The sequence below is a fragment of the Vanessa atalanta genome, chromosome 8 (assembly GCF_905147765.1).
Source record: "Vanessa atalanta chromosome 8, ilVanAtal1.2, whole genome shotgun sequence".
NCBI lineage: Eukaryota > Metazoa > Arthropoda > Insecta > Lepidoptera > Nymphalidae > Vanessa > Vanessa atalanta.
The window spans coordinates 6,707,397-6,829,292 of NC_061878.1; the positions used below are offsets into that span (position 1 = coordinate 6,707,397).

At 30.7% G+C, this 121,896-nt stretch overlaps 7 protein-coding genes across 8 annotated transcripts; 3 read left to right on the plus strand and 4 right to left on the minus strand.

The window, feature by feature from the left end:
* Nucleotides 1–42,365: 42,365 nt before the first annotated feature.
* Nucleotides 42,366–50,287, minus strand: LOC125065804 (4-galactosyl-N-acetylglucosaminide 3-alpha-L-fucosyltransferase FUT6-like). Of its 2 annotated transcripts, none has more exons than XM_047673636.1 (5): nucleotides 49,763–50,287; nucleotides 46,910–47,067; nucleotides 46,117–46,368; nucleotides 44,249–44,494; nucleotides 42,366–43,329 (listed from the first exon to the last, which is right to left on the minus strand). In XM_047673636.1, the coding sequence occupies exons 1-5, from the start codon at nucleotides 49,982–49,984 to the stop codon at nucleotides 42,879–42,881; spliced, it is 1,329 nt and encodes a 442-aa protein (XP_047529592.1). In that variant the 5' UTR covers nucleotides 49,985–50,287; the 3' UTR covers nucleotides 42,366–42,878. The 2 variants fall into 2 exon arrangements, with proteins under 2 accessions (XP_047529592.1, XP_047529593.1); XM_047673637.1 differs by having other exon boundaries at nucleotides 46,910–47,154; nucleotides 49,763–49,808.
* Nucleotides 50,288–56,854: 6,567 nt separating this feature from the next.
* Nucleotides 56,855–64,477, plus strand: LOC125065835. The gene is made up of 9 exons (XM_047673682.1): nucleotides 56,855–57,175; nucleotides 57,347–57,525; nucleotides 57,712–57,903; nucleotides 58,089–58,225; nucleotides 59,427–59,681; nucleotides 60,093–60,224; nucleotides 61,562–61,663; nucleotides 62,141–62,313; nucleotides 62,987–64,477. The coding sequence occupies exons 1-9, from the start codon at nucleotides 57,018–57,020 to the stop codon at nucleotides 63,819–63,821; spliced, it is 2,163 nt and encodes a 720-aa protein (XP_047529638.1). The 5' UTR covers nucleotides 56,855–57,017; the 3' UTR covers nucleotides 63,822–64,477.
* Nucleotides 64,478–67,339: 2,862 nt separating this feature from the next.
* LOC125065840 lies at nucleotides 67,340–75,189 on the minus strand. The gene is made up of 6 exons (XM_047673686.1): nucleotides 75,058–75,189; nucleotides 74,612–74,785; nucleotides 70,435–70,607; nucleotides 69,387–69,489; nucleotides 68,105–68,292; nucleotides 67,340–67,511 (listed from the first exon to the last, which is right to left on the minus strand). Exons 1-6 carry the CDS (start codon nucleotides 75,187–75,189, stop codon nucleotides 67,409–67,411), a joined length of 873 nt encoding a protein of 290 aa, XP_047529642.1. The 3' UTR covers nucleotides 67,340–67,408.
* Nucleotides 75,190–76,443: 1,254 nt separating this feature from the next.
* LOC125065906 lies at nucleotides 76,444–78,143 on the minus strand. Its single transcript, XM_047673764.1, has 2 exons — nucleotides 77,919–78,143; nucleotides 76,444–77,840 (listed from the first exon to the last, which is right to left on the minus strand). Exons 1-2 carry the CDS (start codon nucleotides 78,076–78,078, stop codon nucleotides 76,444–76,446), a joined length of 1,557 nt encoding a protein of 518 aa, XP_047529720.1. The 5' UTR covers nucleotides 78,079–78,143.
* Nucleotides 78,144–79,101: 958 nt separating this feature from the next.
* On the plus strand, nucleotides 79,102–81,617 carry LOC125065593. The gene is made up of 3 exons (XM_047673296.1): nucleotides 79,102–79,360; nucleotides 79,440–79,613; nucleotides 80,038–81,617. The coding sequence occupies exons 2-3, from the start codon at nucleotides 79,442–79,444 to the stop codon at nucleotides 81,528–81,530; spliced, it is 1,665 nt and encodes a 554-aa protein (XP_047529252.1). The 5' UTR covers nucleotides 79,102–79,360; nucleotides 79,440–79,441; the 3' UTR covers nucleotides 81,531–81,617.
* A 33-nt stretch (nucleotides 81,618–81,650) lies between these two features.
* On the minus strand, nucleotides 81,651–109,628 carry LOC125065592. Its single transcript, XM_047673295.1, has 6 exons — nucleotides 109,412–109,628; nucleotides 87,424–87,554; nucleotides 87,157–87,335; nucleotides 84,205–87,078; nucleotides 82,333–83,055; nucleotides 81,651–82,163 (listed from the first exon to the last, which is right to left on the minus strand). Exons 2-6 carry the CDS (start codon nucleotides 87,503–87,505, stop codon nucleotides 81,891–81,893), a joined length of 4,131 nt encoding a protein of 1,376 aa, XP_047529251.1. The 5' UTR covers nucleotides 87,506–87,554; nucleotides 109,412–109,628; the 3' UTR covers nucleotides 81,651–81,890.
* An 8,894-nt stretch (nucleotides 109,629–118,522) lies between these two features.
* LOC125065687 (28 kDa heat- and acid-stable phosphoprotein-like) lies at nucleotides 118,523–121,570 on the plus strand. Its single transcript, XM_047673453.1, has 6 exons — nucleotides 118,523–118,676; nucleotides 118,786–118,876; nucleotides 119,070–119,169; nucleotides 119,500–119,627; nucleotides 120,638–120,826; nucleotides 121,389–121,570. The coding sequence occupies exons 1-6, from the start codon at nucleotides 118,667–118,669 to the stop codon at nucleotides 121,390–121,392; spliced, it is 522 nt and encodes a 173-aa protein (XP_047529409.1). The 5' UTR covers nucleotides 118,523–118,666; the 3' UTR covers nucleotides 121,393–121,570.
* Nucleotides 121,571–121,896: the final 326 nt, after the last annotated feature.

Here is a 121,896-nt window from a genome sequence, read left to right on the forward strand (position 1 = left end):
TCTCGTCGTCGGTGTTACGCGTAACGTCAATCTCTTTCAAATAACACGTCCGCACAATACCGTCGGATTTTGCCTCAAGCCCGCCAACTTGTCGCTATTTATTTAGTCGGGGGTCTTCTACCTGTCTAGTGTTCTTCTGTAGTCTGTGTATCCTTAATAGTCTTAATGTCCATTTTATTTAAAACATATATATATATATGCATGTTTACAATAAATGTTTTTATTATTTTGATTTTTTTTTGTTTCCCCTTTTTATAGTTTTAAGACCAATAACAATCAAGAGTTTTTTTTTAAACAATTATTGACATTGAAAACAAAAATGCTTTTGTTTAAATATTTAATACAGACAATAAAGCATACTTGTTAGCAAACAGAAACAGCGTTTCCCCGTTGAAACGCAATTCCGATCCTTATGGCGAAAAATGAACGTTACCATTGCCCTCTGTCACCAGAGGTGGCAAGACGGGGTATTAAAATATGTTTTATTATTGCTAAAATGTGCACGATTTTAAATGAATTTGATTTGATGATAATATTAAATATTTATTCGAATATAATTATACTATTCAATATAAATTTTTTTTTCTATGACGTGTCATGTCGGAAAAAAAAAACAAACGAGGTTAACAATAAAAGTTATTTATCAAGAAACAAAGATAATAAGTATACGTATATGAAGTATGACGTATTAGAACTTATACATTAAAGATTATATAAAATCTATTGTATTACAATATTAAACGAATATTACCATATTGTTTTAAATCTGCCAAGTTGGCTTACAATATATCGTTGGGGAAAATTCTTGGTACAATAAGATCTTCAATATTTATGAAAGTATTTAGAGACAGTAGGATTTCGTTCATTGTCTTCGAAGTAAATAGCACAGGTCTGTCTCTTGTATTTAATTTCATTGAAAGCGAATATTTTTTAGGTCAGCTCTGAAGCGCAAGCTTTTGTTTGAAGTTACGACATTTAATTTAAATTACTTTAAGTGCATAAAATAGGACTTAAGTCGAAAATATTTTATTTGAAAAAATAAACTATTTCGACTTAAGTTAATCTCGAGTTCGTATAGAAAATAATCTTACAAAGATCCCATACAATTTTCCTCGTAACAGTTCAATTTTTTTTATGTTTAAAATTGCAAAAATGTTCCAAAGCTCAGTTTTCTTGGCTAAGTAATTTTAGCAATACGTCGATAGTGAGTATAGGTACTATATGAAGTTGGTAAATATATTATTATGAACAAAAATAAACTAATATTTTTACAATATTAAAAATGAGGTTTCTTTGAATGTAGTGAGTACAGAGGTTGCGCCTGTAATACTGTTATGTTATGTGCAAAATTAAAAAAATCGAACCAAACTTATGTTGTTTGTTATGTTGTTGTCATGTTATTATGTTATATGGACGTACCTACATTAGTATCAAAATCAAAATATACTTTATTCAAGTAGGCTTTTACAAGCACTTTTGAATCGTCATTTAATAAACTATATCATTGAAGCTACCACCGGTGTAGAATGTAGATTCTACCGATAAAAACCGGCAAGAAACTCAGTTGTTACTCTTTTTCAACATTTAAATATACAGTCTATACATATCTTAGGGCGTGGACCCATGTCTACGGTGCGGCGCCGTTTGCCGTGCAACGGTACGGCGCCGCCGCCGGCAAATGGCGTGGCGCCGTGCCGCGCCACGGCGTCGTGTTTGAAATCAAAAAGTATAAATCTAAATCGTCCGCTATTTTATGCAAAAAATTACCGCACTATGCAACTGATAACACAATAATAGTAAGCACGTGTCGGTACACGACGCCGTGGCGCGGCACGGCGCCGCGCCGTAGACATGGGGCCACGCCCTTAGTTAAATACAATTATATATGTTGCATGAAAGACAAATAATAATAATCTACTCAGGAAAAAAAACAAAGTTGTGACTTTGGTACGAAGTCGCTTACTAACAGTATTTAAAACGGGATATTTACCATGTTTTTTATTTTTATTTGTTGGAGCTCGATATTTCGACATTATCTACGAATGTCTTGTTCACGAGACTGACGTTTGCGGGTAGATGTTGACGGCATTAGAAGTGTCCATATCGGACTACCTCCTTTCTCGTACGTTTGCTGCGTAAACACTGATTACCACTACCACTGTCACTTTCACCCTTACTATATGTTTTATTTGCACTCGAAACTCGATCCCATGTTTTACAAACGAAACTCACCGTATCGATTCGCGAATTTTTTATATTATTATTCAAGGGTTTGCATAACTTTAACACTGGATTCCATACTTTCGACAGTTGAAACCCATCTTCCCTATTGAAATTACTATATTTAGTAATTTCAATGGCTTCTCGTACCAGTCGGGGTATATAATGGCGTTCTGTCGCGAGTATCTGAGCATTATGAAACTCGATCCAATGGTTCGGCCCGGCTTCCAGAAGATGTTCCGCGATGGCTGATTTCTTGATATCATTGTTTTTTACCGCCTTGATATGTTCGTTGATACGACAAGATACCTTAAGCTTCGTCTGTCCAACATAGGATTTACCACAACTACAATCGATTTTATAAACTCTGGGTTTTTCCAAGGGAAAGCTATCTTTAGGTGAACGCAACATTTGCCCTATCTTCTTGAAAGGAGTGAAGATAGTCTTCACCGCATATTTGCTCAGGACTCTAGCTATCTTATCTGTCACTCCTTTAACATATGGCATAAATGCTGGTTGTTTTTCAACCCTGTACTGCCGCAGTAACTTATGATCCCGTGTAGCTGTGTTTCCCACTTTATATCCATTCCGCTGTAGGACCTTTTTAACGTGTGCTAGTTCAGGTTGTAAGTGGTCTTCATCACAAAGGTCGTAGGCGCGATTGGTCAATGATGTTACTACAGCGTTTAAGTGTCGAGGATGGTGGTGTGAGTTAGCATGAAGATATCGGTCGGTATGCGTTGTTTTTCTGTAGACAGTATGGCTCACAGAGCCGTCCGCACGTACTCCAATTTCAACATCAAGGAATGCTATTTTTCTGGACTTCTCCATTTCACAGGTGAATTTAATTTTGCTGTGGATGCTGTTTAAGTGATTTAAGCAATTCGTTGCACTATCACTGTCCCCCTTTATGATGGCAAATACGTCATCTACATACCTCTTCCACAGTTTAATTGTAGGTACAGCCTTTGCCGTTGACATGGCTATCTCCTCGAAATGTTCCATCCAGATGTTGGCGACTAGAGGAGCGACTGGACTCCCCATTGCCACACCATCTATCTGCAAGTAGTACTCGCCTTGGTAAACGAAGTAACTGGTCTCTAGGCAATGGTGTAGCAATTTCGTATATTCAGTCGGTATGTTATTTCGCTGTAATTTCACCTTTATAACATCCATACATTCAGAGACCGGCACATTTGTGAATAATGACTCGACGTCAAAACTGACCATCAAGTCGTCAGGTTCAACCGTAGTCGAACGCAAGATGTCAACAAATTGTCTGGAGTCCTTGACATGAGATTTTGTCTGGCCTGCTAACGGTTGTAGTACTTTAGATACATGTTTTGCCAATTCGTAGGTGGGCGAGTCAATCTGACTTACTATCGGCCTCAGCGGAACATTTGGCTTATGTATTTTAGGTAGTCCGTATAATTTAGGTGGTTGTATGTTTCTCGGCCGGTTATGGATGTCACAGACTATGACAGAAAAATACGACATCTACTGAGTGACGTAAATACTTACCGAAAAGTCTCCTATGACCCTACGGCAAGAACAAACCGGGCTACGACCACTTTAATCAAAACCTATAGGGATGCTATTGGACATGAGACAACAAAATATTTACTCCGGCCGAGTGATCCAGTGTTAAAGTTATGCAAACCCTTGAATAATAATATAAAAAATTCGCGAATCGATACGGTGAGTTTCGTTTGTAAAACATGGGATCGAGTTTCGAGTGCAAATAAAACATATAGTAAGGGTGAAAGTGACAGTGGTAGTGGTAATCAGTGTTTACGCAGCAAACGTACGAGAAAGGAGGTAGTCCGATATGGACACTTCTAATGCCGTCAACATCTACCCGCAAACGTCAGTCTCGTGAACAAGACATTCGTAGATAATGTCGAAATATCGAGCTCCAACAAATAAAAATAAAAAACATGGTAAATATCCCGTTTTAAATACTGTTAGTAATAAAAATAACCATGTTAATTTAAAATTGAAGTCGCTTACGTTATTTATTTTATTCGTTATGTATCAAATAACACCCAACAGTGAAATAAATTGACAACGTTTGAGAATGATTGTTAAAATGCCCGTGTGCGTTAAAACAGTAACAAAAAATGTAACATAAAACCGCAAAAAATAGAAAGAGAGAAAAAGAGATGGAAAAGTCGCAAATAACGCTTTTTCTTTCACTTCACTCTACTGTGAACCGCGTAAAAGAACTTCGTTCCAAAGAAGTTTGTTTGTTCATACCATTTATTTTTTACAGTTCTATACCATTTATGTCAACGGTCGGGCTTTATAGTTATATTAGACAGGTAACGCATGAGAATGAAGATATCTCGCATTCCACAACGCTGTCCAAATGCACACGCGTTGGATGACGTGGCAGGTTTCCTCACGATGTTTTCTCTCACCGCCGAGCATGAAATAATTTATAATATAAATTAAGCACACAAAAACCCAGTGGTGCTAAAAAGCTGGCTCTTATTATTCCTAAGTATATAAAAACACTGAACTGAAAAAGAAACGCTGTGACATAACAAAGTCAAGAGACTAAAACAACAAACTTGATTCGGAGAATTATACGCAATTACTTTATCCGTTTTGTTCCACTTCAAAGAAACCTGGCATTTAATTTAATTGAGTTGTAACAAAGACATTTTTAAATTGACGTACCTTTTATAAGTAAAGTTAAACTTATTAAACTTTTTGTAATTATATTCCAAAAACTAACATCATTTATAACGATCATCATTCGTTATATCGTTCCTAATATAATCAAATGATTTTACATAATTACAATAAAGAACACTTTTTTTATTACGATATCGGCGTTTATTCAGTCGTAAACGCTTTTTCTATAAATGTTCCGGATTAATTAACAATACTTTTACTTGATAGTAAGGCTTTGTACAAGCCCATTTGCCGTTTTGGGAAGCAACATCTTACTGCCTAAAAGCAATACTTAAACATTTTGTATTCCAGTTTGAAGAGTGAGTAAGCCACTGTATAAGTATAAAATTTTCAGTTTCCATTGGCACATTGGCTATATAAGGCGTGGTTGCTTTTTCTTGCATTGCATATAGTAATGACCACTTACCGCCCGCCCTATAAGGTCACCCATTGACTACGTCTGCCTAAAAACTGGCGAGTCTGCCTACCTATTTTAAACAAAAAAAGCATACGGTCATCGTTTTCCATATGTAAAATCAGTGCTTTCAGAAAGAGAATCATTAACTATTTGAGTCAATGATGTTTATAATGTTTCAATAACAAGGGATTTATGTAAGAACTAGCTGTGCCCGCGACTGCGTGCGCGTTGTTTGTATTTAAGTTATTTGGATATTGTAGCGTGATTTTATTTTTATTCTATATATAATTTTGAAATAAAAGTAATAAAATCTTATTTTGGTATATTTACCGTGTATACATATGCATTTAGTAAAAATGGGTTATTTTAATATTACAAACAGACACTCCAATTTTATTGTATGTATAGATAATGTAGGTACTCACAAAAAATTGTGAATTATTATCAGGTAATAAGAAGTTCAATTACGATAGAAGCATAATTAAATTTACGGACACGAATATTTTATAATACTATATTTTAATGTATTGGTTTAACTATAAATAAAATCTTATTTGGATATTCAACATTATTCTATAATTTTAAAAAAATATATATCCAAACTATCAAATCTATCTAACTTTATAAATATTTAAATTGGATATCTTGAGACCGATATAATCAACAGTCTCCTTTTTTTCTACAAACATGAATACTGTTAAACATGTATTGAACGAAGTCGAAACAACGAATCGAATTTACTTATGCAAATCGTATGTCACCCAGAGGAGCGATGGTTTTATCTCCATTTAGAACTTACCAATAATAAAACAAGAGTAGGCCTGTTTTTATTTCTTTTTTACTATGATTGCTGAATCTTATTATATATATATATTTCTAAATAAACAGACCGCAAATTAACACGAAGGCCTTGTAAATAGGATAAAAAAAAACTTTGAAGATTTACTCGTAATTTTAGTTTACAAAGGATTTTGGCCATGCGACTTACTACGCGTGATAGATCGCCATCACGCGATCGCCGATATCATCGTAATCTGCTACGTGAGTCTCGTTTTCTTGGCATTTTAACAATATATTGAAATGTTAATCTAAACAATTCCTTGGAACATACGAAGGATGTAATAAAAAATACAGAGTAATCCAACATCTCTACGCAGAGCCAAAGGATCAAGCCGGTCGGATAAAGCTCGATCCTCGACAGTTCGAAGCATTCTACATGTGTCGTTATGGAGTTGGAAATCTATTTTATTATATTTCCTCGCATTTAGATACAATTCCCTTTAACGTCGTCACAAGTACATCGTCGGTTGAATCATACAGTATGACTAAATATAGAAATACCTCTCCGTTGGTCTAGTGGTTATACATATCGTAGATCCAAAGGCTCTAGGTTCAAAGCCCAGGTCGAGTCGATAGAAAGTTATTGGGTTTTTCTGGGAGTTGGAAATCCGTTTCTCGAAAAGCACGTAAAGCCGTTGGACGTACGCCTGAACTCTTTCCGGTTGTGGCCGTTTCCGGTATTTATTAGTGAATACACATGTGTTTCTGCACACACTTATACAGTTTATGTATATATATGTATATGTTTTTCTTGAAATTAACCATCGTAGCCGAAATCGGTTATGGCGATATTAGTATCATCAACATCAATATAAAAGGGTGTATTCCTCTAAAGTATTAAATTCTAAGACGATGAATGTATGTTAAGTAATTCAAGTGGTTACATTTTCTAGTACTATAAATCCTTATTCATAAACATTCTAAATATAGGTAGGGTGCCTAAGAACGCCTTTCACATAAATCAACTGCCAAGGTGATGAACGGGAGTTTGTAAGCGAGTTGAGTGTGACATTTCCGAAAGCTTCAGACTTACAAACTTTAAATCTGGCAGGTACTTTCCTTTTGCATTACCGAGCACTAAGTACGGAGTTAAAGTAAAATTACCTCACAAGAGCAACAGGTTGATACAGAGGTATAAGAAAGTAAAAATCTATTTTGATAATTATTTTTACTTAATTAAATCTTATGAAAAATATTTATGTAAGCTTTGTACAATGTATATTGTGTACGTGGACTAATGTACTAATGTACAAGTATGTGAGCGCTGCCTAACATTTATGATCTGGCACTAAAAGAAAAACAATGGCAGCGGACTCAAGAAGGAGGATTTTAAGCCTGCTTGTCAAGTAATTTATTTAAATTTTATTTGTCATGAAACTACAGTATTGGAAGTAAAAAACCTTTAATTGTCGATTTTGTTTTAGGTTAGTAGATAACGATTCAGGATATGTAAATAATTTATATTATTTAATTGAAATGTTTAATTTATAATAACATTAAACCTTTCTGTTTTAGATAAATATACAACTGCGTGTTATTTTGCACCGATATCATCCAACATATTACATATATGACGAAATATTGTCATTTATGGTCATGTAAATAATTTATAATTAAAGTAAAAACCGTTCAATAAATATGGTGAATTATAAATCAATAGAATATTTTGATTATTCTTATAGAAAATTATTATAAATATTTCACAATATTTTTATACATTATAAACAGCATTATTAATGTCTAGCAACGAATTATATAAGTGCCCACCCACGATTGGGTAGAGTGCAGCCGCGAAGTCAAACTCAAACTCCTTTATTCAACATAGAAGTATTACACTAACTTATTGATAGTCAAATTAAACACTATCACCGGTTCGGAAAAGGAAACACCCTGACCTGAGAAGATCCGGCGAAAGAAATTCAGCGGGTCTTTTTTTTTGTCAATCAAATTAGGTACATATATTGAATATGATTAGAAATAGCCAGGAGGCGATCGTTTCATTCCCAGAAGAGAGGGCTTTACCATTAGCCCTACGAGTCGATCTTACTTACCAACAAGATAGTTTCACATTATAATTAAAATATGTTAATGACATCTAAAGTATGTGCTGACTAAGAAAGAGAAGCACACAATATATCATTATTATATATTAGAGTATAAAATTATGCTTGGAATAAAGTTTTCAAGTCAGAGCTTCACTTTTGAAACTAATTTGGTTTTGTGGCTAAGACGTCGAACTTGGTTTTAAACAGTTTACCATTTGCGACCTTTAGCATAGACTATACATAATATATTCCTATATGATTAATAAAAGTTGTTTATTTTCTTCAAATACTTCGATTCCAACCAACTAAAATCTATTTGTGAGAAATGATTTTATTCTTCACCAGTACTGTTAGTATCCGACTAATTGCCTCTGTCGACATTTTAATTTGGAACAAATAACCTCAGACTATAAAGTTTTAATTAAAATATTTTTATTATTATTATCTAGCTTCGAATTTTATATTGAAATACCTCTATATATAAATATATACGATAGGTGTTACAACGAACATTTATCACATATCAGCTGTCGCCAGCAGCGTCGCTTGCGTTTTAGGGATTAGTCGTCACAATTTATGCATATAAAAGTCTGAAGTCTATAAAGTTCAAGCTTGCTTTATAAAAAATTATGCAACGGACAGGGCTACCTTTTCATTTAGAATTGTTATATTTACAAGCAATAAATATTTTATGGCCCACTTGCAGCATCACAATTATTTGACTCGTATATAACTCTCCAATTAAAGTATTAAAAAAATACTGTAATCGTATTTTTTTTTTAAATATACTTTAAGATCGTTAACAACACGAAATGCGTATTCTTCTAGTCCAGTATAAAGATAATAATATTGAATACTGAAGTATTAACATTCAGATCCGGCGGTAGCTTCATATGCAATCAATTTGCCAAATTACTAAAATTTCTGGTAATAAGGCTGCTTGAATCAAATAATCGTTTTATACACTGTAAGTATTTTATTGAATCAACTATATGATTTTGATTTTTCCTTACGAGGAAACTTGACATGACGTGTACTTATTTAATTTTTCTCTCTATGTTTGTAAGCCAAGATGATCCATCAGACACAACTTTGTAACTAAATGAACTTCTGATGGATTAATGACATCAGTGTTAGGGGTTTAGGAGGATAAGATAATATTGTTTGCTCTTACTTAAGCTTAAATTCAAACTTTCATAATGGAATTATCGTGATGGAAAGTTGGACCCCTTATTTTCTTTATTTTTATTTTCATGCGATTACTTGATACATCGTTTTATAATCTTTTAAAATAACGGTTTCTTTTTGAATATTTGTCAGCAGCACGGGATTTATTGCAGTGCAGAAGTGTGTTTGCACAAACAAGTAAACGCCCTGTACTACTAATCTGATAGTACAATAGACATTTTACTTGGTGGTAAGGCTTCGTGCAAGCCCATCTGGGTAGGTACCACCCACTCATTAGATATTCTATCGCCAAACAGCAGTACTCAGTATTATTGTGTTCCGGTTTGAAGGTTGAGTGAGCCAGTGTAACTGACATCTTAACTCCCGAGGTTGATGGCGCATTGGTGATGTAAGGAATGATTAATATTTCTTACAGCGCCATTATCTATGGGCGGTAGTGACCACTTACCATCAGGTGAACTATTTGCTCGTCCGCCTATCGATATCATAAAAAAAGCCACAAAGCATCGCAATTGATGATCACCTCCATTATCCAACAATCCATATTAGAGCAGTGTGGTGAAATGAGTTTCAAATCGTGTTTTGAAATTGTAGGATATTTACGATTCGGAATGCTTAAAATTTCTGTTAGAATTATTAGAAGCCCACGCTTTTATCTTTATCGGCCCACGCATATACGGTAATATGTATAAAGTAAATTATAAACATTTTTTTTATGTAATAGATAGGCGGACAGGCAAATGAGCCACCTGATGTTAAGTGGTCACCACCGTCCATAGTGATGGCGCTGTTAGAAATATTTACCATCCCTCACATCGACAATGCACCACCAACCTTGGGAACTATGTTTTATGTCTTTTAAAATCGGTACACAACAATACAATTGATCTAGTGTCTAAGTCTTAATAATCTAAGTTTTTATCTTACTTATAGGAACATGAACTTGCCTGAGTGCTACAGTATGGCACGCCAAATAGATCACTGCGTGATCCACAAGACAATTGTGTCACCTAGGGCAATTAATCCGCCTTATCTAAAATTTCTACAAATAAGGTTGAATGAGAAAATAATATGCAGAATTTTTTTATTGAAATTTATTTAATGAGTCCAAACTCGATTTCCTTACTAATAAGTATTTCAGAGTTTTATCAGCCACTTTCTAGTTCCACCATTATTTCTTCATCATCATGTTTCCAGGGTCACGGCCACCTATGAACTCCATCATCAAATCAGATTTTCACCTCACATACATAGGTGGGGAATGAGACACCTTTATGTTAAGTGGTCATCATAACCATTCCTTGCATCACTGCAAAACTTTGAAGATAAGTCCCTTGTACCTGTAGTCACACTGGTTCATTCACTCCTTAAATCGGAGTACAAAAATACTGAGTTTTGCTGTTAGGTGATAGAATTTGTAATGACTGGGTTATAACTACCCAAAAAGCGAAGTAAATATTTCGAATATACTTATTTTTATAAAAAAGTAGTCTTCGTTCCAAAATTAAAAAAATTATGATAAATAAAAAATAAATAATAATAATTATTATGTTAAATCAAAATAAAGTTTGCAGATTTTCAGCTACTTGCTATGAAGGTCATCGTTGACATTTTGTGGCTCGATGCCAGCCGCAGGCCTTGTTAACGAGATACATTAAGTGAAAACACCGTACAATACTGTAAATACTTTAATGGTATAACCCCAAATTTATAGCTTAAGTTGATGAAAACTCTACAACGTAATTCAACACTGCTGGTATCACTGCTTGAAATTTAACATGGAAACTAGTTCGTAACATTTTCAATAATGGAAACAAATTCACGGATCACGAAAGAATCCATAATAAAATTTCAGAATACATTTCGTAAAAAGGCAACCATGTCGTTCTTTAAAAAATTTAAAGCATACCTACGCAAGAACTCGGGATAATGGAAGAGTCATGTCGCAATTTATCTAGTAGATGACCACTTAGACAAGAATATCTCTCATCCAGTTTATAATATTCAAAGTAAAATTGCATATATGTGAAATAATATGGCAAAATAATAAAACAGGGCTGGAATATATTATTAGCATTGGTAGATTTAAACAGGTTGATTTTTAATAGGTTTACTGGTTATCAGATTGCGATAATAGATTGTAATTACGATCGTTATTTCGAACGTACAGAAAAATATTAAAATAAGCCACAACTTCCAATTCAACGAATATCTCATCTACAACGACAACACATATTATAGGTGGACTGTCTGTTCCCCTATTTACATCATTTACATTACTCAGATGTGACAACAAATCTAAGATGACCAGAAAGACTTCTCGCGCCGCACCAGTGGCTTTATTTGCTTTCCAAAGCACGGGTGTGTGCAGAAAACTACTCATAATGTTTCTATTAATTCTACATATAAAAAATATAGGTACATGCGATTTGTTTGACCGAGAAATTTACCCGTGTACCCAACACAGGCTGAAAGATCAGTACATGATAACGATTCTATTCATATAAAAATGTAAAAGCGCGAATTGAAACTAAAATGTCAATCTATTCTTGCACACCACATATAATAATAAAGAGGATAGATACCGCAAGTGCATCAACTAGTATGGAAACCACACGAGCTTGGAATGTCAAATCAATATAGTTAAGCAAAGTATCTCGTGCACATGGTACTTATGATGATGACATAGACACTTTCATATAATTCGTTTTGTCTGATGCGTTTAAGAAAAACAAAATTGTGCACTATGTAGGTGCACTAGCTATTTATCAATCTGGTATACATATATACGTAGTAGACATTCTATGTAAATTACGTACAAACAAAAAACAATTTTTCTTATTCTTATAGTACCAAAAAAATTTGTTATAGTAAAATAAACCTCAGTTTTAGGTACTGAAAAGTTTTTCCGACGATGACTGGATTTGTAACACTTGGTATTTAAATTTTACACGAACTAATTCTCCGATACGATCCTAGAAGCAGACCAAAGCTTAAGGACGGGTTTAAGAGTTGGCGATGGATTTTTTGGAGTTTTCTCGTTATGTTAAATCTATACTTTAAAAACTTTATACAAAACTTCTTTTTCATTTATCATTTTATTAAGAAATACTCATTTGTATTCTATTAAATGTCAGCCGTATTTTTATTCATTAATTTCTAATTCTATTATTAATAAAATATCTAAATTTCATTAAAATTTGATTCATACGATCAATGAAGCATTTTCCATTTTATTTGAATCCACGAAAACTAATTATCTATCGCTTGACATTTTTCCAATTACGGAAAAAATATAATAAAAGCAATTCTGTGGGACTTTTATCGCTTAAGCGTTATCATTAATTAAAAGTTAAGTAATTAACGTCAAGTATCTAATAGATACTTGTGATCCAGATTACTCTAAGTAACTAATAAATATTTTATTAAGTACATAATTACATATTAACGTAATATTGCTACGAAGAGAACTGTACTTTAATTAAATGATAAATAGTATATAAATAAATACATTCCAGCACAAAAAGTAAGTAACGCTTACAGTATATTCATGGACTGATATTTATTATTCATTAGGAAATTCGTTTATTGAGAGATCCTTATCAAATATCAATTTATAATTATCATCATCACCAGCCTGTGTTATTCCACTGCACACACACACACACACAGTTCGAACACAAAAGACCAAAGACCGAACAAAAAAGTTGGATCGTCAGTTGAAAGATGATTATAAATGGACTATCGACGCGTAATAAGCGTTGATCGCGATAGCCGAGATGGCCCAGTGGCTAGAACGCGTGCATCTTAACCGATGATTTCGGGCTCAAACCCAGGCAGGCACCACTGAAATTTCATGTGCTTAATTTGTGTTTATAATTCATCTCGTGCTCGGCGGTGAAGGAAAACATCGTGAGGAAACCTGCATGTGTCTAATTTCAACGAAATTCTGCCACATGTGTATTCCGCCAACCCGCATTGGAGCAGCGTGGTGGAATATGCTCCAAACCTTCTCTTCAAAGGGAGAGGAGGCCTTTATCCCAGCAGTGGGACATTTACGGGCTGCTAATGCTAAAAATGCTAATGCTAATGCGTTTGATCATCGGACCATATTTATACCTCCAAACGATCAATATGGATTAAAGGTTGACTATCCGCACAAACATAAATATGTCACAGAATATATACTTTTTAAATTATTATAAGCTTATTAGCCTCAGAGACCCTCAGGGATTTTGTTACAATTCGTTCATGCTTTACTCGTTACTGAAGATGATGATAAGTATATAAAATATTATTTCTTAATTATTTATTTAAAAGATATGATTAGTATTCTCAGTTCATATTTTTTCGTATCCGCGAATTATAATACAAAATAATTATTATACAAAATTCCAGTAACTGTTTTTTTTTATTATTTTCTTTTTTCCCTATTCGAAAAAAAAAAATTCTCAGTAACAGAAATATAAATATTATACTTATATATATTATACTTAAATAGATTATAAAGAGCTGACGGTCTTACATTAAGGAATAAAGAAGTAATTAAAGTATTTATCGGCAAGTTTCTTTTTACTTTAATCAACGTAAAACTATCGCCAAGACAGTTTCGTTAAGAGATCGAATACGTCTAAGAAGGGATTCCCTTAATTTATAGGCGTACGAATTGGTTAACATGTGAAGAAACGAGGCGACAGTTAACAGGATTAAAAGATCGCAAATGCTCGCACGAATATCCATACTGATATTCTTGTGATATATAATATTTATATTTATATTTATTGTTGCTAAATTTTATCGTTGTTTTATACAAAATAAGTTTATAATAACCTTTAGATTTATAGTTGACAAAAAACAGTCTTGATATCGATATCATTTTACAAACATTTTTTTTTTATTTTACAAATTACTTTGAATATTAGGTACACGAGAAAAAATATTTATACTCTTCAGCCTTACTATAGGGGATTGATAGGGGGAGGAGTGAAGAGGTGTGTGTTTCTCTCTCCCTCGGTACCATTTCCATCTCGAGGAAATACTCCGGTCCTGAAATATTGGCGAAAACAAATCTTATAATTCTAACCATAAAATTAGGTTGTTTGTCAACATTGTCGAAATTTGAGGGTAGATTTGTTATAGTGAAATTGTGATCATCTTTCTTTTAATAGTCAGAATAAAATATTTAATACCGTAAATTAATTATGTTTGTTTAAGAGATGAATAAAAATGCTTGTTGTCTCAGTGCTGAAGTAAGTGAAATGTTTTTTTTTCTTTTGAGTAATAAATATCTGTAACAATAAATTCGATCGCCTTCGATTTTTAAAATAACATTCGAGTGGCAAGACCACGTAAATTTAGTAAGTTACTAACAGAGTCTGTTCTGTGTCAATTTTCCACAAATAAGTATATAAATTTCCAAGTTTTCTATCAATAAAAACCAAGACACTCACACTAATTTAAAGAAAAACATAAATCTATTCACCTTTTAGACGTTTTTTAAGTCCCATAGGTAGCTAGACAAATGAGGTACCTGATGTTAAGTTGTCACTCTGCCATAAATAGTGATACTGAAGGAATTTTTAACCATTCTTCATATTACTCATCCACCAGTTAGGTAAATATAATGTTATGTTCTCTGTGCCTGTACCAATACTTATTCACTCACCCTCAAACCTAAACATACAAATAATAATTATCTCTGTTTTTCATACTTGTCTTATATATATATTATTTGAGATAAATAATAGAAATTCGTAACATGATTTATAATAGTTATTTTCCTTATTATGTTTTATTCCGAGATCAGCCTATTACTTTACTTTGATTTAAATTTACTTAAATTTATTTAAATTACTTTAAATTGTGTCACTGTAATGTATGCAACTATATAAAAAATAAACTATTTTAATTTTTTCAATAAGTTAAATTGCAGGTTAAGATGAAGTTCGTCGGTGATATTACAAAATAATAAGAAGCATCTGGCGTTATCAACGTCGCAGCTCTCTGATTACAAACATTAATTATATTTTTCCTGCAGAAGACATTGAAGTAATTTATGGGATCCCGTTTTGGCGGAAAATAAATGTTTACAAATAATTTTGTTGCGAGACCTCATCTTTAATTTCTGTCTTCATTTAATACTTTGTTATTGTTTAACCTCTTCGAGATTTTGAGGAGCGTAAATTTGTCTTTCAACCTCAAAATAGAATTTCGAAAATAATTTTGACCAGTTACGAACTTTCGCATGGTGGAGGGTATTAAGGTAGCATATGTCCTTTTCTGTCTCCCTGATAACGTGAACGCAATATTTGATGATCGGTAAATTTTTATATATATTAGTCTAGTATAGAGCAATTTTCAAATACTATGCAATACGCTTATTCTAGTATTACTTGTTTATCTACAACTCAGTAGTTGTACGTAGCAGTGTATACTAGACTAATCTATGCGAAATCTTCCGTAGATTGTTTTAGGCTATTCATTCTTTTAATTCCATACCATAATAGCCTACTTATTACATAGAAGAAAAGTGCATTTCTTACTAATAGGATATTGAAGAGTTAAATTTTTTGAAAGGATTTTCTGATAATTTTCAGCATTTAACGTTTGATGAAAAATAGGCGCCCAATTATAGTTTGAGTATTGATCTGAACAAAGTAAAACGCGTGTAAATGAAGAATATTATATAATAATAGAAGAATGAAAAAATATCCTAAGCTCTCAAATAGCAGCATATAATGTAATATAAATATGTATATTGTATAAAAAAATTCTCCCCTTGTTTTATAAGCTGTGAAGACATAAATTACAAAGATAACCCTTTTACTTTTACCCGCTTAAGCTAATACTCTTAGGAAAATTGATCTTTTTGTTATCTTCTAAGATTAGGTCGACCCTTGAAGATAAAATTCAACAACAATTAGCCAAAATACTTCTTTGTTCGAAGACAAAGAATATCCCTGACCTCCGCTTGAATTGACAGAACTTGTCCCTGCAGTATAATGAGATACGCGTTGTTTTGAGCGAGATACTTTGACGACTACGTAATTAGTATATAAATATTTTTCTCTATTTAATAACAAGTATACGTTATGCATGGACATAATATTTTGTGAAATGAGACTGCCCTTTTACAACTAATAATCACTATTGTAGATATATCGGCAATTATTAAAAATGTCAAACTAATCTTTGCCACAACAAAGTTTAACTTTCTTCCGATAACGACTATTAACAAACATCTGTACTAATATTATAAATGCGTATATAATCCTGTCTTTGTGACTGTCTCTGTTGCTCTCTCAAGGCCAAACTACTGAACCTTTTACCTCTTACTTACTTTTTATATAGACACGCCGTCATATATAAAGATTATTTGTTAATTTTCATGCAGAATAAATAATTATTTAATAATTTCGCACCCCTATGTAAATTGATCGAAAACAATAATTATTGAGTTTCTTGTCGGTTCTAATCAGTAGAATCTACATTCCACATCGCTGATAGCTTTACATTTAACTGAATACTGTAACAAAAGCGATTATTGGAGTTGACTCGTAATTTAAATTACGTTAAAATAATTAATCGCAATTATAAAAATAAGCAAGTAAAATGGGAAATTGATATAAAACAAGCAAAATTTAATCAATCAAAAATTTGAGAATATAATAAAATAGTCTAATATCTTTCCTCATTAAAAGTGACTTACGATACACATGAGACACTTTAAGTGTCCCCAGATTAACATTTTTGCACCAACCGCGATTTCCCCAAGTGATATTTAATTAGTCTTATTCGTAGATAAAATTTGATCCTACCTACGAGTTATATTTGCCCAAAACACGCAAAAAACATAACTTTTTAAATTAACATAAAGCTTTTCTAAAGGGGGACGTGACAATTTCATTTTTATAATTTTGAGTAAGTATATATAAGGAGAAAATTAAATATTTAAATGATTTTATATCTTTTAGATATTAAATCTTTGTGAATAGTATTGTGCCCTTTACAAGATTGAATGCGAGCACAAAACAAAGTATTAACTTTTTCGTACAATTTAATTAAAGTTCCACAATGTTTAATTACTTCACAAATCACAGTTCCTATATTAAACATCAATTAAACTGTCACAATCAAGTAGATAGATCGAGACTCCACCCAACAACATTATTATTTATTTATTAATTATTCCAATGAACCACCTCAATCCAGCATTCCGCATTTCACCTTACTAAATTCCCGTCACAGACTAATAACCACTATGCCATTCCCGCCCAAAACGTCAAGATGGCGGCTAGACCCCGCTCGAGATCTAACCTCTACTCTGGTCTTGATGTATGATGCAAAATTACAAAAATAAAGTAATTGAAAGTAATGTTCATAAATTGAAATGTTCAAAAATAATATTTAAAGAGAAAATTATATTAAAAAAATACGCAGCGGTTTTTTAATGGAATACGAATTGTACATAATATTGTTTGACGTTCTTGTATGGCGCGAAAAGCTATTAGGAAAATTACATCTCTTGAAAGTCTCTACGCTTAATGATGTAGTGCAATTAAGCTGGTCGCACACACAATATAATTTTCCAAATATTCACCAAAATTAAGTTTCGCAATTTACGTTCGCTCATATTACACAATAATAATAGCAATATTATGGGCAAAAATTTTGATATATTACCAAAAAATTTTAAAATTATTATTAAAACCTAACTTCACTTTTCAAATATGAATTGAATAATTTTTCTGCTAAAACTTTGCACACTATTTATTTATTTCGTACCAAACGAAAGAAAGTTTAAAATATCATACGTCATAAAAGAAATATATAAAATACCTAACGAATAAAATACCTAATCAATTTTGATTGGACTATTCGGGTTAAAATTACATTTTAATTTGCTATTAATTTTTCATATATTTCATGCTTCTTCAATCGTCGGTTTCACCCGCTTTAAATAATTCAGACAAAATAAGTAAATTTTAATCAATTAAACAACAATTTACAAAATTACATTTGCATAAATATAAACAACGTTGTCAATTCTTTTATCATTTGCCACAATTTAGTTATTTCTGTTATTATTACGTCACGTCATAAGAATAACTGAAAACAACGTCGTACCCTGAAAATCCTGCACAAAGCCAAGGCAATGCCTACAGACTAATCATAAATATAAACAAAACTAACACCCTGTAAATTTAAATGCAGACCTATTCTTACAAAGAAAGTATTCTGGAGATTATTTCATTATTCATATCTAGTGTGATACGATGTGAATTACATTGGATGAAAAAAGAAATGTCATGATTATTATGATATACTTGTTTTCGTCAGCGGTTTAGGGTTTGATGGTATTGTATTATTCGAACTATATCTTTATAAATTACAGCCTATAAATTATTCTGTTATATAAGCTTTACTATTGTAAAGTTTCATTAAAACCCATTTAGTAGTTTTTGTATGAAAGAGTAACAAACATCCATAATTACAAATTATCGTCTTTATAATACTAGTAAGAATTTTTACTCCACCACCACCACAACCATCTTCAAAGTTTTATATACAAGTACAAAGTATACAAAGATCATCACGGCTTAAGTTTAAGTTGAATATTTAAAATCTATTTTAAATATTTTAGATAATAAACTGAATTTACTGATATATTTAATGTTTGCACAACATCGAAGATGAAATTACTTCCACAGCAGGTATTGAACAATATCGTATCATTATAGCAAGAGTAATTTTGCAAATCGCTCTCCTAAGTACATACCACTTCAAACTTCGCTTAGGTTTATTCGAATTGCCTTTTAATGCCTTCTTAGGGATATTGATAGAAATGTTCGTTGAATAGCAGCGGGAGTTTTAACGCTTGTAATTTAAGCGTCATTTTAAAAGTCGTTCGGTGATACTATTCTCTGAGATCCAATGCGAAACTCTACCAAGAACTCTATCGTGAAACGTTAGTAAGTAATTTTTTTCTGAAGACATGCATATGCAAAGTTGCGTATCGCTTAAGTCGGATTATACTGTCGAAACAAACATCAAATGGTATATTCGTATCCTATAGAATTGCTTAGTTGAATATTGGGATAACGCGTTGAGTATTTCCTTAGGCGATACCCAAGGGGTATGTATTTACTTATGGACGCAAACAGCGATTGTTTTAAGTGACTGTTTTCAAAGAGATTTGTCAAGTCATAGAATATTTTGTTTCAAGTGAGGGGACGAGATATTTGACTAGAGTGGTTTGAAACATACATTCATCGGATTCTATATATATATACGTCTGGGTAGGTACCACCCACTCATCAGATATTCTACCGCCAAATAACAGTACTCTGTATTGTTGTGTTCCGGTTAGAAGGGTGAGTGAGCCAGTGTAATCACAGGCACAAGGGACATAACATCTTAGTTCCCGAGTTTGGTGGCGCATAGGTGGTGTAAGGAATGGTTAATATTTCTTACAGCGCCTTTGTCTATGGGCGGTGGTGACCACTTACCATCAGGTGGCCCATATGATCGTGGGCCAACCAACGCCATAAAAAAATACTAACATCAGTCACAATCTCACAAGCTATTAATTTGATATTTATTTATCTTATTGCCCAAACATGAATATTCCCGTTGGAGAAAAGATATTTTTGATAGTTATTTATTTCTTAATGTATTGATAGATTGTTAAACTTTTAGTACTTCCAATAGATCAAAGATACAGCGTCAAGTATTTCAAATTAAAACAGATTTCATTAAAATGAAACCTATAGTAAAAATTCTAATAAGAAATATTGGATCCATTTATTATTGAAGAAAGTTCTTTGCTTCGAGAAACTCGTAATTGGGATCCTATCACGGCTACGAGTCTTAAGAATAATGTCGCTTTTGCAGTCTGCTACTAAAGAATTGCTTCATCAAACTTTACTTCATAATCACCTCTCGTCTACCTTGAAGAATTGTATCGTATCACCTTTAATAAGAATCTCCTTTTATAGTATAGATATGCACTGCAGATATTTGTATTATAGATATTTTCATGAATATGGAATGACCATCCGTTACGCCAGGAGAAAAATGAGGAGCAGGCAGCATGCATAGGAGTGTCCTGTTAACTTCCCAAGCTGTTTCTGAAAAATATTTCGACAAAATAAAGAATACATTTTTGGTGAATCGGATTTGAACGCAGACAATTTGCAGCCTTAAAAAGCTCAGTTGACCATTTAGTAATTGCCTAAAACTGAATTTTATTAATGGGCTAAATTTTTATGAAAATATCTATTAAATCCAAACTGAAATTTTAAAAATATTACTTGTAAAACAACTTCGAGGTTATCTGTAATACTCAATATAAAATAGAGTTCATATTTCCCTGACGCGATACATTTTAAGAGGCGTTGATATTGTGGAATCTGTTTTCATTTACCACTTCGATTAATTTACTTCGTTATTTTGCTGCAGATAAAAACGAGCCAGACGGTATTGTGCGAGATAAACGACACATTCGTCCCCTTTTCAGTTAATTGACGCTATCCGGTCCATGATATCTGAAACTTGCAGTAATTGAAATGACAATCAAAATATCTAAAAGAAATGTACTTGTGATACCGAATAATTGTATGGACTATTTGTCTATAATGAATTCAGACAAATATTTAAATTGCTTTTCCGCCTACCTACAATAAAGCTTATAAATATAAGCAAAAGTAAGTCCAACAGGAAAATATTTTAACAAAAAATTATTACCGAAGGTAAAACTAAGGGATGAACGTTTGTATCGTTGAACGTTATTTATTATATTAAAAATGTTAAACTTAATATTTAAGCAACAATTTACGTCAAATAAATACATAGTTATTAAATTTTGAGTAATTTTTTTTTATATTAGAATACGTATTTTAAAAATTCAATACATTATTTTTCAAAATGGCTTAGTTCAAGTTGAGTCGTAATTTTTAAGTACATTTTACAGCCGAACATCAAAAATGATGCCAATTAATTTTCAAAAACGGTTGTTTCTAAATCATACAGTCAAGATCTTTGATGTAGGTGTAGTCAGGGTAACTGAAATAAATACAAATAAAAAGTTAACAAAGTTTAAGGCAATCTTTTGAATTTTAAAGAATACTATTAAATTGTTTAGTGTAGCAGTGTTTTATTTGTCATTTGATAAACTATTCTGGATTCACCGTAGACGATTTTTCAAAAAAATGTTGTCGTGACCTAATTAAAATACGATTTGCAGATTATCGTAAATACAGTTTAACAAAAAAACTGATGAGAAAATGATGTGAGTTAAATATTGTTACATATTATTCATTTAGTATCTAAAAATAAAAGAGAGTGTTATGTTACATTATTACTTGCATATATAAAAGGACAATACACTAATGACAGTGTGTCCATTAGTTAAAAGAATATCGCATTTTAAGCAACAAGGACTACATTTTATGCAATAGGATGCTAAAGAGTAGAAGGCTCATCTGATGGAAAGTTCCTACAACCACTCATGGACATTTCCAACACCAGGGCTCACGTGTACGTTGACGGCCTCTGAGGAATAAGTAGACTCTTTCCTTGAAGGTTCCCAAATTGTAACCGCCGGCGAAAATTGCTTCCACGGATTGGAAAAATGCCTTAAAAATGCCTTGCTCTGTGGCTGTTTTCGCGTATCAGAGGAGACTAGGATTCATTTAAAAAAAATGTTTACAATATTATTTCTGAAAATTATATAAGGTGATAGTCCAATGGTCCGCGGCTAAACCCAAGCCATTTTTAATTACATTTGATTCGAAATTAGAACTACTTTGAGAGCACATGAAAAAAATGAAATAGATTCGAAGTGGAAATAGGAATATTACAGTATTCTTTTCCAGAGGTGTAATCTCAGTTGACCTAGTTTATTATAGCCTGTATCAATTACCGAAATCGCTGAATAGCGTTAAAGTTCCCTTTTATAGACTGGCTCATGCTCGTTAAAAACTCTTTGAGCATTCATTTTATTTGAGTAAAATTTCTGGTTTATAGTTTCGTTTCGAAAAACCCTTACGATTTTATCTTATCGGTCGAAATCAAAAATCAATATAAAAATCAATTTTATTTGGCTCTTATAATATCGTTGTTAAAAAAAAATCAAAATATTATTTATTCAAATAGGTTTAAAAATTCATCTTTATATCGTCGTGATACAGTGTTGAATTAAATTTAAAGCAACAACCGGTTTGGAAATTAGATTATATCGATAAGAACCGGCAAGAAACTCAGTAGTTACAAGTCAGTAAAGTACAATTAAATATTTACATATCCTGCTTAAAATTCAATGAATACTAAGTCCACGCTTTTTTATCTTAAATATAATCTTGTATTGAGTAATATGCTTTATTTATCCATTTTTTCTACATGATCTTTAGATTTGAAATAGGTTAAGTTTTTTATCTTGGCCTATTTAAAATAACTGTTGAATCTTATTATAGAAGCGAAAACCGTGCCCCAAGAAGTATGTAATAACTTTGCGAACTCAGAATCTAGGTATTATTAGTTTACCTTTCCTCCTCATGTCTGTATAGACATGTTTGTCACCGTTTCTTTCATAAAGGTGTATATTATTGTAAATATACATACAATTGTTGTAAACAGATCGTGAAGCAACTGATATACCTACTTTATCAATAACATCCCGAATGGAGTCTCGAGCTCCAAGATTATAAATAATATAGAATCTTAAATAAACATATTTTATTATTACTTTACGTATATATTTTTTATCCAATTATATACTAATAAACCTATTTATAATTATAATACTAGATACATATATATATATATATATATATATATCAATTTATTTATTTATAGGAACATCTTACTAAAATAATATAAAACATAGATATAAATATAGTATAAATACAATTGAAACTAGCTATCCGTCCCGGCTTTTCACGGATAAAATAAGGGTATATTAGCAACTTTTAGATTCGATAACAAAAATAAAAAGATAAATTCTTGTTTGTTAGGAAAGTTGAAGTTCTCTGCTTTTATCTACTATATTACGCATGTATTGTATGAACATATTAAAATCTTCTTTTTTTATTATTTCGATAGACGGACGAGGAAATGGGTCACCTGATGGTAAGTGGTCACTACCGCCCATAGAAAATTGCGCTGTAAGGAATATTAACCATTCCTTACATCACCAATGCGCCACCAACCTCGGGAACGAAGATGTTATGTCCCTTGTGGCTGTAGTTACACTGGCTCACTCACCCTTCAAACCGGAACACAAAAATACTGAGTACTACTGTTTGACTTTAAAATAATCACTCTATTTGTTGACAAAAATGCATAAAAATCCGTTGCATAGACTTGTTTCTACTTTGTAGAGATTATTGCAAAAAAATAATTATATAACGTTTAAATCGAATTAAATATTCACGAATAAAATTAAAATTTAATTCGATTTCATAATTATTGTTTTAAGTTTACATTAGTACTCATACAAAAATATCCTACTTAATCAGATTTATATATTATCCTTTTATAATTTTATTACCGTTTAAAGCGTTCATATTTTAAACAATGTTTCCACTGAATTTACTGTTTAATTCTTCGATAACTTGAGGGAAGTTTATTGAAGAAGTTCGGTCTTCAACATCTAGTTCTGAGTTCCATAAATATCATCGCGGTCGCTATGACAAGACTGGAACAGAACTCTTTGATTACATTTAACCACATAACATGTTCCTTCTATGTCAATAGCCATCTTGTGCTTAAACTTCTTAATGACTTTACTTCCAAAAGATAATTAAACTTGGCTGTTATACAAGCATGCAATTTTACTACAATTACGTAATACTGCTATTATTTATTTGGCTTTTTAATTATTGCGTTCACTATCCTCATTTAAAATACCTTTATATCCACACTAAACCAAATAAACTAAATAGGGAGACGAACTGCTTATCATTCCGTGGATTTACAATGCGGATGCGAAGTCTAACGTGTGGTCGAGAGAGAAACTCCGAGCTGTTCCCGGGTCCCAGGTGTAGGCTTAAGGACTAGGATCAACGCTTGCCTACACTGCTCAGTGCTCGTGTTGCCCTCCCTGCATATCCAAATTTAGTAGGAACCTGTTACCGAAGCTATATATATTCATTTCAACTTAGATTTTAGTGTAGTTCTCGCAGGCCAAGCTCTTTTAGAAAGTACCTTCTATAAGGACTAACTTTAAGATATAAATTTTGAGCCTTCTTTTATAAATTTATTCGTCTTTTTTTCTTGGTCTATCTTTTTGAGCTCTTGCTACTGAAAGCCTTTCTGCTTTACGTCTGATTTGAAGTACTCTATCATGGCGACGTGAGTAATGGAACTTATCAAGACGCACCTTGTACTTTGTACTACGATTAAATGCCTGGCTGTACCTATTGCATCACCATAATTATAGCAACATTTTTCAAAGGCCTATCTCCCGTCTTTCGAAAGAAGGAAGGTATTAAGCTAGAATTTTATTATTATTATTTTTTCGAAGAAATGCATTTTGATGTCTCTTAGGTTTTTTTTTAACTTAATACCAAAAAGAAAGGTGAGAGATCAGCCGAATGTGTTAGCTGCAGTTCCAAGAAAAAATAATAACTGTATCTTCTTCGTGTTTGTTTTTAAAATATCAAAATGGAATAACAGTAATACTGTTCATTACACGAAGTTATTCCGTTTTGATATTTAAAAAAATATATATACTGCGTTTTTACCCATCTACCTAACGCTAAAAAAACACAATTCAGCAAAGAGATTCAATGATACTCATCTTAATTTGAACCCATTAACTTTAGTTAAACTTCACCTGCTCTATCCACTAGATATGACGCTTTCATCCATACAAAGTGTCAAAATAGATCCGCTTCGATAGAGTAGCTCAGGTGTCCTATAACTGTCGCAATATTGTCCATTAGCCGTGAGAGCTATTGAATTTCACCGAGGAATCCATCAACTAAACAAAGGCTTTCCATCAGGGGAAACCCGATTGTGATAATTAACTTGAATTGAAGCATAGACATGTGTTATCGGATAAGATAGCAAAAGAAAAGATATGAAAAAAACACACATGGAGCTTTGGGATGATGAATTGCTGAGGTCATTTTTTTTCTTATTGTTATAGATATCAACACTGTTAACTTTATATCGAAATAAATTACTGAACTGAATGGGTCAACCCTTTGCTACCGATAATGTTTTAGTAATCTATACTAATACAATAAAGAAAGTAAATTTTGTTTGTTTGTTTATAATAAACGGAACTAATAGTGAAAATGGTTATTTTTGAATGCTGTGGTGTATACATTATATTTATATTAAATTATTTTCTTTCTTAATAATTGCAACCATGTGAAACCGGGGCGGACATATTATATTAATGAATGTAGCTTTTTGTCAACTGCCGTTTTATTTTACATAATATAGTATTTAAAAAATATTAAGTTTTACAATCCACCGTCTGACCACAAAAGCAGAGGTTTTAGTGGAATATTTACTAATGGTTACTTTATTTTTGGTTAGATAATAATAATAATAGTTCACTGAAGAAACAAAACCTTTTTTAGTAGCATAATTCAATTATAGTTAAGAAAAATAACAAAAAACTTCCCATCTTAAAATATAACCTAAAGAATTTATACACAATTATTTAATTATTTTTGCTAAGGTTTGCTTAACCACTAATACGTTTAGCCACACAACCTCAAACATAATGATTACAACAGCGTTGTACTTTTAAACTGTATGAAACAAAAAACAAATTAAATACAGAAAATAAATATTTTTATCTAAAACGAAAAACTTTCACATATTTTGTTGTTTTAAAATTTTTGGAGCAACTATTCTGTCACAAATCTCAGAGCGTGTGCAAACCATTTGCATTGCAGATGCACACTTCGCTATGCGGGCTTTTACGAGTTTAGCACAAGGAGATTACCAAAGTAAATTAGCGTGAATACTAATTTTCTTGGCAAAATTACTACGGATATACGAGTTTACATTCCTTGCATTAGCAGGTTGAGACATATTTATTACCTTAAACTGAATTATTCGGATATTACGTGATTATTCACGTATTTACGGTGATATATTCAACATAATTTTATATATCTAATGTAGTCGATATTTACTTCTGACTTACATGAATTTAGATTCTTGATCCTTAAAGTAAATATGATCCTAACCAGATAACTTAACAACTAATTGCTTACAAACTATATACTAAATTCTTATTAAATATAACAGTAGCAGAACAACAAAAGGGGCTTATAAGAAAAACTTAGGTTCTAAGACGCAGAAGAAGTTTACATTATGAATATTGCGATAAAATTCAAAACAGATATCCAGTATATGTATTGCCTTTAATGAAATCCCGCATAGTTATTATGTTTTAAAATGAATGTGTAAAACCAAAACAACTCTTAAATCTTCAAAATTTGATGCAACTCTAGCAAACAAAAGCAATTTATATCCCACGTGGATATGAATATTGGTATATATAGTATTATATAGTACGTACCTGTTATGAATGCTTTCACGGCTAAACGACAGAATCGAAACAATCTAAAACGCCATGGCAGGACATACTCCACTTTTTTGTATATAAAACTACATAACCGTGGAGGGGTCACCTCCCCCCCCCCCACACACACACATACACATATACATGCACGCATACACAGGTGAAAGCCTAGGTGAAAATTAGTCAAAAAATAACGTTCTGTTTCTTTCGCCGCATCTCAAGGCAGTTTTTGTTTTTTTTTTATATATTTAATGTTAACTTCACATCAACTGACTAAGAAGTCATCAGACATATTATAACACTTAAATAAATCAATACAGAACCAACTAATTACGTGGTAGATGGCAATTACAAAAGGATTAGAATTGATCCGTACGTGATTCAGGATTTATAATGTTAATCCTAACATATCTCACGAGAAATTAAGATACGAATAGGAATATACATAATGGATGATTAAGTTATTCACACATACCTACTAGCTTTTAAATAATCCGTATCCTTATTTACTACAAGCCATTTATTTTCACCTGTTTGTCTGTATTGGTCAAATTTAGCATCTCAAATTTTAACCCCATAAATTCAACCAAATAGACTAAAATTTCGCATTTAAATAAATTATTTAATGTATAAATATAAAATATCATTGAATTATTATAAATAGTTATATTTGAGTGTTTCGAAGTATCAGTCACGTTAAATTTTGATTACACAAGTACCTGAATGCCTGCTTCATAAAGTTTGGGATATCGGTTGACGTTTATGAATCCTGCTCCTCTCCTTGAGGATGTGGCATGAAGTTATATTCGCTTTTAAGCTTCCTCAATAATCAAGTTTAATATACCGCAAAAATATGTGTTCCAATAATATTGGCACTGAGATTAAAACATTTTAATGCGTTAATCTCGCCTTAATATATAGGAGGCATAAGAAATATTTAAGACTATGGATATACATCCTTCAAAAATACATAATCGATCCGCAGGAATCTTAAAATTTTAAATAACTTGTCAAAAATACTTCAAAAATTAGAACACATTTTAATAACTCTTCAGTTAAAATGTTTCTCAAATAATCGGCTTCACAATATTTTCCCGAGAATTCACCTAGATTTTAAACCTGAGGTGAAAATTTTAAAGTCAAACTAAAATCCATTAGCACATCGTTTTGTAACATAGTCATTTATACGGGCGCCGAAACGACTGCGGTTTTTAATTAAAAAGTGACGCAATAAAAGTCTCTAAAGGACTTCCTGCAACGGCTTCATTAAAGCCACCTTGTTTAAATCCAAATGATCGCGTAGTAGAAGAAATTTCATGCATTTTCATTTCATTTAACTAATGACAAAGTTATCGGTAATTTGAACGCTTCAGTTCCACAAATGTTCTCCAACTTTGCAAAATTTTAGCTCGCATTGGTTTCATCGAACATTCGATTTTAGTGACTAATGTAAAACGGTTTCGTTTGTTATTTACATAAATTCAAATGGAAATGTTAAAAGGGTAGTGATGTAGGACTCTGAATATAAGCGTCGTTGAATATAGCCCAGTATTGGTTAAAACCCTATTTAACGCTCTATTGGCAATTTCGCATATTACTCATTCTTCAATGTTTTTTAGACTTAAAATAAATATATTATAAATAATCATGATGGGGCTTGTAGTGTAGGTGTAATTACAGACTTTTGTCATATGACTTATGTCTTTTAGTTTTAATTGTAGGTTCAAATATTAACAAAATTAATATATCAAATAAAAGTATTGAATTTTATTTATGCGACGAATTTATCGACCCAATGATTAATTATTATTAATTAGATTCACTGTATATCTATATCTAATCTTTTCGAGTTTCGATCTACATTCACCAACCACATTAATGTCTGTTTCGTTTATTTGTATAGACAAAAAATACGTTGTTTACGTATTTCTTAAGTGAACTAATAAATTAGACGTGTGTTTTCCACAAAACAATGTGTTGTCTTCTCATCGGGCTATGAAAGTTAAAGAATAGAAATTGCAGTTATGTTTACACACACACACGCACGAAGGCACGCACATACATAAATGCACACAAACAGACATACTCGCGCGCATTTACACATACTCAAGAACATAAGACACGACAGTCCACACACATATAACTAACTATTATTAATAATTTTACATACCCATTAAACTACATTTAATAATAATGATAGCCCGTAACCATTCAGTGTTCAGCGTAAAAGTCTGTTAAAATAAAAAGATTTTGAATTTGTACTTTAATCACTTATCCCCGCGGGTCAATCACTTTAACTGCAAGCTAGTCGTAGTATATCAACTCTAACAGCGCATGCGAAGCGAACGCATATATCTCTTTCTAGCCGTTCTAAATAATGATGCTTTTCAGTAAAAGCAAAACTTAAAACTGTGAACCACTCAGTAACTCCAATATATATTTCTTAACATCACTGTAATGTTTTTAAAAAAAGTTTTTTTTTTCTTTTATGATATCGGTAGGCGGACTACCAAATGGGCCACCTGATGGTAAGTGGGCACCACCGCCCATAGAAAATGGCGTTGTAAGAAATATTAACAAATCCTTACATCACCAATGCGCCACCATCCTTGGGAACTAAGATGTTACGTCCCTTGTGCCTGAAGTTACACTGGCTCACTCACCCTGCAAACTGGAACACAACAAAATTAAGTTCTGCTGTTTGGCGGTAGAATGTCTGATGAGTGGGTGGTACCTACCCAAACAGGCTAAAAGTTATAAACAATAATAACATACGAAGAATAAATGCGCCAAAAGTTTATACTTTTTCCATCAAATGTTTTTTTTAAACGCTCTATGAACCGATTATTTGATAAGACCAAATTCTTACCTAAATCTGTACTGGCAATTTATAATATATTATTATTAGTAGCATTTATCTCGTATACGGCGGTGAAGAAAAACATCAGTGAGGACATAAAGAGGTTATGTGTCGGATGAAAATCTGCTACATGTATATTTACTAACCGCATTGGAGCTGAACTTTTTCCGAAAAATCTTTCCTTCTAAATCTCTCGTTTTCTCATGTATCTTACACTAATAGTGGAACATTTACATGCCGTAACATAATACATATGCATGGTCAAACAATTTCCAATAAACCTATTTAGTAGTGCAATAGAGTGTACAAAATATCCTTCGATATGACTAGATACGAGTAGACTGTCAAAGCTAAGAACACGTTGAAAACAGTTGACGACTAAGTTAACGCACACTAACGCACACAGCGTAGCTGTCACGCACACCAATACAATAAAGTGGCCTCGTTGTTTTTAAATACTTTGTAGTGTGGCACTCAATCGAGATATAAAAATATTTAAGAATATACTCTCTTTTTTTAATTACCGCTAAATATTTTTTTAAAGAAAATTCATCATCATTATAATTTTCCTGAACTTCCCAATTTTATTTGCAGTCGGCGCAGCGTGTTGTTTTTAAACAAACAAATAATTTATTTAAATAATATTTTAATAGGATACTACCTGAAAAACAGTAACATTATATCACAATGTTAAAGGCGGTCATAGTCATTAATATGGTTTAAGTAAGACGACACTAATCCAGGTCAGTAATCCGATCGCCAGTAATTAAAACTAATAACGCAATATTGTACGAGTAGAACAATGTCTGTAGCAAGAGGAAATTTGTACAGAACCGGTGAATGGTTACGGGTAAGTTGAACACTTTCAATCAAATGGCTCATTCGTCCGTAACGTATCTAAAATAGCTGCGTAAAAAAACTCCACGAAAAATCGAATAACTTACAAATAATAATGAAACAAAATATATATTAGGTTGAAAAATACAGCAAAGGTAATTAAAAATTCGGTTACCAAAGATGCGATCTATGAGAATTTCTAATGAAAATGCCAGCGTATGATTAATAAAAAGACTACAAAACATTCATAATTCGTCACTAGTCCGAATCGTAGCTTAAGATAATTGAAATACACGAAACGCGTTATTTTTCATTCACCGTCGTGGCCTGATCGAGTTTTTCTGTGAAATTTTTCGAACACCTAATCTGTTTTCGAATTTTGCTTTCCTCTGCAATACAAACTGTATTACTCTTTTTAATCAGGACCGATGAGTTTTTGTCGTCAGAATCTATTTTGGGCATGCAAATTTTTCACTAGAACTTTTCTATGGTCTCCATCACTTTCTGCATGTTTATTTTTTTCCTTTGGCAAAGTTAGTCTTGCTTGGTATAATTATAGACCTAAGTTTAAATTGAGACATTTACGTCCTTATTAATCCTTTTATTTATCATTTGTCATAAACATTGATTTGTCATCGATCTTTTTGTCAAAATTTACTTGTATTTCGTAATAGGAAGACACAGCCTTGTTCATCTACGTTTATAGGTAACAAGAGGTTCAAATAAAAGCCTTAACAATGTTCTCATTAAGTGGTTTTAAGAATTACGTTTTAATTAATTTCATAATTTATTGGCCTAAATTTAACGTGAAAATTATTAATAAAATTTTGTAAAACATTCAAAAACAAGATAAAAAGAGTTTCCCGTGAAGGGTCTGAGTCCATTAATTAGCAAAGCGAGTTTTCGCTTCAAAAATCTCCTAATTGGAAACCGCATTTACTAAAAGAAATAAATTTTAAACGCTACTTCGCCTGTTTGATAATTAGCCATAAGTAGCTATTCTTTTATTTAACTCAGATTATTTTTTAATAACGGATGAATAACGAACAGATCTGATAGCTGCTGAGCTACTCCATAAGTTAGAACACCTGAATCTTAGCCAAATAATCAAGCTTGGAGAAAGTTTTACCGGTGAGGAAACTTACATGATGATTTTAATGTTGCTGATAAAAAAAATATGGAAAAAACTTCAGAACAACCATATAATAATAGTTCAGCAGTGATTGAGCTAAGTTTCTTCCTTAGTTTCTTTTGCAGGTTTTTCTTAGATCTGAGGTGTTAATTTCAGAATCAGTGGTGGAATTTTAACAACTATTAAGTAAGTTTAATTCTTATATGATAAATAAATATAAACTTGATTACACATGCATAATTTTTACTTTACTATACTGTTAATTACCTTAATATTAGATCACAAAGCCTTTACATCAATAATGAGGTTGATTAAATATATAACCTCTAAAATGGGATTGTTATACACGTACATATTTACAATGCTTAAAGCTCTCAGGAAGCATAGAAGGGAGTTCGTACTTTAATAACACTTAATGTCTCTTTCAAGCAGCTTTCAAGCAATACAAATACTGCTATTATTCGCTTAACATGAAATGTTTTATTGTCTGATGTCCCATGTTAACTTAAACGAGACTACACTAGTTCTATCAGTCTTAGTTTCTAGCAAATACAAAATGTTTAGTTTGAAAACAAATATATACGTATAATTATGTTATTTGACTATCTTATATCAGTGGTAGGTACTTGTCAAGACACATATTGAGGAATATTTTTCATTGCCGTATTGTAGTTTTAATGGCAAATAAATTATTGTAATTACTGTTGTAAGGAATAATTTGAAGAAAAAGGTCGTCTATCTTTTGTATATCTTCTATCTATCTATCTATGTTAACACTTAATTAATCACGTAATAATTAAAAAGATATTTTTAGTTTAATAAGATTTTTTTATGTTTTGATTTATTTTTTTTTCAATTAAAGCTTGTAAAAAAAATCTATAAGTAACATAAATTAATGAAAAATTTTTTTTTAACTAACTATGGATTATTGTCAAAGAAGTTCAATATTAAGTCGGACGATATTTTAAGAATCAACCGATTGAGATCTGCGATCTACACACGGCGTTGTGTTGGGTTCATCGAGACTAAGATCTGATTATATTTTGGAACCAGCCGACGAAGCGGCTCCCAAGTTATTTAAAAAATAACAATTGAAAAAATGAAATGAGTTACCTTTTTTTTCAAATAACTTCACACATTTCGGGCAGATTGATTTTTGTCATAGGCATAATCAGACATCACGTTACAAAAATTAATAAAATGATAAATTATCAGCGCTTTGAGCTCGAAAATATCGCAAATTTGTAGGGATATCTTGCAGAGTCGACCGGTTATTTGTACAATGTAGTAATATTTGTATTTATCATATGTAAAAACTTAATTAGTATTTGAAAAGGAATATACGAATGGTTAAATTCCAGTTAAATTTTTGCTGCTTTTCAAACAACAAAATATAATATGTCATTAATTTAATCTAATGTTACTTTTTTTATAAACATGTGAATATTTGATTAAATCCAAGACGAGCAAAAAAATATAACAGCAGCGAAACATCTGCCACCCTTGTCTTCCACTTAGCTCTCTGATTACAAACAGCCTGACATTAATTATATTTTTGCTACAGAAGAGTCTGAAGTAAATAACTCGGCTCCGTTTTTGGGGGAAATAAATGTTTGTAATAACTCTGCGGTAGGCGCTCGTACCTTTTCTGCTTGTTGCCTCTAGTTATGATATTTTATGATTTATCTCTTAACCAAGTCAACAAAAATGAGTTTATTAAGGTTCCCTATTGTTTTCGTAACTCTAATAACGCAACGATAAATATTCGACACTTTGTTTGTAATAATTTATTACTTCCACTGTTTATGTATAATATAAATTATGCATAAACCTCTAGTGGTCTAGTGGCTATATGCGTATAAGGAACAGATCCAGAGTTCGATTCCAGAACGATTTAAACCCCAGGTAGGGTCGATAAAAAGTTATTGGGTTTTTCCGTTGGGGATATCTCATTAACAGTCCCGTGTCTGGAAGTTGGAAGTGCATACACCCCCGTGCCTCAGAAAGCTCGTAAAACCATTGGTCCTGCATTCTGGTCTGTCAGATTTGCCTTCCATCGATTTACAAGAAGGAGGGAGTAGAGAGTGTAGGTGCACTCTGAACGCAGGTGCGTTTGCGCGTACAATTCATAATAAGTCCTGCATAGTTAGCTCCCTTGAGATTATCCACCATGACCGAAATTGGTCAGGACAACATCATTATAATGACAAATGAAATGACTCAAACTTTAGCTATACATTTTTTTTCATACATGTGTACACCTGTATTATTTTAAATGTATAGATAAGCTGAACAAAAAACCAATACATTGCCTTAAAAACATAATTGGTTCATAAATAAAAAAAAAATACTAGTAAACTTTTCGTTATACTACAATCGCATAGTCAATATTTATAATAGATGATCTTTCGCATTTATTAAATATTGAGACTATTTGGTTACGCGGTAGAATTTACATTTAATTTCATCTTGATAGTATATAATAGTCTATACTATTTAAAAATGATCTTAAAAGCGCCCTTGAATTTAATTTATTTTTTAAAGATTTTAAATTAACATGGTCATTTTTATTATTACAAATATTTAAAACGGGAAATTTACTTATTACTTTATTTTATTACTACCATGTTTTTTATTTTTAAATAAAAAACATGGTAGTAATAAAATTGATTTTATTTTTTTACACATTCTCTGTTACTTATTTTTTGCATTTAAGTAACAGTTTCTGGAAATTGCATAAAATTAAATGCTACGGCACGTTCGATATCATTTTTTATTTCAAATATTTACTCTTCACTATCTTGCAGTTTTACAGCTTAATCGTATTGATATTATAGAATTATTTTATTGTTTTTTCGTATTCTATTTTCAATTAATGAAATTTTTTTAATGGAATAAAACAGTAAATTACAATGGAAATAATAATAAATAACTATAATTGATTTAAAGAGTTTCCACTGTTTAGTAACAAAGGCAATGAAGCACCAAAAATGCTTAATTAAATAAATCAAATAACATAATTAAAAGAAGTTATAGTTCTAAAGAATATAGAGAACATGTTTAAATTACGAATTCGAAAGTAGACAATATACTAAGAATTTATTTTGTAAAACCAAGCTAAGCAAGTATTCAAGGCTTAATTTTGGTTCAAATCGGGTAAGAAATTTTACAACTATTATCGACTTAGTTTGAGAATCTTTTGAACATACTAAGTTATCGCCCTCCCTCGTACTGCTGTAGTGATGAATGTGTGGATATGGGATATGGATATGTTGAACATTTGGGCAAAAACTTATTATCTTAAAATACGTATAAGATCACTTGCTTTATACTTGTTATGTAGAACATCTGTAGAACATCTGAACATTGTATTCTGTTACAGTAAATTTATAAAATATCAGAAAATATTATGCAACATTGAATTGAATAATTATTGAATTTAAATAACATACGCATCAAAATTGCATATCAACGTCGGTTTTAAATATTTCGCGAATGAGATATGATGTTATTTCTTACAGAACCATCAGCACTTGCCCTAGATGTACAAGTTCTCGTTTACATAAATATGTCGTAAATTCAGATAACATTCCAAAGCGCTAAATATATTACTGCACATTCGTCATGTCTATGCCTACATTGTATTGGTAGTGATAAGGTCTTCATTTCAGACGTCAGATACACATAAGATATTATATAAGTGTGTGTTTATAATAAATATACATTTCGCAGAAATTTTACACAAGCAACATGAATAATATCTAAAATCCAATCAATTATTAGCACTCACATAAATAATCTTAATTAAATATATGCAATCTACTTTTAATATATAGCTTTTTTTTAATTAAAACAGAATTAGTATTTAAGTTTTAGAATTAGTAAAATATTGATGATTACAATTTTGACATCCGACTCGTTGAGGCTCAACTGTCTGTCTTCCTCACTGCAGCTTAAACTTAGCCTAACAGTGATGAGATAGCAAATGCAAAGATGATGGTCAGCTTATACACTGACATCACCAGGATATAACAAATCGAATATTATGTTTATTAAAATGCGTATTTTTATTAAAATTATATTTAGAATATCAATGCAAAAAATATAACAAGTTATTTGATAAAGAAACATAATACATAATACCTAATAGTTTATACAACATACAACATAATAGTTTCAACAAGACGGGTATCTTCATAGGGTGTATTTTGGATTTTGATGCTTGAAACACAAAGACACATACCACCACAATTTATATTAGAGTATGTGGGACTCACGGACGAGTGTTTCGATAGGCAGGCTACCTAAATAGGCCTCAAATGCCATTGAGATACCGATAACATTATCAGCGTGATACCTTTATTATGAGTAGAGAAGTTAGGCAAAGAACGTAACAAATTATTCATCTCGTAATATACGTGTCAAATAAAATTTTTGTGACCAATTTACAATGGAGCTGCATAAAATAAGAGCGAAAGATTCTTCTTAAGACTTGCTCATTGCTGGGACGTTTACTTGCTTTTATCTAAAATCTTTACTATTCTTTGATATGTTTTAAAATAATAATAATTAAAAGTAGATTCTTGTTCAAATTTTACAATTGTACGTGTGGAATGGTGGCAAGAGTATTAGTAGCATTTTCTCAATGAATTTGGAACTAGATCCTATGTATTAGCCGACTGGTAAAGTGACGTGATGTTGATCAACTATATTGATTCTGCTGGTATAAGACATAAGAAAATTGTTCGCTTTTAAAATATATTTTTAAGTACAATGTACTAAACAACGGGCTTAACATATAAACTGGTATTGTAGTTCGTGTTTCTAATAATCATTATTAGATTTTTAACTCAGTATTTCGTTAGAGGAAAATATTTACGTAAATTGCTATCACATGTCTTAACTGTATACTTATCACTATTGAGTTTTTAGGCTCTGTTCATTTAATCAAAGACAATGTTATCTTGATTTACATGAACTTAAAAATGGTTAATTTATTTAATAGTAGTATATTAAGCTAGTCCATGTACTCGTATAGTAAAAGTACAACAAGATTTTGATATTATAAACTCACAGAATTAATCCTATTGTTTCAATTCAAAATGTATCATTGTTTTCTTGAATATATCTATGTATATATATAATGTAATTAATTATTATTAATTATCTCTACTGGGATAAAGTAGTCACTGAACTAACCTTAAGTTTATTAAAATATATTAATGTGTAACTAAATATGTCGAAAACCTCTGCAAAAAACTTTATTGGTGCCACACACTCATTATACATTTTATCGTCAAACACCAATTCTAGATTAACATTGCTATTTATTTATTCTTATTTACATAAATAAAATCAATAAACATTTTTAAATGAATAAATGTAAATTAATAAACAGCAATTTAGTTTTCATGTTTCGATTTGATGAAGGTGATGTAAGGACTGGTTCTATTTTGTACAGCGCCATTGTCTATGGGCAGTGGTGATCATATACCATAGGTAGCCTATTTGACCGTCGACCTATTTCAAGTGCCGTTTACCTATGTGATGTTCTGCCTTGCGAGTATTTTATTTAAGAGTCATAAGTTACATAAATAGCGAGTGTTGTTTTTAAATTAATAAAAATGGAAGTTTATTACTCCCCTAATACTTCAAGGCACTAGTTTACTGCTTGAACATAAAAATAAACAGCTGGCCTACAAATTACTTTACCTCGTAAACAGCAAGCCAAATCAATATTACAGGGGAAACGAAAAGTTTTATGAAATCTAATTTATCGCTTTACGTACGTTATTATATTATGTGAACTATATTTTATATGGAAATATAGCCCAAACGCAGCGTTTTAAGTTTCGGGTAAGGAAATCAGAGTCTACTTTTATAACGTAGTCTAAAATAATATTTCAAATTGTTATTCGTTCATTAATATTACATTAGTTCATTATATGCGAAAGATTATTATACAATTAGTGAGTTCATAGTAGTACGAATAGCATACCTTGGGATTGAAGCGATCGCCTCTAGACTTTTTCTTTTCGATATTGAATTATTTAAAAAATCGTAAACTGATAAAAAAAATCCGCGAGTTTCTTTCGCCGCCTCTTCACAGGTCAGGGTATTTTCTCCTCTGATCCGGTTTAATTTGACAATCAATCAGTGTAATACTACTATATTGAATAAAGGAATTGATTTGATATGATTTTAGTTATTTTATTTATTATAATCTATTAAATCACTACTAAATATGCGATTCCCAATTAAAATGATAAATAACTTGTGTAAAACGACTAAGCGGAGTGACTAACGACTAAAGGACGCGAAATAAATCGTAAAAACTAATAAAAAATATGAATTAGTTATTATTTTGTAGTAGGCTTTTATAATGTTTAAATTACATAATTTGGTGGTAGGACTTTAGGCTACCCATCTGGGTAGGTACCGCCACTCGTCAGATATACTACCACCAAACAGCAGTACCCAGTGTTGTAGAGTTCCGGTTTGAAGGTGAGTCAGTGTAACACACTACAAGCACAAAGGACATAACATCTTAAGTTCACAAAGTCGGTAACACATTGGCGATGTAAGGAATGGTTAATATTTCTTACAGCACCCTTGTCTATAAGAATATAATATAATAATAAAAAAGCAAGCTTTGTCTTATCACTTGTTAGACACAAAACAATTGTAGGAGACTTTTTTTAAAATTGCATAATTTATAATATTTGACAATTGTTTCTTTTTCTTTATTATTCGACTAAACCCGTTCCATTTACTATAGGATAATTATATTATTGTTTGTTATATATAATAGCAACATCTATTTTTTAATTTACTTCTATACAGTATTTTTATTAAATGTGTATACATATATAGCATTGGTTTATGTCGTCATTATTTATTTAAGGATGGATAGCATAAGAAAAATATAGCTTTACCTCAACGATCTGCAAATAACGACGTTGTGATCATCGTTATTCTTCAACAAGTTAGATATCAGATATCATGACAACTAAGAACTTCGGTAATTTCGGAAATGGCTTCAACAAACACGCACGACTTGAAACTTTGGTAAAGTTTATGCGAATGGTCTTTTAATATCGTGTTCGATATTGATAGGAAATGTTGAGAATACGGGAGTGTGATTTCCGTAAGTTGAATTCTTGAACTTCTAAATTCACCTCTAATGCGAGTATTACAAAACAAATATTATGATAGTTTGAAAATATTTTTCATACTTAGCTGAAATTCTTTTGAATGTTATTATTATTTTAAATGTTTGTTCGTGAATGTCTAGACGAATTCTTATAAAAGTTTTTACATTGTATGGTATCGACCATACAATGTAAAAACTTTTATTATTATTATTATATATTGTTAAGTATAATATAAAATATTCATATAGTAATATACAGTTTCAATAATTTATCAAAATTATATTACCAATGTTAATTGACGCGTGATACTTATATTCCTTAAAATAATAAGTATTTTCATAAACATATTATTAAATAACAAAATAGTGCTTAATATAATCTTAATGCGAAATCTTTCGATAACTTGTAAGTTCAAGTTGTCTTAACGCGATTATGAGTTGATGTGTATTGCTCGGGACGTTAATTCAGTAAGTTTGTTGCAATTTAAATGGATTGTTACTTGTCTGTACTGTGGAGTAAATAAATATTTACAGATTAATCAATGTTAATCGTGTCTAATGTACATTATAAAAATGATATTACTAAAATGATTTGTATTTTATTCAACAGGACCGGTCCTATATGAGGAAAGCTTGCCTGGGTGAGTACCAGGATATCATTTTTATTACAATCAAATTTAAGGCTACTTTTTTTACTTTAAAATATATATATATATATAATTTAGTTGTATATGCATGCAAAGCATAATTAGAAACTCATAGTATTCTTGTATGCAACTGTGATGATTTCGAAGTTGTTATGCAAAGCAATATGTAAATATACTTAATTGACTGCACCTATAATACACATACTATTTATAGTAGTAGTATATTTACGACATTAATTTCATAATAATAAAATAAAAAATAAATCTTTAAAAAAAAAACTAATTTAAGAAATTGTTATCCAATCAATTGCGCTAAAACACTAAATGGATTGAAATTAAAAAATAAAAGTAAATTATAATATTTCATACTTGTTCTCAGTCATACAGAAATGTCCGAAAAACTTTTGGCATCTCTGAACTAGTCATGGACATTGTGCGCTTACATAACACTTCTAATGGTAGCTTTAGAAAAAACAATCTTGTACAATGAAGATTCAAAAGTTCGTTACTAAAGAATATTTAGATTCTAGTTTTTATCTGATATTAAAAATGTATTTATGTAAAGTAATCTCTATATTTAAACTTGAGAAACACGCTAATGATATCACAGCATGACGTCAGATCAGATTACATACCCATAGTAATGGCTACGTGTAGATACAGTCTTATCTCTTGAATCTTTTAGAAAGGATCTCTTCAGATCTTTTCGCTTGAGATTAACTCGAATATGGAGCGAGCGAGGTCTGTTTAAAATGTAAATTATTAATAAGAAATGTAAATAAACACACACAAGACATTATGTAAAGATAATGTGAATTTCCTTGCTTTTAAAAATTATGTTAAGTATGTATATTTCCGAGAAAAGTACTGGTAGCTTTTATATAATAATGTTCTTGAATATTTTAGATTAAAAACTGCCTTATGTACAAAAAATGTGCATTATAATACAGTGACAGACCTGAACGTAGTATGAGAAGTTCACGCGTGAGGATCTATAAATATAATCCATGAGTACATACATATATTTGGATCGCCACATGTATGTATGTATGTGATATATGTCATATGTGTAATATAATATATAATATGCGTATTCACATTTTTTAATGCATATTGATTGAAAACCAATAAATGCGTTATTCTTACCCACAAAAATCCTTATCGACACAGATACTGGAAGGCCTTTCTCAACACAGATATAACCTGAAGGTAGGGCGTTGTGCAAGCCAGTCTGAGTAGGAACTAATGACACATTCTACCACCAGACAGGAATAGTATACTTGTATTCCTGTAATGCAAATTACCCTCAGATGGTGCAGTAGAACGTCTGCCTGTCATAAAAAAATGTATATATAAATAAATATACATAAATAAATTTAAAAGAAAAAAAATGAAAATGGTACTGCTTAATGCAAACATATGACATTAATCAACCCAAAATCCACTTATAATTTGAATGCCAATATTGAAAATATAATTGTATAATTTATAGAACTAATTCAGCTTCAAGAATCTACGGCTTAATTAAGTCCTGAGATAAGTATTTTCTGACGTGTATTTCTTAAGACAATTAACTCCGTAGTAACGTAATTGTTAAGGAAGTTTTCCGTACTACTTAACTCAACCCTGTTACTGTTTCGCGTGCTTCGTATCTATTAAGTATTTTTACAGCTTAAACTATTTTTCATTAGTGTCGTACAAGCATTTTTAAATTACTTAAACTAAAACATTTGTATGGTTAATATAAGAGTAAATTAATCGTGGTACAATGCGGGTTTGTGGATACAAATGTTGCAGTATTTTATCTGAAACAAGTAGGCTTCGTTCAGGGCCGGATCTACCATATGGTTTTATGGCCCCCAACCAGGGTGCCGTCGATTCAAGGGGGCCCCAGCAAGTCAAAGTCAAAAATAGACGATAATGCGAAAGAATCCATAACTTTATTAAATTAAACAGATAGTATGGTTTGCAGCCCTGCGAGTCCTGCAATTAATCAGACTAATTTAATTAAATAAACTCAAGTCTACGTTTAAATATAGGGGCCCCCTAACTAGTGTTAGCCCAGGGCCCCCTAAACTTACGGTTCGGCCCTGACTTCGGCACAATGTTTTCACTGCTGGGCTCAAGATAAGCATTTTAAAGTTTAAAGGTTCTTGCCAGGGTTTGAACATGAACTTGATTTACGTGCTTTAGCACTCTTATAAAAAGTTTATTTAATATCTTTGTTGTAACTTAAGAATTAATAAATAGTTACTTGTATGATATGATATATTATACATCGTACGTGTATTATAGTCGAACGATTTGAGTAGTTTTTATTTTGTTTTAAATATTAAAAAAAAGAACCAAAATTATTTTTAAAATTTAATCTGTTAAAGGGCATTATGTAAGCATAAGGCAATACTTTCCATTAATGTGCGGATAAGGTAACTTACTAACAAAATAAAATAAAATGAAACATATAATATTCGCCTTTTAAAAAGTAATTACAGTTTTATTTACTGTTAACGTTATTATTTCGACTATTTAATATATTATCAGATTGTTCGTTATTTTCACAGACAACTCAATGAAGATGTGAAAATATTTATCACCCACTGAATTCCGAATTTATATTTCACCCTCGAAATCTCTAGAGAACTTTCAAAAGCCATGAATATGTCCACGACATTGTAAAGAATTTGTTATTTTTGGCGCAATGAAAAAAAGAAACAGAAATAACTTTACTGACTCGTTTTATTTGTTTTTAATATTATAAATTATTTAAAAATATGTTTGTAAATTAACACTTTGGCGCAACTATCTATGGGCGGTGGTAACCACTTACAATAAGGTGGCCCGTCCGTTCGCAACCTATGCTATAAAACAAAGTAAAAAAAATAAATAAGTAAAGTAAGTAATACTGATAGATGTGTTTTATCTTTAATTGGTTAATATTATACTTATTATTATAAATTAGTAAAACTCGAGCAATTTCTGTTGTATCTATTACCGCAAGTTTTACTGGCACGTGTAATATATATAATACCTTTTTGAATATAGTTAATAAATTATAAGAAATACTGTATATAATACGTCACATATTCTCACGTCATGATATTTTAATAAAATTAAAACTAATAAATAATACTGGAAAACAACCTTTTGTAAATAAACACAGCTATATGTAAAACGTCGACTTAAATACTCTTCGAAACAAATATTATATTATTTTTTTTATTTTAATTTTCCCCTAGAATAATACTTTAATCAAATTACAATTTAGATCTAGTACGAATTAAAATATACATAATTAAAAAAAAAAACAAATTTCATCGACAAGATAATTCTGGGTCAAAAAATATTCGTAAGTTCTCTTCATCATATATCTTTGTTTTAGCATCGTTGTAATTTAAAGCTTCGCAAATCCTGCAGAGGTGATAGGACTTTGATCCGAAATATCCATGTTCGTTGAGCACATCGAAATCATTTCTCCACTCGTGATATGAGAGAAGGGTCTTATCATCTTTACTTATATCAAGAATGTGATTGGCTAATTCTTTAGGTTCCTTATAATTATCAACGTGCAGGAAAGAGTTGGGTGGTAAGAGCTTTTTACAGATGTCGACCGTGGAACCCATTATCACTGGTATGGCGCCCTTACTGTACGCGTGATAAAACAATTTTTCTGTTAAATATTCTTCACATAGAGAGTTCTCGAAAACCAAGTAAAATAAATATTTGGACATCAAGTTGCAATCCGATCTGAAGTGACCGGGACAGCTGAAATAGAAATAAACAACTCTCAGTACAGGCATACGTATTGTTGCTTTGTATCCAGTGAATCACGTGAATTTTAACCGAATAGCGGGTTAAAAATCGTGCAAGCATCACTTTTTTTTCTCATATCGTTCTTGGAGGATTACCATACCCTCAAGAGTATGGCTGACTTTTATCCTTCACGGGAGCATTTACAGGCTGTTTTTTTTACAATCTTGAAAATTATATAGAAGACATCATGATCAGTCTGCTATTATCTAAATCTTAAAAAGCCAAATTATCTATTAATTTTATTTAATTTGAAACGTTAGCTAAATTAAAATTATAAACGTCATCACAAACAAAACAAAATTGTAACTTAATCCAATTTTTGACAAATTATTTCTCAGCACTTCAATACCAACTTAGAATTAAATTATCAACACACTTATGACTTTTTGATACTTAAAAATAAATTCAAAGTCAAAATACTTTTAAAAAAAGCTTTTATTTAAATGCTCTAAAAAAGAAGAAAATAAAATGTTGCATTAAAATTTTAACTATCAATATATAACCTCATTATACACAATTTCTTTAATCATAAAAGCTTGTCGCGAGTACATACATAGAAGTATTTAATTAAACTGAAATAAAAAAAAAAATAAACTTAGCAGATTAAATTACTAAATTATATGGTACTAGTTAATTTACGCAAGGTTATTACGCGACAAGCTTTTATGATTAAAGAAATTGTGTATAATGAGGTTATAAATTGATAGTTACAAGTTACTGCTTCAAAACTGAGTAGCAAGATTCCACCCGCACATATACATACATTGCAAGTTAAATAAAAGCTTTTAATAAACCGCTTTTTAATTATCTTTGTTAAACAAAAGCAAAAATATTGACATTAGACACACATCAATATTACGTATTATAATACCTTTCTTTATGATTTTCCGAACATTTTCCGTATACATCAACAGTTAAATATTCCTGCATTTTCTTCAAGTAAGCCATCCTGCGAGAAACAGCACAATTCGATATGAGAATAGTGGCCAGAATGTCTTTACTTTTGTCATTCCAATATGGAACCAACGTCTTCAAATGTTCGTATGTTATTTGACTTAATATCGGTTTTTTCAACGCCACTGTTCTGCCATACGGTACAGGCACGTCGGAATCGCTCCTGGAAATGTTTAGAAATAAATCATGACACGAATAAGTGGGGTTTAATGTATGAGGAAACTGCGTATTTCTTCAGTTGGTTTTGCGGGTACGCAAGAAAAGGGTTAACGGGTCTTCGGTATTGTGTCGTTAGCGATATCAACTAAATAAACCATTTAAATAGATTTATTACATTAAATACTTTGTTAATTTACATAGTTTGTTACATATAAACAGTTTTTGACTTAAATGGGATACATTATTACATTTAATATAAATTATAAGCTTTTTTAAACCACATCACTTGAAATGTGTCCATTTATCCTTTTAATGATAAAGCGGGGCGATTTTAACATCTGGCAATAAAAGAGCAGTACAATTCAGTTATATATGTATAAGTACCTACAACGCTACTTCGCTTTCTATGTGTGCAAAGGTAAAATTTATGATGCCAATATTAATAATTAATATTCGCTATTGAAATGTTGGAACAAGGAAAAATCGTAGGAAATAATTTAATTTTAAATGTATTACCTACAAAAATACTTTCTTATATTTTTGTGCGATTCAGTTTTATAAATTAAACTTTAAAAAAATAGGATAAGAAACAGGTAAAAGATTAATTATTGGTAGATAATTATATTTGATTTAATTACCGTATTAATTCTAAAGTATGTAAAACAAATAAACGATGGAAGGGTTGTGTGAAAGATGATATGGTTAGAAAGAATTTTACTTGTGAGATGACGTCAGACAGAGAAGTATGGAAGAAAAAGTCATACTGCGCCGACCCCAGGTAAAATTGGGATAATGGCAAGAGGATGATGATGATGTAAAACTAAATTAATTCAAAAAATTCAATATCTTATTTTGTAATCAAATCAAATGGAGATAAATTATTGCTACGAGTTTCAATTTTCTTTTGTAATATAATTTGTTCTGTAACAAAAAGGCTGTTAGACGCCATAAAATAAAGTATCAATAAAAGTTTAACATTTGGCACCGAAAACATATAAAGATTTGTCGAAACAATTGATTTCGTAATAAAAAAGAAATGAGCACACGAATTTGATTATTGACAGTAATTGTAAACAAGGCTCTAAATTTTAGATTATTTATGTATCTAGATAGAATGTCGCACTACAAAGGAACTAAAACAAACTTGCCAATTTTCTTATCTTGATGTGCGTGACACTCGCCAAACGTCAAGACTGTTGGTGACTATTTTTTTCGACACGTTCTCGACAGTTTATATATCCATATATAAAACAAAGGTTATTTTGTATACTATATTGTACTGCTCAATAAGTAGTGTGGAAATAGATTTCACACACATAGACTATAAATATAATTCTCTTTCTCGGTATTGTGAGATTAAAGAAAGTTAAAAAAAAAAAAATTTCTAAAAGTTATAATATGTTGCTGTACTTTTTGTATTTCTACTATCTTGCCATAAAAAACATCACAATAAATATATATTAGTTTTATTGGATAGTCGGATCATTTATCCGGTTTATATTTATCCAAAACAGTTAGACAATACCACTGTTTCATTATAAAAAAAACATATTAAGGTCAATTTCTAACAAAAATTAAATCACCACAAAACGCAACCTTATACTCAAAGTTTGAATGTTACTTTACCTATACGTCATAGACCAGTTGAAAATATTCGCCAAGTCCGACATTTTAGGCTGTACAGACGCCATTGAAAATGCGTGAATCGGGGATTCGTCGCTTAAAAAAACCCATCTCTGTTCTGTATTCCTCTTAGTTGTGTTTGGAAATACACCTCTTTGTATATGAATTACTACAGCATCAGCTGACGATAATTTGCTGTCTTCTCCTGTAAATTTACAGTTATGGACACTGCACGCACTAAGTGGGTCGCTCTTCCTGAAAATAAAACGATTCGAATGATTTTTCTTCACTGAAAACGAAAGTTAAAATATAAGGTACATATTTTTAATGAAATGTATACATTTTATGTGATTGCTTAACTAGTTTTCTCTTCTTATATGTTTGTTGTTAAATACAATAAAACGGTTTAGATAACTTCGCGTCAAACTGATGTCAATAGAATTACGTAAGTAAATTGGTTCAAATCAAAGTAGATTTTTGACATTTTTATTTTATAAATAATGCATTAATACATTCGTTGATAGATATCGTTATTGGCTTTGTATAAACTATTGCAATATTGAAGACATTCGTATTCAAAAATAAAATCTTGAAAATTGAAAATCTTATCAGTTTATCATTAAATGTAATTAATTTTTTACAAGATATATCTTATCTAAACGTAGTATATGTCGCTAGATAGTAATTTCGACTCGATTTAAAATATTAAAAAGATGTTGATATAGTGATTAAAATTTAAAATTGTATTTATTATACTAGCCTTTAAAGAATGTAAGTACAAAGTTTATTTACTAACCGCCTGCTACCAAAATTTTCAACATGCCGATGTTGAAGCCATTTCCAGTACCTCCATATTAATATAACATATGTCCGATTCTCTCTATCCTTGGTTAATTCAAAGTCACGTGTATCGTTTTTAAACATAAGCGATCCCAAGTTTGATGTTTGCCAATCCTTAAAAGTCAATTAATATTTTGAAAAACCTTCATTCTGCTTACCTTAAAGTAAATTCTTGTGATTCATTGTCATATCTCTTAAGCCCTGAAGAGAGAGACGCTACATATTATCAATAGACATATTAGAATACAAAATTCTCAATGAATGGAGCGAAACAAATAAAATTAATCTCGACAAATGACACAGACAGAAAAGTCTAAATTTATGACCGATTACTCGACAGCGTGTTGACTAATGAGCATGAAATAAACTTAATAGTATAAAATTTGTTATCCATTATGTTCTAACCTTACCTAAGCACTATAATATTTAATAATTTTTTTTATGGCATTGGTTGGCGGACGATCATGTGGGCTACTTGATGATAAGTGGTCATCACCGCCCATCGACGTAAGAAATATTAACCATTCCTTAAATCACCTATGCCCACCAACCTTGGGAACTAAGATTTTATGTCCCTTGTGCCTGTGATTACCCTTTTGCTCGAAATATCATGCATCAACATGACTAGTTACCATATTTCCAAGTCATAATTAGGTCATAAAAAAATTAGTCTCATTGTAGGTGGTCGTGGTAAGATACTTAATAATTACCGTTAGTTTGCATTATTCGAACACGTTAAGAATATCCTGAAAGGCGTGTGAAGTTTAATTTCAATGGTATTATTTGAAAGATATCCTATTATAGTATAAATTTTCGTAACTGTATGTCATTGTGTATTTTGAATCTCATTCAATAAATGTCAAAAATGAGACCCCAGTTGTATAAATGCTACAGTATAACGTAAAGTTATTTAAATAAACATAAAATTACGGATGAGTTCATTGATGATGTCATTTACTAAAACGAAAAGAGAATCTAGTTATTTACTTCGTGTGTAAATATGAAGCAATGGCGGATCAAAAGCGAAAATCAATATCACTACATTTCAGCCAAAAAAAAAAATAGCGTCGATTTCTTTTTAAATAGGACTTAAAGGAGATGATAAGGAAAGTTATTTTTTTATTTAAAAAATATAACAATTAAAACAGAAGGGTAAAGTGTCAGTATTTTTCTTCATTTTCTCTATTCTTATCCATTTAACTTAAAAGGCATTTGAACGAATTTGGAAGTACAAAAAAACTTATAAAGAGCTGAGAACAAAAATAATGTGGATTGATGACCCGAATAGTAACGAAAAGAAATTATAGTACCCCAGAAAGCGACTATTTTTATAAAATATACAGTTCCATGAGCAAACGCAAAGCAAATTCCGCTTATAACGCTAGAGCTTGTCATAGAGAAATTTCAAGAGATGAGGAATCCGATACACGTTGCAACCACTATCTCCAAATGCAATCAAGGCTGTTTTGATATCTACCGTCAATTACTGGACTAGGACTAGAGAGAACTCGATACACTCGGTTACATGAACTTAAGCCACAGTAAGTTGGACTAACAATGAACTTATCGAAAATAACGTTTAAGACAAATAGCACCAAAGGAATAATAATAGTATAGAATATACTAAATATTACGTATATTTTGACTAAAACATTGGACAGGTCCAACTTAAGACAAATATTTTAATTTAAAAAAAAACGACAAATATATAATTGACTCTTTATGAAGGTCGACCATCATCGCGGCGAACTAGAAGTAGAGTTAAGTCACGTTAACTGGCACATACTAAGATTATATGAAGTTCGATGAAAGGGAGAGCACACTATAATCCTAGAGTCAAATAATTTCCACGAAAGTGATCCATTCACCAAAAATGGTTGTATGATGGGTGTTCTCGCCAAATGGGACCTGAATATATTCCCAAGCCAACGGTAGTGTAAGCGCAGCATGCTAAACATTAAAAGAAATGCAAAAAATACAGAATACAATTATAAGGAAAGAAACTAAATCCATGGAAGTACCTACGTATAATAACGTTTAATATGCAGCTTATAATTCTAAAATACTTTTTAGCTGTCGGTTGTTTGGATTTTATTGTGGCGGAATAAATTCCACTAATTATGTATACCTCTTTCTTTCTACTTCTAAACACAAAGTTAACATATAAAAACTGGTGCCTGCTCGGATTTGAACTTGGTTTCTTCGGTAACGTATCCTAGCTCTCTTAACCATTCTGCCAGGCCACACCGGCTTCCTGTTATTTCACAATATACTGTATTACAAGCACAACGTTGTGTGATTAATCCTAGAGAGAGCACAGAATGTATTAAACCGACAAAATCTATTGAATTATTCATAAATATAATATTAAATAGGGATTTTATTTAGCTCCGTAACCGTAACCAGAAATATCATTTATCCGAAATAAAAATCTATTCGAAACCGTAACCGTATCCGATGGAAAAATGTTTGTTATAATTATCATTAACTACGCAGTACTAGTTAATTGTTTTTAAGGCTATTTGTTTTATCTGTAATTATACCTAGGACTAAATAATAGATAACAAATATTCAAATTGTTACTTTGTAATATTCTCATTATTATAATGTCTAAAAAATCTAATACCTCAGATCTGAAACTATCCGAAACAATCGGATAATTCGAAATAATTTCGAATCCGTAACCGTAATTAGTATAATATTTTTCACATAACATCACATAATGGATACATCCATGTCCAGATCGGAAATAAAATATTCACCATATCCCTGATATTCAATATCATAAACACGCAGGACTTTCACTTACCTTTCGTCTATTATAAAAATTATTCACTAAATCAATGTGGTGACTATAATCATCGCTGTGGATGTCACTGTCAAGTTCCGGTTGATATATTTCACTCATATAAGCCGATTTCAAATTTATATTCAATTTATATATTAATAACAAACATAAACATAATACTATAAGCAAAAAATAAGTATTAAATGATACGATTTTTTTTAATAACACTCTTAAATACCACATTTTGTACTAATATAAGTAGAACATATTATTAATATTACACGCCTTATGATAAATATGTAAATTTTCTTAAGTGCCTTGTAATCGTTTTGTTATTATTCTATATATTAATACAACGATACATTGTCACTGTACACGTTATCCTAAAATACTCTAACTGATGTAATCATGTCGCACACTGATAAAATATAATAATGAAAGTCCATTAATTTTGACCAACATAGATAGATAACAATAGTGAGTAACTTCAGCATTAATACTAGATAATACACAATCCTATATATTTTTTTTAATATACGACTTGTACGTTCGGAATACGATAAAACAAAACACGAATGCAGCTCGCTAGCAGAATGTTTTGTAAATGTTAACTTTGTTTAACAATTATTAATCTGTGAACAATAGGAACGAATTATACGGTTTTGTAACAAGGCCATCTTTTATTACAATTTAATTTAGGAATATTTTATTTAATCATGTATTTTGGGCGTTCTGCAGTCAAACCTTCGTCTAGCAAACTATTTATTAAGATAATATTTATTTATACATAATATACAATTATGTGTTTTATTGTGCGAAATTTAAAAAAGTATATAATAAGCGGTATTATTTATCGCTATTTTTAAAGACAATTAAATTTCCTGTCAATTATCAATAGAATCATTATTCCAAATTATTAGTAACATTTAACGATTCAAAAACATATGTATCAGTACCAAACAGTACTTATAAAAAAAAGTATTGCTTAAGACTTTTATAAACAGCTAAAATTCTGATATTTCAGAGTAAAAATCTATGACGATGCGAATAATGTTCTCTAGATCTCCTCACCTAAAAATCTCATACAATTATTGTTATTACTAATATTTAATTATTCTATATATTCGTAATTATATAGGTATTAATTTAGATTATAATGCTTTACACGAAATCGTTAGTTGAATGGGTCTAGCCCACGTTTAGTTCTGAAGAAGCGTAAACCATTACTTATAGCAAGAAAGACAAAGATTAACTTAGTGGTAGAGTAGGTACTATGTAGAGTAGTCTTAGGCCAATACGTATCATAAAACGCGCCCTATTCTGCAAACTGATATTGGAGGTAAATTCTAAAAAGATTCGAATCATTCCTTAACAGATAATTCAATAAATAATCAAATATCGTGTTTTACAAAGGGTACATCATCATCACATCTTAATAAAAAAATAAACAATTGTAAGTACAGTTCTTTACTATACCACTTAATTAATGTATAAAAACTACTTCCTAATATTCTAAGTCAGAGAGATGAAGCCTAAAATAACTTAAAAAAGAATGAATAAAAACTCAATAAGATATTTTAAGAGGCTTATATAAAGTTCTGTAAAACTGTCTACAGTCTATTCCGAGCTAAAATAAAGTAGGTAGTTACTGCTGTTTTCTACTTAGTAATATATACAATTTCATCAATTAATAACTTAAAAATAATAATTAGGTATCTTTTATTATTGAATAATAACGGATTACGGACCAGCGTAAAAGCTTACAGTAAAAAGTTTAAAATTCTTGAAGTTTTGGCACACCTTTGCCACCGTTTTTAAAATGTTGTAAGCGTAGTAGTATTCTTTGCTAGGAAAGCTGCTTTATTGGTAATATAATAAAAGTATTATAAAAGTATTGTAGTATTATTATATAAAATTAATTTTATTTTCTGGCAACCTACACCAACCTACTCTTAGTAGACAAAATCAAATGGAATAGGAATAGAGAAATGACAGAAGCGATGAGTATGTAGGTAGTGCTATCCTGATCAGGCACCCCATTCCCTTCACCCAAATTCCCTTACTTCCTTTTAGCCAGATATCAATGCTGTGGCTATCAAAGCCTTCAACGTTTCCCTTTTACCACTTTAGATTCCCTATCCTAGCCCTTCTCTTGCTTCTGAGTTACATTCCATTTTTTCTTCCCTTCCAATTCCTGTTCTTGTTATGGGCGATTTCAATGCTCACTACACATTATGGTGTTCCTATTTCTATGATGGATTTGCTTGTTTGATTTAATAAACTAAACGTAATTTGTTAATCTGACCATATCGTCAAAAAATGTGAAAAAGGCATTAATGTTTGTAGAGCAATCTCAGCTATCTCTGTCTGGAGGGGAGCTCACTTACAGTAGTTTAAGAGAATACTCTTAAACCACTGTAAAATGCAATAGTTCATAGTCATTTGGACTATGAACTGTTTGTCTTAGATCTTTGATAAAGCCTATTCCCGAAAATATAATATTACCTTAGAATCTAACCTGAAAAGACATCTCATCCACTTTAGTCAGGTTTAAGCGAATTGTCGTAACTCTGTGCTCGTATTAAAAGTCCATCCTTAAATTTTCGTTTTTTTTTTTATATTCACCAATCTCCTCCATCTCTTCTTAAGGTTCCAGTCAAATCCTCTTTTTTCCACACCGCTTAGAGCTCGTCTATAATCCACCTCCTAGCGGGTTATATGAAGCATTTGAGAAAATATTTGAAAGTGCATTATTAAAATTATATAGTAAATACATGGTTATTGGTAATTCGACGTATTCCCGTTAGGAGGTAATGGGAAATTTATGACTTATTTTGAGAATATATATATTTGAATTTTTGACTTATTTTGAGAATATCTAAAAAACGTGATAACTCAAAAATAGTTCACTTTTGCATTATGCATATGGGGGTTAAAATTATCGCAAATAGTCACCCCTATATACCGATGTTCAGAAGTAATATCATGGCTCTCATATTTACAATTAAATGGTAATTCTAATGAGCTTTATAACATTTTTTTTAAATTATTTAAAACAGAATTTAATGCCATATTTACTTCACAGTCACAGACAGTCAATACTAGGAATTTTCTTAAATTTAATGAAGGGCGACTGTCGGAATTCACAAGAATAGGCAGAGGTTGTATGAACTTTATAGTGAAAAATCATATAACCGGTCTTTTTCATTTATCAGTTATGTTAGTGCCTACTCTAAACTATTCAAGCGTGTATGTCATACAGCTAAATCATTGCATATAAAAAAAAATATTGACGCACCTGATAAAATTAAATTGACATGGAAAATTATTAATTGCGAAACTGGAAGAGTAAGAAATAACATCTCCGACTTTAGCTTATCTATTGATAACAATTTATTTTCTTCAGAGCGGGATGTTGCAACTGTTTATGTAAAATTTTTTGCTGACATTCCATTTTCGACTACTAACTCACTAAATTCCTCTCCTACCGTTGCTGAATCATTATTAATAAACAATGTGGAATAATGTAATATTAGTTATAAATTTAATACAGTAAGTGTAAATAATGTAATAAGTTCCTTCAGATCACTAGATATTAAGAAAACCGCCGAAAATTAAGGTAGTCAATTCAATAGTTGATGTAATCGCACCCTACCTTGTCACTATATTTAATAATTGTGTCCTTAGTGGCGTGTTTCCTGACCTCATGAAACATAGTAGAGTATTACCAATATTTAAGTCAGGTAGTAAATCAGACCCCAACAACTATAGGCCCATTTCTGTACTACCAACTCTTAGCAAGATCTTTAAAAAGTTATTACTAAATCAAATGCTAGTACATTTTAACAATAACAAGTTGCTACACAAGAAACAATTTGGATTTACAAGGGGTCGCTCGACAACTGACGCTGGTGTTGAGCTCGTTCAAAATATTTACAAGGCCTGGGAGGAGTCACAGGATGCCTTAGGGATATTTTGTGATTTATCTAAGGCCTTTGATTGTGTGCTACACGAAACTTTGGTCAGGAAGCTACGTCATTATGGAATTAGGGATACTGCACTCAGTCTTCTGATTTCGTATCTGAGCAATCGAATTCAGAGGGTTGATATAAATGAAAAGATACCTCCCGGGGATCCAGTTACTATAGGGGTCCCTCAAGGTAGTGCTGGGAGTTTTTCTCAGAAACGGTTTTAAGAACTAGTTACTTTATAAAGAACGAACGAATTGATTCTTGATTTAAAACGAACGAGACGACACTCGGCACCGGCGGCCGTCGTTTGGTACTGCTTCGCGAACCGGTTCCTATCACGTGTAACTGACTAAGCACTCTATTTTGATCGCCGTAAGGACTATTATTGTATGAATATTAAACCAGTTATAAAGAACTACTTTGGATTTGAAGTAACGAATATGCTACAATGAATCTTATTTTTATAAAAATACAATACAAATTTGGTTGTAGAAGAATAGACTAAATCGAAAAACCCTTTTTGTTGGTAACCCTATACCATAAAATAAAAAAAAAAATCAAATTTGGTCGTAGAAAAATCAATAAAAAATACGAAACAAAATAAAAGTTTTCGTAGGTTCCTTATACGCTTATTATTTTATTATTACAGATTTAGTATTAACTTATTATTAATGTTATTAATCGGATAATCCTCAACCGTAATAGTTGAAATTACAAATAATTTAAAAATATTTCTTAACTTTCTTTTTTTTTAAAATGCAAATAAGTAGGAGCGTGACGGAGAATTAATCCAAATAAATTATAAAGTGGACTATTTTCAAAATTATATAATATGACTCCAGTGTTGAATATACATTATTTCAGTAAAGTATCGTAAATATAGTAAGTTCTCGAACCTATGAAAAGAAACCGGTTTTTTTTATAACCATTTCGAAGAACTGTTTTGTAAATGTAAAAAACCGGTTCGTTTCGTTTTACGTAAAATAAGGAATGACCCAGCACTACCTCAAGGATCAATTCTTGGACCATTTCTCTTCCTTGTTTATATAAATGACCTGCCACATCTCCTAAGGGATAAACTCGAGATGGTATTGTTTGCTGATAATTATAATTACTTCTGTAATTTTTAAAATAAAAAGACGTTTTTCAATATATGACGATGTGAACAATGCTCTCTCAGTAATAGGAAATTGGTTTAGTGTTAATAATTTAATGTTAAATAGTAAAAAGACAAAATGTATTAAATTCACTACTCCCAATGTAAGATGTGTCAAAACGAGTGTACTTTTAAACGGGGATGTTTTAGAATCAACAGAGTTCCTTGGTATGACAATAGACTCTAAGCTCCAATGGGACCCCCAATTAAATAAATTGGTGAATAGACTCAGCTCTGCAGCCTATGCGGTAAAAAAAATTAGACTTTTGACTGATGTGGATACAGCACGCCTTGTGTATTTCAGTTATTTCCACAATATAATGTCGTATGGTATTCTACTCTGAGGTAATGCAGCTGACATTAATACTATTTTTTTACTGCAGAAGAGGGCTATTCTAACCTGGGCCCTAAAGATTCGTTAAGAGGTAAATTTAAAGAAATTAAAATAATGACTGTCGCTTCCCAATTTGTTTTTGATAGTGTTATGTATGTAAGCAAAAACATAAATGATTTTCCCAGCAATTGTGACGTACATTCTATTAATACTAGGAACAAGTATAAGCTTGTTACTCCAAGTACCCGATTACACAGGGTTAGTAACTCTTTTTTGGGGCAATGTATACGTTTTCACAACAGGATCCCAGAAAACGTTCAAAATTATTCAATTATAAAATTCAAAAGAATCGTTAAAGAGCGTTTGTGTGCTAAAGGATATTACAACACTAATGACTTTTTAGTTGACTGTGTGCAGTCAACTAAAAAGGATTGAAACGATCGCCTCCTGGCTCTTTTAAATAAGTAAAATATAATAATTATTGTTGATGTAACATGGAAAAGAAACATATCCCGCTGAGTTTCTTTCGCCGGTTCTTCTCAGGTCCGAGGTTTTAAATTCCGAACCGGTCGTAGATTTTTGACTATCTATAAGCAAATGTAAACACTTCTATATTGAATAAAGATTTTTGACTTTGACTTTGACCGATTATCACAGAACTTGGTCTTATTAAAGGAGCTCCTGATTCAAACTGAGTTTCTAAGTTTTTTAACAAAACTGGACAAATCTTCGCCTTATATTTAGTGATGCCTCTTAAATATCCCCTCAAACTCAAAATTATCCTTCAGTTTCAACTGAGGACTTGCGTGCCCTAGCGAAAACTAACCACGATAAATTCTAAAACTCTGTTCAGTAAAACCTTATCAAAATCTAAATGTAGATTTTATGCATCTCAAGACAAGACATTCCAAGGTGTCCTTGGTTTTCATTACACAAGCAAGCTAATCCTTGTCGTAAATCGTCACCATAACTATTTGCCGCCTACGCCTTGAATGCCCATACATCTATGTAAAATTAGGGTAACAGATCACTTTTTGTGTGAAGGTAACCTAATTGAAGGTACATTATCCCATGTACTGTTTACTTTCCGCAAACTTCTCCATCCCAATTCTCCCTCCTAAACTTCCTCGTCATATTAATGTTGTGTGTGTTTATTAATGTATATGTTTCGTTCACTTTGTAAATTTTTATGTAAATACATTGAGCGAAATAAAATGAAGCTGTAAATAGTTTTGTGATTGTTCTTATATTTTATTTTAATAACAATAATTATAATATGTTTATCTAATTATTTATTGTCGTGTTGTTTTAGGGTATGGGTTTGCAAAGAGTCTACTACTATTATGCCTTCAAAATTAAATTGATCCTGTAATCTCGACCGTGCCGTTCAATATTCATAGTGTCTTTTCTATCGAAATTGACATTGGCGAAATATTCTGAGTCCTCTCAGCACAAATAACGCCACAAAAAATTATATTTTTATTTTATAAAAAAAAACTCACTTAAAATGAATTAACACTAGTTTTGTCATTAAACTTGTATAATAACGAAATTAATTACTAATAAAATATATTTTTAGTATTAGCAACATTAAGTCCCTTTTCTCTGTATTCACCTAAAATTATGACACATTTTTAAAGTTTGAAGTTTCCATAACAAATAACAAGATGCAAGTAGTGACCGTATTGCGTAAATAACTTAACGCCGCAATAAGTTTTTATAGCGAAAATTAGTGATTACTAATATAATAATTACATAAGTTTGACGTTTTAGATAATAATTTCGTTGGTCAATCCTCATTAAACACTTTGTGAAATGGCTGAAAATGATGAAAATATGCTATTAGCATTAGAACAATCACAATTAGAGCAAACATTATCTGGAAGTAATAACAACAGTGGTGAACTAATGCTCAATCCTTTACAAATACAACAAGAATATTTTGAAAATTTGCCTGAATGTGATTGGGTTAAGTAAGTAGAAAAAATATTCATATTTCCAGCATTAATTTTATTTGTAATGAATATTATTGTTAATTAAAAAGAAATATATTACTTAATTTACCCATTCTTAGATATTACCAAAGCAAATTATTATTTTTGCAAGTATCTTTAATATTACTTAAAAAAAACAATTGCTTGCAGATATGATTACAGCAATCGGAAATACTTGTTACAAAATATAGCATTCGCTTTATTTGGAGCCCCAAGCTCTGCAGGCGATTTGTCAATATTAAACAACGTGGGAGAAACGCAACTGGAAGGATATAAATCAAGGCAAAAGGAACATGTTATGAAAATTTATGAAAAGCTCTGTGAACAAAGTGAGATTACTCTTTAATCATAATTTATTTTTTAATATTAATTGAAATCTTATAATTCACCAATAACTATAATACAGTAACTAAATTACACTAAATTATTTATATTTAATTGTAATCTATCTATTAGTTATAATTATTTTCAAGTGTATGGGTAGCTTCAGCTTATGGTAAATTTTATTATTACAGGTAAATATGCACAAAATGATACAGATATTCTTATGTCAGTAATACTGGTTGTGTGTGCAAAACCGAAGCCCATTAAGTTCTATAATATTGAACCCTCTAACCATTGGGTGGACTTACATCAACGCAATGATGTCGATATATGGTGCACACCCGTGTTTTGTGTTAGAAAATGTATTCCTACTACAATTCATGGTATGTATGAGGTTATTAATTTCAAGTTCCCATAGCAATAGATTGAAGCAAATATGAAGCTGATTGCAATCAAAATAACTTAATAAACCTGTCAATATCAATGATCTATAATGAAAAAAACATTATTTAAAAAAATATCTTAGTGAAAATTTCTATATATAAACTAAATATTTAATTATTTGTAGCTAAGCCGTGTAAGGTTTTTATTGATGAAGATGCAAGAGTGTATCATGACTGGACATCATATTTAACAAACAATACTTTGCCGAAATGTGTCATTATCGCACCTGAAAATGGAGTGTACCAGGGAGATATTGTTCATGTAAGTTGTTGTTAATTTTGTTGTTGGAGTGTTGATTGCAATACACCAATCTGCATAGTACTTAGATATTTCACATCACTAGGTAAGCCAATATGTGTGAGTTGTAAGCATTTGGTTTTAAAAAAAAGAATCATGTCACTTTAACATATCAGTAACCTAAACTTATAAATGACAAACTAACAAACTAGGAGATAATACTACTTAATAGAAATTTTTGATTGTATATAGAGCAAACATCATGGGTATATCAATTGCACTAATTTCTTAGTTAAATATTCAACCAGCACAATTTTTGTTTTAATGCAATTGGTTCAAATAAAGTACTAAAGTTGTGTTAAGTTAAATTGCTTATAAAATTTAAAAACAAACATGACATCATCTATTTTTATTTGTTGATTAAAAACAGATGACATCATATTTAAAGTATATTTTAAAAAAACAAAGCTGTTGTGTTAATATTACATATAACAATAAGTTAGTTGTGTAACTTAGTTGTAATGAACGTTTTGCTTATCCTGGCACAATGTTAGCAAAATCATTTCCTGTTCAGTAGAAGCATTTAAAACTATAACCATTCAATGTAATAACAGTTGGTTAATCTGTGAGATAAGCCCCTATTAGACAAAATAATGTTAAAATGTAGAGTTTGAGTTAGTTTTTTTACATATTGGTATTATTTTATTTTTAGTTGCGCTTTGTTGGATATAATGGCTAACTTTAATCCTGTAAAGTTTTTGAGATTTTCTGTCCAGAAATTATTTTCCCTCAGCCATTGGTGCAGTACCTGAGCTCTCCTATCATGTTGAATTGCCGTCCAATTGGATTCTGAGTGTGAAGAAATGGTGAATACACCTGCGTTCGCACACATAAATGAGCCCTATAATATCTCCTACCCAGTCTTTCTTGATATAGACCACCATGACTGAAATTTATGAGTAAATATTACATAGAAACATTCATGAAATAAGGGAAACAACCTTCAATTGAAAGTCAGTGCTAGGGTTGCCATGGTTTAATTAAGTGGTTATCGTTTTATTTTTAATCTTTTTTGCGTCTACATGCATGCAGATGTTTTGTATACTTAAAATCTTAATAATTTGCTTAATGTAAACCTATTGTGTACTGTGTTTGTGCAAATAAAAGTTTTACTGTCTATATAAATCTTAAATTGTGTCTATTTAATTTATATGGAAAATTACAGGGAGAAGATCTAGTATCTGTAAGGCTGACAGTCACTCCATCACCATCATTAGGCCTTAAATCCAGAGTACTCAGTTCAGTAGACAAGGCTAGTACTGTAGCTTCTTTAGGAGCATTAGGTGTACTCGGTGTGAGTGCCTTGACACCTGTTGGACCCGCTGTGATTATTGGAGCTACGGTCGCTACTGTTGCTACAGGAATATATGGTCTTGTGAGGTCATCTCTTCATCTTCATGATAGAAATGTCCATGAACAGGTATGCTTTGTGTGATACTGGGATATGCTTGGTTTACTGAAAAGATTCTTTTTCTCTCCTTGATTTTAAATTCCAAATTAATACAAATTGTATCAATAATTAAGTTAAAATTTCTATATAATACGAAATTGTTGAAGATTGTAGGTTTGTTATTTCTTGTGCTAATATGGAAGGGATTAAGTAGTCTAACACAATTATTTTAGCCGGGATAATAATTTTATTATAGATTCATTTTCGAAATAAATAATCTTTGTTATATTTATTGTTTAACTTTTTTTTTCTTTGATACATGAATGTCTTATAATTAGTAAATTCCTATTAACTATTTAAAAAAAATTGACAAGTGTTAAAAAAATTGACAAAAATTTAATTGTTTCTTAACATAGAAATATTGTGTAAATTGCATTTTAGACTATCAGTCCTACGGATCCTGAGGCACGTGGTAGTTGGCTGAATATTGCAGCTTCCAGTGTTGGACTCGCTGCTGGAGCCGCTACTGGCTTACTATCTAAATCAGCGGCAGCAGGAACAAATATGACTAAAGTAAATCCAATATTTTTTTTTATATTTTCGGAATCTAAATGAAGTTTTATGCCTCTTGTGCCTGTCACATTACACTAGCTCGCTTTAACACGGGTCATTTATGTTTGGTGGAAGACTAGTTGGTATATGTGGCTGGTACCTACTCATTCAGGCCTATATAAGGCCCGGCCATGGAGTAAGCTGTTAATTAAAAATCATCTTGTCAATTTTATATAATCACCATAAAATATACTACCTAACAATGAAGTCGCTCTAATCTTTACATTTTTGCAGTCAAAAATTTATTTTTATTTATGCTTTATATTAATATGTCATAATAAATGTGGATTTAAAAGATCTATAGCTAATATATATATATATATAAATGTAATAATAAACAGTATATATTAAATCAAAAAAACTATATGCTACTCATTACTTAGAAGTACTAAAAATTATATATTATTACAAAAATAAGACTAACTTTAAATTTTGATTTTTTAAATGATGCTGTTTACTGCACAAAACCAAACCTACGCGTGACGTCATCGCATCTCATATTTAATCAATACTAATATTATAAATGAAAGTGTAACTCTATCTGTTGCTCTTTTGCGGCCAAACCACAGAACCGAATTTGATGAAATATGGTATTAGGGAAGCTTACTTATTACGCCTAAAACCGGGCGACCGACAATTAAAACGCGAGCGAAGCCGCAGGCGACTGCAAGTATTTAATAAACAAACAAATATCAGATAAACTATGGATGATTCAATGGTTTGACGTAGCATTTGTCAAATATATTCGAAATTTTGATGCATAGACTTGCTCAAGGATGTCCGAACTTTATCAATATTGTAATACTTCTGATAGGAAAAATTTGATAATAATTTTACCTAATAATAGAATAAAAGTGATTGCTTTGATTAATTTAGATTGTATATTAATATGAAATGTAAACATTACAGTTCATTTTTTAAATGAATTATGTATGTTTTGTTATGTTGGTAAAATAAAAACTTGTTAAAATTTTCTAAAAACGGCTTCAATTCAAACTAACTAAACCTCACGTTCCAAAAAACAACACAACTGAGCTATAAGTAATTCTATAAAAATCTAATAAAATACGCTTTTCCATCTTGGCGTAGAATGAACTGTCTTGCAGCAAGGATTTGGCAGAAGTGGTCAGCCTATGATTATCTCCTATGGAAATACTTTTGTTATTAGATTGAAAAATTGACATTTTTGCAAAAGTTTAATCCCATAGAAATGACTTTGGCTGGATTAGCTAAAGCCATACCACGACATCGCTATCGAAGCTATTAGAAATCTGTAATATGTTCTTTTTGGTTTTTAGACTGGTCAAGTTTTGGCGGCATCGGTTGAAATTCTTCGTCATGCGAACTTGGTGACCGGAGGCGCAGGTGTTATTCACAGTTTAGTGCATATCATACTAAAAGTGAGATATCATATTTTATTTATTACTATTCGTACATATTTTGGTTATAACCCAATCACAGCCGAACATTGTCCTCAAAAAAGGTTTTATTTATTTCATGATACTGGTAGGTGGACGGGCGAATGCGCAATATGTTGGTAAGTGACCACCACTGCTCATAGACAATGGTTTTGTGAAAAATAATAACCATTCCTTATATTGCCAATGCATCACCAACCTTGGCAATTAATGTGTTATGGCTGTAGTTACACTGGCTCATACACTTTTCAAACCGGAACACGATAATACTAAATATTGCTGTTTGGCGGTAGTATAATCTCTGAGTGGTACCCACCCAGATAGACTTGTACAAAGTTTTACCACCAAGTATTTATTATTCTTATTTATTTCATACCAGGAACTGTTTATGATATAAGTTAAAACGAAAAACATTCCCATTTGTTCGCTTAAATTATTTATATTTTTATTTTTTTACAGTATCACAAACACGGCGAGAGACCAACTACGCTAGAACTCTTCCAGTTCACGAGCGCCACTTTATTCTTCTGTCACGCTGTAGTGTCTAATCGTACTGCACAAAACATCATAGAAGATGCCCAAGCCAAAACTATTAATGAATACCGTACTAATTTAAGAAGTAACAAGCACCGGTAAGTTCTAATTATAGTCAAAGAAAACTACATTACTACAATGCATATCTAGAATCTAGTGAAAATAAAATACAACTGGTTAAAAAGTCTTGTCATATCATGAAAATTTAAGTTGATTAAGATGTTTAATGGTGTATGAATGTTAAGTCTAATATGACTGAAAAAATAAATCAGTTTTAACAAATCATTCGCTAACAAAATGTATTTAAGTGTGGCCATCTAAGTTTATTTATTTACAACGAAAATAACATTGCCTGAAGTTCTCATTTATCATTTTAAATATAACGTAAATGTATTTTAAATTAATATGATATTTTAAAATAATAATAATTCTGTTTTTTTAACATTGTAAGACATACAGGCAGCTAATCTACCTAATCTACATTCCGAAACGGTGGTAGCTTTACTTTTAACATAGTTCTGTAAAATAAATGATGATTCAAAATGCCAGTAAAAGCCTACTTGAACAATAAGGAGTCCCTACTTTACATAGACATTTGTAATAAATAATATAAATATACTATTAGAACTGAGATGTTATGTCCCTTCTCCAAAACTAAGAAAAGCTTGTCGGACAGACCTTCAGAGCTAGCTTAAAATTTGTATTTTATTCGAATGTAAAAAATTTTTCAATAGAAATATAGATTATTTCAATTTTATGGACACATTCCAGAAAAATATTCGATAAAATCAACGCTGAGACACGCAGAATTCAAGGAACAATACAAGGCAATACGGAAGTGATTAAAGGCATACAAAATATTGCTAACAAAGACCAGTATTTTGCTGATGTACTCAAAATAAATAAGGATTTAAACCAGCACAAACTTAGAATATCCATGACAGCCGATGGACAAGTCAACCTCAATGCAGTACACAAATTCAATCCTTCCGAATTGTACAATATGGGTCCAGAAGGAAGGACGCAGCTGTTCTCTTCAATCGGTCCGGCTAATCTTGACGTACCAAATGCTCCAACACGTATTGCGCCTTCAACAACAGCTGTCAGTTATGTGGATGGAGACGAAGAGAATGGTCTCTTAGTTGGCATACATCCCGGTGAAATCTTACGTATCGGGACATTGTTGGTCAGAGTTAGTGCATCAGGAGCAGAAAACGTCGCTCTGCTACTTGAAAATCTCAGTCAAGACCTCTACGCCAATTTGATGACGGTTTGCTTTAACGTTTTATCCCAGATGATGCCTCAAGAGATCGCAAGATTAAGAATTTTGAGCCCCGAAGAAGATCTGATAGTGCAAATCGTTAAATTCGTTTTCAATTATATGAAAGAGGAGCGACCGATGGGCACCTACCGAAACACCGACAACGGTATAGTGATAGTTCTTCGGGAATTCTTTCAAGAGGGGCGAGTCCGTCAGGAAACAATATTGCAATTGAAGAATCATTTTATGAAATGGGTCGAAGAGAAAATTATGGAAAGAACACGAGAGTTCCCGAACAAGAAACGTGTCACATGTTCCGTATGTGAAGGAGTTCGGTTTGCTTGATTATAGCCCTATGTACAAACTAAGCACACTTTATAAGTAAATACTTACTAGTAATTTATAAAACATATTTCTGTTTCATTGATAGGAGGAGTGAATATAAACAAAACTTTGATTTATGTGTTAGTAGCTCTGCTATATTATGCATTACAATCAGTCATATATACATGTACATATATATATATATATATATATATAAATTTTATAATACAACACTATTCCCTTAACTACATACTTTAATTTTACTTGCAACTGCATCGGCGATATTCACAGCGGCATATACCTGAATAAGTAATATTATATTAATGAAAACCATACATTATTTAAATCCCTAAAAATGATCATTGTCAAAGTTGTCTTCACTCCTTCTGATATTGGTATTATAGTCGTAGTAGATAGTCCGTTTATTGAGCCAAAATATTAAAGTAGGTGCTTTGGAAATTCCTATTTTTTATATATTTAAAAATGTATCATATACATATCACAATTAATATTGAATATTTCTAATTAATCTCAGTATTTAATCATTAAATAACGTAAGCATGCTGGCTATTGATATAATCATGTACTGCGTTTCTTGGATTAAATTAAATTTGCTTAGATTTATTTTAAAGATAAATTGAATGGCCAAGAGGCAAATTTTATCAGTTTGTTTTTTTTTTTTGTTATCTAAGGAATTAGTATAAAATTTTGACAGTTATTCTGATTTACGTTATATTGGGGATTAAAAAATACCTTATTGAAGCTAAGAAGATTTATTTAGACATATAATTTTTTTTAATTTTTGTATCTTTATGGTACAGGATGTATAATTAGAAAAAAATCAAATATCATATATTATATAAATATATATGACTTATCAAAAGGCTTTAATATTATAGTAGTTAAATTGTACAAAAAATCAATTAAAACAAGTGAAATTTTAATCAATATTAATTAATATCTAAGAAAATTTATAAAATATAATATATATGTATATAACACAGCTATGTAATTTTGATAATATTTTTTAATGAACATTAATTTAAAAAATCGCAATGGATTTTGTATAATATGAAGGTGAAGATATATTAATAATTACAATTGACTATTTATTATGCTTATGAAACAGAATCGAAAACTTTTACCAAAAAAAGTAATAATAATTTATTAATACAGGGCATATTTTCATCCGATACAAAGATTTCCTCATGATCAAACGTGATAACTATTAAAATTAATATATCACTTGCACTAATTTTATTTATGTAGTATTACTCAAGAATTTTAGAAATTAAGCTTCCATAATTAATTATTTTCATCGCTAGAGGCCAAAATTTACAGATTAAATTAGAAGCATTTTTAACTTACTGATTTATTGTAAGCCCTTGAGATCGATTTTTACTGAAGTCATATAGAAATTTTAAAATTATTAGGCGGCACCAAATGTTTAAAAAAAACAAACAAACATTAGCTTAGCATTAAGAAGCACTGTGATATCGTTGGAAACATTCAGATTATTGTATTTAGAATCATTTTAATACCTAATATTTATGCGAAATGTAACTTATAGTGCCTTTAATATTGCACATTTAATTATTATACTGTTTATATATACTAACAAATTTTATAATGAAATATATATTTCAAATATAAATATAGAACAGTTCACAAAACCTTCTTTAATTTAATCCCTTATATACATATATACATACATTAACAGCCTGTAAATTTCTAGCTCCAATGCGGTTTGTTGGAATACACATGTGGCAGAATTTCGTTGAAATTAGACACATGCAGGTTTCCTAACGATGTTTTCCTTCACCGCCGAACACTAGATGAATTATAAATACAAATTAAGCACATGAAAATTCAGAGGTGCTTGCCTGGGTTTGAACCCGAAATCATCGGTTAAGTTGCACGCGTTCTAAACTTCTAACCACTGGGCCATCTCGGCTCTTTAATTTAATCCCTTGTATGTGTAATATCTCATACAATAGTAAATTTAATTTTTCGTGCCTTCTCGAATTTCCACGTTTTCTCTATTTCTACCGTTTCTGGACACGAAGCACTTCAGGAAAAACCATTTTAAAGTTAACTTAGGTAGATAAACTGACTAGTGAGCCACGTGATGGTACGAGTGGTAACCACCGCCATTAGACATTACCGCTGTAAGAAATATATACCAATTCCAATATGCTACTAATCTCAGGAATCAGGCACTGGACATATCCAGTGCCTGATTATCTACGTAGCAAGATAAGTAATTGCTCTGGGGCCATCTCCACTCATGTCTGTCTGAGCGTTTATTTATCGGTACAATGGACACCCGCCTAATGGGTTGATGGTGGTATCAAAAGCTACACTAATTATCATTAATTTTAAAATATTTTTTAAAAGTTGGTACTAAATGACACCGCAAATTATTTGTTTTCGAAATTGGAAACACTGAAAAATTATCCGGGGATTCCCTGAAATTGCCATCGAGTTGCGTAACAAACAATCTGAAAATAAAAATAAAATTCTCAATCAATCAATAAGAAACTGATAAATATTTTATTTTGTGAGTTTTCTTGATCGTTCTACATGTAAATACTATATGCCGTTTATGAAAGACGTTTTTCTAATAATTTGTTATTATATACTTCAATAAAATACACACCTTATTCTAAAACGTTCAGAAATAGGAGATTGATTCATTGAGAACTATTGACGCTTAAGATACATTTTATGTTTCCACACGGAGATAAAAAATACTTTTAATTTCTACGTTACATTATAACCCTTATCAAAAAAAAGTATGTTAAAATTAGAGATGTACCGACTCTAACTTTGGCCGACTAACCGACCAAGACTTTTTTTATCAGACCGAGCCTTTCCCTTAGCCAAATTGGCCTTTTGATTTTTGCTTTGCACAGGTCAGAGCGGTGTTTTTTTGTAAAAAAATAAATGTTGTCGTTCATTAAATTGAAAGAGTTAAAGAGTTTTTACCAGTTAGATAATGAATTGTGACAAATGATAATTTATCTAAAATTAAATAAATTTTGGATAAATTATCATTGTAATAATTAAAATAATGTGAATCCTCCATTATACATTTTATCAAAAAAGATATATAATTAAAGAAGCCAGTTTGTTGGTACTCTTTACCGACTAGTCACCGAGTCACCGACCAGTCGGTATATTTGTAATTAAAATCTAATAAATTTATATTTTAGCATAGAAAATGCATAAAAAGTATATAAAATATAATAATAGAAAAATATTTATTAAACAGATAAGTTTTGACCGACTTTTGAGCGAGGAGAGACATGCCATGTGAAATCTAATTTTGGGGAAGACATTTTTTATCTGGAAATTAAAATATGAATAATACACGATAAGAAAAATTCTAGCAGTACAGTTTTACGGTGCGCGTATGTTACAGTTACACCACAACTTCCTACTGAGAATTTGCTTGATTGAGATCTTAGCACCTCGCTATCAGCTAGACCGATGAGGTAGATACTAATTATTATAATTGGAAATGAAAACGCCACGAGGAAGTATTGATTTTCAGCATGTAATTATTATTTTATGGATTCAGTGAATACATGGCTTGAGACAATTATTTAACTTTGTTGGGGGTAAGTAATAGCAGGTTTTGGTAAAGCTTCTTTAGGCAGTGGCAATGGTATAGCTGGGTTAAATTCAAAAAACTTAGCAATGAAGTACCTGTAAAGAAATAAAATAAGTTAGTAGAAAGGTAACAACTTACTTATATAAGCATACTCTTAGTTAGTTAGCTTAATATATTCGATTTACGTGGCAGGCTTTCCTTAGGAGCGATCATAATTATAATTTAAGAAACATTAAGGATCGACTACCGAATTTATTATAGCTCTGGATTGTTAATTATTGACCGCACTTATGTGCTAAAAGGGTTTGTTAATTTCCCACTTATTCATAATTCTTTGATAATAAACAATGAGTCTGTAATCCAAGAATTTATTTTAAATCAAAAGAATTCCCTTGAACGTTATTAAAAATGAGTAAATTATATACATACCAAAATACTCTTTCGAAACTCTGTGTTAATTTATTTTAACTACGAAGAAATGAAAATTTACTCACGTTTGTACTCAGAGGTATTCGCCCAGTGTTGAATCCGCGTTATTTATATCATCGAAAACATGACTTTCGTTAACAAACACCGTCCAAAAATAATTAGTGTCAACTTGTTCTGAATCCAATTAGATCTCACCATCAAAAGTTTTTAATATATTTATAGGGAGATAGATATTGAATTTTTTAAATAAAATAATTACCAGACGAGAATCTCAATAGTGATCAAGAGACAAGCAGCGGCAGTTTGTCCAGCGACCAAAGCAGGCTCGGCCGACCCTCGCAACACTGCAGCTAACAATGCATCGCTAGCATCTGATGCCGCTTCTAGTGCGGCAACCAGCAATGCAGGAGCCGCTAACCATCTGGCACCACGTCGCCACCAGGATTGCTAATGAGAAATGACACGTGTTTAGTAATACCATAACATTATTTCGTTACATATTTAGGTATGTAAGAAACGAAAAAAATAATTAATAAATTTATCAGTTGTTGCAATACTATGCGTATCCAAATTGTAAGTCCTAATAAGCGTTCACACACATAAATAGATATACAAACAATATAGATAAGTCATAATCAAAATTTAAAAAAATCTAAATTAAATTCGACAGGCCCTTAAAGTGTGAAGATTCTTTAATATGTGGAATTCCTTATTCCATGCAACAATTAGCACCCTTTACAAGAACTTCCAAATGGGTAGGTATTAAGTATAATAGTATTAAGGTTTGGATGTGTAGGACATGTACAGGTCCATCTCTACTAATTAGTTATACTTGTGTCTGTCTTTGTCGACAACGAACCGATTTTAATGAGTATTATTTTTCTATAAAATAAAACATAACTATAATAAATGTTGTAGTACATCTGTGTTTGCGTGCACAAGTGAACTTTCTATACGTGAGGGTATCTCAGTGTGATGACATGGCAATCCGACATGTTAGTCGGTAGCTATCAGCGATCGAGCGCAAAATCAATGACTTGCCATGGTTTCTAAAGCACGGTTCAATCAAAAATACTAACTTCTCACAGTAAATTAACACAGAGTTTCGAAAGAGTATTTTGGTATGTATATAATTTACTCATTTTTAATAACGTTCAAGGGAATTCTTTTGATTTAAAATAAATTCTTGGATTACAGACTCATTGTTTATTATCAAAGAATTATGAATAAGTGGGAAATTAACAAACCCTTTTAGCACATAAGTGCGGTCAATAATTAACAATCCAGAGCTATAATAAATCTCAACTCCACGCTATTGAAAATTTCGTGAAAGAAAAACTCAATAGCTTATTAGCCCAACGAGGATTTTTCTTAAGTCGGATTTTATTTCGTTTTGTAAAATTAGTTTCATTCGACTACTAATACTATAAATAATAGTATAAAAACTGATTTTAATTCTAAGTTGTAAAATAGCACAATATGTACAGTAACTTTTACGTGTTCTAAGTTATGAGTCCAAAATCTAATGGCGCGATACATACCTTGGACATGACAGCGATGAGTAGCAATAGAGAAGTGCAAGCTGTCACGAACGCGCTAAGTTTTCCGTAACCCATCACGAGGCGAATTGTAGGTTTTGTAATACTAAAAAATACAAAACATTGTTAAATAAAATAAAAAGACATATAAATACTATTATAGTCTTTATTTAAAATGAGATCTAAAGTCTTGTTATAAATTAAATAACTATCGATAACGCTTTAACAAAAAAACTAAAATAAAAAACCCTTTACTTGATATGAAGCATCTTACCATAACCATATTAAGTGACATTTAGGTCTTGGGAAAACTAACATACTTTGAAGAAACTTATAATAATCGTAGTTTACGGTCTTAAATAGACTTATTTGTGTTGCATTTAAAACATGTTTTCTCCTTCTTCATCCTTATAAAAAAACTATTTATTAATACAAAATTCTTCGTTTTAAAAATAATCAAAGTAATGGATAGATATCAAAACACCCATAGGTTTACGTAATTATTCGCGTTACGATCCAAAGCTGTCAAGACTTTTCCATTGAAACTGGCATATTGAATAATAGAACACCTTTGGCTTACTTTTGCAATATAGGTATTTAACATGATATTTTTAACGAACTGCTAACTATTAAGATATTACGGCGAGCTGAACAAATCTGAAAGTTTTCTATGCAGCCACAGGTTTTTCTATAGAACAGGAGATGAAAGATCTGCGTGGTTCGTATATATCGGTAACGCAAAATCAATCAAGGCTGACAACGTATTGATCAGCTTCTTATACTCTTCTTTTAAATGACTACCTTAACCATTTTAAACGCAAGATACTAGGTTTTGTAAAATTTGGTTAAAATGACTTATATCATTTTAAAAGTTTGTTGTAGAGATAAGATTCGTTGAATTTTCTCAAAATAATGGATCAATCCCTCTACATTTTATTGATATGCTACATCGCCCTCTATTAGGCATGAAAACTGACATATAAGCGCGCCACCTTTAATAGTATCTGTGAATTTTTGTCTAAATATAATTATCTCCAACAAATGAACCTACCGTCTAGCAAAGCTAACATTATTAAGCCTTTGATTAACTTCATCATCGTCTAGTTCCAGTTCAACAGGCTGCGAGGCAAACGCGCAAGCTGACATCGACACTCCTAAAAGAGCTACCAACAGAGCTCGCAGTTTTACTCGGATGCCAGTACTCTCGCAACGCCCCGAATCATTCTGCAAAATATTTACAATATTAATTTCACAAACTGTATATTAACATATAAATAAAATACAGAGTACTTTAGACACTGGTAACGATATCTATTTTATATTGATTTTGCATTTTGGTATGTATTTTGACGGAAAAAACTAATGCAATCAACGATTCAGTGCCTAAATGATTCGAAAGCCGAGATGGCCCAGTGGTTAGAGCGAGTGCATCTCAACCGATGATTTCGAGTTCAAACCCAGGCAGGCACCACTGAATTTTCATGTGCTTAATTTGTGTTTATTATTCATTTCGTTCTCGGCGGTAAAGGAAAACATCGTGCGGAAACCTGCATGTGTCTAATTTCAACGAAATTCTGCACATGTGTATTCCACCAACCCGCATTGGAGGAGCGTGGTGGTATATGCTCCAAACCTTCTCCTCAAAGGGAGAGGAGGCCTTAGCCCAGCAGTGGGAAATTACAGGCTGCTAATGTACTAATGTAATCAACGATTCAATGCGCTTGCCTCGACAATTGCCATTCACCTTATCAAGGTGACTGGATGTGTGAAGATAATTGAGTTAACAAATGAGAACTATTATTTTACCAGGTACTCACAGGATTCGTGTTATTTTCGTGTTTTAGTCTAATGTTTTCAAGGAAATGTGTGCTGCTCTCTGTATCCATACTGCTTCACTGTATTCGATATAAATGTTATAAAGTCTTGAAATTATGCATTCAGAGAAAGTGGTTAAGCGTTTTCCATGAGCAGCACACTATCGCTGACGAAAATAAAATAAAATATTCATTCCAACATATCGATGCAGCTATTGCTGACGTTTGTAGTTGTCATAACATTCAGTTTGTAAAAAAAAGTAACGACATATTATTTTAAATGGCCTTTAATGTCGAAATATGTATAATAACCTAAAGTGGGCCCCAGACTTTTGCTGCACGATGTGAATTTACGCATCGATTTTTCTTCTTAGTCGACGTTTATACCCAATATTCATCCTTTTTTTTTCTCGCTGGAAAAACGCTTTACGCGCTTCCCCCACGTGATGGAAGGTGAGGGGGTGTGTGGGATTCCCCGGAGCCCTAGACGTCGAGTGCGCCCAGGTACGCCGGGTTTACCCACTAAAAAACCAGCGGTACCCTCTCCGTCTTACGGCGGGCGCCACGGGATCGCTTGCACATGCTACCGTGAACCAAATATTCATCCTAACTCAATCCACGCATATGAATTTCATGATAAAAGTTAGCCCACAACCTAATTCCGTGAAACAATACACGTGTACTTTTCTATTGTATTACTTAAGCACAGTCGAAACAAATTATTAAAAATAATACATTTGGGAATTATTCAAGTAAATGTACCTAAATAATTAACCTGTATGTCTTATATAGTTCAATAATGACACATGCCTACTGTGTAACTCGAATAAAAATAAGGATTTTTTGTAAATGTAAAAAAAAAAATGAATTGTGAATGTATTCTTTTAATAAATTATACTCCCGGGAAACGGGTCCCGAAATGATTTAATAGACGTTGTATAGCGATTTGTGCGTATCGATTAGGTAAAAATCTTTATAAAATATTTAAAAAGATATTTCGTAAAAATAAGCCGAAAGTTCCCTTATTATTTTGATATGTAATATTGAATTTTAATTTAAATATATTGTTATAGAATGCTCTCTTGAGCATTCCATAACAATATGTTTTATTCCTATAAAATCCGAATAATATCATTATTAGTGATCCTATTAATAACAGTATTAATGACTATGGATATTTACTTCTATTACTTCTAATATTTTTTTGAGTTTTTTGTTTACATGTACCTAGAATAAAGGTATGTAACTAACTTGAAGCCATTCGACGGATATCCATGCCTTAAGAGCGCTTATTTTAATTGCCGCTTCTCACTTTCTGTAATTTTTAAGTTTGTGTGCGTGTAAATGCGTATGCGTGTATAAGCACAACAACCACATACATAATTATTCATATAATTCTTGTGAAAACGACTAATCCGGCATTAACGCTCAGTTTTTTCGGCAATAAAAATATGGGAAGCATTATAGATGTATGATATTAAGTTAAAACATCACCTTGTCATGAAATCACATGAAGAAATGATAAAGCAATAAGGTCACAAGTGGTAAATTTAAGAACGCTCGTGGAAAGGTACGGGAGCATGAAAATATTATCATAAGTACAAAACGTGAAGTGCTTAGTATAATCCTAATTAATAATAATATGTAATTTTATCTACTGAAGAATTATTCTAGTATTCTATACAAGAACTTGAGATTATGGATTGACACTTCTAAATTTAAGGCTGGTAAAAATTAAAGAACATCTATTTGTAGTTATTATAATATTATTTTCTTAAATCTTCTCCGAAAAGCGCTACTTCATAAAATATAATTCATTTTATAGGCATTATTAAAACATCTCGCATATAAGTATAGATGATTGATTAAAAGGTTTTTTAATATAATACAGAATAGTTTATAGAAATGCTTTTAAAGATCACAAACACATAAATGTTGCCTGAAAACGCAAAACTCTTGACACCAGTTAAAAGTCATGAGCGCGACACCCGTCAACTTGTGCTGGAATTTATACAATGACTTCAGATCCACTTTGATGAGAACTAAAAATGCGTTCACAATCTTAACGCACACAACTATCAATTGACCTGCCAAATGTGGAAGAAAGAGCGAGGGATTTTCCTGAAAAATGAATAACGTGGTAAATATAAAAGTAATATAAAATAGTAGTGGTAGTATAAAATTAAGGAGGTAATTGGGATATTAATTTTAGTCCCTTCGCATCCCTTTGCCATGCACTCCCTATTCCATCCCTTTCATAATCCCATGGAATGTCAATCCAATACAAAAATCTAATCACTTGTAAATATCCCACTGCTGGGCTAAGGCCCACTTTCATTTATAAATATACCTACTGCATCAATCAATTGACGGCTACACATGTTGCAGATTCTCATCCAACATATGCCGATTTAGTTCCTATGTTTTCCTTGGCCGAGCAAGAATTGAATTATAGACCCAAATAAAAATTCAATAGTTCTCGACAGGGATTGAGTCCGTAAACTTCGATTGAGATTGACCTGGCAGGGTCATGGCAGGTTTTTATTGGCTCGAAATTTGATTCCAGCATCTCATGACTTGCGTCTTTATAAGTAGCTACTTGTCGCTTGCAGCTTCACTCGCGTTTGAGGGATCGGTCGCCAGGTGTCATAAAAAGTAGCCAAGGAAGGCCTTGGAGCTCAAGCTTGCTTCACACCAAATTTCTTTAAATTCGGTTTAGTGTTTTAGTCGTGATAGAGCAACAGACAGACAGAGTTACTTTTGCATTTATAATATTAGTATATATGGTACCGGAAACGTATGAAATCTAGAAATTGTATAAAAATCCTAGGAAATTTATACAATTCCGAAGCTATTTAGGAAATGTATAAAATATTGTTTCTAAAACTATTCAATACATAAATGTCCTAGTGAAATATGTACAATTCCTTGGAATTGTACATATTTCAAATGGCTGTTAAAATGAGAATAATATTTTTTATTAAAGCACTCGTTTGTTCAGACAACAACGTTCGGGTAGCACTCATATCGTAAAATATAATAATCTTCATATTATCTTACAAATTAAAGCTTCGAAAATCAACTATCTAGTAACTTCTAAAATGTATTTATCATAAATTCGTCTTATATTATTCTTATAAAGTCAAACTTTCGTTAACAATACCCTCCCCTCGTCCCGCTATCCCCACACACCCATTGATATCTCAAAGGTTTTACATTTCCGATTGCTATTTAGGAAATGTCTGGATTTCCTAGTAAATGGGTCTAATACAATTTATTTTACATATTTCCGTGCGATTTTAGGTATTATATATTACATACATTTCCTAGGAACTGTATACAATTCCTAGATTACATACATTTCTGGTAATATATACAAGACAAGTAGTATGTGAGTAATATTTGTTTTCTTACTGTGTAACATCCAAACAGTAGACACGAATACTGAACTAAACCCATAGATATTGCTATAATTTTCAAATCATGCACAAGCATTTCATTCCTATAAATTTTGTTTGATTCTTTTGAAACTTGATCGATCAATGGTATCTCACCGAGATGTTTCTTTAAGTGGTGAACATTAATGAACTGAAATTAATAAAATCGTCTTAATAAAATTGAAGTTATAATATTAAATTAGTAAGTAAATTGTCAATCTCTCTCATCTATCAATCTTATAATATTAAATTTGTAAGTCGTGTTTATATTTATGATATTATTTAATTCTTCTTGGAAATGTTTCTAAAGAAAAAGGCTCAAATTTTGTGTTTAGTATACATTTTTAGTCATAACTAAATCCTATTTAAATTGAGTGGTTAGGAAGTCTAGGATAGAATAAAAATCTACTAAATATGACTTACCAACCCAAGAGCACTATAGATATATGTATAGGGAACACTAGCAGCAAATGTATAATGTTGACAAAAAACCTTCGAACTTTTAAAATAAGTTTTTAATACAGGCCTTAAAATTATATTGAAAGGGAGCTTCATAGTAAAGATTTTTTTATGGCCATAGAAATTTAGTAGTAATGAAAACAAATTTGATTTATATCAAAATTATCACGTCTGTGTACAGATAATGTATAATTTTTATACATATTCCTAATTTACAAATATTTATTTAAAATGAACAAATCTATCAATAATGTTTTATGTTAAGTAAAAACAAAATTATTGAAAATATCAGCTGCAAATTACATTTCAATATTAATCAGTAATATTATTATTAAATAAATAAATAAATAAATAAATAAATAAATAAATATTGGACAACATCACATACATTACTCTGATCCCAATGTAAGTAGCTAAAGCACTTGTGTTATGGAAATCAGAAGTAACGACGGTACCACAAACACCCAGACCCAAGACAACATAGAAAACTAATGAACTTTTTCTACATCGACTCGGCCGGGAATCGAACCCGGGACCTCAGAGTGGCGTACCCATGAAAACCGACTCAACACACTCGACCACGGAGGTCGTCAATTATTATTTCATATTTGCATATTTGAGACTTATTTTGAATTTTTAAGAGCAATGTTTTCTCTTTGTGATTTTTTTTATATGTATGTACGATTGTTCGTCAAGGTGTTATTTGTTTTACCCAATGATGCAAGTAGAATTTACTTAAAGTAACCGTTGACGTTTACTTGGTGGCAGGGTTTTGTACAAGCCCGTCTGGCTTTATATAGCAATATTCAGTATTGTTGTGTTACGAATTGAAGGGTGAAAGGGTGAACACAAGGGACATGACATCTTGTTCCCAAGGTTGGTGCTGCATTGGCGATGTAAGGAATAGTTAATATTTCCTACAGCGCCATTGTCTATGGGCGGTTGTGACCACTTACCATCAGGTGCCCATATGCTCGTCCGCCAACCTATACCATAAAGTCTTCTTTTCTCTTTGTGGTAAAACTTGTGAACAATCATCGTCCATTGACATCGTAGGCATAGTGTCAATAGCCGACATATTGCAGTGTGGTCAAATTTTAATCACCGTTTTAATGACAGTTACTTATATATTTAAAAAATACCATTGTTATCACGCAAATTATATTTTACATATTATATTAACTTGCAAACGAAATAAAATTTAATAATTTCTGCTAAGTTCAAGTAAATCGATTCCGCTGTAATAATAATACACAAGAATTATATACGTAACTAAAAGTTTATTTTCAAATTAATAAAACACTAATAATTTACAAATCAAAACAAAAACACAAAATAATATAAACTACCTTAAATAATATTATAAAGTAAACGAATGTTTTCGCAATATATGTCATCTCTTAAAAATCCAGAGCATTGGCTCAAAAGCGTGTCTTTAATGGCGTATTTTGGATTGAGTCTGTGACAACTGGAAGAAAACAGTTGAGCCAAGAATGGGTGGTGACGTGACGAAGCTGCCACGAAGTACCCATCATGGCTTAATGATAAATAGTTTGATCTCTTTTGATTAGATGCCGTAACGGTTTTAATTACTTCACCAGATTGAATTGGTTTTGGTAAAAAATAAGTAGGACCAGTTTCATCAGAAATTCTAGAAATATCGTAAAAAAATAAAACTTGAGGAATTTCGCTTCGATATCCAGATATATTGGTGGTTTTTAAATGAAGATGTGTTGGAGATTCGACTGTAGTGTTGGTAGTATTTAATATGCTTCCATTCTTAAATTTTACCTCAATGCTCACATTATTTTGGACCATAGATATATTCCGAACTGTATCGTTAAACGTATAAATAGCATTGTTACTTGAGGTAATATTACTATTAGTAACATTAAATGCCTTAGTAATATTTCCAGTATCACGCTTGTTTCTATGAGTTCTTACTAAAGGGCTGTTTCCTAAAATAGTAACGTTAGTTGTCAAATCAGTATCAAAGAATAAACGAGTCTCGTTTAAAATGCGCTCAATTAAATTAAAAAACATTGAGAATAATTCTTTCTGTTCATCGTTGTCAATAGACTCTAACACATCGTCATATTTTTCTAATTCAAAACCATTATTGTGCTGTTTTAATATGTTATCGATCCTTTGATCTAATTCTTTATTGTTTTTGTAAATATTATTAAACGTAGTCAGATCGAATCCAATGCCACCATTCTGCCAAATTTCATATACCCTAGCATAGAAAGACAAGTAGTTTTGCGGGATCATTACCCATTTAAATTTCAACGGCGTCATTGCCATGTACTTGCTCAAGTTCATCACACTGATATTTACATTTTGATATCTCTTTTGGAAATCTCGTATATCTCGTTTGTTTTGATTATGAATCGTATTAAATGGATCAGTAACGCGTGGTACTATTCTTTTTAAAAGTCGAGGACTAGGATATCTTGATTCTCGAAACGGCTGCGTTGAATCGTCTATCAAAAAATATACGTGATAACGCAACGATGGATACTGTGATGCCATGAAAGATAAGTATTCAGAATAAAACGTGAATGGTACATAAGCATCCCGCGCTATTATATGATGGTAGAATACGTCACTTCCTGGTTTAGCTTTCGTGTCATTGCATCTAACAATAACAATCGGCTGTCGCCTATGAGCACTCATCCCTATAGCATAAAATACTAAAAATGAAATTGCTAATAGAATTAAAGTCATCCAGAAAGCCGAAACAAATTCTGTAAAAAAAATAATCAAGTTACAATTTTGTTTAATTGTGTATAAATTTAGTTATAGCGTTTTGGTTTTTGACTGACCTGGCCAACGAGTACACCAGGACTGCTTAGGTGTGCATGTAATATTCCACCCGGTTGTCATAATGGTAGCTGGAATGGCATTTCGGAGTTTACCATCCCCTCCTCCAGCATCAACTTTTAGTAAGGGATATTCTTCATCGCGTTTTTCTTTGGGCTCCATCGCCGTTAATTGTAACAAATATATATCTTCATCCAAAATGTGGGAAAATAACAATCATTTAATTATGATACAAAAACATAGTAAAATGAAAAATATATATATACCTTATTAAAATTATATTGCACGAATTTTTTAACGTTAGAAATTGATGTATTAGTTTTTAAATTGCTCTGAGATGTGACAAAAAATTTACGTTTCCATTTTTAAAACAATGACATTATTGTGAATAATTTATATACTCTTTGATATAAAATCAAAGAGAATAGAATCATAGAATCATTTGTTAGTAGTCAAATTTTATAACTTTTATATGATGTTAATGACAACAATTCATGATTCTTGAAAGTAAAATATTTCAAACTCGTAAATAGTAAAAAAAATAATCTCATCCTTTTTTATTTTAAGCTTATTATTTGAATGCAGAAAATCATTATTTCTTAAATAGCTTTAAATTATCTACGTTTTATTTACGTTTATCAAATATGAAAAAAACTTATGATAAAGGTCCAGTCAGATATAAATCTATTTTTATATTAAAATTAAAATGAGACATACTTTAGCATTTTCTTACATTTTATGTAAATGACATAATGATCTACTTTACTACCTTAGGTTATTAAGACAACTCAACCTAAATACTTCGGTCTGTATTATAGTGCACAAATTTTCGAGCGATATATAAAACATATTTTTATTCAAAAGTTCAGTTACTTTACAATATATTGTAAAGTAAATAAGGAGCAACTTTTATCTAGCTGAGAAGCTTATTCAAAAAAAGTTAATGTTTAAATCTGGATGAATTCTCAAAAACATATAGTTTCATCCTAATTTATTAAGAATGTGGATTGAACGAACGAAATTTGCTTAGTTGAATTTTATTTGATCTGAAGAAATGTAATAACAAAGGCACCTGAACGTCAGTACGTGAGACGAATGTTTGTTGAATCAACAAATTATGGCGGAAAGAATAAACGTGCCATAACTAAGAAAATTACAAGACTTTCGAATCAGATATATCAATTAAAGCGTACAAGACGTGTGATTAACTATTTGTTGAATTAAAAAATCTCAAAATTTGATACTTCAATCAAATATGTATGTTCATTATAATTATTGAATTTTCGTGAAGAGTTTAAGGTTATATTGACTTGATTGAAGGAAATTTTTTCAAAAAAGTTTTTATTTGAATTTTGACAGATAATAAATTTTCCGTGTTACATACAAATAATTTGACATATTACTTTATAAAATAATTTTAAATGTGTTTTAATAGAAAAACAAGGTGAAGTATAAATATTTTTATACATTATAATTTAAAATTATTCCTTAACATTACTTATTTAGCTTGATAATTTGTGTAGTGATGAGTGAGTCCTGCCGAGAAAACCTGCCATTGCTGTGTGATGATTATTCTGATGAAGAATTCCGTATTCATAAATCTAGTCCGAAATTCCAACGCTTGTTTCGGTATTCAACATCTGGACGTGCGAGAACTCAAGCAATAGGCGCTGCTTCTATTATCACCCGGTGGCCAGGTAACATTTGCCTTAAGACATTATTACTAATATAGTTTATTTAAATTAATCATGTAAAATGAGGATTTAAATTGCCTGTAAAAGTGATTATTCATATGGTAAAGAATTTGTTCTGTTGTAATTCATCAATAGTTTTACATTTTTTAGTTATTTATATTTAAAATTGTGCATTTTTTAATTAGGCGCATAACAATTCATTTACTGTTATAAAAGTCTTAATTTTGAAACAATTATTATTTTATTTACATATAAATGACTTTTGAGCAACGTTCAATCAATCCAGTAATAAAATTTACTTCAAATCGATTAGTTTGTGAAAAAATTAGCGGAAATCTAAAAACGGCTGTTTCTTCAAGAGGAGGCTTTTCAGTTATAGTGAAATGTATATGTGTACTTTACTTATTTGTTAAATTTTTTTTTTCAGATCATTTTTCATCTTTATTGACATACTGGTGGATAGGACTTGGCATGATTGCGTTTATGATTTTTGTCATGTATAACAGCATCGTTGCAATATCTATGCTACCTCACACACACCATAGACCATTGAATTTAAAAATTTCAGAATATAGGTCCGATCATGCAAAACACGAAACAGATATTTTTATGCATATATTCGTTACTAATTATGAAGAAATGAACATAAACAGCTATTTACCATACATTGATACATTTACTCAAAAATATCCAAACTTCAAGCATAACTTAGTTGTTGTGATCAGAGATGAGTCAAATGATAGTTTAAATGATATAAGTGACGAACTGAATAATGAAATGGCTTTAAATTCATTGTGGACGCACGAGAAAAAAATAGATAAAATTAAATTAGGTAGAAATACTAATATTAAAATTGTTTCTTTAACGAAATATATGGATGATTCTCCGTTGAAGAAATACTGGCGACGTTTGCCGCAACAATTCTTCGGCTTCTTAACACGATGTATTGCAATATGGGAAAAGGGAGGCATAGCGTTTGACCCATTGATACTTACTCCAAATTCACCTAATTCAGGTTATATTGAAAATTTGGATCATATTATTGATAAATTCAGATCTAAAAATATAAAACAGTCAACAAAAACAAATAGTTTGAGAATATCTAAAAAAATGAAAAAGAAACCAAAAGTCAATAACATTAGAGATATTATAGAAAATTTAAACAATGAAGATGATAACCACTATGTGCCAGAAAATCTATCTGAAGCGGAAAGCAAAAACATTTTGTCTAAAATAAGTAATTTGAACATTAGTAAAATAAAGAGAAGTACAACGGACGTACTTCAGGAAATTGAGAAATATAATAAATTAGATATGAATAATATTCACAAAAATAAATCAAAAGACTTGTATAAAACTGAATATACAATGAACGGCAGTAAGATCTCGGTTGGTTTGAGCAATAATCAAGGATCTAATCATTTATCTTCAACCCATAAAATAAGAAATAAAAATCGACTGAATAACGACTCGAGTACTAAACGTAATCTTCTTCCAATGTTTTTAGAATACCTCTTTAATTCCCAGAATGTGACTGAACCTACACATGAACAAACTAATACAATAACCAATTTTACTCTTTCCAATCATATCAATAACTTTATAAAAAAAAATGTTACGAATAATCAAGGAAACAGTTCTATAATAAAAACTTCATTTAAAAAAAAGGGCTCTAACATGAAAATTGGCACTGAAATCGTTCCCAGTGAAAAGGATGATAATGTTTCGTTGAGCATTGATTTGAAGGGTAATTTACTTGCCACTGAAACGTCTTGTCATGCCTTTATCGGTACTATTTTTAGCAATGCTTTACACCATTCCGATGACGAATCCATAACAGATTTTATAATTACCGAACTGTCAATATTTTGTAAAGGTGTTTTATCGTCATGTAAAGGTATCGACATTATTTTATTGTAAGTTAGATAAAGTATAATGTACAATTCTAATATTCATAGTATTGTTTGTATTTTATAGTTTTGTATGAAATAAAAGTGTCTTAAATAAATTATTTATTTTATTCCTTATGCTAATCAGTCGTGATCAAAATAATGTCATACTACAATATTTTGTTCACAAGTTGCAATTCTTCATTAGTTTATGGCAGCAGCTTAATGAAAATAATAGATTAGTTTTAAAAAAGAATAAGAATGAGACTAGAATTAATTACTTATACATTAACTATATGATAACAAAATGATACGTTATCCCAATATCTACATTATTAGTATATAACAGAATATCTATTTTTGTATTGCACGTATTTTCACTCTTAAAACATTAAGTGGCAACGTTATATTTTTCTACAGGTATATCGTATCGTTTATTCCATGCATTTGAAGGTTTTTTACATTCTCTTAGTTTCCTTAATGGCTCGCATTTTCTACTTATTGACCAATAAACGAAACCTTCTGGACATTGATAGACGTAACCACGTAATTTTCCAGATTTTGTCAATTCACATTTTAATAAGGCGGCTGAGCATTCTTCATGTTTTTCAAAAGGAAAATGTCCGACTCTTGGGCATGCCATACTTTCTTTTGAAACGACAATCTGCAAACAAAAATATTCCGTAAAGTATAAAACACACATGATTTAATTAGCCAATATTTAAAAAGTAAGAACTTATTAGTGATAAATTAAACCCACTTAAAAACATGAAGACTACATTAAAAGTTAGAAGTCGAATTAAAAATCAAAAGATGGTTTGAAATAAAATTACCGGCTCATTATCCGCAATTCCCAATCGTTTCACCCTGTGTTTTCGAGCCATTTGGCCGTTGCATTTTTTATCACTTTGACTTTCTTCTACACACTGAACTTTAGACTCGTCGTATATCGTATTATTTGGACAATTAAATGTAGCTACTTTTATTTCATGAGTGTTATTATCTTCAGTGCATTGATAAAACAAATTACAATATTTCGGATGTCGCTTAAATGAAGTCGGACACACGAGTAAATATTGATCTTCATCTGTTTCAGGGCACTCTTGATTTGGTGTGTTAGATTCTGTACTTGATTGGGATTGATTTTCTGTTGTTGACGCTTCTGTTGTTGAACTTTGAGTTTCTGTTGGTGAAGTATTTTCTTCAGTTGTAAGTGGTTGAGTGGATGTAATAACTTGATCAGAGGTTGATGTTTGCTCAGTAGAACCAGATTCTGTTACCGTTGTTTCTGTAGTTGGGTTGGTGGTCGACTTTGTAGTTTGTTCCTGACTTGTTTGAGAAGTCGTTTGATCAGGCTCTCTAGTTGTGATAGTGGTAGATGTTTCAGTGGTCGATGACTCTGTTGTTGATGGCTGTTGTGTCGTTGATGGTTGTTCTGTCGTTGATGGTTGTTCTGTAGTTGATGGTTGTTCTGTCGTTGATGGTTGTTGTGTTGTCGATGGCTGTTGTGTTGTTGATGGCTGTTGTGTTGTTGATGACTGTTGTGTTGTTGATGACTGTTGTGTCGTTGATGGCTCTTGTGTTGTTGATGATTGTTGTGTTGTTGTTGGCTGTTGTGTCGTTGGTGGTTGTTTTGTTGTCGATGGTTGTTTTGTTGTTGATGGTTCTTGTGTTGTCGATGGCTGCTGAGTTGTCGATGGTTGTTGTGTTGTTAATGGCTGCTGCGTTGTCGATGTTTGTTGTGTTGTTGATTCCTGTGTAGTAGATTCACTACTAGACGTCTCATCAATATTAGTCGTTGTAATTTTTTCTGTCGTTGAAGACGATTCAGGTATATTTTCTTTTGGCGGGGTGGTACCATTACAAGTACGAGGTGGATAAACAGAATCTATATGATTACATGTTTCGAGAGAAGGGTCCCAAATAGTCCCTTCGCCACATTCGAAGTGAAATATAGAAAACTTTTCTCCGTTGCTATCCCAATCAACACATCTATAAAATTTCTTACAGTCACTTGGATCAGCATAAAAACCAGCTTTCGTGCAAGTAATATTTCCATTTTCAGAGTTTTCAGCATTATCAGAACACGTCGTATTTGTTTCATTACTATTTGAAGAAGATATACTTGACGTCGTCAACGGACCTGAAGAAGTAGTTTCAGGTTTTACGTTATTGTCACTCGTGTACTGTGGACTACTGCTTGTTGTCGTTGATTGATTTTCGTGGTTAGATTTACACGAAGGATTTTTTACATCTTGGGGATGATTACATGCTATTATATCTTGATCCCAAATAGTACCATCTCCACAAATATAATCATATTTCGTATAATCACCTTTATCGTTACCAACGCATCTATAGAACTTCTTACAATCCTCAGTATTCCCATAATAACCTTCTTGGGTACAAACATCTTGGTTTATTGGTTTTGTATTTTCAGTTATTGGCTTTATATTTTCAGTAGTTGGTGATGAAGTAGTTGATTTTGTTGTACTTAGTTGAGATTCTGAGACTTGCTCATTCTGCTCAGTTGAACTATTTATTTCTTGTTTTTCTGTAGTTGCTATACTTGATGAATAAGTACAATTTACGGCATCTGTATCATGATCACATGCTTGTATTTCTTGAACCCAAATGGTGCCATCGCCACAAGAAAATTCATATTTAGTATAACCACCTTTGCCATTATTAACACAACGGTAAAATTGTTTGCAATTGTACTGATTAGCAAAGAATCCTTCTGATGTACATTCTTTATCTTCTGATGTCATTGAGTTACCGTCCATTAAAGAAGTTGTAGATAACGTCGAGGAATATATTGGTGTCTGAGATTGTTGTGATTGTGTTACAATATAACTAGAAGATGATGTCGTTGTTGAAGTTTGAGTTTGGGTAGAAGGTGTTGTTTCTTTAAATTGGCTTTCTGAACTCTCGCTACAATGTTTTACCGCATTTTCGTGATTACACGCTTCAATCGTAGGATCCCAAGCTGTACCTTCACCACATAAAAATTCGTGTTGAGTGAATCCTCCATCACTATTATCAACACATCTATAAAATTTCTTGCAATTAATTGGATCTCCCATAAATCCACTGGATTGACATTCAGGTTTATTGTTGATAACAGTCGCCATTGATGTCGAACTGCGCACAGTTGTAATTGACATCATGCTATCTACTATAGTAGTGCTTTGTGTTGTATGAACATATCCGTTTTCATTTTCTTGGGTAGTAGCAGCACTAGGTCTCACAGAAACATCATTAATATTGTGTGTAGTCGGTATAGGCATACTGCTGCCACATTCTTCTACGGCCCATGCGTGGTTACATGCTTGTATTTTTGGATCCCATACAGTACCTTCACCACATGAAAATTCATATCGAGTATATTTTCCACTACCGTCATCGACACATCTATAAAATTTCTTGCAATCTAATTTATCACCCATAAATCCATCTCTTTCACATTCACTATGATTGCTCAGTAAGATTGTTTGTTTAGTAGTTGTTTGTAAATCCATGCTTGAATGTTGAGGAGTACTTAAAGTGTCATAATTGTTGTAATTATGAGTCGAGTATCCATTATTTAAATCATACTCAGTAACAGGTGAGGTAACATCTTCCTTTAGATCAATATTTCCTCCGCATTTTTTAACTGCCCAAGCGTGATTACAAGCTTCAATTTCAGAATCCCACACAGTACCATCACCACATGAAAATTCATGCCTAGTAAAGCTTCCGTCCCCATTGTCTACACACCTATAGAATTTTTTACAATCTTTAGCATCACCAATGAATCCACTGGATTGACAATTTTGAATCTGTGGATTTTTTATTGTAGTAACTAATAACTCTTTATCGGGCTTCAAGGTGGTTATACTTTGCTGATTATTATAACCAGAATCGAAATTAGAATTTTCATTATCCTTTTCCATAGTGGGTTGAATATATGAGACGGTTGTAGTTATTCCAGTATCATAAGCACCGGTTTCTTGCGTTGTATTTGTTATTATAGTTTGATTACAAGACTTAACAGCCCAAGCATGGTTACATGCTTCTATATTTTGATCCCATAAAGTTCCTTTGCCACATTTGTAATCATACTTTGTAAATGACCCTTTATCATTGTCGATACATCTGTAAAATTTCTGACAGTCATTTACATCTCCGTAAAATCCACTTGACGTGCATTCTGTACTTATTACTTTCGAAATATCAGTTGTTGAAAGTAATGATATTGTTGTGAGAATTGTCGATGACGTTGTTTGTTCATGTGGTTTGTTCGATTGACTCACGTATCCAAAATCATTTTCTTCATCAATAGCACTATCAGTACTAGCAGTAATTGGTGTTTTCGTAGAAACTTCAGTATTAGAATTTCCATCTGATAATTTTCCACCACATTTACTACCATCTTCAACAGCCCATGCATGATTACATGCTTCCAATTTGCTATCCCATACTGTTTCTTGACTACATGAGAATTCATATTTTGTAAAACTTCCTTTTCCATTATCAACGCATCTATAAAACTTCTTGCAATCAACTGTATCAGCCATAAACCCACTTTGTGTACATTGTATATTTTTTCTGTTGTCAATAGTTGCAGTATTTTCCTGGAAATTATATGGAGCATCTGACGAAGTAGAATATTGACTTATTTCATTAACTACATCGTTATGTACCTCTATTTCTGGATCATTATATTTATCATTAATTTTATCCTGTAAGTTGTTACTGGGTTCTTGTTGGTTTACAGAAGTTATGATTGTGTTATGATTTTGTTTAATTGTATTTTGTTTTTCGTTATTTAATTTACTTCCGAATTGAATGTTATCCCCATTAAATACATCATTGTTATCATAAACGTGCTCTTCCTTTTCTTTTATTTCAAAATTATTTTCTTTTTGTTGGTTTGGTTCATTCAAACTTTGAACACTATTAACATTATCGTTTTTAATCTCAAAATCACCTCGACCACATCGCTTATTTCGTACAGCCCACGCATGATTACAGCTCTGTATATTATCATCCCATATTGTGGATTCACTACACATAAACTCATATCGTAAAAAACCTCCACGTGAATCACTCACACATCTATAAAACTTTCTACAATTATCACTATCACCGATGAATCCATCCGAAGTGCACGAAAAACTATTCTCGTGATTTGGTTGAACTGTTGTAAAAGGCACCACTAAATGCTGAGTTTTATTTTCGGAATTTGTCCATGGATACGATATGAAATTATTAGAATTGTCTACGTATTCTCGTTCAGTTGTCGTTAATGTGGGATAAGAAGCTGGTGCACTTGGTTTAGGATCTGTAAATTGTTCTATCTTCTGAGTCGTGAATACAGGTGCTGATGTTGTGACGTTTTTTGATTCGATATGAGATGTATAAACAGGTAACGTTGAATTTATAGGGGACGGAAGTTCTTGATTCTCCTCTACTTCGTTTTCGCTTTCTTGCATTATCGGTGGATTAAAGCCACCGCATTCAGATCGTTTCGTATTTCTCGGGTGATTACATACTTCAGTTTCTGGATCGTATACTGTCCCTGGTCCACATTGAAACTGAAAAATATAACAACATTAATGTAAATGTTAAGAATAAATAAAGGCAGTATATTTCTATGAATGTCATGTATGTACTTTGAAAACAGTATATTTTTCTTTAAAAGATTTTGTGCACCGATAGAATACAGTGCAGTCGACTGGGTCAGCTTTAAAGCCCTCTTCCAAGCATAAAATTGGATCTGGTTTTGCTCCTGAATAGAGTTTCACAATACGTCCATTGACACGTCCTTTGCGTTCTTCTGCGCTACTAGTTTCTGTAAAGTTTACAATGAAATAAAGTCATCAAATCAACCAATTTATTCGTTAACCGCAATTTCAGTAATACATTAAGATATAACGTACCATTTGTATTCGATTTTATAGTCTCGATAAGCGCCAAGAGCACTATTAAAGTTGAACAAAATCCTTCCATTGAGGTGTTCATTTTTAAAGAGATTGTGAGCTAGTTACTGGAAATTCTTCATTCCGTTCAACTAAAATAAAAAAATAAAAAATTACTTTCGAAAAAATTCTTAAGTAAAATTTTTTAAAGGTCTATTTTTTTATAAATCTTCTTTATTTAATCATACAGACTTTAAATTCACCCTGATTAGGATTATGAAGAGATTATATAGAGACCTGGTAGAACTCTACGAATAATTCCGTAACAACACTCCAATATTAATAGCACATTAGCTGACTACAGTGCTTATAATATTGGTATCATTATAACGGCATGAAACATTATTAACTATTAATATTAATAAATAAATGGAAAATCGTTATAAAATTGAATTTTATTCATTCATAGTATGTACAATTGTACATATTATATAATATTAAAAAACTGGAAATAATATATCTACAAAACAAAAAGTCTATGCTAAGATCTTGAGGTTAAGATTGCTCATCATATAAAACATGTAAAAAAGTAACAAGTACATGCAGAAATAATAGTATTAATATTATAAACTCAATTACACTCCGGCTGGTTTTTTTCGCTAAAAAAATAAGCATAGATATTCGGTGAATATTACGAGTCAAATCATGATTATTACTGTTTATCGAAGTTTATCATTGTGTTGTTTTTTAATTTAGACAGGTCAAATGGACTGAACTCCTACGTTGCTAATGCGCCCCCAAACTTGTGAACTAAAATGCTTGATCTTGCGCCTGTAATTTCACCATAGCGTTGCAGAACTATCGATAACTATTCAGGATATCGATAGTATAGTTTTGATCAATACTATCGATAGTATCGCTAGCTCTCTGTAAGCAATACTATTGATAGCAGCGATATTATTTATACTATCGATAGTACCGATACTATCGATAGTATTGACACGTGACAATACGATCAATAGACTTGATACTATCGCTAACAACTTAACTATCCATAGTTTATCGATAGTCTATCGATAGTGGACTATCGATATGCAACACTATTTCACCAGCTCACTCACCCAATTTTTCAATTTTCAATGAAACACAAAATTGTTCAGTATCGCTTTTTGGTGGATGACATACACTCTTAGCTACATAGTACCTTGCACAAAGTTTACACAAAGCCATCTCACCAACAGTTTTTAATTGTACTTGAATTGTTTTTAATTCAGTAGAACGATTATGTATCAATACATATACATTGAATTCATATATTGGGCATCATGTATAATTTTCACTTTGAGTTATCGTTTCTCACTTAACTTGGAAAACAAAGTGAATCATTTATAGCAGGACGTAATCGTGATACTTGAAATAGGATTTTTTTTTTTTAATTTAATAATGTAAAGTTGTTAATTTTATAAGGTACAGTATAAATATGATATAAAGGTCTCTTTTTAATAATAAATTATTTATTATAAAAAAACCTCCTTCCAAGAATAATAATAAGAATAGACATTGATAAAATATGCACATTTATAAGGACCAATGAATAGAACACAAAACGGCGTGTAGTGGATGAAAATCTGCTATTAGTGTTAAAATGTATCAATCCATATCCAGCAAAAAGTAAGCTTGAAAAACATTTTTTTTTTAAATAAAATGAATTGGTACAACACGACAAGACCTACGAACATGCTATGCAAATCATATAGCTTTATATAAACTCGAATGACCACTCAAACTATTTATTATTTTGCCTGTAGGTACAAAATGTCTTAATAAATTGTTTAATTGAAACTTCTTCGTCCTGAATAACTAATACATGCATAATTCAATCGATCAAAAAAAACTAATCAGTAAAAATGCAGTATAATTATAATAATATGATGTTGCAAATGCAAAAACTATTGATTTTCTTTGGAATGTCTCAAGAACCTTTTTTTTTTAAATTTAAGAGACTGTAACAAATTCAATATTTTAGAATAGAAACATATAAATGAAAGATATTATGCTAATATTTATGTCTTTATATTATTGATTTGTTTAGTTTAAATGTTGTTTTAATTTAAATTAATTTGCATTATTTTTATTCATATCAATAAAAACTCATTGAAAATATGGAACCGAACAATCTCAGCGCAACCTTGGCAGAATAAAAAAAAAAACAAAAATAAAAAATTGTATCTCTGACTAGTATAAATAATATCTGCTCAAACAAAAATAGCGTGCTCAAAATGACAGCTGTCATTTTTCGATGCATTTTAATTGCGAAACGTGATTAAAGTAATAATTTCCTCTGAATCATTGATCATAAACATGTAACATACATCGTGATATCTTTGAAAACATCGCCACTTTGATTTTTGCGTGATGATACATTATTTACAATATTTTGTAATTACGTAATATATGTATAAACAACTCATTTTAATATATTTATTAATACAAGACTATCCTAAATGTGAATTGATTTAATTGTGTGTATATTATAGATGTGAGCAATGAGAAATTTACGAAATATTGGTTAAAAATTTGGTCAATAATATAGAGTATATAAACACTTATATTTAAAAAAAAAGTATATTTACAACCTGTATGGTATACACGACTCGATAAACGCGTCTTTATCTATTAAATAAAAGTAATATTATTTTAGTATTTACTATAAAAAATATAGGAAATTTATATGAAAAGGAACTTTTTTGATGTGTACAAACAAATTGTTCGAATTTCGAATTTTATTTTTTGAGCGAATGCGATAGTATTTTTATAGTTGTATTCACCGAGTCGACTTTTTAAATAACATCGTGGTGTCACAAAAGCTAAGAAAAATGGCGATGAGATTTGCTAACATCAAGGGATTTTCTTACTTCTTACTTATCGCATTCTCAGTAATTTCTCGGATATTATTCTAAAGGTCACATGTGAACAACCAGCCAGTCTTTATAAGAGCAAATCAACGCACCTAGTTCATTGCCTCGAATAATTACTGGTTGATGTTATAAAAAAACCCAGAAGGAACAGGCTGGGACGGTACCATTTTTTTGTTGATGACACATTGTTTCCCAAGGCGTCCTAGCGTGTAAAACTAATTATTCTCTGTATTCAAATTTTATAATGTACTCGCACGCTTGTTCACACCATGAACGTAATATAATTTTACGACCATTTAATTGTTTCAACCAATTCAGAGACTATGAAAAAATAAATTTTCATAATATAAATTCAAGTGTCCATTCAATAAATTTTGTAAGCACTATTTTTTCCCCTTATATGTAGGTATAAACATGTTTTATCTTTTATAATATCTTTTATCTTCATCTTTTATCTTTTACAATATTATAAAGAGGTAAAAGAGCCTAGATGGCCCAGTTGTTAGAACGCGTGTATCTTAACCGATGATTTCGGATTCAAACCCAGGCAAGCACCACTGAATTTTCATACATATGTGCTTAATTAGTGTTTATAATTCATCTCGTGCTCGGCGGTGAAAGAAAACATAGTGAGGAAACCTGCATGTGTCTAATTTCAACGAAATTCTGCCATATGTATTCGACCAACATTGGAGCAGCGTGGTGGAATATGCTCCAAAAACCTTCTCCTCAAAGGGAGAGGAGGCCTTAGCCCAGTAGTAGGAAATTTACAGGCTGTTAATGTAAAAGGGGTAATATATATGTTTGTATGTAGGCGGTAATCTTCGGAATCGGATCTAATTCGGTAATCTTCGGATCTAATTACAACATTTTTTTCAGTGGTAGAAAGCTACATCATTCCTAAGTGCTTTAGGTTAAATTATATTCAAGAATCAATTGCAACCCATGCGAAGTCGGAGTGGGTCACTAGGCTATAATATGATGCACAATATAATTGTCGTTGAAGCTGAGTTTGTGTTGTAACATCCTCTGTAAAAGGTTTTTTTATTATTAACTAGATTTTTACAGGAAAGTCTTTGATTTTCCTGTAAAAATCTAGAGAAATTAACTGTTACTCGTCATGAGCAATTTAATCTTCCTATAAGGATTTTAAGTTGAAATAGTATCACACGTATGTATGCACTGTCAAATGTTCAGAAAATATTTCTGTAGTCTCCTTCAATAACAATATTATTTAAAAAAAAAAAATATTTCATGCAACAAACTGAAGTTCGATCCGAGTTTTTGTATTGTGAATGGATATTATGATATTACTCTATTAGTTATTTACCTTTAAATCAAATTCTATTTAAATTTCTTCAACAAATTTCTCAACTTTAATTTATTTCATTGTATAGGATTCGCGTATACCACTTCTATACAATAGGGTAATATATATACCGCTTAAAAAGAAACATGACTACCGATTGTGTAATGTGCCAAAATATTAATCTCACAGCGGGCGAACTAACATGTCCTCAAAGAAAATGATAAAAGGTAAACAATTACTAAAACAAAACGGTGTATATTCATAATGCTCCTTCTAATTTGTTACACGTGTATCCCGTTTACATGCGAACATAACCAGGACACGAATCACACACATAACGGATGTTTTAAAATCATAAATAGTTAACCATAAAAACACAATCAGATACGATCGATCATCGAGCTATTTAAATATGATTCATACTGGTATATTTTATCAAAATTCCATTTGACATCTATTAATTAATCCATAAAATATAATTTGTTTCATCCGTTTGATATTAATCTACCACATAAATACTTCTTATATTTATATAACGGTACATATCTTTCCGATGACGTTAAAAATATTTACGGCTAAATAATAACACTATTAAATATACTAAATGAGCAAATTATCAACAAAAAATCTCTTTTAATAAAGAAAGAAACAAAAACGTATTTACTTTTAAATTTAGCGCGCTCCCCTTAAAAACAAAACAAAAATTGAGCTCCGTGCTTATTTATAGCTTAAGGTGACGTATGGACTCGTTAAAGATATTCAAGGCCTCTCGAGAGTAAAATTGCATAAGTCGAAAGCCACACTTTATTGCGACTCGTTGAAGGGTGCAGGTGAAACAGGTTCGAGAAGATTCCCTTTCCAGCGGTGGTGAGAACTGCATTCTTGTGGTTAGTGTCTGATTGAGGAGATACAGGTTACAGGGAATAACTGGAATGTATAACACAATAATATTCTTGCTCAACAATAAATAAAGGAGGGAGTGAAACAGCAGATGATAGCAGAGTGTGTTTGTCGTCCAATGATGAATGTTAAGTAACCATCCTAAGGGAATCTAACAGTAAATATAATTCATTTTGAAAATATATTTTTTTAATTTTTTGTCTACGTGTTATTATTATATATTATCAACGTAAAAAAAGTAAGTAATTAATTAAAAAAAAAATATATATCCCAAAATAATTCACGTTTTTTTTTTCGAGATGCATTAATAGCACGTGAAAAAGATAGATTTCATGGCAATATTACGAGAACATCTGTCACTTTAATAAAGAAAGTTTTCAGTGTTGTTTCGCTTTGTAAACATATTATCCAATGGACATAAAAAAATACAATATGATAAATTCATGCAAAGATACAAATAAAGGATACATAGAATATATTAATAATAGATGGGAGTGATATACTCGTATGATACATTACATTAAACAATTTTTTAATCCGGCTTCTTAAGTTAACGCGTGTTTTGCGCTGGAGAAAACGAAAATATATAAAAAACCCTCGTATAACCTTGTATGGAGTAGGTATATATATGATATCTACCCTGATTTACACGAGTAAGTATATTAAATAGTTATAAATCTATTTATCATAATTCATTGATAAGTCACAGCACTTTTGTTTGTTTGTTTAATAATGTTGTTGTTAATGTTTAATAATTGCAAATTATACGCTCATAGCGTAAGAGTTTATTAAAAAATTGCAAATCAGCCGTAACTTTTGCTTACTTCAACAACAAACTAAAAAAAAGGAGGATATTTTCAAATCGTGTGTATATATTTGGTTCTCAAGTATGTTCGAGTATAAGATTTTTATTTATGAACCGATTTTGATAATTCTTTTTGTGTAGGGTTCAGTAAAGCTTCGAGGTGGTCCCATGACCCATATCAATTTCATTCGTAATGGACATTTTTACGTTTTTATTTAGGAAAAACATATTTTATTCAATTAAACTAATATAAAAAAATCCTTATCATATTAAATACAAATATAGTTTTAAACATTTAAATTGCATGAAAAATAAAAACTGTTAAAACTTAGTAAGAGCGATCAGTAATTGCGAAAATGATAATGTTTAAACGCAGAAAAAGAAGAGCAAATCTATCTTTAAGGTGCACCTTGTGGGTAGGCTTTCTAGGCGAGGCCACGGATCGTGGTTACATTTAAAAATATATATCTCAGCCTGATCCTTAATTATACTTACGGAGTCTGGCATCTCGTAAGTTATATAATTTAAAATGTAGATAATAAAATATTATCATGTGTTATTTTTTCAAATATTTTATTCCGTAGTTGAGATAACTATTTTTTTTCCTTTCTTAGTAATAAGAAACGTTATAACATAGATGTACAATCACCTCATTTAATAATAGTTTTGTAGCCCATTGTAGGTATATTGAGGCGGTAGTCTAACACGCTACAGTGGTCCGACACAAAGTCCGATTGAATGAATACAATAGAATAAAAAATATATTATACCATTAAAGCTTTCCGTTTAAACGAATTATGTATTATACAGATATCTTAATGACATAGAATGGAAGCAATCATCGCATATAATTGTGCATCGCTGATGCTTACACGTTCACGGTGAAGGTTACTCGTTAGTGTATGTTTCGCATTCGTGTAGTAATTGGATAATATCCTACGTATTATAATAAGCACGCACACATACATTTCACCGATCGCAATGTTAATTTTATAGAAAAATAATTGAATATATTATTGAATTATTTTTCTATAAAATAAACTAACGTTTATGGATTGTTAAACTTATATTTACTTAGATTTATAAGATTTTTCTAAAAATCCCATATATGATACTTTTATTTATAAATATACATTTTTTTAATAATGTTACCAGTTGTGATAGCGAACATAGAAAATAGTAATAAAATATCATAAATATATTTTAAATGCCAAGGTTAGCTATAAGTTTTGTTAAATCTAAAAATTGGTCTTTAAACTTCTGTGTGACAACCTAGGAACCGTTTTCCAACGACGACGTTCTCGGCCGAACTAGACACACTGAAGATGTTTGTGTCACAGTAATAATCTTTTTAACTTGATACCGTCAAGGCGTATAAAATCCATCAGTCAAAGACAAAAAAGGATTTACTGACTTATTCCAGAGTAATCTATATACATTTTTTATCATAAAACTCTTACTATGCAACTAGACTTCGGATTAAATAATTTAGATTTGATATCATCAATTGGACCGTGTTGTGCAGTAATATTAATAATAAATATTTAGTAAAATTTATATGATTTAAAAGAGAATACCAATAATTATGAAATGTTAACATTAAGTATATTTTAAGACACTCAAAATAGTTTTCTCATTTTATTTTAACACATCTCCGTTTTGGTAGATTTCTGCACAGCACGGTTGTATATATATATATATATATATATATATATATATATATATATATATATGCATGAATAACAAAACGTTTACAAACAAGCCATTTTTAATTCTATGAATGATAATATTTTAATGATCAGAATATTTTCCACCCGTTTTCATTACTGACATCATTTTGTCATTAAAACATGTACCTATAATGCACTAATTGCATACATAAACAGGTTGAGAATGCTAATGAATGATCTGATTGCTTGGTATACCGGATGACAATTATTAGTTATTGGAAATAATGTTGGTATAGAAACGAAAACAAACATTTATATATTTTTTTTAAATGATTAGGTTTGTACTGTATTGGTTTGTAACCCGCATCGAAGCAGCGTGGTAGAATAAGCTCCCATCTTCGCCCAGCAGTGGGATATTTACAGGCTGTTACGTTAATTCTCAACATTTTTAACTTGTGCATCATATGTAATGGCAATGTTTTTGTTTTTATTTCGTTTAAACGAAACGATGTACAATTTTACCATCTGTATTTATTACGTATTTAAAATAAATATTTTTTATAAAAAAAAAGTATCAAATATAAATCTAAAAATTATATAACAGTTATTATGTTTAAGAATTTGAATTAGAAGTCTCTTACTATCATATAATTAACATTTTATAAAAATAGAACGACGATTAATTCGGCAAAACAAGAGTTACTTAGTATTTTATTTTTGTGTGTATAAAAAATACACGTGTGCGAGGAAGCCGAAATAATGACACCTATAAAATCATCTTCCTAGTAATTTTAATCAAGACAAATATGAACAAAAAGTAGAACTACATAATAATTCAATTCACGTATTTTTTATTAAGCGATTAATTATTATTTTTTGACTTTTAAAGGTAAATTATTAACATAAAATCTTTTGTCTTGTTATGATTTTATCACATCGAGTACTTAAATACATACATACAAAGAGATAAAACTAGCAGTCCGTGCAATTTATTACCCCTATAAGTATAGAAGGGTGTTTATTTAGAAGTTTATCACTTTATTTAATATAATATACTTTTAATAATAATAGCAATCAGCTTTAGTTAACTTAAATAGTTCAAAAAACACTTCGAATCGTCTTACTTTACCCGGACTAGCTCTAGTGAGTTTTTACTTTTCAAAGGTAACCATCCTGAGCAGACGTCGAACGTAATTCAGCTACACATATGCCATCCATTCGCAGTGGAGCAGCGTGGTGGAATATGTTCCAGAATTATTCAAAGGGAGAAGAATCACATCCGATAAAAACTAATTTCCCTTTTTTTGTACTATAGTTCTCGGTATTGTTGCTTGGCGGTAGAATATATGATGAGTCAATGGTACTTACCCAGGCTTACTTACCTCTAATACTTCTTACCAAGACCGTTTATTTTTTACAAGCTTTATTTATTTAACAGGCAATGTTTATATATTAGTTTATTTAAATCAAATCTTGCAATTTCAATAAGAACAACTTCCTATTTTCCTACGGAGTTGATTTTTATAACCATCCTGGTTTAGTTCCGATGACAATATTGGCTGTCGACGAACTAACTCCTCATCGGACAACAGTATTGACAAGAAAATTTCGTATATAAAATGATTTTATTTTCTTAATTTATTTATATGATACTTAAGACGTCAAGAATAATGATATGTGATTATTTTGTGTTGGTGGCTAGATATTTGTTGTCTTGTTTGCTCTTGTATTAAGTTTTCGAAACATCGTATCAAACATTTTAGCTTTTGAATTCCATCAAAGGAGAGATTGTTCGATAATATAGACTAAAAACGATCCCAAATTACTAATACGGTCTATCCATATTTTTGTTGGGAAACCCGTTCAACAAAATCGTCGGGATAGAGTCGAACCAAATGAACAAATTTACGTAAAAATCTTTTCATCAAATATAATTTAGTTTTGTTAAATAAATATTAATCGTAATCTAAATTCTAAATAAATAATTTATATAAAATTTTTATATATAACCTTTTTTTTGTAGAAGTCCGCATTTGCTGTAGTGAAATCGAACAAATTAGTGGGTAGATGAAAAAAAAAATTACAACTCTTTTGCTATCATTAAATCACTTCTACCGACGACATACTACTTTGCTTATAATGTTACTGTATGTGTGTTTATGATATTTAGATTTAGTTATATTAGCGTGTCACTTTATATTTCGTATAACGTCATCGGAAGACACTAACGTCTAAGACACAGGCCCGCCTAGTTCAGGCGCCTGTACTCATAAAATAAGTACGTACAAATTGTAAATATTATTCATAAGTTATGATATATGCATGTACATTAATTGGTTTTTGACTTCTAATAATAATAAAATAAAAAAATACTCTAAAGTAGCAAGCCACATAACAAGAAAGACTAGCTACTTTTTACTTTATATCTGAATTGAAGCCTATTATTACCAACTAGGTTTTCTAGCTACTAATTCGTCCATCGTACCTTGACCCCGCATGCCTGTGTACGATACCAGGATACCGTAATTTTCCCGTCTGGTCACGATTTTCATGCAACGTGTCAATCATTACGCGATGACTTCATAATGTTTACTAATCACATTTAGGTATGAATTAATGCTTGAGAATATTTCGATTTCTAGACGGTTTTTTTTTATGAAAGCCGTTATACAGGGTACAATGACCGAGTGTTGAAAAAATAGCATAGTGACATTATTTAAAACATAAGAAAAAACCTATTGTTCGAGTCACTAATATATTATAAACTATGAGTGCTTATGGAGCACCGTTTTACCCGCGTATATTAATATTTTAAAATTACTTGAATTGTTTTTATTGTTGGTCGAGGAGCTAATATTATTAATTTATTATTTTTACCGCATACAGTAAACTCAACAAATTCCCAATAAGTGACGCTTACTTTTAAGCAATAAAAATAAACAACATATACTTATATAAAATATTCGATACAAGATTTTTTCCTTTAATTAGAATCGTCACAATTACTTAAATTATTTTATAAAGATGTTTATAACTTATATTCATTGTAGATGCCATATAACGCCGGTGACGCACATTTTATACGTCTTTATACGTCTCACAATAAAAACAGCCTTAATAAATCTCAAATTAGGAATGTCTTAAAAGTGACTGTATTATAAGACGTTTAAACAAAAATGTACTTTTTAAAATTTGTACCAGCTATATTTTCTTTCATACGCATGCAATTTTAATGTCTCATAAATAAACAAATGATTGCTACGTCTGCGTAAAATGCAAAAATATAACGAGGCTATTACCAGATGCAAAGCAAATACTTTTTATTACATTCCTGTACCGCCAACGCTGTACGCTTAGCATTTTACAATAATATTATGAACATTCTATTTGCATTTCTACTTATCGTTCACTTACTTAATTATGACTTTGTAAATTCTGTCTGTGAATGACCGTAGATATGCTGTATTCACTCTCTAATGTATTAGAGTTCAATCAAATAACGACTTCAAGCTAAAAATCCAATTAAATAAATATGTGTTAAAATTCCCCGACCGATTAGTTACGTTATAATATAGCAATTTCAACAAAATTCAATCAAAATATTATTCGTTATTAAAGCAGGTTAAACTTGTTAGTAGGGCTTTGTGCAAGCCCGTCTGGGTAGGTACCACCCACTCATCAGATATTCTACCGCCAAATAACAGTACACTGTATTGTTGTGTTCCGGTTAGAAGGGTGAGTGAGCCAGTGTAATAACAGGCACAAGGGACATGACATCTTAGTTCCCAAGGTTGGTGGCGCATAGGTGATGTAAGGAATGGTTAATATTTCTTACAGCGCCTTTGTCTATGGGCGGTGGTGACCACTTACCATCAGGTGGCCCATAAGCTCGTCCGCCAACCAATGCCATTAAAAAGCAGACTTTTGAGAGCACTTTTAAAGGATTAAATTAAATGTAAAGCTATTACAAAATATTATCATGATTATGACATGAAATACGATAACAACGATCATCAAAGGGAATCAAATATTTGGGGATAGTACCTACTAATACGTATACTAACGCCCATTGAACGTCGTATCGACAAATATAGACAGCCAATTCTACTGACTTATTACGGTAAATATACGTTTTAAATTCTATTGCGATCAAACTATTGCTCACAACACTTAACCGTAACTTAATCGTAACTGAGGACAAATTATTCTACTTGTTTATATCAGTTACGAAATGATCCCGATCATATTCCGATCCAACTTTGGCTTAATTGCAATTGGATCTTTGCGTTTGTAGAATAGTAACAAGGATGAACGACTACGATTCCGTTTCGATTCCATTGCGATAAACAGTCAATTTATTAGTAGAGTTGGGGCAAAATATCGATTAATGTATGAACACCATAAATACTTTTTTATTTGTATATAACTAACTTTATCTTATTTTTGTGCCGTACAAGCATTTTCCTTATAAAAATTAAATAATTGTTTGTGTGTTCGTGTGTGTGTGACTGTTGCGGCTTTTTCGCTTTGTATTATATTTTTATAGTTTGACGATTTTTTTTTTAGTTATAAGTGGTGTACCCTCCATTTTAATATGAGCAATTTTTGCTTATCACAATTCCAAAGGTCAATGACCTACAAATCATTTCACATAATAAGGTGTACAAATTGTCAACCGTTTTCATTTTGTTCATAGTTTATAATTTAAATTTTCGAACAAACAAGCGTTAAAAATTAGCACTTAACAGACTGTCAATTTAAATTCACTGTTTTAGCACTGTTTAAACAATAAATTAACAGGAATACGCCAATCGAGTAACTAGGTGATAATTATTATACCGTATTCATTCAATGCTTCAAGTTAAAATGCTGAAACATTCTAGATCAATCTAGTGTAGCAACGTTACGGTCCATGGCAAGAGATACATATCGCGATCTTCCGGTGATTCTAAAACCTTATCAATACTTTAACTTTCTCATTGTTAAATTTTAATGACGCAGTTGTTATAAATCCAATCTACGAGTAGGTCATTGCCAGGCGTTACGTCATGATTTGCTAACGAACACGAAGCTCAGTGGATAGAACCGACTAACCGGTTCAAATTCGGAATAACTACAAATAGTTATACCTACTAATTAAACTTTATGATGAATTATGACTCACATTGTGCTCGACAATGAAGTAAGCATCGTGAGTCAGATATTATAGGTCTGAATAAGTCCCGTCACATTTACGCGTACCAACCCCAAGCGGACAATAACCTTCTGATTTGAAAGACGGGAGATCGTTGGCCGTTGTCCTATGATACAAGGAATTGGCGGTTGTAACATTGCCCTTGCCCGACCTGTATCAGATGAAGCTGTGGCATTATTACGGTTATATAAAAAGTGTCTCCGGGCTAACAGTGTATCTAACAATATGTTTAATAGCTCTTAAGTTGATATAGATTATTTGTAAAATTTTGTGTACTCTATGGAGCGACGTAGTCCAAGAAAGGACCAAGCTCCTAAAATAAAGGAAAAAAAAAAAAAAACCTTCTGATGTTTTTTCATAAAACTAAAGAATTATTTTGTCCAGAAGGATTGCGATTATATGCTGTTAATTTGTTAAGCTATTTAATATATCATAATAAGTTCAAAATGTCCTTATATATACTGGATTGGCTCTACTTTGTACATATAAATATTTTTCTAAATCGCTTAAATGCGATAGTGAAATAAACACAAATAAAATAAAAGTTATACTCGTACATGATAGTTTAATTTATACATTGATTGTTTATTGACAGAGCTAACCTTTTTTCTCTCAATCTTATAAATAATTAAGACATTGCCAGGAGAAAGATATTGAGATTTTATTTAGAAACATTTACTTAGCTTAGTTAAGCTCAGCTAACCTCAGCGTGTAATCTCTAAAGACTTTATTTTTATAGGATTCAGTTTAAGAAAAAATGCATTTAATATGAAAATTACGATCTCAGATGCACATCGTAAAACTAAATATGAAATTTTCTCCGAATTCGATTTTTTTTTATGTCATGTTATGAGTTTTACGGCATTTAATTGAACCTCCATTATTATGTTCCCGTCACTGATTCCTCATAAAAAGAAACATCAAATCAAAAAATTTATATGTCACATAAAGTTTTATACTGTGTTTTAATTATCATGAAATTTCTTTAACTTTTAAACTAAACATTGCTTAACATTTTAATCGAGAGGCGCTCTTTTACTTAAATTTTTTTTTTTTTAATTTCACACTATATTCAAATAATAGCCTTTTTAAAACGGAACTTAATTACATATAAATACTTTATTCTAATTTTGAATTAATGATTCAATCAACGAAACTCGTGTCCCGTTATCTAATCAGAACGTTTATATATAGAGAATCGATCGGAACAAGTTTTTCTCCCTTTTTCAATAACTTGTATTTTTTATAGTCAATTTATTTAAATAACATTTTTTTTTTAATTAACACTTTCTGGGACTGTAAACGCCTATTGTAATGATAATAATTAATTACTTAAATATTAAAATTAAATATTGCATCTAGTGTTGTCTTCCTAAAAGTGTTAAGGACATTACCTAAGCGGATTAAAATCGAAAACAGCAAACCGCCAAACAGCAAAAGTATTGTTGTGTTCCGGTTAATCTTTGGTGGTGCATTGGTGGTTGGTAAAGGTTTATGGTGCATTGGTGTGCTCTAGGGAATTGTTTTTATTTTTTATAGCCAATGTTTTTGAGCGGTAGTGACCACTTATCATCACGTGCCTACATATTAAATTACAAAAATACCTATACAAATCATGACCAAACGGAATGCTAGTAAAAAATTTCGTTATTAGCTTTATACTCAACGGTTGTTAAAATGCAAGCAGTATTTTCAAGTTAAATTGCAATTCTGATGATCAATATGACGAGGTAAACAGAAGTTTAAACGATATAGACATAAGCTTTGATTTATTTGTGTGTATCAGTAATACATACGCTGAGAACTCTTCGAATGAAATGGCCTACAGTTGGCTACGAATTACTCACACACTATTAAAATATGACGTTTGGCGAGTGTCTAGCGTAGCTGTCACCCACACTAAGATAATAAAGGGGGCGCATTTTGTTGTACAATTATCTATTCCAAGGACCAAATATTTTAACTGAAGAAAGAATAGACTGTACGTAATTTGTGGTCCTTTTTCTAGCAAAATTCCGCAGAGATAAAATGTTATTAATACATGTATTTTATTATCATAAACCTTTATATTATTACGTATGTAACCATGAATTAGGATAAAAACAGAAAGTTAATATGTGCTAAAAGCTCTTTTTCGACTTTTATAATGTTGTTATTTTAGAAGATGTTTGAGAAATATAATTTTATTACTAAATCCCTTATAATATTAAATTTAAGAGTTAATAAAACTAAACGGTTACAACGTAATAAATATTTTCACTTTATTATTTTCCCAAAGCAGTTAATATTACGGTTACGTACTTATATGAAATAGGAGGTTACAAGTCGATGTACATACTTTTAGTTTATATTTATGGAGTCAATGAATAAATATTAATATTATTTTATTATGTTATGTACATGTTATATACATTAAGTATTATATAATTATAATTCTAGTAACTTGCTTTAAAAATCCACTGGGCCACCTCATAATAAAGTACTTAATAAAATAGGAAATAATTTGTACCAAAATAATTTCAAAAAATTAAAAGAAGTTTTAGTTGTTAGATAACATTCCATGATTACGAACAAAAAGGCGGTGTCGATTGTTATTTAACTGCCTCATTAGGAGAAGACAAAAAGTTCTAAATTTTTCGCATAAGACAAAACATCCTTATTAAGTACACGATAACGATAACAATCTTATAATTATAATTTCGGGATTAAAGTCAGAGGTCAGTGAACCTCCGGTGGGCGTGCGAAATGCCTATTTATGTGGACGCGACGGGGTTCATGATTTGTTTGGGCACTCAAAATGCTATACGTCGGAGAATGCTCTGATTATACAACCTAATATTGAATACCGAGCTCAATAATTTATTGCCAACTTTCGAATTTGTTTTATGTGTTATGTTTTATGAGTTTTTAGAAACGTCGAAGAAACATACTATAACTCAAAATATGTGACGCATAAGAAAGGTGAGTTAAATTATAATACTGTCCATTTAAAAAAAAAAAGTTTCCTTGCAAAGATTAATAACTCCTTGTGGTGTCTATATTTGTGGGTAGGAATAAATCGCTTTAAAATACTATATAATGCAATGTATGCATGAGAATAACTGCACATCAATATATCCTAGTCATAATATATTTGACTATATAGAATGGAATATACTTAAATACGGTCATGAATCCCTCTCATTTTATATTTGTACGTAACTCTTTATTTAATTTTACAAACAGAATAAAACATAATGAATTTAATTTGCTCACAATTACAAAGGTTTAATTATGAGTAATAATCGTAAAAACTTATTACAGTGTTAAACAACAAAGCAGACACTAGAAACTCAAAAAAAAAAGAAACTAGTTTAACCGTCGCGATGTACATCTTAATCTAAAACCTTTACAACTATTATTCCTACGACCGTATGCACTGTATCTCCCGTTTTGGTTACTTACAGTTTGTGAACGGAATCTGTGGCTGTGCTGCGTGTCAAGAATAATAACCATATTGATGTCATTTGAGAAGATGTAGCGGATTCTTGGCATTGAACTTGGATCAGGCCTACTTGGCTTGGTCGCCAAATATGCCATATACTTACGGACCTCAGGCAAATATATGGATATCACATTAATTTATACATCGAATGTAGGCATTGGACTTCAGTTGAATTTATCAATATACCGTTATATTAATCCTCTACATTTATTATAATTTTGTAATATTCGTATGAGCAATGAACTCTGAGATTTTCTTAAATTAATGTCGTTTGGACGTGACGCTATGCAGAATCTCTTTGGTGTGCTTAAAATCTTGATAGTAATTGATGACTACATTTGTGAATATTCACATTTTGCTGTTAATAATTCCAGTAGCATTTTTGTTCATTACTAACTAGTTTATAAGAACAGAGGTACCTGAACTATAATAAATTATATTTTCTGACCAAACGATCGTGTGAATAAAAATTACAGGTGCATTGTTACAAATAATTAATTGGGAGAAAAAAATACGGTTTGAATTAAATGAAAAAAAAAGTGATATTCACATTGAATTTAAATTTATACCTAAGCTTTGGATTACGATTTGCAAGCCCCCACTGATCGCGTGATTTGTGAGTTCAATATTATGACTTTTTTTATTTAGTATAATTATGATGATGAATTTTAACTTATTTTAAGCTTAAGAATTTTATGAATAACGAAACATTTGAATACCGTTTTTCTGACGACCCTACAAATACCGTTAACTGTCAGAAAAAAACCCTGACGCCGATTTTTTTTCAATATTTGTGTTTTTCTTCTTCTCTGAAGTAACTCTAAATATTATTATGTAGACGTCAAAATTATTAAATTCAAACTATCGATGCCATGCAGGGTTGGATTATCCATTAGGCAGTGTAAACAACAGGCTAAAAATTGGCAAATAAGGTTTTATAATTAATTCTTTGTACCAAATATTTCTCTTATTTGAATGTGATGGCGTCTCTTCGTAAACCAGTAAAAAACGCATGTTAGGTTGCATTGCCTGTAGGGGCCGACCTAGTTAATCCGGCCCTGATACTATTGCTCATCATTTGGACGTTATATACTCGTATATGCTAGTGTTCACCTAGTAGTCGAAAATCGACAATATAAATTTTCGAAGAGGAAAAGACTCATCAATACTCATGGTATTGATATTCCGAATATTTTTTATTCTATTATTATTTCCGAGAAAAGTATACTGAGCCGTTTTGCCTTTACCCATTATATTGGCATCTAGGTTTCATTTGATAGACATAATATTATTAATTAAGAATGCTTGACAACGTCAAACAAGTAATTTAACGGACTTGCATCAACTATTCATGCCATATAGGTCATGTTCACTGCTCATCTTCGGCTATTGTTCACGACGGTACCGTATATTGAAGTTCAATGCATCTTGATAACTGGGAATCGAACTGGTTTGTCGGTATTCAACGTTGACGACGCCCTATAATATTTATCTTATACCTTTTATTACATACTCCAATCTACGAAGAGCAACATTAAAAATAGCCACAGTTGAATAAAAAAGTCCAAATGAAGCTGTACCTACACCTGCAGTCGTTACTCGTTACGTTACACGGCTAAGAAAAAAGTTGCGTGCCAACTTCTTATAAAATTTATATAAGTATTTTTTGAGATAGTATCGTTTAAATGTTTTTATTTTATAACTAGATGCTTTGCGCGGCGTTGCCTGCGACAAAGGTTACTGCTCTTTAGCAAAAGATCGTAATATGTAATAAATTATTTATATATTTCTATAAATATATACATCCTGATTCTAGTGCATTTAAAACACAAACTCTTTAGTTTTATATAATCAGTCGTAAATACTTTCGTTATTAAGTTTAAGCGGTTTAATAAAAAATCGATATAAGATTCCATTTTTGAAAAAAATCCCTGTAATGTCTTGATTTACAAATACTATAAGTCTAGACAGTGATAAGGGATTGCGATTAAGGAGTCATCAAATAAATCTTGTCCGATCTTTAAGTCTATTAACAAATTATGACATTTGACAACTAAGCCAATATACATAAAAATTATATCAGAAAATGCAACGCGTTTTGCGCATGTATATACATAACAGACAACAACGGATGCGTTCTTGCGTGTACTTTAATATCATATTATTATGTTCTGTACGTTTTTAATTAAATAAATTAATTTCATCCTTCCGTATCTGTAATACCTAAAAATAATTCCAGTCGAAAATATATGTAAAAACGTATTTACTTCAGTTAAATCACTACTGACATATTTTTAATTCATAAGGATTTGTTAATTTTATCTCTTATTTTCGTTACGATGTTTAAGAAAATAAAATATCACTGATGATGAGAGCCCAAGATGTTATCGGTGAGTTTTAATCTTACAGTAACTTGTCACACAGTCTTGATACATACCTATATTTTTTTAAAAAACCTAAATCATCGCGTGTCGTTTTAATACGACGTTCATCCTGATCTAAATCAATGGCGTCATTAATCCTTTCAATTAGAATCAATTATTTCTAAACGTATACTTCTAACAGAAATTATATTAAATTAATCATTTGTTTTCGATCTACTTCATTCGACATAAAAGCTATTCTCCCAGTTGTCGATATTCGATCATAATAATAATCAACTATGTATTCTAAACGTTACCACGAATTTAAAAAAAAGTAACGTTTTATTTCAAAATTTTATTTTATTATTATAATATCTTACTAACTCGTCAATAGCTCGCAAACAAAAATATAAATATATAGAAATTAGTCCATAATTTGTATATAATTTTATTTTCTATGTACATTAGTACTTAATTAATTAATAAGAAACATTTATGTTCGTTATTATTAAACAATCGTGTATAGTGCATTTTGTATCCAATATAATTTATGCTAAAGAATAATTTAAAAAATCGTACTACATAAGCTACTTACTAGAAATTTCTTCAACGATTAGCACACTTTCGTCTCGTTGAAACTGATACGGACTTACTTGTTAACCGACTTCAAATAAAGAAAGAGGTTATCAATTTGATTGCAGTTTTTTTTTTTTATGTTTGCTACCTTCGAATTACGTCATTTATGAAGCTATTTGCATTATATTTATTTGCTGCGGAGGAATATGTTGGTACCCGTTTGGTTCTATTAAAATTTAAAGTTGTTAGGCTGTTATTTAATTATCACATTTTCTTTCTTTCTGTCACCTTTGTAAGAAGAAGACGACAATGTTTAAGTAATTACCCCTTAAACAACATTTAAAGGAAAAGCCGATACTAAAAAAGACAATGTAATCATGCGTAGATCTTTATGTAAATAAAGTTCTCTTGGATCGACATTTAGTTTTAACAAGGAATGGTATGTAACGGATAATTAAAATAAAACCAAGTTTAAATTTTAATTAGAAATGCTTCTGTTGGTGCACTATCTCGATTCTGGATTAAGTTATTCTAAGAAACTACTTAATTGGTTGACATTCAACGTAAAAAATATTAGTTTTGTATTTTTGTTAATATTTACATTTCTATTTATAAAAAAAATGCCCTCTTAGTTTTAATTTTCATTTTATTGACGACATAATAAATTTATTTAAAACAACGAATAAATTCTGCACAGTATTCAAGAAACCTAAGAAAATATAATATATTTAAGGTAACATTTTTTAATATAAATGATTATAATTTACTCTACTTTTAAGACACCGCAAAAAGCGACGTATTGCATAAATATAATGGTATCTTCCGTGTGTCCAAAGAGATTAATTCAATTTTATGTACTTATTCCTAAAAAAGGATGAACTATTATTAACATAAAAATAACGTTAATTGAGTTTATCTATGCGTATACTTGCTGTATTAAATTATGGTAGACGCAGATGTTAATGAGTGGACGTTTTACTTTTATTCTTTAACTGAAAAAAACTACTAAGCATATAAAATTACATACACGTAAAATTTATACCAGAAAATTCGCAATTCGGAAGTTCTTTATAATATATTTATTTATTTATGTATAATATAAATATTTATACATACCATATTATAATTTTTGTTTAGCGTACGTATTATCAAGTATATACTTAAACTTTTGACATTTTCCTTTTGGTAATTGTTATTAATGACGTCTTATCAGAGAATTAAAAGAGATTTAAGTTCAATCTTGATTTAATATATTGTTTGCGTTCTAATTTTGAATATTTTGTATAAACATAATATACGATTAAAAATCGATATCAAATATTTTAATCGATTGAAATAAAACTTAAATTTATATACCTTGATATAATGATGTGAAATAACATTCAAAATCACATTATGGTCATGAATTGAGTTTAATAGATATATATGATCGACGAGTTCGATTACAACCGAAATCTCGCATCTCATTGTAATTATAGCTATAACACAAAAGATAAGATACAAAGTAGGCTATACGCAAAAACAAAACCTATTATTGTAATATTCAGATCGAACTCTTCAAACTGAAGGTACGTTTTGAAGTCAATGACCAAATTATATACAAAGACATTTAACCGCAAACGTCATAACGTAATCGTTATTCGTGTCAGACTTAATGATATATAACTACAGATCTACAAAAATAAAAACTATAACATTTAAAAATAGAACACCACAAATTCACTATAGAATAGATCTGAGTTGCTAGAATAAATAAAAAGTCCTTACTTTGTAATTCCTTACTCAAATGGTTGCATATAGATTATTTAAACATAAATTTTGTTAAAATTTTAAATAAGATTCACTTGTTATTTTTGCATTTAATATTTAAAATGAAAACAAAAGGAGGATGTAGATAATATTATAATTATTTTTTTATATTTATGATCTCATTACTTTTTGTTAATACTTTTTACCTATGATTTAATTACATGGCGTAACGAATAAATAAGACACATTACAATTTTACTTAATATAAGCTTTTATTGCTTTGAAAATAACTAAAAAATTAATAATAAAAAGATTATTAAATAATTCTAGATAACAATTAGTCGAATTATTTCCGTAACAACAATGACTAAATTATTCATTTTATTTTGAAATTCATATCTCAAAAAGTTTAAGCGCATATTACACAGTAACATTTTATTCATCAGATTTTTTTCATTTAAAGTATTTAACTATATTTATTATAAGCAATTTACAATGTACTTGGAAATGAAAAAATCATTAATGAAAATGTGCCTCTAACTTGTTAACAACAGCTTTATCTCAGTAACAAGCTCCAGGCGCAAATACAGCGGCAATTAACAACGCTTGCGCATCGATTTTATTTATCTGAATACTAAAGTTAGTATTTCGAATACTAAAGTTAGTATTTCGATCACCAAATAATTAATAAAATAAATCAGTCATGGTTTTCGAAACATATATAGAGGTATATTTTAATACCTAAAAATAAATAGTATTTATAGTGTTCAAAACAAAAATAATATTAACACGTTTTTGTTATTTATTTTATCAAAGGAATAATTTTTTTACTGTTTTGAGTTTCATTCAAAATTTAAATTCTTAGTTAGGTTAGTTATTCATTACGGATATATATATATTTTTTGAGTTCATATTTCGCGACGTATACAAAAAGTATATACATATAACTAGGATAAAAAAATCAGATATCTGTATTATTAAAAAGATAAATAAACACTAATATTAATATTTTACTACTAAAATTATTGGGGAAAAACTTACCCTTTACAAAATCCCACCAAATAATGAATTATCACTTTAACAACTAAATACATAAAAGGTATTTCATTTAAATAGATAAAATACAATGAATCTATCTTGCAAAACTTTTTTAATTCGAATATATTTAAAAAAAGAATCCAATGCGCAGAAGTAACTTTCCCGCGCTCGTGCTGCTTTGAAAATGGCGGGCGATTTAGGGGCTGTACGTCCTTGCGTTGCGAACAAGGCCTTTGGCTATGTATGGACGCGCGATCAAGATCCTCCGCCTCTTATACTCTTCGTTCGAACATTTAACACTGGTGACTTAGTAGAGAATATTAATAGTCCTGTTTCAGTATAGCCAATTAGCTGGATCCATTTTTATGTACCCGAGACAAGATTATGGAGGATTATGAAAAACTTGTTTACTACAGATAAAATCCTTTTTTTAAATACAACGCAAGAAGCAGATATATCAAGGTTACAATAATATAAACACGTGTTATGAAATACACATCATCATTTTATGATACTATGCAGATAATTTAAGGACACATGCTACTTGCTGTATTCAGTAGAATATCTACACGTATTCAATTTTTCTATGTTTTATTTTTTATTTTTGCAAGTTTCATTTAAATTCCAAATATTTACCCAAATTATTTAATTTAAATTACCATGTTATTGTAAGGTCTTAGTTAAAAAAAAGAACTGATAAATTTATTTGACCAATAATAACCGTCATAAATTTATAATGCTTGGATGTTTCCAATCAGTGGAAAAATTATATTACCGTTACCGTACGGCGGTGACTTTTAAATGAACATAATAAAATACACTGCTAAGACATATCTTATTACCAAATAATTGTGTTTCATTTTTCACATCTCACGAAAACCATGTTCGATCGTCAGTGCTGAAAAAAGACATTAAAATAATTATTTTTTATTTATATGTAGTATATTTGTAATGTCTGTGTATTTTCTAAGAATACGACGCCACCTAGAACAGTTAGAACAAATAAAGCAGTTAATTTATTGCATTACAAACGAATCAACAATCACAGTAAACATAGATTTTGACAAAAAAATATTTACATATTAATTTCGTCCAACAGTTTCCTCCTATTAATTTCGTATATATCTTTTTTTCATCTCGTGCATAATAATAAAAATTATGATCTTATTTTTTACAAACTCGAACAAATTACAACATCCTCAATTCGTAAAAAAACTACAATACAATAATTATCATAATTGTTTACGTTTCATTTTCTATATATCTCACATAATACTAAGTTAAAATAATAGAATAAGCCTTTATAATCAATTCTATAAGACAATGAATGAATTGAAGATAGATCTATGTGATAATTTCTTACTATGAAATTGTTATCATACCTCATTATAATGCAATCACTAATGTTGTAATATAAAATGTACTTGAATGATTATTTAAATTTAAAAATATTTTTTTTTTCTGAACGGCCAGTTTGTTAAGAATACGAAAAAGTGACATTTTATAAAATTAAAATTAAATGAGAAGCTATTATAAAAACAATAGAATTAAAAAAAAAAACAAATTGATGCAGTTATTCATACTATAAGCTTGAGATAAATATTTTTAGTTTGCTGTCAAATGTTGTTTATTTGTCTTTTCACCTCTTATGGTTGGAATAGAGTATAGTGGTATACATTTACATATATCTGATAGTTCGAAGCAAGTAGCATTGACAGATTTACGCGTACATTCATAGTTATAGGCAATGCAATATGGCGATAAATTTAATAATGTCGAATAGAGCTGTCTGCTTAAAAAAAGTAAACAAATTCCAATGCGAATTACAAGTGAAACAAATTACTCTAAAAGTCCTGTGTCTTATCAAGATCTTTTATAAATGGAACTGCAAAATCGGACGTCGAATTAATGTAAATCGTTTATTAAGCAAATAAACTTATTTGTTGAAGAATCAAGTTGAAAAGTTTTGAACGTAATTTTATACCTTTTGTGAAACGCATACCCTTATACTTGAAATTTTGTAATTGATATTGTCCCATGCGGTTCGTCTTTTATGTAAGAGAGAAATGTTTATCACGATTTAAAGGGAATTCATGGAATTTATTCAATCTGGTTTAGATTCAATCTAAGGAGCCACTCAAAAAAGCTCAAAATTTTATTATCAAAATTACATGTACAGAAGCGTTATATACATATCTAAAGTTGTGTGACTTTAATATACATTATATAAAAATATATATATACCATGTATATGTACTTTACCAGACTAACATCTAGTAACAAAGTAAAAATCAAAATATACTACATTCAAGTAGGCTTTTTACAAGCACTTGAATGTAATATTTTATTTAGTGTGGAAACTACCGAGAAGAGCCGTTAAGAAACTGAGTATACAATATTATAAAAGTAAATATAATATAAACAGTATTAAATAAATCAATATTTTTTTATTTATTCTCATTTGTGACCAATATAAACTATTACGAATAATAGCACCGGAAGCATAACACGAGGACATATTATAGACTAAATTAAACAACAACTTAAATCATTTGTGTGTGATAGAAATATTAAAATATGTCATAGCAATGGACTTGAATTGAAATTGACAACTGATTCGAATGAAAATGAATTTACGAATTACGCCAATAATCTAATAGGTAGGTACTATGTACCTACATTTAATATAAATTTATTGTATTACAAGTGAGTTGATTTAATTTATCCAAGAGAGAATATCTGCATTAATTATACTATTAATGTAGGTAACTAATTTTCATAGATTAATGACGAATAAATCAAGCGTTTATTCACTGTTATTCTCCAACAACTATGTTTTACAATATAGTAAATAAACTCGACGAATTACGAGAGAATCGTTTAGAATTTTTGTTATTCACTAGCAAGCCGACCACGAGTATTCACTTTCGAATTTAATGACGTTTTAAAGCGTATTTATTGTTTGCAAAATCTATGTTAGTAGAATCTTACGGATTAACATTAAGTGAGTGTTTTTTTTCGTGACGCATGTCAGGAACAATCCGTCAAAACATTAGGTTTTCGGGTCACGAATGTGCTTTACATAGTAATTCAAAGATCAACCTTGACTCGACAATAATACCCACATTATCGACAACGAGGTGACCGATTGTTTTCTGTAACAGGATAATCCTATAAATAGTATAGTAGGCCTATATCCGATATATATGTTTTTACAATATAATTAACAGTAATGTTTTATTTATATACACATTATCATGATAATAGTCTAATTATTTGATTTAATCAAAACCCATAAGACAAATAATAAAGTATTACACTTACTTAATGATTGTCAAGAAAATATGAAGAACTGGCAAAGGAAGTTCAGCGGGATTTTACAATACCATTATTATAATTCATTTCTAACGTGTGTTTTAATTTAAGAAGTCATTAGTTTCATAATATCATTTAACGCACAAACTTTTTTAATGGTTTTTTTTTTTAATTTTTCCATAAAATATTTTGAATATTTTCCGAGATCCTTTTGTTAAAACGTATACTTTGCCCAACAAAAGAATTACTAACCCTATGTGATTAACATTCGTAGCTTGTTCCTGGTACTAATAGGATGTACGTTACAATTTCTACAAAAGTCTATATTTTTACTAACATACGTCACATTATGAAGTATATATCGTGAAATGACAGTTAATATTTTTGGTCAGTACCCGTTTTAATGAGGGAGCTACAATATAGCTTAGTATCTAAAGTGACACCAAGATAATTTGTCAATAAGGTCTAACGCTTCCCTATTTAGTGTACATCCGTTTTTACACATTTAACATAAGCAATATTAAATTTCACACTAACCTTATGTACCATTTTTGAGTTAGCATATGTTTACCGTTAGATATTATTTAGAGTGTTTTTACTTTAAAAGTCAAAGAGTGTCATCAGTACTAGTCTTAAGTAATGATTCAGCGACGATGATAATGATTTAATATAATGTTTAAATAGTCAGAGACAAAACTATCCAGTACATTTTTCTCCTCTGTTTGGCAATCGATTTTAATTTTTATTTAATAATCAAATTGTTGACGAACTTTAGGGTCATCAATAAAGAAAAAAATTTAAATAATATCAGGCAAAATAAGGTTATTAAGGCATTGTCATGTTAATTCGAATAGTTAAAGTTTAAATGGCACTATTTAATATATTTTCGTCTATTATTGATTGATATATTTTAATATTTTTTAAATGCATTTGTTTGTCATATTTAATTATATATACTATAAAGAAGATCAAAAAAGAATTATAAAAAAAAATATTATAAAACCGCACACTCTTGCCGCGCCACGTAAATAAAACAAACCGGGCACTCTACATACGCTCGCGATTCAACCTGAGCCCAAGCGAGTGATGAGCCTTAAAAAGATGAATGGTTATGTATGTCTTTTTACTCGTCTTACATTGTTAGATAAGCCTTTTGGTCAGTTTTTAATGTTGGATACTCCAAATTAATTTATGATTGAAGTTTTCGCCATTAAAGTAGTAAAAAGACGTATGTGCATCTTCCAATACTGTAGTAAGGACCCGTCGTATCAGACTCGTCATTTAAATTAATTACCATCATTCAGCTAATTACAGTCCACAATTGGACATAAGCCTCTCCGAAGTTCTCCGCCTCCCGCATCCAGCCGGGTCCAGCCACATTCTTCAGATTAATGAATAAATTGACAACTTAACAATCAAACCTAGCAAAAACAAAATAGTACAGTACCTTCTTTATTTTTATTTATTTTGGTGCCTATTGATGATTCTTTTTAGACAATTATCAATAAAAAAGGAAATATCAGTAGAATTTTTTTTTATCCAAACACGCATTATCTTTCCATCAAATTTTCAATGATGATTATACTTACAACAATAATTAAACGAGTAAAAAATTAACAAAACTTCCAATTTGCCCTCATCGTTCGTCAAATGTTTTTATAAAAGGGGCACCCCTGCTAATTATGTGATCATCACCTGTGGTGTAAAATTATACAAACCATAAATGCAGTACGTAAATTTTTAAACGATCAAGCTTGCGTCAATAACGTTTAATCAAGTAACTGAACCCATTTATTAAAATAAAAATAATGGTAGGACGTAAGGTGATGAAACTTAAAGGACTAGATGAACCAGTCGTACTACATTATTGCTTAAGACTTGTTACTAAACTTATAATTTTCTTGTTTTAAAACTATTTTCTGAGTGTAACTTTTTAATTAAAAAACTATGTCGTAGGTTTACAATCTGTGGTTTATCTAGTGTTTGCTTTACTTTATAATTTAAATATTTATCTAACATAGAACCTATTTTGTCAAAACATATTCATTCATACTTTTTTACCTTCATGGTTATATGAAGGTAAAAGTTGTATTGAGTTTCTTTTAAATATTGCATTTTTATAACTTATTTGTATTTATTTTTTATTATTAGTTAGTTATTTTAGAAGATCAACTTTTAGGATCGATGTGCTTATAACCTAATTATACTGGCCCACTAAATTTTAACTAATTATGAAAACTTTGGATTTAAGTGCAAATAAATCTAATGTTTGTAGACAATTTGGCATTTGATTTATGACTTTAACGACTACTTAAGTGAACTGGCCTAATTTAAAGATCTTGCGCACACCTCAAATACGTCGTCATTCGCAGCTGCAGCCTATGTTCACCCCCTACTGGGTATGTGCCGCCTCTTATGCATGCTTCTCACGATCCAGCCCTAACATTATCTAGGTTACCTAACCCGACTTTTGCTGCCAATAACTCTGAGCACTTAATACTTAGTAGACTCGCTATCTCTTTAATAAGTAATACATACGTATGTTATTTTGTTTTTGAAGTACTAGTACCACTATGACTTTTCCCTTTATCATGTATGAATTAAAACTATAATTAAAAAAATAAAAACCTTTATAACAAAAAGATAGAAGACCTCAGCACAGCAAATATACATGTTCAATTGTACACTGTACAAGTTGTACTTTACTTTGTTTTTTTCTTACATTGAATAATTTTATCTATTTGAATGAATATTTATCAAATACACATAAGGGTAAAAAAAGCTTTTCAAGAATAATCAGTAGGTAAAAAAAGTTATTTTACATATGTATCCGATAAGGCTTTGTCGTGAGTTACCATAATGCCGAAAACAATGTCATTAACCCGTTGCAATATCAACAGCTGATGTATTTTTTCACGATCTGTATCAATCACTGATGGTCAATTAGACTTAAAACATTGAACGATACAAAACTAAAGGTCAATCTTGGACAAATGAACAAAGGGATTTTATGTTATTATTTTTTTAAAAAAGGTTTTTGAACGTTATTCAACATATTATTTTCATATTATGTAGGTACCTACTTCATAATTCGCATCATTGTTTTATATTTCCTCAGTTAATTATTCGTACGTAGAGTAATTTGGGTTATTAATAACTTTGTTTATAATTGCTTTAATTGTAATAAAAACCGGGTAAGTTATTATACTTCTAATTTTCATTAAAAACCAAGTTTAAGATCATTTATAAGCAAAGATATATTTTGTAGTAACAAAACACCACGTTAGATGGACGTAATATGTAATAATTCTCATAATGCGTTAACCATATTTCCTTCGTTTAATCATTAGGTATAAAGTTTTCAATATCAACGCATTACCACTTCCGGCATTATATTGTCTGAAAAAACGTACCTACAGTACCTCATGTTCAACAGAATACTGTTTATGTTTTTTTAATATCCGTCAAAAATGTAAATCACAATATTCAGCAGTAAATTACAAGTTTACTGTTACTTAAATTTAGGTTATTTTGTAATCGTGATTAATAAATAAATACATGATAAGCAAGAGTTTATGCTTTTCGTGTAATCAGAACGTAAATGCGTATGTGAAACGTTTATTAAATTTGGGTACTTTCTCGCTTTTGCAACTAACTGAAAATTAGTGATGTGACTGAGATTAATAAACTATATAAGACTAAAAAGCGAGTATTAAAGTCAAAATAAAAATAACGTTTTTTTTATACGTGCATAATTTTTTTTTTTTATTTCTATGAGAATTTTTCAAGTAAAGGGATAACTTAACAATCTGATACTAGCATAATTTGAGAACATAAATTAATTGTTATTCATTTTAGGTTTTATTTGTGAGGCAGTTTTAAAAATATTTGTTGTTACTTTATAATTAATTAATTATTAACCCATTTATAGATTATCAGGGTAAATCAAGAAACAGAAATTTTAAGCCTTACCTACGAGAAAAATTGCCTAAATAACGCTAATGTATGATACAACTATAAGCCAGGGGAAGTAGAGTTAGTAGTTAATTGTAACGGAGACTAAAAAAATAGTTATTTATATAAGTATTATGCATACTGCTATAGGTACTCATAAAATGACTCAAGTGATTCCATAAAACAATTCACGTCGTCTGTTATCTTAAAGCAGAGCTTCATTTAATAGGTATCCAGTATGTACGTTTCAAAAAGAAATAACTCGTCAACGACGATAGCACATTGAATAAATTCTTAATATATTTAAATTAATATAGGACAGCTTTCTAACTGTAAAATATTTTTCTCTACAAATAACGTGATATTTTATTAAAAAATTTAAAAGTAAATTAATTTGAACAAAAAAAAAGGATTTTCTATTTTAACAAAAAAGGAAAAAAATCCGATGTTAAAACTATAGATTTTTCTGTCATTTAGGTTATAGTTTTGAACACTGGTCGTAGCCCTTTAACGATAAGCTTGACAACCTGTCATTAAATAATGAACACTACATAAACTAAAGATAAAACAAACTCAACAAGTTTCATCATCATATAACAACATACTCTGTAAATATTTTGTTTAATGGTTATTATAGGCTATTCAATCAGTATTCAACTTAATAGGGTTTCAAACACATCAATCTTCATTTTCATCAACTTTTTTATAATTTTAAATTCCGTATATGGTACTGTCGTTGCTCATTAATAATGGTAAAAATATTTTCTTCAAGTAGTTTGTAGTTTTTGCATTCTACTTTGACTATATTTGATTTCTAGTTGATTGATCTATTTTTTATAAACAAAATAAGTAAGCAGCCAAATGGACCTGGGACCCGATGGTAATACCTATCGCCCATAAACGCCGCGCCGTAATCATTCCTTAGTCCTTACATCGCCAATGCACCACCGAACTTGGAATCTAAAATGTTATGTTCCGTGTGTTGCAGTTACACTGGCTCACTCACTATCTAAGCCAGAACACAGAGTTTAATAACTCTTAGTCATAGATAATACACGTATACTAGCTACTCTTAATCGTGCATGCATATAAGCGTTATATCAAAGCATCAAACTCCCGTCTGTATTTTTATAACATAAATAAATTAAATAAAAAAATCCTTGAGTAATTTATTTTTGTGTTGCTTTCGTCTTCTTCTGTATACTTTTATTTTTCTTTACTCATAATAATTTATCTATTTCTATGCAAAATATAACTTAATCGAATATTTTAATGAGTTCCGAATTAAAAAAAAATATATAGAAGAAAAAAAATGTTTTTGTTTAAGTGTAACGAGACACCAAATAATATTGTGCGGAGTATCCAATGTACACTCTATTATTATATTATGTTTATTATAGAGAATTTATATTAGTTTTGTTTTGTTATTTTAGTATTTAACGCATTTTAAATACCCAGAGATAAAAAATTATACTTGTTGTAGTATAATATTTTAATTATTCTTATATATTTTTTTGTAATATTCATCCTATCTATTTTAATATATTTAAACAATATATTTATTATTTAACTACTAACAGTAAATTATTGCCATATTTAAATATCATAAAAAAACATAAACATAATATGTCATATTTCTTTTTGTTAACTTAAATATTAACTTTAACTTATATAAAAATTCAAAAATATTTCCTTTGTTACATGTATAATAATTGTTATTTCGTAAAATATTTGAAATTAAAAACGCATAAGAAATGTTGAAGTTGAAATACAAAAAAAATATATCTGTAAATTCTTTATAACATTTTAGTTATTATCTATAGCCGGTGCAATTTTACGGTAATCTGTGACCACAAATATCGTTTCGTTACTTGAAGACGTCAAAGCTAAATTTGTCGATTCTTATTTATTGGATATAACTCAATAACCTTTCTATTATTTAATAATATTAATAACTATAATTAGATAACCGTCCTTATATATTTAATCATGCCACGTGGTGAGTTTGTAAAGCTGGATCTTATAATTAAATTTCAATGTCGATCGAATGTTATTTAGAATGTGCTTTTTGTAACCCCCATTATTTATAATAATTATTAATATTTCAGGTAAATATACCAATCACAAGGGTCGCAATCGTAAGTTTACCAGTCCAGAGGAGTTGGAAGAACAAAGAAAGCAGGAAGAACAGAAACAAAAGCAAGTATATTACAACTAGTAATGCCCATTCATGATTGAATCACCGTCACTTATATTAACAAAGAATTACAAGAATAGAGTGGAAGTTGCTTCCAAACAATGATTTTGAATTGTATAAAAAGCGTAGAAATAGTTTTTATCCTATCATGTAAAATCACCTCCAGTATTTTAATAAGAAGCATTTATGTTTCAGATGGAGGAAGGAGCATGGTGATGAAAGCTCTAGTGAAGAAGAGTCTGAAGGGAACAAATCTGGATCTGATGACAGTGACGATAGTGATTCAGATGAAGACGTAAGGCATCACATCGCTTATAAACATATAATATTTTGAACAAATTATGAAATATATTTAATTTTATGTTCTTAATCTGTAGGAAATTGAAAACATCTTGACATTTAATTGCATTTTGCTCCTTTTAACATTAAAAAAAAACATTAAAAAAAAACAAAACAAGTATATCATATATATATTGTATTGCATATAATAGGTAGTACATTTTTAAATTTAATATATTTTTTATATAAAATTTGTGCAGGAAACATTACAAACATAAAATACATTTACTGGTATGGTAGTGCCTTACTTTCTTGTAAATAATAAGGTATTTTTTCCAATTTACAGCACCCCACCAAAGCAAAGGGAGTTTCAGGCCTCATTGAAGTAGAAAATCCCAATCGAGTAGTAAAGAAAAACAAAAAGCTGTCTAATTTAAATAGTCTTCCTGAGGGCGAGAAGCCCCAACTTTCAAGGTTAGAATTGAATACAAGATTTGATGTACAGTAAAGCTCTTTATTTGCAAGGCATATGTTCTGTAAATATGCCGCAAATTTGTATGTGGTTATAGGAGATACATTCCTAGGTGATGAATTAAAAAAGCAAAAACATTATAAAAAAATGATTAATTGAAGTTTTTGACCATATATATTGATTAATTACATATTATCTGCAGCTTTAGGCAATTGTTTAAATATTATAGTAATTTTTTTCTAGCTTGGCAGTTTTTAAAAGCTCCTTCAATTCAGACTGATATTCAGCATTGGCATTAGCAAATTCCTTCTTAAAAATAAGACTTATTTCCAAAGGTGGATCAATTTTCATAATCAACTTTTTTATTCCTCAAATAGTGAAATTGCGAATGAAGGAAGCACAAGAAAGTAGCTTTTACTGTACTATGTAAAACAATTAAAAAAGAAACTTGTGAGCATTAAATAGAGTAATGCTTAGTTTATACATTCAAAATATGATTTGTTTTGGTTTTGGATAGCAGAAGTGTCTAATTGGTAGTTACAATGTTTTATTAAAACATTACCTGTCATTGAAATAAAACTAGTTTTTAACGGATTTAATCGCGTATATTAATTATTTTAACATCCCGACGTTTCGAGCACTTTGCAGTGTTCGTGGTCACAGGCAGACAAAGTGCAAAGTGCTCGAAACGTCGGGATGTTAAAATAATTAATATACGCGATTAAATCCGTTAAAAACTAGTTTTATTTCAATGTGTAATAATCGCGAAAATCTAAGACAACATTATTACCTGTCATCTTTATACTATTTTACTGCATTTTATTCAGTCTTCTTGTCAGTAAGGAGCAAGCCCATGGTAACTTAAATAATTGTGTAATTAGTAGTTCTTGAGATGTACCTTCCAGCAGCAAATTATCAACAATATCTAATCTTTGATAAATGCTAACATTAAGAATTTATCAAAGATTTGATTATCATGAATTCAGTAATGACAATGTTATAAATAATACAGGCGTGAACGAGAAGAAATTGAGCGTCAACGAGCAGCGGCCGCTTACCAAAAGGCGCACGCTGAAGGCAAGACTGACCAGGCTCGAGCAGATCTCGCCAGGCTCGCAATCATTCGACAGCAGCGGGAAGAGGCGGCCAAGAGACGTGAAGCTGAAAAGAAAGCTAAAGAAGAGACGACGACTAAGAAAAAGTGATTATACAATTCATTTATTCATTCTACACTTCATATTTATTGTCTGATATAATTGACCGAGAGTCCAGAGGTGACTTTAAAAACTCCAGCACCAAAAGTTTTTTGACTATCATATAAGAAGTTTGAGGGAACACCAATGGTTATCTTAAATCCCAATGCATGAATAGTTTTATTTGCATGATTATATATACTGTATAGATATAGGAAGGTAAACTTATTTGATTATAAGATATAATTTTTTTTTTATTGCTTGCTTATTGAATTACAAGTATAGCATATTCAAACCACCTAAGGAGTAAAAACAAATAAACTATGACACTGAATTAAATCGATAGCATCAATTAAAATCTAGAATTATCTTTGGTATTGGCAAAATTGTTATTGTAACTTTGGAAGTAAAATTAAGTAGTATAGTAAGATAGTGTTATACTATGGATAAGGATATATTAGTCAAGTACTGCTTGTAGTTTATCTTTACTCCTTCTTTAATTGGAATACAATATAGGCATATACAAAGACTATAATATAACTTTTGTTAATATACTCCTTTTTGTTTCAGGTAGATAAATACTCAACATTAGTCTATAACAGGAATGCCATTTTTTGTTACATTTGGCGACTTTCGAATTCATTATAATCGTCTCAGATCCATTGTCTATGTGATATTTGTTTCAAATGATAAAATTGATTAAAGCAATAATTTAGGCGAAATAAATTATATCTTCAATTATTTGAAAAAAGTCCTCGTCCATAAAAATGACTGCCATTTTCTATCGACATAACAAATATCACAAAATTAGCTTACTACATTTTTATATTACAGATTATAAATATAAAGGCTTCTCAAACGAGAAGTCGACGTCTTACAATTTGGTAGATTTTCTACTGCACAATTTGTAAATTATTAATTATGAATATATATTCCACAATTATGCATATAAAAATAACGGTTTAAAGTAAGGTACGTTAATTATTTTGTGTTATATTTAAGACTCTATAATGATTTTAAAATGTGCAATTTTTAGTGCATATATTGTTTTAAATATAATAGCTAATTTACAATGTTA

Bases quoted from the DNA above. Each gene is read 5' to 3' on its own strand.
- LOC125065804 (XM_047673636.1), bottom strand. From the start codon at position 49,984: ATGTGGTATTTAAGAGTGTTATTAAAAAAAATCGTATCATTTAATACT. The intron at 44,495-46,116 runs GTAAAGTAACAT...AAACATTTCCAG, and splicing joins AACTGGTCTATGACGTATAG to GAGCGATTCCGACGTGCCTG. The intron at 43,330-44,248 runs GTATTATAATAC...TTTCTATTTCAG, and splicing joins TCGGAAAATCATAAAGAAAG to CTGTCCCGGTCACTTCAGAT.
- LOC125065835 (XM_047673682.1), top strand. From the start codon at position 57,018: ATGGCTGAAAATGATGAAAATATGCTATTAGCATTAGAACAATCACAA. The intron at 60,225-61,561 runs GTAAATCCAATA...TTTGGTTTTTAG, and splicing joins CAGGAACAAATATGACTAAA to ACTGGTCAAGTTTTGGCGGC. The intron at 62,314-62,986 runs GTAAGTTCTAAT...GACACATTCCAG, and splicing joins TTAAGAAGTAACAAGCACCG to AAAAATATTCGATAAAATCA.
- LOC125065840 (XM_047673686.1), bottom strand. From the start codon at position 75,189: ATGAAGCTCCCTTTCAATATAATTTTAAGGCCTGTATTAAAAACTTAT. The intron at 69,490-70,434 runs GTAGGTTCATTT...TGTATTTTTTAG, and splicing joins AATGTTAGCTTTGCTAGACG to TATTACAAAACCTACAATTC. The intron at 67,512-68,104 runs GTAATTATTTTA...ATTTCTTTACAG, and splicing joins ACTATTGAGATTCTCGTCTG to GTACTTCATTGCTAAGTTTT.
- LOC125065906 (XM_047673764.1), bottom strand. From the start codon at position 78,078: ATGGAGCCCAAAGAAAAACGCGATGAAGAATATCCCTTACTAAAAGTT. The intron at 77,841-77,918 runs GTCAGTCAAAAA...TTTTTTTTACAG, and splicing joins CTGGTGTACTCGTTGGCCAG to AATTTGTTTCGGCTTTCTGG.
- LOC125065593 (XM_047673296.1), top strand. From the start codon at position 79,442: ATGAGTGAGTCCTGCCGAGAAAACCTGCCATTGCTGTGTGATGATTAT. The intron at 79,614-80,037 runs GTAACATTTGCC...TTTTTTTTTCAG, and splicing joins TATTATCACCCGGTGGCCAG to ATCATTTTTCATCTTTATTG.
- LOC125065592 (XM_047673295.1), bottom strand. From the start codon at position 87,505: ATGAACACCTCAATGGAAGGATTTTGTTCAACTTTAATAGTGCTCTTG. The intron at 87,336-87,423 runs GTACGTTATATC...TAAACTTTACAG, and splicing joins TATAAAATCGAATACAAATG to AAACTAGTAGCGCAGAAGAA. The intron at 83,056-84,204 runs TTTTACCGTTGT...ACGACACAACAG, and splicing joins ATCAGTACAATTGCAAACAA to TCATCAACAACACAACAGTC.
- LOC125065687 (XM_047673453.1), top strand. The intron at 119,170-119,499 runs GTAAGGCATCAC...TCCAATTTACAG, and splicing joins ATAGTGATTCAGATGAAGAC to CACCCCACCAAAGCAAAGGG. The intron at 119,628-120,637 runs GTTAGAATTGAA...TAAATAATACAG, and splicing joins GAGAAGCCCCAACTTTCAAG to GCGTGAACGAGAAGAAATTG.